Genomic DNA, 136,342 nt, shown 5'->3' with positions numbered 1-136,342 from the left:
TCAGTCCACTGAAACCTGGGCCAAGGTTGATAAGCATTTTTCTGTCCTGAAAAATTCAAACAGAACCCGTCAGATCCTGAGTATCTCTTCTCTTGCCTTGGAGGAGAATTTCCAGACAGATCTTTTTATTTCAGATTTGGTTATTCTTATTTAAGTAGATTTAAAACTCATAACTTAAAAAAGTTCTTATTGGTTTGTGCTCTGGAATTAATGGAAATGGTAAAAGATCTCCATCTCACACTCTAGTGTTGCTGGTGGAATGTAAAAGGAGACAACCAATTTTTGGAAACTTTGCCAGATTTTCAAGCTAAATGTACACCTACCCAGTGATACAGAAATTCCACTTCTAGATATATATTCAACAAAAATGTTAGAAAATGTTCCCCTAAAGTGGGGGCTTTGTGCAATAATTTTTTTACCATCTTTATTCATAATACCCCCAAACTTGGAATATTCTAAATGTCCATGAAAAGAAGAACAGATAAATAAACTATGGTGTGTTCAAACAATGGAATACTACACAGCCATAATAAGTATAAACTACTGATACATGTAACAAAATAAATAAATCTAAAAACAATTGTTGGGCCAAAAGAAGGCAGACATCAAAGAGATATACAATATGTATATATATGAACTTAAATAGAAGGCCAAACTATGGTGATCAGCATCAGAATGGTGGATGGTCTGAAGGATAGAGATTGATTGGGAAGGGATTCAAAAGAACATTCTGGGAACATTCATATTTACTGGATTTCTACTATTTGCCAGGCACCGTTCTAGGCACTGAGAAGATAGCAGTGAACAAAGCAATTGAAGTTCCTGCTTTTATACAGATCTGCCTCAGTTCTTCACAGTGACTGCAAAGCATCTATGCATTTTAAATAGAAAAAAAAAAAAAGTAGCTTTTCTTTAAATATAGCCAGTGACAAGTATGAGGAACTTTCTTCTCCATTTTTCAGTTGCTGGTGGGAAGGCAGTGAAGTACAGTGCAAAGAGCTGTGTTTCTGAAGCTGGTGGGCTTCAGGAAGTCAGCTCCACCATCACTGGTGGCACGATCTTCGAGTAGTTTTTTAAAACCCACTGAACCTCACTTTTCCAATCTGTTGAATGACAGTGATGGTATCCGCATTGCAGGCTTGTTTTTTAAAATTAATTTATTTTTGGCTGTGCTGGGTTGCTGCACTTGGACTTTCTCTAGTTGTGGCGGGGAGTGGGAGGGTACTGTCTGGTGGTAGTGCCCAGGCTTCTCATTGCAGTGGTTTCTCTTCTCACAGAGCACGGGCCCTAAGACACACAGGCTCAATAGTTGTGGTGTACCAGCTTAGTTGCCTCATGGCATGTGAGATCTTCCCAGACCAGGGATCAAACCTATGTCCCCTGCATTGGCAGTTGAACTTCCAAGCAGTGGACCACCACAAAAGTTCGCAGGCTTGTTTTATAAAGTGCCAGACACATTACAGTTGCTCAGTAAACATTCAGTTCAGTTCAGTTCAGTTCAGTCGCTCAGTCGTGTCCGACTCTTTGCGACCCCATGAACCGCAGCATGCCAGGCCTCCCTGTCCATCACCAACTCCTGGAGTCCACCCAAACCCATGTTCATTGAGTCGGTGATGACATCCAACCATCTCATCTTCTCCTGGTTGTCCCCTTCTCCTCCTGCCCTCAATCTTTCCCAGCATCAGGGTCTTTTCAAATGAGTCAGCTCTTCACATCAGGTGGCCAAAGTATTGGAGTTTCAGCTTCAGTATCAGTCCTTCCAGTGAACACCCAGGATTGATTTCCTTTAGGATGGACTGGTGTTACCTCCCTTGCAGCTAAGCATGAATTTTTCCCAGTGAGATGCTGGCAAAAGGAAGCTGACTGAGGTCAGAGAAGTACGCTGTGCACTTTCTTCTAGCCTGCAATATGAATATGGCAGCTGGGGTCCCAGCAGTCATTTTGGACTGGGAAGTAACCTTGAAGATGGAAGCTACATTCTGGGGTGGTGCATCTAAAAGATGAGGATCCTGGATCCCTTGTGACCTGGAGCTGTCATACCAGCCCTGGGTTGCCTACATCCAGACTGCCTTTACCCGGGAGAAAAATATTCTTTCTCTGTTTGTCTGTTGCAGCTGAACCTAATCCCAGCTGATATACCTTGTGCATGACCCCACAGTTGCCTATACTTTTCATGGCATCTGTCACAATTGTATTTAAGAAAATAACTATGCCATTACTGGTTTAATGACCTAAATTCGTTACTAAAGGGGCTTCCCCCATGGTTCAGTTAGTGAATAATCTGCCTGCAATGCAGGAGACCCAGGAGATGCAGCTTCAGTCCCTGGGTTGGAAAGATTCCCTGGAGGAGGAAATGGCAATCCATTCCAGTATTTTTCCCCAGAGAATCCCATGGACAGAGGAGCCTGGACGTCTATAGTCCATAGGGTCACAAGAAGTCAGACACAACTGAGCGACTAAGCACACATTACTAGGACATCAGTTCTTTGGGGGCCGGGAGTAGTCTGTTCATTGATACATACGCAGCTTCTATAACAATATCTGGTTCTAGTATATGGTAAGTAAGTAGTAAGAGAAAGTATTAGTTGCTAAGTTGTGTCTGACTCTTGTGACCCCATAGACCCCTGCCAGGTTCTTCTGTCCATGGAATACTCCAGGCAAGAAAAATGGAGTGGGTTGCCATTTCCTTCTCCAGGAGATCTTCCCCGCTTAGGGATTGAACCCTTGTCTCTTAGGTCTCCTGCTTTGTAGGTGGATTCTTTATTGTCTGAGCCACCGGGGCTCTGTGTATGGTAGGTGCTAATAAAGTGGAAGAGAAAGGGAGGGAGGAAACAGCTGCTTCTCAGAGTACATACTGAGAAAGCAGGAGGCCTGAAAACAGAAGTGTGCCTGCCAGTTGGTCTCTGTCTCAAAGGCTCATAGTAGCGAGGTATAGTAGGTATTTAAATTCATGACCCACCGCACACTCTAGATCTCCTATGGGTTTTGCCTCACACATGGCGCCTCTTCCCTGAAGAGCCATAAATTAGCCTGCTTCCCTGGTAACACCTTAATTTGTCTCCCCTTGGAAAAATCAGTCATTCCCCCAAGAAGGAGTTACAACGCAACCCAGGAGCCAGCTAGAGGAGGGAAACTTCCTACCAGCACTGTATTCAACACTGGTTGGAGGATGAGTGATGTCAATTTTTAATATTTAGAAATTTCTCATTATCAAAGCTAGACTTGGCTTTTATGGGTAGTTTGAAAGCAAAAGGATAAATAAGAAAATGAAAATCACTTACAACCCCATGGTCTAGAGATTATTCAATAGTTTGCTATATTTCTTTGCAGTCTTTTTGTAAGATGAGGTGTATTAGTGGCTTCTGAAGCCTGAATGCTCTGAAGGATTTCATCCAGTTATGTTCCTCAAATTAGAAAGAATCAGTCCTATTCACCTGCAGACTTGAAGGCTGCAAAATTAACTGCAGATTGGTTCAGGAGAAGCAGGACTACTCCATGCTGGAAGGAGCCATTCTTTAAACGTTGCATTCCTGGAATTTGTTAGGAGGAGATATTATTTCCTGATTAATTTGAGCTGCAGATGGGTGGAAGATAATAAGAACTAGATGACCATAATCAGAAAAGGGGATGGGACACAGAGCAAGGGAGGAAAATGGAACATTATTATTCATGCCAGCAGCTGCATGAATAACCCAGGAATTCAAATTATTTTGATTTTGCTTGACTATCAGGGTTTGATCAGGAGACAGAAATCACACCAGTGATTTTGACAGAAAGAATTTAAAATAAAGTAATTGTTACCCTACATATTAAGATATTAACTAGTAACTTCTTTAGTTGCTAATTCATGTCCAACTCTTGGGACCCCATTGACCATAGCCTGCCAGACTCCTCTGTCCATGGGCTTTCCCGGGCAAGAATACTGGAGTGGGTTGCCATTTCCTTCTCCAGGGGATCTTCCCGACCCAGAAATCGAACTCACATCTCCTGCATTGCAGGCAGATTCTTTACCACTGAGTCACCAGGGAAGCCTAAATGGGTTTTAAAAAAAAAAGCAAAAAACCTCTAAGGGATCACACAGGTAGCAACTGCAGGAAGCAGCTTCCCATTCCTAGGATGAAGGAAGCCAAGAGAAGAAGAGAATTATTAACAGTTAGAAGATAAGAGGATATTCAGCCATAAAAAGGAATGAAGCATGGATACATGCTACGATTTCGATGAACTGAGAAAACATTATGCTGAGTGAAAGAAGCCAGTGACACTAGTCCACATATTATATGATTCCATTCAGGTCAGAGTCCCAAACCGAGAAAGCTACAAATAAGATAGATTAGTGGTTACCAGTGGCTGGGAGGGTGGGGTTAGGGGGCATAGGGAATATGGGGTGGGGGGTGATAGCTACAGGGTACAGGTTTTTTTAAATTGTGGTAAAATATGCACAACATAAAATATACTGTTTTAACTATTTTAAAGTATGCAGTTTAGGGAGATTAAGTACAGATGCACTGATGTGCAAACATCACTACCATCCATCTCCGGAACAGTTTTCATCTTTCCAAACTGAAACTCTCTACCCAGTTAACTGCCCCCTACCCCAGCTCCTGGCAGCTCCCATCCCCTACTTTCTGTGTCTATGAATTGGACTACTTTAAGTGCTTTATTTAAGTGGAATCATACAGTACTTGTCCTCTTGTGTCTGGCTTATTTCACTTAGTATAATGTTTTCAAGTTTTATCCATATTGCAGCATATGTCAGAATTTCTTTCCTTATAAGGCTGAAGAGTATTCTGTTTTATCTGTACACCATATTGTGTTTACCCATCTGTCAGTCGACACTGAGTTGATGCCTTCTTTTGGCTATTATGAATAATGCTACTGTGAGCATGTATATTCAAATATCTGACTCGCTGCTTTCAATTCCTTTTTAAAAAGTATTCATTTATTGATTTACTTTTTGCTGCACAGGCTTTCCTCTAGTCGTGGCGAGCAGGGGCTACTCTCCAGTTCTGTACGCAGGCTTCTCATCGTGGTGGCTTCTCTTGTTGCGGAGCACGGGCTCTAGGGTGTGCGGGCTTCAGTAGTTGCCGCACATGGGTTCAGTAATTGTGGCTCCCAGGCTCTAGGACACAGGCTCAGTAGTCATGGTACACAGGCTTAGTTGCTCCGTGACATGTGGGATCTTCTCGGATCAGGGATTGAACCCGTGTCTCCTGCATTGGCAGGTGGATTCTTTACCACTGAGCCATCAGGGAAGCCTCAGTTCTTTTTTGTATATACCCAGAAGTGGCATTTCCGGATCATATGGCTACTCTATTTAAAAATTTTTGAGAACGTGCCAGACTGTTTTCCAGAGTGGCTACATCATTTCACCTTCCCACTAGCAGGGCACAGGATTCCAGTGTCTCCACGTCCTCACCAACACCTGTTATTTTCTTTCCAGAGCTTCTCTTTGAGGCGATGAAAATGTTCTAAAGTTAACGGTGTGCTGCAGCCAGTGCAGCATGTAGGGACTGGAAGTGGTCTACGCACAGTTTGGGAAAAAGAAACTAGAGACAGAATTAAAGTTTGAAAGATGGGACCAGGGGACTCAAGACCTCTTGGATCAAGAGCCCTGTTCCTTGGAGCTGCATCACTTTTATTTAGTGTCTTGGCAAGCAGAAAGTATCTGCTGGGCTACAATGAAGTCAGCCTCCGATGTCCCTGGTCACGTCTCCCACTTTACTGATTACACTATCTTTGTCATTTTCTTGTACAAGGGCTATCATCTAGCTGGAGGTCATAGACTCACATATGCCTTGGGAAAACATCTTAGTGTGTGCACAAACAGTGTTTTGAACTTGTGCTGACCCGGCACAAGGTTCCAGGGTCCACACTATATTTTTCCTTAGCTTAGCAGGGTATGACGACCCCAACAATCAACCCAGTTTACTTTTATTTGGGTTATGCTACATTGCTATATTTTGCTTTTAATCGTTTCCCATGGTGATTTTCCCATGGCTTACCCAGGGCAACAGACGGCTGCCTATTAACCCCTGCAATGGTGGTGATGGTCACACACATCCATGGGTATTCTAAGAATCGTTGAATTGTACACTTTAGATGAGTGAATTGTACACTTTAGATGAGGTATGTGAATATGTCAGTAAAGCTATTACAATATCTATATATATAATGGGATGATACAGTAGACCTGGGCCCCAGACCTGGGCCTCTCTAAGGAGAGGGTACTGATGTCTCTAAGAGGTTGCCATGAAGCTGGTTGTGCAGGAGTTGGAAAGAACTGCGAAACCAGGTGAAGCCTCTGCTGTGCTAGAATGAAGCGGTGCTATGGGCTATGTTAGAACAGGAAATAGACAGGAAGAAGCAAGTCCCTTCTTCCTCCTGCAGCCTCACAGTCTCCTTCACAGGGAGCAGCAACTGGCAAAGCAGAAAGGTTGTTTCAGCCCCGGCACCCCCAAAGCCATCCCCTGGAAGGATGGGTTTAGAGCGGAGAGAAAATCTTGATAAGGATGTGCTTTTTTAATCAGCTTGGGCTGCAGTATCGAAACACCATAAACTGGGTAGCTTATCAACAACAGACATTTGTTGCTCAGTTCTGGAGGTTGACAGTCCAAGGTCATGATCAGGTTCTGGCAAGTGCTTTCTGCCTGGTTCACAGGTGTGTGTGCTCATGTGGTGGAGGGAGCACAAGTGAGCTCTCTCACCTCTTCTTCTGTTAGTTTCTGATGAAGAGCAAAGTGATTTAGTTATACATATACATATATATATATGTATACATATATATATATTCTTTTTCATAGTCTTTTCCATTAGAGGTTATTATAATATATTGACTATAGTTTCCTGTGCTATATAGTAGGACCTTGTTTATTTTATATACACTTGTTTCAGTTCAGTTCAGTTCAGTTCAGTCTCTCAGTCACGTCTGACTCTTTGCGACCCCATGAATCACAGCATGCCAGGCCTCTCTGTCCATCACCAACTCCTGGAATTTACTCAAACTCATGTCCATCGAGTTGGTGATGCCATCCAACCATCTTATCCTCTGTCGTCCCCTTCTCCTCCTGCTCCCAATCCCTCCCAGCATCAGTGTATTTTCAACTGAGTCAGCTCTTTGCATCAGGTGACCAAAGTATTGGAGCTTCAGCTTCAGCATCAGTCATTCCAATGAACACCCAGGACTGATCTCCTTTAGGATGGACTGGTTGGATCTCCTTGCAGTCCAAGGGACTCTCAAGAGTCTTCTCCAACACCACAGTTCAAAAGCATCAGTTCTTCGGCACTCAGCTTTCTTTATAGTCCAACTCTCACATCCATACGTGACCACTGGAAAAACCATAGCCTTGACTAGACGGACCTTTGTTGGCAAAGTAATGTCTCTGCTTTTTAATATGCTATCTAGGTTGGTCATAACTTTCCTTCCAAGGAGTAAGCATCTTTTAATTTCATGGCTGCAATCACCATCTGCAGTGATTTTGGAGCCCCCAAAAAGAAAGTCAGCCACTGCTTCCACTGTTTCCCCATCTATTTCCCATGAAGCGATGGGACCAGAGGCCATAATCTTAGTTTTCTGAATGTTGAGCTTTAAGCCAACTTTTTTGCATCTGCTATTTTTAAACTCTTAATTTATCCCTCCTTACCCCCTCTGTAACCGTAAGTTTGTTTTCTATGTTTGTGAGTCTGCTTCTCTTTTGTAAATGAGTTCATTTGTATCACGGTTTAGATTCCACTTATAAGTGATATCATATGATATTTTTCTTACTCTGACTTAACTTTGTTTAGTACAATAATCTTTAGGTCCATCTATGTTGCTACAAATGGGAATATTTTATTCTTTTTAATGGCTGAGTAATATTCCATTGTATATATGTACCACATCTTCTTTATCCATTCCTCTGTCGATGGACATTTACATTGCTTCCATGTCTTGGCTATTGTAAATGGTGCTGCTATGAACATAGAGGTGCATGTGTATTTTTCAATTAGAGTTTTCTCTGTATATGTTTCCTCTATGCTCACTTTAGCCTTTTTATCACGAATGACTGTTGAATTTTATCAAATGCCCTCTGCCACACCCATGGCCACATCCACAGTTTTCATCTCCCTTTCTGGGTTCTCTTAATTCCTTCTTAGTCCTGTCCCCATGAAATGTCATCATCACTCCCTCAAACATGGTAAAAAAAAATATTATCATCACACTTTATATTGTTTGCTTCATTTCCTGACTCCTTTGCATGGAGTTTCTATTTTGTTCATTGCTTTAAGTATGTACTTAGCACGCAAGTGCTCCAAACACCCTTTATCATGAAAATTTCAAGCATCCACAAAAATAGAGATGATGATTTAATGAATCCCTTTGGACTATTGCCTTCTTTGACTACAGTATCCTGCCATTCTTATTTCATCTCAGCAACCTGAGTCTTTCTTGCCGTTGGATTTCCTTGCATGCCTTGTAATTCTTGGTGGACAACTCCCACTTACGAATGAAGAGCTGTATTGCTTCCTACAGAGAGCCGGGTGGGTTTCCTTTGCAGTCTTGTGGGTTTGTTTTTTCAAAGGCTTACTTCCCACCTGAGGGAGGGGTAATTTTTGTCTCTGAGAAAGTGAGCAGGGTCTCGCCATCAGCTTCCCCTCCAGGTGTGTGAGTAAGGAGCTGACAGGCTGCCTTGGGAACGCAGGCCAAAATAAGCAAGGTTTGGGACTTCCCTGGTGATAAATGGCTAAGACTCTGTGTTCCCAGTGCAGGGAATCCAGGTTCAACCCCTGATCAGGGAACTAGATGTTACATGCTACAACTAAGAGTTAGTATGCTGCAACTAAAAAGTCCGCATGCCACAGTGAAGTTCCCAGATCCTGCATGCAGCAGCTAAGACCCAGTGCAGGGAAATAAATAAATATTAAAAAATATAAGCAAGGCTTGACTGACTGTAAGGGTAGAGAGCTTCAGTGGCTATGACGACAGGGCAGGTCTGTCTTTCCTTATTTTTCCTCCTGGTTATTCTAGTGTATTAGTGGTAATTGCTCAGTCATGTCTGACTCTTTGTGACCCTCCAGGCTCTTCTGTCCATGAAATTCTCCAGGCAGGAATACTGGAGTGGGTTGCCATTTCCTTCCCCAGGGGATCTTCCTGACCCAAGGTTCGAACCCCAGTCTCCTACATTGCAGGCAGATTCTTTACCATCTGAGCCACCACGGGCCTGCAAAGAATTGGACGCAGTTATTCTAGAGGTCCATTCTTTTCTTCAGCTTTGTCTTGCCCACTTCCCTGCCCTGGTGTCCTTACCGTGGAACCTCTACAGCCAAATCACTTCCCCTGTTTAGAATAATTCTTAGGGTTCCAACTGGGACATATGTTGCTCTGTGCCCATTAGGTCTATAAATAGTCTTCCAGTTAATCCCTCTGCTTTCTGCCCAGAGCACACTTATTCTTGATACCTACTGACTTTAAGCCCCAAAACTGCTCGGGGACAGAGAGGAGGTAAGTGTGTGTGCTCCCTACTGAACAGGAAACTCTTCCAAATATTTTTGGAATAATTCAAAATTGTTTTCTCCCCCTTAAGCTCAGGGAGTGTGGCTTCTTCATCTGTGGTCTCTAGAGCTTACTCAGAGGCTCATGGGCCTCGTCCTAGTTTTCCAGGGCTTTCCTCCAACCTCAGAGAAAGAGCATCGGCCTCAGTTTCAGCTCCTCTGGGTTTTAGCTCCGAATGGCCCCTCCTCCAGGCATCTAAGTTGTAGTCATTCCAGACTCTTCTTTGTTTTCCTTTAGTCTTTGTGGGTGGGAGCTACATCTTACAGTTGCTGCCTTATAACACTCAGTGATCTCTCTGTCCCCTTTCAGTTGCCTAGCAAACAACTTTATTCCTAGTTGCCAATTCTTTAAATTGTCTGTTCCCAAACTTGCTGTGGTTTCTGTCTTTCTGTCTCTGGACTGGACCCTGACTGATACAATAGCTGCCAAAAATATGATACACTCAGTGAACCAAGAGAAAGAAAGGCAGCTTGGCCCTGGGCCACTGTGAAGATTGAAAGCTAATGCTCTTGTATGTGTGTTCCCCCAGGTTCAGAGAAAGTTGCATTTTCTGCTTAGGTGAAAAAGGATTGTCTATTGACTTATTGAGGACAGGACTTTAAAAAAAACAGACTTTGGAATCAGTTATATCTGGGTTTGAATCCAAGCTCTGCTGCTTACACACCCAAATGAATGAATTTCTTTGAGCCTCAATTTCTGTATTTGTAAAGCAGAGATTGAACAGCTTCCTTGCAAGCCTGTTGAGAGAATGAAATGTGATAATGGATGTAAAGTGCTTAGCACAGAGTCTGGTACAGAGTTAAACCTCAATGTATGGGAGTAGGTGGAGAATGTAGGATATAGCAGGACTCAGTGTGAAACAGTGGAAAGGGGAAGGACTAGAGATCCTAAGACTTGGGTTTTAGTCATGTGTCTGCAGCTAACTAGCCCTCCTTTCCTCAAACATGTCACACCAGGTTTGAGTGAGTAAATGACAGTCACTCAGTCGTGTCTGACTCTTTGCAACTCTATGGACTGTAGCCTGTCAGGCTCCTCTGTCTATGGAATTCTCCAGGCAAGAATACTGGAATGGGTTGCCATTTCCTTCTCCAAGGGATCTTCCCAAAACACCAGGTTTGTCTGCATCAGACCAAGTTAGGTTCCCTAACGCTGGTTTCCTCTTATACGCCTGCAACAAAACGAGGCAAATAATGACACTGTGCTAAATTGTCATGAAGCTAAATTACTCAGTTTCAAGGACTACTGTCCTTTGTTGTGAGATTTTGCCCTTACTATTTTGGTGTTAATGTCCTGTTTTAATGAAACAATAGTATAATAGGATATTTTTTTCCCCTCAGTGTCTTTGACAAAATAAGAAGTTTGAACAATAGCAATGTGTGGAGACTTGCCCTACCACATCAGAGCATAACCTCAATTAAAAATCTTCATAATTCAAACAGTTTGTTACTAGTGCATGATTAGGCAGACAGTTTAATAGAACAGAGTGGAAAGGCCAGAAAATACAGAAATTTAGCGTAGTATATAAGTAGCATGGGCTTCCCTGCTAGCTCAGCTGGTAAAGAATCCACCTGCAACACAGGAGAGCCCAGTTTGATTCCTGGGTTGGAAAGATCCCCTGGAGAAAGGATAGGCTACTCCAGTATTTATGGGCTTCCCTGGTGGCTCAGATGGTAAAGAATCTGCAGCCTATGATGCGGGAGACCTGGGTTCAATCCCTGGGTGGGGAAGATCCCCTGGAGAAGGGATAGGCTACTCACTCCAGTATTCTTGTCTGGAGAATCCCCATGGACAGAAGAGTCTGGTGGGTTACAGTCCATGGAGTTGCAAAGAGTCGGACACAACTGAATGACTGAGCCCAGCACAACATATAAGTAGCATCTCGATTCATTAGGGCTGAATTTTTCCACAGAGAGTACTAGGATAAATTGGTAGCTATCTAGACAAAATAAAGTTGGATTCATACTTTGTACTGTAGGCCAGGACAACCTCCAAGTGGCGCTCAGATGTAAATGTAAAACAAAATCATAACAATACTAGAAGACACAAGAGAATTTCTTTATAATTCTGCAGTGAAAAAGACCTTTTACAAACTATGATCCAAAATCTGGAATTTCCTAGTGGCCCAGTGGATAAGACTCCATGCTCTCAATACAGGTGGCATGGGTTCAATCCCTGCTAGGGGAAGAATCATGTGGCTAAAAAAAAAAAAAGTCTACAAAATCTAGAACCCATAAAAGATTTGTACATTCGATTAGTAGATAAACATATTTACACATATAAATAATTTACATGGAAATAATTTATATATAAATTATATATTTTATATATAATTAATATATATTTATATTATAAATATATAATATTTATATATAATTAATTTATATATAAAGTTAAACACCCCAAACAAATTAATAAGAAGGTTTTCTCATGGCGAAAACCAAACCGTAAGCAAATCAAAAAGCAAACAACAAATGTTGGGGAACTATTTAGCAGTTCATATTAGATAGAAAGAGTTAATTGATGCAGAAGTAATGAAAAGCACCTTCAAATCAATGAAACCAACAGAGCCATAGAATGACGGGCAAATAGTGTGGACATTTCACAGAAAAGGTAAAACAAATAGTACATTAACACAGGCAGAAATATTCAGCATCATTCATATGAAGAGAAATATTTGTGACTTAAACTTTTGATGGATGATATTTTGATGAATCACTTCATGGCAAATAGATGGGGAAACAGTGGAAACAGTGGCTGACTTTATTTTTCTGGGCTCCAAAATCACTGTGGATGGTGACTGCAGCCATGAAATTAAAAGATGCTTGCTCCTTGGAAGGAAAGTTATGACCAACCTAGACAGCATATTAAAAAGCAGAGACATTACTTTGTCAACAAAGGTCCATCTAGTCAAGGCTGTGGTTTGTCCAGTGGTCATGTTTGGATGTGAGAGTTGGACTGTGAAGAAAGCTGAGTGCCGAAGAATTGATGCTTTTGAACTGTGGTGTTGGAGAAGACTCTTGAGAGTCCCTTGGACTGCAAGGAGATCCAACCAGTCCATCCTAAAGGAAATCAGTCCTGGGTGTTCATTGGAAGGCCTGATGCTGAAGCTGAAACTCCAATACTTTGACCACCTGATGCGAAGAGCTGACTCATTTGAAAAGACCCTGATGCTGGGAAAGATTGAGGGCAGGAGGAGAAGGGGACGACAGAGGATGAGATGGTTGGATGGCATCACCGACTCAATGAACATGGGTTTGGGTGGACTCCGGGAGTTGGTGATGGACAGGGAGGCCTGGTGTGCTGCTGTTCATGGGGTCTCAAAGAGTCGGACACGACTGAGCGACTGAACTGAACTGACTGAAAGCAATATAAGTCATAGTTATCTTTCTGAATTACATGACTGGGTGTCATAAGATCAGAGTGTGAGGGACAACTGTATAGTTATATTTCTGGTGTATTGTTTTAGGAAGAAAGAGGTTTTTGCAGAGTTAAAGTTGGGCTTTGTGATTTTTATTTTTAGGCTTATGAAGTAAGTTTGAGAATTAAGTCCATAAAGATTTGAGATTTGTTGTTGTTGTTATTGTTTAGTCACTAAGTTGTGTTCAACTCTTTGCAACTCCATGGACTACAGCATGCCAGTCTCCTCTGTCCTCCACTGTCTCTCAGAGTTTGCTCAAATTCCCATCCATTGAATTGGCAATGCTGTCTAACCATCTCATCCTCTACCACCCCCTTCTCGTTTTGTCTTCAATCTTTCTTAGCATCAGGCTCTTTTCCAGTGAGTCAGCTCTTCACATTAGGTGGCCAAAGTATTGGAGCTTCAGCTTCAGCATCAATCCCTCCAATGAACATTCGGGCTTGATTTCCTTTAGAATTGACTGGTTGTATCTCTTTGCAGTCCAAGAGACTCTTCAGAGTCTTCTCCAACACCACAATTTGAAAGCATCAATTCTTTGGCACTCAGCCTTCTTTATGGGCCAAACTCTCACATCCGTATGTGGAAAACCATAGCTTTGACTATATGGACCTTTGTTAGCAAAGTGGTGTCTCTGCTTTTTAATATGCTATCTAGGTTTGTCGTAGCTTTCCTTCCAAGGAGCAAGCATCTTTTAATTTCATGGCTGCAGTCACCATCTGCAGTGATTTTGGAGCCCAAGAAAATAAAATCTGTCACTGTTTCCCCCATCTATTTGCCATGAAGTGATGGGACTGATGCCACGATCTTAGTTTTCTGAATGTTGAGTTTCAAACCAGTTTTTTCAGTCTCCTCTTTCACCCTCATCAAGAGGCTCTTTATTTCCTCTTCACTCTCTGCCATCAGAGTGGTAGTGTTGAAGGTTCACGTTTCGGTGCATACGGGAGCCAGCAGAAGGCAGTGTTCTCCCTGCCACTTGATTGGTCTCTAATTATACTTGGTGTCTTATCTATGCAGGTTACTCTGACAAAAATGCCATTGACTGGATGGCTTAAAGAACAAGTAGTTATTTCACACAGCTCTGGTGGCTTGGGAAGTCTAAGGTCATGATACCGGCAGACTCAGTGTCTGGTGAGAACCCACTACCTGGTTCATAGTCTTTTTGCTGTCCCCACTGGATGGAAGCGGGGAGGAACTCTCTGGGGTGTCTTTTATAAGGGCACGAATCCCATTCATGTGAATGGGAGCAGAGACATCACTTGGCCAACAAAGGTCCATCAAGTCAAAGCTATGGTTTTTTCAGTTGTCATGTATGGATGTGAGAGTTGGACCATAAAGAAGGCTGAGTGCTGAAGAATTGATGTTGTTTAACTGTGGTGCTGGGGAAGACTCTTGAGAGCCCCTTGGACTGCAAGGAGATCAAACCAGTAAAACCTAAAGGAAATCAAGCCTGAATATTCATTGGAAGGGCTGATGCTGAAGCTGAAGCTCCAATACTTTGGCCACTTGATGTGAAGAACTGACTCATTGGAAAAAAAGACCCTGATGCTGGGAAAGACTTAAGGCAGGAGGAGAAGGGGATGACAGAGGATGAGATGGTTGGATGGCATCACCAACTCCATGGATGTGAGTTTGAGCAAGCTCTGGGAGATGGTGAAGGACAAGGAAGCCTGGTGTGCTGCAGTCCATGGGGTCGCAAAGAGTCGGACACGACTGACAGACTGAACAACAATCTCATTCATGAGAGTTCCAACCTCATGTCCTAATTACTTCCTCCAAATCCCACCTCTGAAAGCATCACACTGGGGATTAGGTTTCAACATATGGACTGGGGGAGTGGGGTGGGGCACTAACATTTAGCCTATCGCACCTGGGCAGTCTTCACAGAACTAATTGTGCTCCTACCGGAATATCTTTGTTGTTGTTCAGTTGCTCAGTCATGTCCAACTCTTTGTGACCCCATGGACTGCAGCACTCCAGGCCTCCCTGTCATTCACTATCTCTAGGCATTATAGCATCACAATGAAAAAAAGTTTGTTTTTTGGTTTGCTTTTATGTATATTGACAACCTGAATGCTAGTTGCATTATTATATTTAACAAGACTATGAATTGGGCTGTGGTTTCCTCTTTTCTTCTCTGTTTTTCTTTATTTGTTTGAAAGAAAGCTGAATTTATTTTGTAGTAAACTAATAAAAAATAAAAATATTAAAGAGAACCAGATTAACTACAAAAAGAGTTAGCAACTCTTTGCCAATCTGTATTTAGATTTTATGATTCTATGAAACCATAAATTAGGGCTTCCCTGGTGGTGGTGTAGCAAAAACAGAAATTAGTAAACAGCCTTTGACACATACCATCCAAACAGGCCCTGGTGATGGGAAAAATTGAGGGCAGGAGAAGAGGGTGCCAGAGGGTGAGATGGTTGGATGGCATCATTGACTCAATAGACATGAGTTTGAGCAAACTCTGGGAGACAGTGAAGGACAGGGAAGCCTGGCGTGATACAGCCCATGGGGTCTCAAAGAGTTGGATACGACTGAGCAACTGAACAATAAAGCCAAACAGACCTGCAAGAGTTAAACAGTCTTGGTTAGTTTTTAGCTGTTACTACTGACAAACACTCGTAGCTAGACTTTTCTTCACAGAGCTTCATTAACTTCTCTCTGACTCCATATAGATTATACTCTTCACCTGGCATTCTTCTCCCCCCATACTCTCTCATAACATTCTGCATTTCAGAAAGGTCATGGGTTAATAATTTCAGGGACACCAGACCTGGTTGCTGAGTTGTTTGATGCCAGCTGTGACTGCTCTGAAACTTTGCAAAAGGAAAAACAAAATCCAAACCTTCATGAGGATAACCTCTCCTTATTCTCAAGAGAGTGGGGCACAGTTCTTGAGGCACTAGCCTAGTATTTGGCACTGGTGGACAGGGAGCCAAGATTTTGGCAACAGTGGTTCAGTGGTTTAAGAATTTTCCTGCTAATGCAGGAGACACTGGTTCAATCCCTACCCCGGGAAGATCCCACATGCTGCAGGGCAACTAAGCCTGTGCTCCACACTACTGAGTCAGCACTCTAGAGCCTGTGTGCTGCAACTACTGAAGCCCGTGTTCTCTAGGGCCAGTGCTCCACAACAAGAGAAGCCACTGCAATGAGGAGCCTGATCACTCCAACTATAGAGTAGCCCCCTGCTTGCTGCAACCAGAGAAAGCCCATATGCAGCAAAGAAGACCCAGCACAGCCAAAAATAAATAAATGAATAAATCTTTAGAAAAAGGAAAGTAAAAACAAATAACAAAAAATTTAATGAGAACAAGAGTAACTACAAAGAGTTGGTAAAGCTTCGTTAATCTTTTTTTTTTTTTAACCTCGCCACATGACTTGTAGGATCCTAGTTCCCCAACCAGGGATCAAACCTGGGCCTTCGGCAGTAAAACTGCAGTCCTAACCACTGGACCTCCAGGGAATTCCCCAATCTCTATTTTTAAATTGAACTGTTTTATGAGATCAAAGTCTGAGACTTATGGGTAATTCTGGAATCCTCCAACCACCCTGTTCTGTGATAGACTGAATTTTATTCCCATGTGCCTGACACAGATGACATTGCCAATGAGATCCTTAGAGACTCAGTTGATGAGCTTCTATTCTTTAAGTCTGTATCCTTCATTGACACTGTACATCCTTTTTTCCAGATGTGAAATCCTAACATGGGGTGAACCTTACCCCGTGGAAGTCCAACCACAGCAGGAGAGGCAGTGCAGCAGCGGGGGTAAAGAGCTCAGGTTTTGGAGTCAGGCGGTTCTGGGCTCAAACCCTGGTTCTACTACTTATCAGTTATATGACCTGAGTCTCAGTTTCTTCATCTGTAAAATGGGGATAATATTAAAACTTACCTCACGGAATTGTTAAGTAGAAGAATTGACATGTATATGAAGTCTTAGTATATAGTTTGTGGCATATGTGTTCCTGTTAAATATATGGGTATACATTATTCTGTGTGTGTGTAGATATAAATGTTTAGGCACTATTCCACACCCATCTTTGTAGATTGGAAACTTAGAATGAAGAGAGACACATGTGCTTAGAATTACCTAAGAAAAGTTGCAAATGTTCATTATACAATTTCAAAGTGAGTAAGTCTTCCCAGGTGGTTCAGTGGTAAAGAATTCGCCTGCCAAGCAGGAGACTGGGGTTCAATTCCTGGGTCAGGAAGATCCCCTGGAGAAGGGAATGGCTGCCCATTCCAGTATTCTTGCCTGGGATATCCCATGGACCAAGAACCTGGCGGGCTACGGTCCATGGTGTCGCAAAGAGTCAGACACAATTTAGTGACTAAACCGCCACGCCAAAGTGAATAAGTAAATAGGGAAACCGTTGGCCAGTGTAATATAGCGTCCTGATCAATAGTGTACTATGTCCGGAATGCTGGACATAGTTTTAAGACTTTACATCTATTACTTCACCTAATCCTCATAATAACCCTTAGAAAGCTACTGTTACTATCCTGGTATTACATATGTGGCACAAAGAATTTAAGCAACTTGTTCAGTGCCGCACAGCTAAAAAGTAGTGGAGCCAAGAACCAAACCCAAGCAGTGTGACCATAGAGTCTATACTCTACCACTACAAGAAAAAAAAGGTGCTTAAGTCATCCTTAACTGCAATCCTGGGCACCTCAGATCCTCACTGTTCCTACAGTGGCTACTAGCTATATATGGGGATATTTCAGGGAACTGAATTTAAATAAAATGAAAAACCCAATTCCTGGGTTTCATCCCCACATCTAACATGCTTAATAGCCACACGCGGATAGTGGCTGCCATTTCGGCAGCAGACATAGAACATCTCCGTCATGGCAGAGTTTTACGGGATAGCACTGTGGTAGGTAACTCTATAGAGTATTAATCAAATGAAAGACTCAAACCCAACAGGTGTCATGTAGATTTTGTTTATAATTAAATACCACTTCATAATGTTATTTGTACCTAGCACACACATTTATTTTTGAAAAATAAGAACATGCCATATATTAGTCATTAAATTAACAAAATGTGAGCATCCCCATAAATATATATTCTAAGGTGACTTCACTTACACAGCTTCTCAGAGAAACACATAGTAGAATCAGTAAAACTGTTTCGTCTACCAGCCAGTGTGGGACCGGATTTGGAATTCACAAGGCTGCAGGTTGGAGGTTCCCTAACACTACCCTGATGGACATCTTGTCTCCACGCTGTGCCATCCAGCTGCTTGGCTTCCACCAGGAAAGCGATGGGGAGAGGTTGATTCTCTCTCGCCTACCCAGCATCCAGTCCATCCTGCAAAACCCTCCCACCCCCCAAGGCTTCATGTGATGGCATCTTCAGACCTGCAGCTCCATGGGAGGGGTGCAGGCGGGTGGAGTGGGGCTAAGCTCTCTTTAAAAGCTGCAGGCACCCGTCTGTGAACCGATTTTAATGTCTGAGTAGGGACTCCAGAATCCCAGTCTTTAGGGGGACAGAGTGGGGCAGGCAGAGGAAGCTGGAGAACAAATGGAAAGTTGAAACCCAAGTTTGGGGACCTTGCCTTACATACTGGCGGCAGGGAAGGGGATGCTGGCGGGACATGTCCCATTGCTTGGAGCCTTCAAGAGGGTTTGCGGATGTGAGGACCACAAGAAAAACAAAGAATCAAGGCTGCGAATGGAAAATGGATGTCCTTGTCCCCCATCCTAACAGCAAGTGCTGCTTATCGGTCACCAGCAAACAGTCCATTTACACTCAGCCACAAAGACTGGGAGATGCCGGCCCAAGACCAGAGTCAGAATTCTGGGGGCCATGGTCCACATCACCATTCTTCCTGGGACCACGTGACCTCCCTGGCTTCCACTCCAGCAGCCAACATGCAGCTCTGCCCAGGCCTCCTGTCCTCCGCCTCGTGAGATGATGCTGTTACCCTAACCCTGAAGCAGGTGCTGCCCAGGCCCCAGCAGCAGCTCCTGGGTGGCGCTGAACCCATGATCGTCAGCTGACCCAAGATTACAGCGCACTTGTATCCATTCGTCACTCTTGCCTGACTCCAAGAGCCATCCCCAAACACAGGGCAGATGACAGAGTAAGGCTGGGAGCAAACAGGTGCCAGCTGATTACCTGGGTTTGCCGCATTTAAATCTACCTTTCTTTTATCCACTCCACCCTCACATCCCTTCCTGGTCCACGACCCACATTGGAAACACCACTGGGAAAATATGAGTAGCAGTGAAACTGGATTTTAATTCCCCTTTTGTGTTTTGTTCTTGCAGGCATGCAGCCTGACCTTGAACAGTGGCTTCTATTACCCCTTCAAATTCTTCCCCTGCTCTGCATAAAGCCTCCTTTCCAATCTGCCATTCTCGCACTCATGAACCATCAGTGGCTCCTATGTTCTCTGGGATATGCTTTAAACTCCTCAGCCAGGCCTTCAGGTTTCTCCATGAAACCTCCACCACTGACTGCTCATCTTTGCAGGTTAATCTCTATCACCCGCCCCAGCTCTTCCTTTGCCCCCACCCCAACCCATCTCTGTGCCTTTGCAAAAGTTGGCCCCTCTGCCTGGGAGTGATCACTCTACTTTCTACATTTTGCTCAAATCTTAGCTAGATTTGCCACCCATCAGGGAGTCTAGCCAAAATCGTCTCCAATTCTGAATACCCAGTTCTGAGCTCAGGGCCTGACCTTTAGCAGGGCCTCCACAACTGTCATCTTCTGTGGTCCACTATCATACTTGGCCTCCCTTGCCAGAGTTGACCACATATTTGTGTCTCTTGCTGCTGGCTTGGAGGGCAGAAATCAGGTCTTATTATTTGTAGCCCTTACCGTCCAAATGTTTAACACATAGTCAATGTCTCACAAATATTGTTGAGCTGAGTTGATACCTATCCTAAAGGGGAAAAAAAAGTCATTGTCTGTTGCCTTCTTGAGCATGTAAGACACTACAGAAGTAGTTAAGACACAATAAAGAACTGGTTATCCCAGGCAACAAACATCAGCTTCAAAGGCAAGGTACTAAATCAGTATTAAGCATAATCCATAAAGGTTAATGATCTATCAACACTGGTCTGTTAACACTGATATCTTGCCTGTTAGCTCAAGGCTGCCTAGAGAAGCAGGAAGTGCAGTTCTAAGAGGTAATCACCGGATGGAGAAATGCCACGAATCCTATGGGGATTATTGAGCCTGCCAAATCAACCCCCAAGAGGAAACAAGGAATGGTAATTCCAGCTTTCCAATGTAGAGGGGGGGGTCAGGTGGGGGTGGGGGTGCCAGGATTTTAGCAGACTGGCTCTCTCAATTATTAGACTTTCAAGGTATGTGATACTTGGATTACCGGCCTCAAAATCACCTGTGCTGACAGTTAAGAATGCAGACTCTTCTTTTTTTTTTGGCCGTGCCACTCGGCTTGTGGGATCTTAGTTCCTGGACCAGGGATCCAACCTGTGCCCCCTATATTGAAAGTGTGGAGTCTTCACCCCTGGACCCCCATGAAAGTTCCAAGAATGCAGATGCTTGGGGCTGGTCCCAGTCCCACTTAATCAGAGTATCTGAGGTCGGGGTGTGGGAATCTGCATTTTAAATAAATTCCCTAAGAGATCCTTACTTTCATTAAAGTTTACAGACCTTTACCTGCTATTCTCAGAAGTATACAGTCAGCCTAAAGGAAGACAGCTGTGTATGCAGCCAGCCGGCAGCAGTCCCATTTCTGAGAATTCTTGCTTCTCGAAGATGTATGTGTGTGGGGACCCAAAGAGTCTATTGACTCCGAGGAAGTTAGCCAATGACTCAAGCTTGGCTGGTCGATCAATACCGGAGAGGATGGAGGAGAGATGAGCAAGGCTGTCTCTGAAATAAGCAACCCCCAGTTTTCCCAGAGGGCACTGGTGTGCAGGAGAATACAACACAAAACAGCCAGATTGTCTGTCTGTCCTTTGATAAGTGATGCAGTCCCCTCTTGTCAAATGAAAAGGGATTTTTCTTCCTTTAAGGGCTGAAGTCTCATCACTTCTACTCTGTCTTTGTTATTCTCCCCCTTCTCTTAATTTCTCAGTTCCTTTGAGGGGAAAAAAAAAGGAGCAGAACCAGAATCAAATGATTTTCCAGAGTGGACCCAGTACAGACACATCCAGCACATCTTCACTGGAGAGGCACAGACACTCAGAAAGCAGATGTGAGCTCCTTACAGGTGAGTGACTGAATGGGACACCCGGGGCTGGCTCACCATGCCACGTGAAGGTGACATGAAGTTTATCACAAGTACAGAATCAAGACGGAGGTGGGTAGAGATCAGGCCTGCACGTGCGGTGAGGGAAGACTAGATCTGGAGGTTTCCAGCCTTTCAGTGGATTTGGAAAGTAGGGGCAGAATCTCTGCCTGGCTTTAGCTCTGAAGAATGTGGCCAACCTTGGTCACTGCCTGGGAAAGCCCAGGTACCATCCACAAGGATGATGAAGGCTTTCCAAGTCTGGTTGGGCTAAACCAGGCAGAGGCTGAACTCTGTACTGCCCACCTAGAATACTGCTTTCATGCCCCCACTCCCACCCTCATCATTTGAAATTTCCAGGACCAAGATAATCTACCCTTTGTGCGAGGCAAAGGCTTTTCGAGATGCTCATCCACAGAGTTCATGGATTAAAAAAAAAAAAAAAGACTTGAAAGGCAAGTTTTAGAATCAAGGATTGAACCACTGTCAGTACGGCTTGAGCAGCTGTGACTAGAGGAAAGGGGTCTCCTTCAAGGTGGGCTCACTCCTTCTTGGTGTGTTCCAGGACGCGGTAGGGAACCCCAGAGGCATTTCTGGAGCCATGTTCTTCTTGCATGACGGGCAGTGTGGCGGGAGCGTAGATCTCAGAAATGTTGTCGTTGTTTTCCAGGGCCCCGTAGGAAAAAGAAGCTTTGAGGTCAGGCTGGACGGTCATCCCCTTGTCATGCATGTTTTGCATACCTGAAACAAAATCCATCCCCCCAAATCATTATGTGATAAGAGAGCCAAAGGAGGCTGTGTCTATCCCATCATGGACTAACTATGGTGCTCAGGAGCTAATCATGTGCATTGTCAATTTCCTGAATGCTTTAGATAAAAAAAAAAAGAACACCCATAAATACACACTAGAAATATTACAGTTGCTAAGCAACAAGGGATGAATCTTCAGGAAATATGCACACAGACCAGCCACTGTCAAGAGAAACCATTGGTTGGCTTCGAAGGAGGTGGGAATGTCTGGGTCAGACGGGAACCAGCACTGTGCTTTGAACGTGGTAGATGCCAACACTTTACTGCTGAGTTAGATCAGGATCCGGAAAAATGTCATTATACTGTTGAGAGAAGAGGATAACTTTTGTGTCACAGATACGTGATACACAGATATCCTGATGCTCAGAGGGAGAGTTTTGACATCATCATCCCTGATTCACATATGGGGTTAGGTGTGATTTTGCTTATTACTTCTGGGCACACTGATATTGAATTTCTACTTATATTTGAAGGCAAATATTTTACTCGTTAATTCCTTTAAATGTATTCTACAATTCCCCTAGTCAGGTGGGACCTGGCCTCCTCTGAGGCCAATTCTTTTTCCTGGGAGGGAGTTAAGACACTTTAAATTCTCTTGCCCCTTGGTTGAGTAATAAAAATCCTGAATGCAAATTACTTCCCATGAAACTATGACGATAATAACAGCTGACATCTGACTGCTTCCTATGCTTGATGCACTGGGCTAAGTGCTTTAAATAGTAACAATAAGAGCAATAATGTTACTGGCATTATATAAAGGGGCTGGGCATTTATTTGGTGGCAGAGGCCATAAAGTTATAATGTTATAAAGTTTTCTCTCATTTGATTCTCACAACTATTGATTTAGGAAAATAGGCAGTTGGAGGTTAAGGAGATTGCCTGAGGTCACAGGCCAGTAAGCAGCAGTTCTAGGGTTCAGATTCAGTGGTTTAAATTCTGAAGCCTACACTCTTAATCAGAATGCTGTCAGGGCTCCCTACAGACCTCAGTCTTCCAAAATCCTAGGACAGAAATATGCTACTATCCTCCTTTTATGGGCAAGAACACAGAGATTCAGAGAGGTGGAGAAACTTACCCAGGACACACAGCTAAATGAGAGATGGAGCTGGGATTGGACACCAAAGCCCTTGCTCTTTATCTATCCTACAAACAGCCTGGGAAGTCCTGGTCTGTGGGAGGCTCTTCGCCCTCACACTGCATAAGCCCTGGCTGATGGGAATTTGAAGGGTACAGTTTAAAAGTGTGTAGTTTGGATTTTAGGGAGGAAATTGGAGGAGATGAGGGGATGCCTATTTCTCAGGGAAGGGAGTTGGCTTCACAGGCATAGTTTAGCTTTGTCAATGCTCTCCAGCCCAAACCCACCAGGAATACACCTACAGTCTAACCAATTTAGGTTTCTTGACTCCTGACAGTGAAGATGTACACCATGGGGAACTGTTTCAGTAAGTGGGTGTCAAAAAGGAGCTATTACAGGATCGGGGTTGTGAAGGGTGATGTTAGGAGGGCTTTAGGAAGCAGTGCTTTGCTTTGGATTAGATGTTGTCAGGAAGTGGGGCTAATTCTATAACTGGGGATCTTAATGGTTGTTATCTAGAAGGAAAGAAGACAAGATGGACACTAAAACTGTGATTGGTAAAGAAGCAGGAGCCACTCATGTCAGGTGGATGGTTGGTCTTTATCGTTCAGACAATGTTCATGCTTTGTCTGTGTTTGGACATGACAATGGTGTGGTCCCTGTTTGTGTTTTGATCCATCAGGGTCACAGAACGTCCTTGTCTGATGCTGATATTCTGTGAAATGGTCTATGTTCAACCAGGAGTCCCAAGGCCTGGCCATGAGAGCCAGGCCAGCTCCTCCTCGCTGTCAGGGACTGTTTTTCTCCTTCTCATTTCCTAGAAGTCTTGCAGGTTCTGGAATTGTTTAAAGCCTCTCCTAACTGTGACATACACTGAATCTCTGGAACTTGAATGCCTCTTGCATGGTGGCTACTGGCTGGTTGTGAAGATGTCAGTCTGGTGAGACCAAAAGCCAGGAGGTCCTGATGCTGACCAGGGAAACCAAGCAGCTAGAAAGGTAACTCTGTTTAAGGGTCTCCTTTCTGTTCTACCTGGCATCAGGTCAAACAAATGTTTGGAACTTTCAAAGTTTTTTTTTTTTTTTTTTTTTAAAGCAAAAGTAAAGTGAAATCAAATTGAACCAGGCATCTACCATATCCCAAACACTGTGCAAGGGACCTTTAACGTACTATCCCACTGAGATATGGGAGATGGGATTTGAATCCAGGTCATCTGAACTCCAAGCCCATGCGCCACCTCATAGTACAGAACCCAGGCCTACTCAGTCCTGACATGCCTTGGCAGGAGGGCAGGGTCTCCTTTCTCCAACACCCAGCTTCCCACAGGTCACGAGGCACAGAGAGAGTGAGGGCCACATCCACAAACAGGTCACAGAATGTGGACATCTGAGATCAGCTTAGGTTACCTTCTATCTGCTACCAGAAAACATACCTGGCATGTATGCATATGCGAATATATAGATGTATACACATACACGGTTTATAAACACACAAACACACATGTACATACAGATACTTACACACACACACACACACACACACACACAGAGTTGACACCTCACCTATCTGGAATTCAGCTATCCAGCGCCCTCATCTATCCGGAACACAGCCGAGAAACAAGGAAGTAAGCAAAAAAGGCATCTGAGCAGCCAGATTAGATGTTTCAAAGGTCCATGCACCAAAGCTCATGCATTTAACTCCTAGGAGAAACCTTAAGGCCCCAACTCAGAGCTTATTCATTTTAATTTTAATTTTATATGCGATTTGAACAACTTGGGTCAAATGAGAAGATTGACACAGAGTTGCTATTAACAGGCAGGCTGGTAACAGCAAGAATAACAGACAACAGTTTAATAGCAAGAAATGAGGAAATAATATAAAAAGTAGACACATAAATCCTGGGCCAATTAGATCAGGGGCACCTCGGTCAGCCCTGAGAACATGCCTGCCTCTTGAGTGCTATATTAAGTAGTATTCTACGTCATCACTGCAATTGTATTTTGTTCATGAGACTGTCTTAATGGAGGGTGGGAGACTATGTTTTGGAGAGAGTTCCATCTTCTATATCTAAAATAAAAATTAAATTTGAGTTAAAGTGTGAAAGCTAGTGGTCACTTGCATCCTAGAGAATTTAGACCAGCAAATCTAGACGAGGCTGGGCCAACATATAAACTTCTCACCTGAATCCCCCGAGGCTGAAAAGAACTGTCCAGTTTTCCACAAGCCCCACCACTCCCTTTTGTGCAGTATTCGGCTGATTCGTACATTTACGTTCCTACCATATGAACATGTGCTTCTTGGTGTGAACCCTGAGTTCCCTGGGGTATTAGACTTTCCAGGACAATCCACTTCCTTGTGAATCTGAGGAATGGAGTTATGGTATTTGAATTTCAATCATCCTGTTTTCCTTCCCCTCTCTGATCATTCCATTCCACTGAGATGAATGGATTTTTCCTCCTGTAGGCATGAAGTCTCATGCTGTGGGTCATAATTATACCCAGTGTGAATCAGGATGGTCTTTAAAAGATCCCCCAGTAGACATGGCAACTGACAAGATGTGCTCAAAACCAGTCGAGGTGCCTTAGCCATTGCCTCCTCTTTTGTAAACCAAGATCAAACGAAAAAACTAAAAACAAAAAAGAGAGAGAGAGACAGTCACACCATAATAGCACAGCACATCTTCCCTGTAACCAAACCCAGAGGCCGGTTGTCTCTTTTTAAATAGGAAGTAGCAGTCACTCTATGCGGATGGGCTGGCCAGCTGGACACATGGGATTTGACGTTACCTGGCATGGCATCCATGGAAATATAGGGCTCGAAGGGAATGGCCTTCTTCCTATTCCGTGTGATTAAGAAGACGCCCAAGAACGCGATGAGGCACCTGGTGAACACACATGAGGGAGGAAGAGAAGCAAGGCCAGAGTGAGGCTGGGCGGAGGGTTCAAACACAGGTAATGGGAGAAAGGGCAAAGGTGGGCTGCAGGCTGCAGAGGGCGATTCATTGCTGAGCAGCCCTGAGAAGTGGCCGGGCCTGGGATCAGCAGAGAGCAGATGGGAGGTGAGTACTAACAGGCCGTGTGGCCACCCAAACCTCAATCAGAACAAACCAGGTTCCCTTGGGACAAACCCTCACAATTCTTCACCTCCACTTACCCTGCATCAGTCCTCTGCCTTTAAAAGTGTGTGTTTTTTTTTAATTAAAAAGTTCTTTAGAGCCTAAATTCAATCAGTATAGGAACAGAGAAAGTAAAAATTGGAAAGCCCCTGGACAACCTCCAGTCCCCAACACAGGTGTATATTCTTCCAGAGTCTCCAATCTTTTCGTTTTGGTTTGCTCTTTTCTCCAGAGCTTAGGTAAACAAGCACACTTTCTAAAAATTGAGGTATAATTTACATGCAACAAAATGCACAATCCCGAAATGTGGATCTCAGTGACTCTTACCTGTGCACACACTCGTGGGATCACCACCCAGGTCAACAGAGGAGTCATTTCTATCCTCCCCACCCTACTGTAATTTATTTAACTTGTATTTTACTGATGGGCATTTAGGTTGCTTTCAATTATGTGCTTATACCATCGATTTTAAAATGAATAAACACCCTTATACAGGTGTCTTTATGTCCCATTTCAATTACTTTTCCGAGATAAATGATTAGAAATGGAAAGCTGCAACAAGAGGCATGCTCACTGAAACATTTTACTAATTGAGAGGCTAACATTGACGTATATATGCTACTACTGTGTGTAAAATAAATAGCTAGTGGGAAGCTGTTGTGTAACATAGGAGGCTCAGCTCAGTGCTCCGTGATGACCTAGGGGGTGGATGGGGGTGGTGGTGGAAGGGAGGCTCGAGAGGGAAGGGATTTATGTATCGTTATAGCTGAGTCACACTGTTGTACAACAGCAACTAACACACATTGGAAAGCAATTATCCTCCAACTGAAAATTAAAAAAAAAAAAAAAAACGCGTTGCTGATATTGCCAAATTGTCCTCCCACATCAAAGAACTTCTCACACTGTGGCAGAGAGCTGGTTTCCTCTCACCAACGTGTGACATTACCCATCCTGTTAGTTTTTGCAAAATGATGGCATCTTGTGTGGCGTCTTGGGGCTTCCCTGGTGGCTCAGACGGTTAAGCATCTGCCTGCAATGTGGGAGACCTGGGTTCGATCCCTGGGTTGGGAAGATTCCCTGGAGAGGAAACGACAACCCTCCCCAGTACTCTTGCCTAGAAAATCCCTTGGACGGAGGAGCCTGGCAGGCTACAGTCCACAGGGTCGTGGAGAGTTGGACGCGACTGAGTGACTTCACTTTTCTGTGTAGCTTCAATATGTATTTCTTTTTATTAAAATTCTTCTTCAATATGCATTTCTTTGATCGGAGGTGAGGCTGAGAGTCTTTTCATGGGTCAAAATGTGATGTGTTCGAAATGACAAGGAAATGGAAGCCCAAAAGAGAAGCGAGGAAAAATAAAACCCTTTAGGGGGCGAAATGCTCAGCTCTGGGGACAAAGCTCCCACTGCCAGCTGCTCCTCTGGCTCAAAGGGACTGGCTTAGAGGCTGGAGCAGGGGTGGGGGAGAGGGGCAGCCTGCCTGCAATATGGGGGTCGGGGGGGCAGGACAGGACTCACCCCAGTGCAAACATGCAGACGTGCAGCACGTCCTGCCCGAGGAAGTCCAGGTAGAAGACGGCGCCTGAGCAGCGAACAGTGGAAAATACAAGTGAGCTCTTTTCAAATCACCTACTGGCCAGTCTGCCTAGGATTTGGTGGCACTCGCCTCTCTGCAGGAAACCAAAGGGACCCAACATACCAGGACTGAGCCTGCTAAGGTATTGAAGAGGGGACTTAAAGCCCTTTGGGAGAACAGATTGTCCTTTCCTCCCCTACCACCCCTCTTACCTTCATCTTTTCTTCTTTTTCTTTTGAAATAGTATCATTAACAGATGTAAAGAAACAGCAGAGTTCCCGTGTACCCTTCACCCGGCAACCCCCAGTGACATGATACTATGAGCTAAAAACCTTACTTAGCAGTTTTTATGCAACTCTTTTCCCTCGTCTTTCTTAAGACGGAAAACCAAGGCTTTGTGGTTAAGCCATTGCAGCTTTCCAACCTCACGCAGTTGGCAGATGTCACGCCCCGTGGCACAGAAGTGCCATGGGCCCGCCGCCCTCAGCCCGCAGCCAGCGTCAGTCTGGACTCATGTCACCGCTCACAGCCCCCACCCTACTCGCCTCTTGCTGCACCCAGAGCCTGACTCCCAGCTCAACCACAGTGTTCCTATTCCTTTCACCCTTGCCTGGACTGAAGTCAGTGGCCATGACTGAAACTTCCACGCGATCCACATGAGGTTAGCTTTCCGGCTGCTCTGGGTCAAGCCCTACTCCATCCCTGGTCCTGCTCATGGCACAGGCTTGGGCTGCATGCCCTCTTATCCTGATCTCTGTAAGCAGGGTCTGGCCACCACCTGTCCATACTGCAGGGCAAAGCAGACGGCTGTACGGCTGGGCCTTCCTCAAAGGGAGGCACGTCGCCTCTTACTGGTCTTTTTACTCTGAAAATTTCAGTCACCACTGCTACTTACAAAAAAACTCTGATATGTCTGTAGCCTCTGAAGCCACCTCAGAAAGCAAAAGAAACAAAAATATGGAGGTGAAGTAGAAGAAAAGGGGAATGTAATAACGAAAATCACTTATTGAGCACTTGTTTTATATATATATGTATATATATATAATTGTGTGTGTGTGTGTGTATATATATATATACATATATGAGATTTCTAAAAATTATATAGAAGAAATACATGGTCACTTGGCCAGTGGAAGCTGTGGAATTAGCAGATGATGGTAAAAACTGTTAATGAAACCTGGCATAAGCAGTACAAAGTAAGGGACATTTGGACTATGCATATTTCAATTCTAGTCCAAATATGACTATACGTATTTCAATTCTAGGCTTCCCTGGTGGCTCAGACAGAAAAGAATCTGCCTGCAATGCAGGTGGCCTAGGTTTGATCCCTGGGTCAGGAAGATCCCCTGGAGAAAGGAATGGCTATCCAGTCCAGTATTCTTGCCTGGAGAATTCCATGGACAGAGAGGAGCCTGTCAGGCTACAGTCTGTGGGGTCGCAAAGAGTCGGACGTGACTGAGCAGCTAACACTTTCATATTTCAATTCTAGGAGGAAAGTATTACTACCCCCATTTCATGAATGCGGAACTGAGGCTCAGAGAGGTGAAGTGATTTTCCCAGAGCCACACAGCTCTGTGTCTGTGCTGTGGTGAAAAGCCAGGTCTCTCTTTTCCCACAAGACCATCTACAACTGTGACGGGCAGAACAGCTCAGCAGAATTGGCCTTCTGATGGAGGTGGTGCTCCCTTCCCCCTGCCCCAGGGTAGTGAACCTGCTGTCAAGGTGGAAGACAGAAATCTGGCGACCGCACCCTCACCTGCGGTGATGGCCACGGTGGTGGACAGAATGTAGCCCACGCTGGCGATCAGAGAGGAGTCATACATCTGCGAGGCTTGACCTAAAAATCTTCAACACAAAGGAGCTCTAGTTAGTGCACTGTGGGGGGATGTTGGAGGGCAGAGGAGAAAGCCAGTGACTGCAGGCTTGGTGTGAAGAATGAAGACAAGCCATGAAGGGCACTCTGCGGGTTTAGAAAGATGCCAGCCTTGTATGCCTCCCGGGCCGGGGTCCACACTTAGCTCCCATTCCTCCCCCGGACACACAGCCTGCAGTTCACCCCCTTCTCCTTCCAGCACCTCTGCCCACATGGTTCTCATCACTGCAATGCCCTTCTCCTCGCCTCTGTGTGACCTGCATTCCCAACCCAAGCCATGCCTGATCCCTTAAACATGCCAAGAAACTCTTGGAGCACTTATCACTAACTGCCTTGTGCTGTCATTATTTTTTTAAAAACACATTTGCTTCTTAATTCAACAGTCACTGCGATAAATATAGGAAAAAGGAGAGAGGAAATTAGAGGGTCATTCCCCATCTCTCCATCTACAATAAACTCTTTATCATTTAGGAGTATATTCTTTGTCCATTCTCTGCAGGGGATGACAGAGGATGAGATGGCTGGATGGCATCACCGACTCAAATGGACATGAGTTTGAGTAAACTCCAGGAGTTGGTGATGGGAGGCCTGGCGTGCTGCGTTCCATGGGGTCACAAAGAGTCGGACACGACTGAGCGACTGAATTGTAACTGTACTGCATAGCATTGTGGTTATTATTGCAGAGTTGCTTACACCAAAACACACTTCCTGTCCAACTGTAATCCCAGCTGTCCCCCTACCAGGGCTGTGAGCACCTTGAGTTCAGTGACTACCGCTCCCATCTCTGGGTGCAGAAGGCCCAGCCTGGGCCTAGTACACAGCAGGCCTCGGTAAATGCATGCTGACTGCCTGAGTGAGAAGCCGCCCGGTCATCTCTATAACCCTTGGAGGACACAGCACAGAGCCGTGCACTGGGGCTCAGGGGTCCAGGATCACTGTAGGAGGACTAAGCATACTCATGACTTGATCGAAAAGTTCATCCGGGTTTTTCTGTAACATCTTAATAATTGGCATAATAATAGTAACAAAATAATAACTGGCATAATAATAGTAACAAAAATCATAAAAGAAGCTAGGGTTTGGCTTCCCAGGTGGCAGAGTGGTAAAGAATATGCCTGCAATGCAGGGATGCAGGAGACATGGGTTTGATCCCTGGGTCGGGAAGATCTCCTGGAGTAGGACATGGCACCCCACTGCAACATTCTTGTCTGCCAAATTCCACGGACAGAGGAGCCTGGCATGCTGCAGTCTATGGGGTCACAAAGAGCTGGCCAAGACCGAATGACTGAGAGCGTGCATGTGGTTATTCTGTCTGCAGACGAGGACTCTCTGTCTTAGAGAAGCCTAGAGGAGGGGGCTTAGGGCAGAGGGGCGAGGGGCGAGGCAAGGGGAGGGAGTCAGGTGGCTACGTTCACCCTCAGCTCCACCCCTTTCTGGACTCTCGCAGTGCCTCACGTGCAAAATGAGGATGAGGGCATTGTTGCGGGGGCCAAGTTAATTCAAGCTCGTGGGAAGGCGGTGGGAGCAGAGCACCTGGGCAGCAGCGGTCACCCCTACGACCCCGCGGCGCTGTGGGTGGAGGTGAGCCCCGGCCGCTGGAGCCCGGGGCCTGACATGCCGCACACACCACACAGTCCTGCACTGTCCACCCTCCGTCCCCACGCGGATCCCTCACGTACCCGCCCAGGCTCCCTGCTGGTCACCGGTCTCAGACGTGAACGAGGCCCAGGCCTCCTACCCTAATAACTCCTGCTTTTGAGGGAGAAACCATCATCTTGGCTCTTCTACTTGGGAAGGCTTCTTGAGGACAAGAAATAACAACTGCTTGCTCTTTCTTGGACGACAAACAAATGCCTCATGGGGATGGCACAGCTCTTTCTGGAGGTCCCTGAAACAGGCACCTGTCTCGGTCCAGGTGGGAAGGGAGGCTGACTCTGATCGCGTGGTTCTCACATTTTTAAGGCAGAGAGAGAAAAATACATCCACTCGAGGCTCTTCAAGTGGCACAAAAAGCCCTCCGTATGATAACTCAGCCAATGAGCGACGCCTCTCGCTCCACAGTGGATGCCAAACCCCGACGACCGGCTGCCTGGGAACGTTCTCCCTTCCTTACAGCTTCAAAAACAACTGTGATCGGACCCAGAAGCTGGAAGAGACCTTTGTGGGGAGGCCCAGGGGAGAAAAGACTCTGCAACTCACGCGGCTTGATAGACGGCAGTGGCCACCATGCAGACGACCATCACGTAGAAGATGGGGTAGTCGAGCTGCAGGTTCCCCTGTATGGACAGGACCAGCATCCCGGCCACAGCCTTCACCGTCACCACAGTCATGGAGCCTGCGGAAGGTTAACAGGGATGTATGGGTGCCTCGGGTGGAGCCCAGCCAGTGATCCACACAGTGAGAAGGTCTTCTGTGCTCTCCCATGGAAGCAGAGAGGCAGGCAAAACCCCAGCAGGGATTTCCAAACGTCCCTTCTGAACTCAATCAAAAAAGGGCAGTGAGTTCACACGGAAGCCCAGAGTGGCAGTGCTGTGTCTGGAACACGATGTCAAGGAAATCTACAGGGAAAATGTGATGTGTAAAGAGCTTTTTTGGTCTTTTTTTTTTTTAAATATTCATGTATTTATTTGGCTGCCCCAGGTCTTAGTTGCCTCCATGTATGATCTAGTTCCCTGACCAGAGATCGAACCTGGGTCCCTAGCATTGGAAGCGTGGCATCTTAGCCACTGGAATGCCAGGGAAGTTCCTTTTTGGTCTTTTAAAATGCTTACCCAGTTGTATTTTTAAAAACATTTCCTTAGACTAGAGGTCTCCAGATGTTTTAGAATGCACACCCCTACACATATGTACATACTTTTCAAATATGTATGTTGATTTATTTTAAAATTAGAGTCACGTAACTCTGGGCTTTTATAATATGTATATTATAAACCATATGCAGGAAATATACTTAAAAGGTGAAGAGAAAAATGAATACTGATTTGAATGCTTTTTTCTTCCCATATGCCCAGTGGACTGTCTTGCTCACCTCACTGTAGAGACCACTGCTTTACCCAGCGCCGCAGAAACGACCTCTCACTCTAAACTATCAGATCCACCTGCTAGAGGTCTGGTCTTCTGATTCACCAGGAGAGAAAATGTGGGACCACGATCTTCCAAACCACTTTGCAAACTAAATCATCAAGGAATGGGTCCCTGAGTCAGGCTACAATAGGAATGAATCCTCTAGAACACGAGGCTCAGTGAAAGAGGCTGGTGACAGATGGCCGCAGGGTGTATGATTCCACTTATATAACATGTCCAGAAAGGCAAATCCATAGAGACAGTAAGTAGATTAGAGACTGGCCATGGGCTTTCCTGGTGGCTCAGACGGTAAAGAGTCTGCCTGCAGTTCAGGAGACCCAGGTTTGATCCCTGGGTTGGGAAGATCCCCTGGAGAATGAAATGGCAACCCACTCAAGTATTCTTGCCTGGAGAATTCTACGGACAGAGAGGAGCCTGGCAGGCTACTGTCCATGGGGTTGCAAAGAGTTGGACACAACTGAGCGACTTCACTTTCTACTTCTACTTCCATGGGCTGGGAAGATGGGAAAATGAGGAGTGACTGCCGGTGGGCATGGTGTTTCTTTTGGGGGGCTACAAAAACATTCTAAAATTCAATTATGATGATGGTTACATCCTCTGCGAATGTACTGAAAATCACTGAATTATACACTGTAAACAGGTGAACTTTATGGTACGCAAATTAGATCTCTGTAAAGCTGTTTAAGGGCCTCCCCGGTAGTCACTAGTTGTAAAGAAGCCGCCTGCCAATGCAAGATACAAAAGAGATGTGGGTTCGATCCCTGGGTTGGAAAGATCCCCTGGAGGAGAGCATTGCAACCCATTCCAGTATTCTTCCCTGGAGAATTCCATGGACAGAGGAGCCTGGTGGGCTACAGTCCATGGGGTCACAAAGAGTCGGACATGACTGAAGCAACTCAGCACGCACAAAGCTGTTAAAAAAGAAATAATGGAACCCTATCAAACAATGACACGGATCTGCGTGGTCTACAGCCTGCTGCTGCAGTGGACTTGCTCCCGGAAGGACAGGGGGAACTAACACACAATGGGGACCAGTGCTCACCTCGTTTAATCCCCTTCCCAGCCCTGAGACCTGGGTGTTCTCTGAGGCCCATGTTTAGGGGGCTGTGTGGCTGACACAGAGAGAGTCACTAGGAGGCAGTGGGGGGGGGGGGTGGCACCCACTTCTCCCTCTCGAGGAGGAAGGGGTGCTTCTCACAGCTCTTCTTAGCAACTCTAACTCTATGCAGGCTGAGAGCCTTGCCCCAGTCTGATTTAGGAGCCATTTCCCCCACTGTACCCACTGTGCCTCTAAAAGGAAAAAAAGAGAGAGAGAAAAATTGAAATCAATTCTTGCCTTTAAATCCAGAATTAAGTCTTCACCTTCGACAGGTCTTACACGCATCCTTAGGGACTCCACTGTTGGAGCCCACTTCACCCCTGACTTCTCTGAATTAATTTCCAGTCGCCCCCTCCACCCTTACTCTGATTTCTTCTTCGTCACTGTTAATTGTCACTGCTCAAACTTAACACTATTTATGTATTTGTCAACCCATTTACTGTCATTTTCCGCCCTTTAGAATAACAGCAGCCTGAGGGGAGGGGTGTCTGCCTGGCTCACTGCTCAAGCTAGTTTGCAGCACCTCTCTTGGCACTTTGGAGACTTGGTATTTGAGCAAGAACACTGAACAGTGAACCCTAACCCTAACCCTAACCCTAACCCTAACCCTAATGAAGAAACTGACAAGGCCCATAGATTGCCGGTGGGAATTTGCCGTATGACTCAGGGAACTCAAACCAGGGCTCTGTGACCACTTTGAGGGGTGGGATGGGGTTGGAGGTGGGAGGGAGGTCCAAGAGGGAGGGGACAGATGTATACCTATGGCTGATACATGTTGATGCAAGGCAGACACCAACACAGTATTGTAAAGCAATTATCCTCCAATTAGAAAAAATAAATTGAAAAAAAAAAAAAAAGAAGAAACTAACAAGGTCTGTGTCTCGTTAGCAGGGACCCAGCCCTTGCAGCCTCTGATGCAGAGAGACCAGCCTGAGTCAGCCTCCAGCAGCTCCTGGATCCAGTGGCCTGAAGCTCGGTAAACAAAACCCATTATTTCCTTTTGGTGCTACTTAAAGAAAGAAATAAAGGAAAGTGAAGTGGTTCAGTCATGTCCGACTCTTTGCGACCCCATGGACTGTAGCCTACCAGGCTCCTCCGTCCATGGGATTTTCCAGGCAAGAGTACTGGAGTGGGTTGCCATTTCCTTCTCTGGAGGATCTTCCTGACCCAGGGATCGAACCCGGGTCTCCCGCATTGTAGGCAGATGCTTTACCGTCTGAGCCACCGGGGAAGCGGCAAAACAACCACCCGGACCCTCGCTTACCGAGTAAGGCCACCAAGAGGAGAATCACCACGATGTTGTTGGCGTTCCTCTCCTTGTAGAAGTACAGTAGCAGGCAGAAGAGAATGATCTCCACGAGCTGCGGAGAACAGCAAGAGGGGAGGTCAACAGGGGGCCACGGGCGAGACCAGGAGACCCTGGTGGGCTGGGCTGGAGTTTATGCTGCGGACCGCACCAGCCGCAGGCCCCCTGTGTGGAGAGGGAATCGAAGCATTTCCCAGACCACTGCTAGACATCCTGCAGGGACGCAGGGAACGCTGAGTCCCTCCAACCCCCACCCTGCGGGCGGAGTCCACCTCATCGGGGGCTCTGAGGGTGCTGTGCCCGCCTCACGCCCACCCGTCTTGGACGGTCATGCTTCACCAGGCTGGGCTGGTGCCCCCCTTTACCGTTCCATGGTAACGCCCATTAAAACTGGGGAACTGATCACAGAGGGAGACGCCTGACTGCTCAGGAGAAGAGCTCTTCGGTAAAGTAAGTATATATATACCAGTTACCCACTAACCAGGCCACTGAGGTGTGCAGCTTGGCAGAGTCGAAAGGAGAGGACATCTGGAGTCAGGGAGGCCCGGTTCTGAGCTTGGATCTCCTTCTAAACTAGCCGGGTGACCTTGGGCAGGTCACTTAAGTTTTCTGAACCTCAGTGACCACCTCTGTGAAATGGGGATAATGACAATAATTCCTAACTCACAGGGCCATAATCACAGCTTATATTTAACGAGCTCATGAATCTGCCTGGCTCTCTTCTAAACGTGTTATCTTTACTCACTCAACTCATTAAATCAGCACCATAATTCTAGGAAGCAGATACTACTGCAATCCCAAGCTAGCAAATGGCAGAGCTGGGATTTGAACCTGAAGAGTTTGGCTCCAGGATGCATGAGCTTTCCCACTAGGCTATGCTGCCTGCAGATGGGGGCCATGTGCCTGTGTTCAGAAGATGCTCCCCATCAGTAGAATCCTACTGCCTGCAATGCAGGAGACCCGGGTTCAATCCTTGGGCCCAGAAGATTCCCTGGAGAAGGGAATGCCTAACCACTCCAGTATTCTTGCCTGGAGAATTTCATCGACAGAGGAGCCTGGTGGGCTACAATTCATGGGGTTGCAAAGAATCCTACCAGAAAATGGAATATTAGAGAACTCTGAAGTTTGAGACATTCCCCACCCTTGCAGCAACAACTTGTCCTTTCTACTCCTTATAAAGGTCCAGACACTGGCAATACTCCTCCAGCGAGTGAAGTGAGCCCGGCACCCAGCGAAACTGAAACAACAGCTCAGCTCCATTTGCCTGCCGTGACCTCCCACCGAAGTTTGTTTACCATAAAAACCAATACAGAAACATTAATGGGCATTTTAAAAGAAAAACACTCTTTTGATCCCTCATAATTATGAGACCACAAAACACAGCGGCTGTCATTTTCCTGTGTCTTCCTGTCTTTGTCAGTGAAGACCTATTTTATCTACTTGTCATCATCGTCAAAGCCCAATTTTGTGCTGGGTTGTTTTTAGTTACCTAAACAATTTTCATGTTTCATGAAGTTGTCATAATTATCTTTCATTGCTGCAGAATACACCATCAAGCAGATGCAGTTATTCCTCAATATTTCCAACTGATGTGCATGGATTCTGGCCAGGGGTAGGGGTGGGGCCAATTTCCCCAGCATTTTCATGATGCTTGAATGCATCCCGGGAGGCTGCTTGGTGTCCTATTGCAGGATGACTGTGTATGTGTTGCTGCCTCCTGACAGACCACGAGTTCTGTGAGTACGTCTCATTTAGTTTTTATATCCACGGTGTCTGGCACAGAGCAGACACTCATTTATTGAATTCGATTTGGCCAAATTCCTCCAGCTGCCTCACAGTCATGATGGAGGAGGATAAACTGAATTGGTCACTGAGCATCGGTCACATGCTGGGTGGTTCCCACACCATCTGCATCTCTCCCGACAACCACTGCGGGTCCAGGGATCGGCCAGTTTACAGAGAAGGAGACAGAACATGTGGCCAAGGGCCTGGGTTATGGCTGCACAGTAAGGAATGGACTCAAGCCCAGGACTCTGTAAAGAGAAGTCTGTGTTCTGGGATCAAACTTTTCCTGAAAAGTGGGTCTCTGGCTCTGCCTGGCAGACAGTTTTCTAGGCCTGCCAGGTCAATGCTGGGGCTGGTGGCGGTTGGGAGATGACACAGCCCCAACCTTGGGGAAACCTAAATCCTCTGATCTGTGGGAAATCCGAGGGGAAAGGACGTTTGGGGCCTCTGCAGCAGGCCCAGGTGGCCGAGTCAAGACCAAACAGTGAACGCCTAGGTCAGCAGGCTGTGGTGACAGGTGAGGCCAGGCAGGCAGGCAGGCTTCGGGTCCAGCTCTGCCCTCGGGGGACTCTGAGCAACCTCATTAACCCTGAGATCCAGTTTTCTAGTCCATAAAATGGGGAGAAAAACACCTGTGTTATAGGACTATTGAGGGAATCTGACAGGTGAAGAAACAAATTTTCACATCCTGAGGTCTGGGGAAGTCATTCTGGTTTATACACAGTTTAACTCAATTTTATGCTAACTAAAACAGCTTGTTACATTGTATGTCTGCTTTAATTATGAAAGAAAAGGGAACATTGGCCAGAAGTAAAGAATGTTTATGTTAAAATTAAATGCCTTCCTTTTTGCTGTCCCTTCAATGATTCCCTCCCCAGGTACCAAGGACAAACTGACTTGCTGAGTCCACGCTGATCTGTTTATTTTAACTTGAAAGAACATATCTTTGACTTGTTTAATGTTCTCTGCCCTGACAAGATAGAAAATTGTGCTGAAAACAGGCTTCTCCAGAGCAGGTCCTCAGAGTTATCTGAGAGGCTGAATTCTGGGCTACGGTCCATAGTTTGGCTCATATAAAACTCTTGGTTTATTTATTATTTTTGGTGACAGATAATATATTAAAAAGCATTTAACAAGGTGCCATGCATGGAGCAGGAACATACCAGTAGCTTTATCAAATACCTTCGATGTTTTCCTTGATTAGTCTACTCGTAGACCCAACCAGGATGTAACTGGAGCAGAGGACTGAGCTCTGGTTGGGGGTTTAGGAAATAAATTTCCCATTGTCTCTCGTTTTTCTATCAGCTTCTATCAGCTGTGTGATACTGGGCAAAAACAAATAACTGCTTACAATTTTAACTTTTTTTTCTTACCATAACTGTTTTAAATGCTCAATGCAGTGATATGTAAAGACAAAAACAAAATAAAAACATAAAGCATAATTCCATCTCCCAGAGACAGCTATTGATGGAGCTTCTGTTTTCTGTCCAGTCTTTTACAGATAATGTACAGACCTACAGATACCTCTAAAAAATCAAGTGGTCATATTATACATGTAGTTTTAGACTTTACTCAGGATACAGTGGGGGAAAAAAATACTTCCCTGGGAACTACATATTCCTGTGAGCATGGTGTTCAGTGCTGTGAGATACATCATGATTCCCGTGAACCCCATCTTGCTGGGAATTCAGATTTTCGGTTTCTAGGACTCCATCCCTACACCCACCATCCCAGGCGGAAGGACCAGAATTTCTCGTACCATGTACAGGAGAAAAGGCCAGCTCACGAGGTGCCTGATGATGTTATCGCCTGTCATCTTCTCATGACTGTTGGGTGCGAATGTCACCAGCAAGTAGGTACCCACGATGGCCAAACCGCAGCCAACGAAGGATAAGATGTAGCGCCCTGCGGGGAGAAGGAAGTGTCACATGGCTCACTGTAGGCATTGGCCAGGCCAGCACGTGCCTCTGGGGCAACACATGAGGACCTGCTGTTGTTTGAATTTTCGCTTTTTCTTTTCTTTAAAAAAGAAAAAAAAAAAGAATATCTCCCTGAATGTCATTTAAAAAAATAACATTTAACATTAAAAAAAAAATTTTTAATGAGGTATAGCATGCATAACAAAAAAGTGCTTGATGAATTTTTACAAAGTGAACTCATCCGTGTTACCAGCACCCAGGTAGAGAAAGGGAACATTAGCAGGACCCCCAAACCCTCACTCGTGTCCCCTTCCCATCAGTAGACTCCACCCCCAGGGTAACACTTTGACTTCTACCAGCACTGACTGTTTTCCTGGGTTTGTACCTCATATTGATGGAATCATACACGGTTTTCTCGCGTCTGTGTTCACGCGAGATTATGTTTGTGAGAGTCTTCTGCATCTTGGCCTGTGGTGACACTTTCTTCATTCTCACTGCTGTATGGCAATCTACGTGTGAACGGGACACAATTTACCATTTCTCCCGTGGATGGGCATTTAAGTAGCCTCTAGTCTTGGGTTATAACAAATCATGTTGCCAGGAACGTTCCTGTGCATGTCATTTGGAAAACAAATGCATGTACTTCTGTTGGGTATAAAGCTAAGAGTGGAATTCCTGGGTCACAGGACACGCAGATGTTCAGTTGAGTAGTTGCTGTCATATGCTTTTCCAAAGTAGCTGTACCCCAACTTCCACTCCCACCAGGAGAGTATGAGTAAAACTGCATATTTTTTTCTTCTTCATTGTAGCTGTTTTGGTATTGTGCTCTGATTTAATGTGCATTTTACAAGGAACATTCTAAAGCTAGATAGGCGAGATTAAAAAAAAAAAAACATATATATATAAAACCCTCAAAAGCAAACCTTCAGACCCTCTGTTTTCCAAATGACAGGCATAGGAATCTTCATGGCAACATGATTTGTTATAATCCAAGACTGGAGACTACTTAAATGCCCGTCAACAGTAGGAATGATAAACTGTGTCCTATTCACATGTAGACCAACATACAGCAGTGAGACCGAGGGAAGTACCACCACAGGCCAAGATACAGAAGAATCTCACAAACATAATCTTGTGTGAACACAGACAATTTAAAAAACTGTCTAATCCTCTCCCAGTTGGCTATTTAAACTACTCCCAAGGGAACTATCTAAATACTATCAACACTACTCCACAGACTTGTCAGAGACTGTTGGTGGCCCAGGAGGCATGCTCCTGGGTGAAGGTCCAGAGTCTCCTGACTCTTCCCCAGGGTCCTGTCACACTCCGGTTGAACCCTGTGGGGTTGCTGAAAAGCTTCTGAGGTTGAGGGAGCCCAGCCTCAGGCAAGCTGAAAAGGGCTATGACTTCTAAGCTGCACATCTGGTGACTGCAGGCCTCTGGATTTTCCTGTGATAGAATTAACTATACCAGCTCCATTCTACCATCTCTAGGAAACGTGATACCACATTAAATGTCCTTTATTTTCATTCTAGGCTTCAAAAGGTGTTAAAAAAAAAAACCTAGTTGTTAAATTGCTCAGCAAATGAAGGAACCATGGTTAAACTCAACAGGGTAAGTTCTGTGCAAGCCTATTTCTTTAAGTTCTCTGCAGGCAGGGACAGGTCTTACTCATCAACATGCCTGCATTGTTCAGCAGAGGACTAGCACTGGGTGAGTGAATGCTGAATTTAATGGAACTTTAAGCAGGGCGGCCACACACAATTGTGCAGGTTGCTCACTGCACAAGGGCAGTGAGGAGGGCTAAAATCTAGCCCAAGCTCTGCTCACCAAGGCAGGTGCCCACAGAACCACAGATGGTCAGAGGGGCATCTTTTTCCAATTCACATAGGGTGTGCCGCTCATTCCAGGACCACCTAGAATGACCCTGGAAGGGACATAAACCTCTACACTGGTCTCTGAATCAGCCCAGCCCTACCCCTCTCCTTTGCAGAGTTACTACAAATCATTCTGAGTCTTTGAGGCATGGTTTATTTGCTGAACAGTTCAGTTCAGTTCAGTCGCTCAGTTGTGTCCAACTCTTTGCGACCCCATGGACTGCAGCACGCCAGGCCTCCCTGTCCATCACCAACTCCCGGAGTTGACTCAAACTCATGTCCATTGAGTCAGTGATACCATCCAACCAGCTCATCCTCCATCGTCCCCTTCTCCTCCCGCCTTCAATCTTTCCCAGCATCAGGGTCTTTACTAATGAGTCAGTTCTTCCTATCAGTTGGCCAAAGTATTGGAGTTTCAGCTTCAGCATCAGTCCTTCCAATGAACACCCAGGACTGATCTGCTTTAGGATGGACTGGTTGGATCTCCTTGCAGTCCAAGGGACCCTCAAGAGTCTTCTCCAACACCACAGTTCAAAAGCATCAATTCTTCTGCGCTCAGCTTTCTTTATAGTCCAACTCTCACATCCATACATGACTACTGGAAAACCATAGCCTTGACTAGACTTGCTGAATAGTAGTTCTGCTTTTTCCAGTGTAAGATTCTTTTCTTTTTCTACTTCCTGCTCCCATCTTACTCTTACTCTTCACCAGTGATTCAGAACAGTGCTTCCCAAACCTGGCTGTGTGTCTTTGGCATCTTGCAAGCTTCTTCTCCCTAATCTTTTGTATTCAGAAACTTTCAGACACACAGAAAAGTTGAAAGAGTTGTATAGCAAGCACCCATAGTCCCACACCAAGATTCTAAATTGACATTTTCTTATACTTGCTTTATCGGCTATCGATCCATTTTCTTCATCCCTCCACTCATTCTTCAAGCCAGGTTATTTTCGGATATATTTCAAAGCAAGTTGCAGACAAATATACTTCATCCTGGGGAGCTTTGTAAGAAAGCAAATGCCCAGGGCCCTCAGCCCAGATTCAAAGTCTCTGGGAATACAGCCTGGATCCACCATTATGTCACTTCTTAGCGTGGCTGGTAAGGTCCTACATCATCCAGTATGGATGCCTCATGCCTCCTTGCGCTCATGTCCTCCTTCCTCCTGTACTCATCACCTTACAGCTACGCCGGCCTTACTGATACCAGATGCACCAAACTTATTCCTGCCTCAGGGCCTTTGCACCTGCTGCTTCCTCTGCATAGAACACTTTGCCCACAGACCTTTGCAATGGTAGTCTCCTCAGTATTACTTGGATCTGGGCCCCACCTCTTCAGAGGGTCTATCCCGGATCAGTCTAGGAAAAGCATCCCCATGTTCCCAGTGCCCCACCATAAAGCATTGTTTTCTCTGAAGCACTCACTAAGATCTAGAATTATCTTGTTGATTTAGTCATCTAGTTAACTTGTTTATTATACATAAACATGTATACAGATGTATACATATATATAGGGCTCCTCCAGTGACTCAGCGGTAAAGAATTGCTTGCAATGCAGGAACCTCAGGTTTGATCCCTGGGCTGGGAAGATCCCCTGGAGAAGGGCATGGCAACTCACTCCAGTATTCTTGCTTGGAGAATCCCATGGACCGAGGAGCCTGGCAGGCTACAGTCCATAGGGTCCAAGAGTCGGACACAACTGAAGCGACTCAGCATGTCTGCACGTACACACATATATATAATATATACATTAGACTGTAACCTCCTTCTGTCCTACTGCTATATCCTCAGCACCCACGGCAGAGGGTGGAACTTAGTAGGTAACTTCTTCCCCACCCCTTGGGTTTCTATGTGGAGGAGCCTCCAGTGGACCCACACTTCTGCCTCTTGCCCCATTCATTGGTCCACATCTCTCAATTGAATGGAGATAATCTATGAAAAGAACTTGAACACTAGGGTTTTGTTCTTTTTTCTCCCTTCTCTGCCACAGGGTATGTACAGCAGTAATTCTGGATAAGTGTTCCATTCTGTAAACCTAAATATTTCCTTGGGAGACTGGCCCAAGGTCTAGCTGGGGGCTGGGGTGCACTGGAGGAGCACGTAAACAAGTTCATGTGGCTGCATGTTCTAATCTAACTTTTGTTAGTAACAAAGCATAACTTCTGACCTCCCATGTTTGGCTTCCTTGTTTAGTTCCCATTGCTTTAAAACTCAGGGAAAGAGGGCGCCTTTTATTGGGCCTACTAAAATCCCAACAATAGATGTTCAATAAATACTGATTATATGCAATGAATGAAAGCCCATTTTAAAAAGTCTCACAGGTGGTTCTGATGGATAGCCAGGTTTGGGAACCACTGATTAAAAATCCAGCCCTCAGTAGCCTGCTGAAGGTGGGATTTAGAACCACACGGAGGAGAAGGAGACAGATGATCTCTAGATTAGGAGGAGCTGGTTTTATGATGAAAAAAACAAAAAAAAAAAGGCACAAGAATAAAACTACAAACACGGGCTCAAACCAACGAACTTACTCAGGAAGTCTTTAGGTTTCCATTTTTCTTTGATGAATATGATTCCTATGATGGCGCTGGCTGTAAGGAAAGAATAGCAGAGGAAGAAGAAAACTGAAGCTACTGGTAGTAAAATGTGAGTCCCTTAGCCCACGCCCTCTGGGTCGGCTCATTTGCACTGGAGCTTGGTACTTCCTAAGCTCTCTCTCCTGCTCCCAAGAGCTCAGTCCCTTGTAATGTCCATCTTCAAAACAGAGGCTCCTCTCTGAGTCTCCCTGAGGATTTCCTACAAGGCCAGGAGCACCGGGGGTTGACTATCTGCTGTGTGACCGGCAACTCACACAGGTTCTTTCTGGCACGTTCACTCTTTGGGGTGGGCACTATTATGATTCCATGTGAAAAATGGGGGTACGGAGGCTGAGGGAGGGAAAGGAATCCCTCAAGACCATGCAGCTGGCAAGGAAAGGCTCAAACCTAGGACTGTTGGAGGCCAGGGCTCCTGCTCCTTTGTGGCAATGTCCACCTCTGATGTTTCCCCCTGGTTCTTTTCTCTTCCTGACCCTTTCAAGCTTGCAGATGTATTCAAACTTCCTTATGACTGTCCTAAAAGAGGAGGCTGGCATTGATTGTGAATAGCTCTGGATTACTGTCTCAGCTCTGCCTCTTCTGGCTGCATTTCCTGGGTAGGTCACGTCTCCTGAGAATTCATTCCCTAGTCACTGAAACCACGCACTGGATCCAGCCTGTACCAGTAGGCCAGACATTAATAGTGAGGAAACCATTAGTAGCTCAGAATCAGCCACAATGTGAGTATTTACATTCTATATTTATGCCAGAAACACTACAAATCAGATCTTCCTTTTCTTTCTCATTTTTCTGTCCCTTCCCTACCTCCTTCCACCTTCTCTCTTCTTTCATTTTCTCTCTAAGTTTGTTTATCAGTACATCACTGAAAATACCTACTTCTCCCTGGAGAAGGAAATAGCAACCCACTCCAGTATTCTTGCCTGGAAAATTCCTTGGACACAGGAGCCTGGCGAGCTATAGCCCATGGGGTTGCAAAAGAGTTGGATACAACTAAGCGACACAGAACACAGAGTTATAGGGGCAATTAAATGAGATAACACATGCAAATTATTTATCACACAGTTTGTGATCAATAACTGAGCTTTTACTATTATTAAAGCATCTGGAACAGTGACTAATATGTAATAGGTACCCAATAAATGGTGGTTATTATTTTAATATTTATTGTTTTGAATGTTATTTTTTGCTAAGTGACTAAGAATCTCTAAGAGCCCCGTGATTTCCAGGGGCTGATCCCTGAAGTTCCATCATTATAATTCAGTCTGTTTTTAAGAATTTGGTTATTTGATCCTTATTAAACTTTAAAGGCTAATATTTAAAGCACCTGTCATTCAGTCACATATTCCTCTTTGTGAATAAAGGTTCTGAGAGCCCTTTGGACAGATCAGCAATGGGCAGAGGACAAATCTATCAAAACCCTGTTGGGACTGAGCAACAACACAGGTGTGCAACGTGGGCCAGATGTAAGACAGTACGGAGAAGTCAAGACTATGGTAGACAACTTGCCTCAGTGAAAGGTACTCAAATGACATTCTGAAACAATATTGTGTGGGTAAGAACATGGCATGCCTGAGGATCTTGGTCATCTTGTAGGCTGCCTGTTTACCCACCCTGGTCAAGAAAGAGGGGCTTTCAATAAATAGGATGAGGGAAAGGAAATAAGTTTCCACTCCTTTGCCAACTCCTGGTAATTGGTAATGACTGCCTGAAGCCCTGAGGATCCAGGCTCGCTAGGAAGGAAGGCTATGGTTGATTAGTGATGTCTGTCTTGGGTACAAGAGGGGCCATAATTGCCAGGCATATGCCATCCCTGCTGGCCCTCTTAAGAGGGCCTCTTAATTCCGGGAGGATTAAGACTCAAAATATGATTTTCTCCTTTAAGAGCAGGGAACAGCTTCTCAGCACTGCAATCCTTGCCAGCCAGGTGAAAGGAAATATTTCAAAGCAAGTTCACTGTGCTTGCTCCTACGTACAAAAAACTATTGTCCACTAATCTACTAATATCTTTTATTTAAGAAAAAAAGAATTTTTTTCTAATTCTATTTTATTTGTGACCTCATGAACATCAAAACTCCTTTGTCTTCTAGATGGTTAAAATGTCTGAAACACTGGTTCAGTGATTATAGACATTACAGAAAAAATGGCAGATGAGAAAGTTGATGATGTTCTTAAAATGATATCGGTTGATGTAAAAAGATCAGCAAATAAGCTGAATGTGCATTTCTTACAGGGGCTTCTCTGCTGGCTCAGATGGAGTGGGATATCTGAATTCTATGAAAGCTTAGTTTATTTTCACAGTGTTAGGATGAACGGGTCAAGGTTAATCTTCCTTCTGCAGTAGAAACAAAAAGCAATTCTGATAAATGTTCTGAATCTTAAACAGATTCAGGAGGCAAATAGCCTGGTGTGCATCTCAGCCCTGCTCCTTACTAGCTGTGTGATTTGGGAAAAGTAGCTTCACCACCCTGTGCCTCAGTTTCCTCATCTGTAAAATGAGAATAATAACAGTGTTTCCCTCGAAAGGCCGCCAGGAGAATCAGTATCTGTAAAGTGCTTAGCGTAGGGGCTGCTATGTACGAAGCCCTTGGTAAGTGTTAGGTTTTATTAGCAAAGCAAAAGCTGGCTTGTTAAACAAGTCTTTTTGATCCTGGCAATGACACTGATCACAGAGGTGGGCAAGCCCCAGGGGAGGGGTGGGGCGGGAGCTGGGTCTTACCTATCACAGAGACAGCGCTGAGGGGCACGATCAGAGAGAGGGGAGCAAAGGCGTAGGAGGCAAACACGCCCAGCTCGCCCAGAAGCATCAGGAACAGGCCCAGCCACCATGTCTTCGTCTTGAAATAGGCCCGAGGGTCCTTGGAGCCTGCGAGGCGGATGTGGCAGTACTTCTAGAAGTCCAAGAAAGAACATGATTCGTCCAGGTCTCTGGGGAAAAGATGCTACAGCACACGAACCCTAAATCCACTCCCCCCCCCTCTTAAAAATAACTTGGGGGAGATTGTCAGATTTTTCTGAGTCCTCCCTCAGAGAAGAGTAAACACTAACGTTCTAAATCTTAGATTGCTCTTCTGAGACAAGAGCTCTCAAACTGGCTGCGAGGCTTTACATTCTCTGGGAAGCTTTGAAAAAATACCCGTGCCTGGGCCTCATTCTCAGAGGGGAGGTGTGGGCAAGGCCTGGAAATGTGCATTTCTGATGCACATCACAGGCAATGGGCAGTCTGGGGTGAGAACCATGACCTAAGGACCCCCACTTTAGCCCAGCCCTCGGGCTGACCCTCTAACTGCAAGGCTCAGGAGTCCCCGTGTTCAGGGTGCCCACCTGGATACACTCCTTTCTGGAGAAATGCCGGCAGTCTGCTGGGCAGATTTGTGAGTGTTAGTGGATCTTCCCCTCCCTTGGGTGGACACTTGGCCCAAGCAGGGACAGTATTCCTGGTTCTGGAAATGTGGACTCGGGACACAGACCCTGAGGCAGTGACTAAGGAAAGCCCAAAAGGCATGCTGACTCAGACGGTTAAGTCTGCCACGTGAGTTGGATCATGGTGCAGGGTTGTGTAAAAGCAGATATTGAAGCAGAGGAGCTGGTCTGCAGAGGGAGGAGAGGGAGCCAGACAAGGAGCCAAGAGACCACGCAGCCTCAGAAACACACACGTGGAAGCAGAGTGTTCATGTGCCCGCTCTAGAGAGGCAGAGCAGCTTGCTCGCTGAAGCTGGGGGCAGCGTGAAGGGAAAAGGATTAGTCAATGTGCTGTATTTGTCCGGCTTGCAGGTATCTAGTCTTTTTTTTTCTTTCTTTCTTTTTAAATTGTGGCATGTGGAATCTTTAGTAGTAACATGTGGGGTCTAGTTCCCTGACCAGGGACTGAACCCGGGCCCCCTGCATTGGGAGCATGGCATCTTAGCCACTGGACCCCCAGGGAGGTCTCAGGTGTCAAGTCTTAGGCTGGGCTTCCCAGAAGCAGTCCTTGAGACAAGGGCTAGGAAGCAGGGCATAGATTTGGGAGGTGATTCCAGGAAGCAAAATCAGGGAGGCGGAGAGCGAGACAGGCTAGGGAAGAAGGTGACTGAAGGGTGCGCTAGAGGGTGAGTTAGTGCTTAAGGCAACTGGGGCTCAGTTCCACTGAGGACCCTCTAAGAAACCCTGTGAACGCTCCTCAGAACCATCCACCGCAAGGACAGGGCGCTGGGGGTATTTATCCATTGACTCCCCACCCCTCTGGTTGGAGGCTGCCCCGGGGCATTAACCACCACCAGCAGCACCCGACAACCACAGCTGGTCGTCTTGCTGCAGCTGCAGCCAGTGGGGCTCGTCCCCACGGTGTTCCGAGCTCGCTCCAAGCCACAGCTGCCTGGGATCTCAACCAGGCCGAGGGCATGTGAGGCAGGGCGTCCACAGCAGCTGCTCCAGGGCACCCCACCCACCCCCAGGGACTTCTAAATAACAGAGAGCACTGTCTTCACAGTTGAGGGGTGACGGGGGATGAAGTGGGGGCACAGAACCAAGAGAGTATCCTGGAACAACCCACCAGGTACCGTCCCAGCCCCGGGATGGGGTAGGCGACATCGCACTGGGAGGAGGCAGACACGCCCGCGCCGGATAACCGGCTCTGGCTGCCTCTCTGCACCAGGCAGCGCTGGGGATGGGGACATACATACCTGGAGGTTCAGTGCAATGCTGACCACAAGGTGCCCGAAAATTGCCAAGAGAGCGCCGATCAAGTTTTCCTGTAAGGAAGGTTCACAGAAGCAGACACGAATGAGCTGGGCCTGAGCCAAGGGGTCCCAGGACACAAACTGTTTAACAGTTTGAACCCAACAGTTTGCTGTTCCGAAACAAAATCAGAAAAACAACCTTCATCACAAAACCGTGCCTCCCCAGACCCTCTACTGGGATTTTTCTGCCCGAGTTTAATCTGGCTGCCGTGCCAGTTTAGAGAACGTGGCCTGGAACTGGACACTACCAGAAAGCAGCATCTTTTGCCCGCTGGCCCCAAGGGCCTGATAAGGCCTAAATCCCAGTCCCCTTACTATATTGACTTGGCATGGTCTGGCACAGAAGTCAAAGTTTACAAGAAAAACACAGGCAGGATACATTTGCCATCTAATTAATGGAGACTTCCTCTTCCCAGAGGGGTCTCAATGAGACTCTTTTAACTGGCAAAGTTGCTGAGGACACTTAATTAGTTAATTTATAAAATTAATCATTATTAATTTTACAATAATTATAATATTATATTATTTATTAATTATAAAGTTATTAATTATTTAATTTATAAAAATTTCATTTAAATCACCTTAAGAATGAGGTTCGGATTCCTTAGCATGATATTTTTTTTAAAAAACTTTATACAGTAATAACCAAATAGATATTCACTATAGAATAATTAGGAAATATAAATGAAAAGAACAATAATGCAAGAAGATAAAAAAAATCATAGATGGTTCCTGCAAATGTTTTTGTTTTTGTAAAAAAAGTTTTCTGTCCATAAATTTAGATGTCAATAGAAATGTTAATATATTTTATAGAAATAAGATGATAATTTGTTTTATATCCTGGCCCTTTACCTAAGATATTATAAAGGCACTCCCCAATGTGTGTGTGTGCTAAGTCACTTCAGTTGTGTCCAACTCTTTGCGACCCCATGGATTGTGACCCGCCAGGCTCCTCTGTCCATGGGATTCTCCAAGCAAGAATACTGGAGTGGGTTGCCATTCCCTCCTCCAGGGGATCTTCCCAGGGATTGAACACCCATCTCTTATGTCTCCTGTGTTAGCAGGTGGATTCTTTACCACTAGCACCTGCAAAGCCCCTGATTCTATGAGTTTGACTATTTAAGATACCCCATATAAGTAGAATCATGCAGTATCTGTTCTTCTGTAACTGGCTCATTGCCTCAGTCAATTTGGGCTGCCGTAACAAATATGACAGACTGAGTGGCCATTATTTCCCATAGATCTGGAGGCTAAGAGGTCCAGGATTAAGGTGCTGGCTGATTCTGTTTCTGGTGAAAGCCCTTTTCCTGGTTTGCAGAAGGATACCTTCTTGCTATGTCCTCACATGGTAGAGAAAGAGAACTCTGTCTTGTCTCTCTTATAATGGCACTAATCCCATTTATGAAAGCCCCATTCTCGTAATTGCCCCCCAAAGTCCCCATCTCCAAATACCATCACATTGGGAATTAGGACTTCCACAAATGAATTAGGGTGGGAGGACAAGAGGCACATTCAGTCTAGCACTTATTTCACTTTGCATAATGTCCTCAAGGTTAACCCATGTGGTGGCATATTACAGGATTTCCTTCTTCTTAAAGGCTGGGTAATATTCCACTGTGGGCTTCCCTGGTGGCTCAGTAGTAAAGAATCTGCCTGCCAATGCAGGAGATCCAGGTTTGATCCCCAGGTCGGGAAGATCCCCTGGAGGATGAAATGGCAACCTAATCCAGTATTCTTGCCTGAGAAAAACCAAGGACAGAGGAGTCTGATGGGCTACAGTCCACGGAGTTGCAAAGAGTCAGACACAACTTAGCAGCTAAACAACAACATTCCACATTTCATTGTAGTATATACCACATTTTCTTTCTTCATTTATCAGTGGACATTTGTTCCCACATCGTGACTGCTGCCAACAGTGCTGCAATCAACAACAGGGCACCAATATCGCTTTGAAATCTTGATTTCAGTTCTTCTGGATCCTGTCCATTTTGACCCATAGAATTGTGAGCAGTGAAACGGTTGTTGTTTTTAGCTACTTAGGTTGTTTGTTATATAACAACAGCCAACTGATGAGCTTCCTTGGTGGACCAAGGCCCCTTAACGATCCAATAGTTTTGGGCTGGGACTCAAGACGTGACTCTATTCCAGATGTTTACAAGTGGGTGGTTTTGATCTTCCATTTGATCTGAGTATGGATCACTCTACTGTTTGGGGGTTTCCCACTTTTTTTGCTCAGTTAAGGTGTTTTAATGTCTTCCCATCTTAATGTCTGTCTCTAAAAGTCTTTTAAGGCCATTCTATGAACTCAGCATATCTTTCTTTAACTTGTCACTACCTTTTTTATTGAGACAAAACTCAAAAACCATAAAAGTCAGCATTTTGACCTTTTCAAAGTGTTTTGTTTTTAGTATATTCACAATGTTGTTACAAGTAATGTCATTGAAAACGGTGGAATAAAAGAACTCCAGGGAACTAGCCCTCCAGAAAAACCATGAATGAACTCATAAACACTTTCTGAATCAATTTTTATAGAACTCTGGAGTCTAGTTAAAAACTTATAACAAGCAGGGGAAGGCCTGGTGAAGAAAGAAGCATCTGCTTTATGGGCAGAGAGCACTGTAGCATTTTAAATCACCTGCCAACTATCCCTTAAACTACAGACTATGGTCGTCATGAGGACTGAGGGAGCAATAAGGACTTTATTTTTTAGAAACTGTGGTTGTGGATTCTGACCTGCCTGGCACAAAGGCTTGCCTTTGTTTTGCCCGACTTGGAGGGGTTCCAGGGTTGGTGGGAAGCTTCCAGGATGTTTTTGTCAAAAACACTTAAAGGCACAAGTATTGGCTGCAGCAGCCTGGGCAAGGGATATCACTGGGATGAACAATAGACAGAAGGAAAAGACTGGGCAGAAAGAGGCCAGGAAAGAAGATATAGGGGGACAAGGTGAGTCGGGAAGGGCTTTTAAAAGCTCCCAAGGATCCTGGGGAAGCAAGAAGACAATTCACATACACAGGGCTGGATGTGTGCTCCATAAAACACTTGAGAGATGCTAAGCCTTCACCTCTGGCAGCCTTCAGGCAGAGGAGACGCAGCAAGAATTCAGACAGAGTTGTAAACAGACTGGTAAACCTTGGAGTAATGCCCAGTAGAGCCAGTCTGCAGAGCCTGGGCGAGTTTTGTCTTGTTTTGTTTTTGCTCTAGGCATTCAAGGAACTCTATTGAAACACAAACTGACTACCAAGCTAACAGACACAGACATGGGTGAGCCACACACAACAGAAAATACAGACTTTACCAAAAAAAAGTTGAGAAAAATCACTAACCAAGCAAACAATAACAAATCACAACAAACAGAGGGTACAGAGGTGGGGTGGATCTGATTTCCAGAGTTGCCATATAATCTTTTTTTGTTTGGCCGCCCTGCACAGCTTGTGGGATATTAGTTCCCTGACCAGGGATTGAACCTGGGCCCTCAGCATTGACAGCACCAAGTCCCTAACCACTGGACTTCTAGGCAAAGTTGCCACATAACCCCAAAAATGTCCAGTTTTCATCAAATCGTGCCTTACTGATAACTAAATCCAGAACATTTCCATCACCCCCCAAAGAAACCCCAAACCCATTAGCATTTATTCCCCATTTCCCCTCCCCTGATTTTCTGGGAACCACTAGTCTATTAGCTGTCTCTATGGATTTGCCTATTTTGGACATAAATGGAACCTTGCCATATGTGGTCTTTTGTGACTGGCTTCTTTCACCTAGAATAATGTTTTTAGGGTTCATATAACAAAATCAGCAATTCATTCCTTCTCATGGCCAAGTAATATTCCACTATATGGATATACCACATTTTGTTTATCTGTTCTTCAATTACATTTGAATTATTTCCACTTTTTATCTATTATGATTGTTGTTATGAACACTTGTGTACACTATGCGTATATATATATATGTATATATAAGTGTGTATGTGTGTTTTCAATTTTCTTGGGATTATTCTAGTAGGAGTAGGATTGCTCAGTCATATTGCTCAGTAAACTCTACGTTTTACTTTTGAGGAACTGCCAAGCTGTTTTCTATAGTGGTTACACCAATCTACATTCCCACCAAACAAGGATTCTAATTTCCCTACATCATTGCTAACACTTACTATTTTCCTTTAAAAAAATTATGATAGCCATACTAAAGAGTAAGAAAGGGTACCTAATTGTGGTTTTGATTTGCATTTCCCTAATGACTTATGATGTTGAGTACCTTTCCAGCTATATATTGGCCATTATTTTATCTTCTTTGGAGAACTGTTTATTCAAATTTTGGCCTATTTTTTAAAATTCACATGTAATAAAATGAACTATTAATCATCTTAAAATATATAATTCAGTAGCATTTAGTATATTTTCAATGTTGTGCAACCCTTTGCCTATTTTAAAATTTTTATTATTTAGTTGTAAGATTTCTTTGTATATTTGTTAAAAGATTTTTATTATTTTTATTATCTTTTTATTATTGAGTTGTAACATTTCTTTATATCAGTTCAGTTCAATTGCTCAGTAGTGTCTGACTCTTTGCGACCCCATGGACTGCAGCACGCCAGGCCTCCCTGTCCATCACGAACTCCCAGGGCTTAGTCAAACTCATGTCCATTGAGTTGGTGATGCCATCCAACCACCTCATTCTCTGTTGTCCCCTTCTCCTCCTGCCTTCAATCTTTCCCAGCATCAGGGTCTTTTCCAAGGAGTCGGTTCTTTGCATCAGGTGGCCAAAGTATTGGAGTTTCAGCTTCAGCATCAGACCTTTTTTGGAGCTAGGGACCAGTTTTGTGGAAGAGAATCTTTCCAAGGATGGGGGAAGGGGAGAGAAGTGGTTCAGATGGTAATACAAGCGATGGGAATGATGGGGAGCAGCAGATGAAGCTCTGCTTGCTTGCCCTTGCTCACCTCCTGCTGTGGGGCCTGGTTCCTAACAGGACATGGACAGGTACTGGTTCACTGACAAGAGGGTGGGGACCTCTGCTTTATATGACTGCAACCTTTTATTTGACACTTGTTTTGTAGCCTAACATATGCTCTATCCCAGAGACTGTTCCATGTGCATTTGAGAAGAATGTGTATTTTACTACTGTTGAGTGGAGTGTTCTATAGATGCCTGTTTGCTCTAATTGGTTAATGGTATTGTTCAAGTCTTCTATTTCCTTGCTGATCTTCTGTCCAGTTGTTCTACCCATTATTAAAAACGTGGTAATAAAGTGTCCAACTATTACTGTTGAACTATTTCTTCCTTCAATTCTGTCAATTTTTCTTTCATATATTTTAAGGCTCTGTTAGGTGCATATATTTTACAACTGCTATATCTTCTTATAGATTGACTTTTTTATCATTATATAATGTCCTTCTTAGTTTCTTACAACAATTTTTGTCTTAAAGTCTATTCTGTCCAGTGTTAATATACCCACTCAAACTCTCTTTTGGTTACTGTGAATGGAATATCTTTTCCCATCTTTTTACCGTCAACCTATTTGTGTCTTTAAATCTAAAGGACATCTTATAGATAGAATATATTTGGGTCATATTTTTTAAACAAATCATTTCTGCCAATCTTGCCTTTTAATTGGGCAGAGTTTAATCCATTTACATTTAATATTATTACTGATAAGAAGGACTTCTGCCATTTCTTTATTATTCCCCCTGTATGTCTTATGTCTCTTCTTATTCCTCAATTTCTCCATTACTGTCTCCTTTCATGTCAAATAGACATATTTTCTAAAGTACCATTTTAATTCCTTTTTACTACATATTTTTGAGTTGTCTTCCTAGTGATTATACCAGTGATTATAATTACCATCTTAATTTCAGTAGTACATAAAACTTTGATCCTATATTGCTCCATCTCTCCCTTCTCCCCTTATGTTGCAAATTTCTTCATTATCTTTTGCATTTCTTTCATTCAAAAAGATATTGTATTGGATTCTCCATATCTCACTTATCTTTGCTGATACTCAATTTATGTTTCCTGAATAAATAGCCTAATCTGAGCACAAATAAATGGAAATAATGGAAGAATGTGACACATGCCATAAAAGAAGGGGTGGAATTTTAAAGGAGGAACTCATTCTGGTCACAAGAAAGTATCTGGCTCAATGTCATGTGGCAGATGCAGTGGAAGGCCATAATCAAGATCCAGGGTCTTGGATTTTTACATGGCTGAGTTCTTTTCACATGGCTGGCCAGCTCTTCTACTAGAAATAGCTCAGTCTTTGTAAACTGACAGACCAGGCTTGTTTACATGAGAAATAATGATGACAACGATAATGATAAACAACATTTATTGAGCATTTACTACATGCCAAATACTGTTTTAAGTACCTTATACGTATGACCTCATTTAATCCTCATAATAACTACATAAGGTAGGTACTGTTATTTTACAGTTAACAACAAACTGTGGAAAATGTAAAGAGATGGGAATACCAGACTACCTGACCTGCCTCCTGAGAAATCTGTACGCAAGTCAAGAAACAACAGTTAGAACTGGACATGGAACAATAGACTGGTTCCAAATTGAGAAAGGAGTACGTCAAGGCTGCTTATTTAACTTATATGCATAAAACTTCATGAGAAATGTTGGACTGGATGAAGCACAAGCTGGAATCAAGATTGCTGGGAGAAATATCAATAACCTCAGATATGAAGATGACACCACCTTTATGGCAGAAAGTGAAGAACTACTCAAGGGCCTCTTGATGAAAGTGAAAGAAGAGAGTGAAAAAATTGGCCTAAACCTCAGCACTCAGAAAACTAAGATCATGGCATCTGGTCCCATCACTTCATGGCAAATAGATGGAGAAACAATGGAAACAGTGACAGACTTTATTTTTTTGGGCTCCAAAATCACTGCAGATGGTGACTGCAGCCATGAAATTAAAAGACATTTGCTCCTTGGAAAAAAAGTTATGATCAACCTAGACAGCATATTAAAAAGCAGAGATATAACTTTGCCAACAAAGGTCTGTCAAGGCTTTGGTTTTTCCAGTCATCATGTATGGATGTGACAGTTGGACTATAAAGAAAGCTGAGTGTCAGTGAATTGATGCTTTTGAACTGTGGTGTTAGAGAGGACTCTTTAGAGTCGTTGGACTGCAAGGAGACCCAATCAGTCCATCCTAAAGGAAATCAGCCCTGAATATTCATTGGAAGGACAGATACTGCCACCTGATGTGAAGAACTGACTCATTTGAAAAGCCCCTGATGCTGGGAAAGATTGAAGACAGGAGGAAAAGGGGAAGACAGAGGATGAGATGGTTGGATGGCAGTGCCAACTCAATGGACATGAGTTTGAGTAAACTCCGGGAGTTGGTGGTGGACAGGGAGGCCTGGCGTGCTGCAGTCCATGGGGTTGCGAAGAATTGGACACAACTGAGTGACTGAACTGAACTGAAGGAAACTGAGGAACAGAGGGTATGAGGAAGCTGGTAAGTTGATGAAGCAGAACTGGAACCTGGGTAGTCTAGTCTGACATTAGAGCCCATGCTCCCAACTGTTAGGTCAAACTATCTAATATATAAAGCTCTGGAACAATGCCTGACACAGGATAGGTATTTGGTAATTAGTAGCTATTATCAAGGACTGGGGAATCAGTTCTTGACTCAAAGGCTCCTTAGGCTAGTGCAGAATACAGACATTTTACAGAGAAGGGAAGAATAGCATTCCAGACACTTCTTCACTTAATCCGTGCCTAGTGTATGCCATGTACTGTCCCTGTCCTCAGGTCACACATATTAAACACCTGATTATTATTAATCACACTTCAGTTAGAGCTACCTAGAGAAGCACAGAGGCCTGATTTAGTGTGTGAGAGACACAGGGTTAAGGGAAGTCACGGAAGCCCCTCTGAAGAACAGTCTCACAAGGAGATCTGAAGATCTAGACTGGTGGCGGTGAGGTGGAGAAAGCCTTTCTACATCCTGTGGGAAGCCCGTATGGTGGCAATGAGCATGGCACCTTTGAGGGATGGAAAGCAGGTGATGTGGAGGGACATGATCCGGGGGGAATGGGCTCAAAGGCACTGAGATGTAAAGGGGGACGTGTGTGAGAGAGCCTGAGGACCAGTGAGGGTTTCTACGTAGCCGGGACTATCTTCTAGCAAGGACAGAAGAAAACTGAGGGTAGAGGGATACGGCTTAAGGGGTGGGCTGACCGGATTGGGAGGGGGCTTTTCTATCTCATACACTTTGGTTTGGGGCTTGGAGATAATAGGGAGACTCTGAGTCATTACAACTGTTTCTAAAAGAGAAATCAGGATGGCAAGGTTTAGAAGGCCATACCCTTCAGACTGGGGGCCCTAGAGGCCTTCTTATACAAAGGTTTTGCTGATACTGATCATTGTAAGGGATTCGGCCACCAGATCCTCATTTCCATCCAGGCTTTTTGCTGGCTTCCTATAGCTTCCCTTTCTCACTTTTCTCAATAGCTTCTTCCCAGTTTAACAAAGAAAGGCCTGTCTCTCACTCACGTAGAATCTGACGCTGGTACACTGACCCAAGTTGTAAAACCACTAAGAAACCAAGGGGAATTCTGAAATTTTGTTTCCTGGGAGATTTATTTAGTGATAAATGCCAATTCTTGGAATTGTTTCCTCTTCCTCTCTCATACATATTTCTGTGAAGGTATGACAGACATTAGAATAGGATACTCTGGCCCTTGTTAGGCTATTTGAATCAAAGAGTTTGATTTAACTGATGTTTGGACAATAAAGACTAGCTTTGTTAACTAGGATATATCCATGGTTCTAAGTTTTGACAAAAAAAAATATATTCAGGCAAAGTATAAAGTATTTATAATTAAAATACATGTACTAATATTTATAGTAAATATTTGAACTATATTCTATAGTTAAAATATATATTGTTGGTGCTCAGTTGCTAAGTTGTGTCCAACTCTTTGTGATCTCATGGACTGTTGCCTGCCAGGCTCCTCTGTCTACGGGTTTCTCCAGGCAAGAATACCAAAGTGGGTTGCTGTTTCCTTCTCCAGGGAATCTTGCCAGACCAGGGATCGAACCTGCATCTCCTGCATCAGCAGGTGAATTCTTTACCACTGAGACACTAGAGAAGTCCATATAATTAAAATACATGTGTGAATATGTTTTACAATACAGTAAGGGCAAAGGTATAGTTAAATTAACAATATTTCAAATTTCCCCAATCTTTTCTGAATAGATCAGATTAACGCAAGGTGCCCTAAATGAAAAAAGTTACTAGCATATTGATAGTGCTTTTTTGGTAAACTTCATGGAAACTGTAAAAGCAAAAACAAACCCCTTTTTAAATTAAGTGTGTCTAGTATGTCGTTCTGGAGAAGGAAATGGCAACCCACTCCAGTGTTCTTGCCTGGAGAATCCCAGGGACGGGGGAGCCTGCTGGGCTGCCGTCTATGGGGTCGCACAGAGTCGGACACGACTGAAGCGACTTAGCAGCAGCAGCAGCAGTATGTCGTTGTGAACACAAATGAATGAGGCCCTAAACATATTGTTAACTGATAGGTCAATAAAAAGAGTTTATCACTACCTGATTTTTAGCACAAAATTCGGAAGGAGTTGAAAGAATTCAGTGATTCACTACACTTCTTCCATTCCGGGTATGTACAGAAGCTCTTCTAGCCATGATAACCAAAGCTTGCAACAGAATGGATGCTAAATTCTATCTCATTCTACCAGTTAGTAATATGCATCTTAAATATTGAAAATAAAGTCCTGTTTTTCTCATTCAGATATATTTTTCTAAACAATGTTATTTTTTGCTCGAAAATGATGATAAAATTTATACTGCATTAATCAATTGCTTTTATTCAATTATATAAAGAATTCTGTATTGAATCAAAACCTATGAACCTTATGTCAAAGGAAAATTTTTTAAACGAAATTTGGTTACATACTCTACACTCTTTCTTGTAGAGAGGTATGATAGGTTATCTCCATAAAAATTTTAAGTGTTAAAAGACAGACACATGTAAACAAAGAAGAACAAAGAGTGTTTTTGCTCACCACCCAATTCTACAAGGATTAAGCTTCAATCTGCTACAGTTGCTGATCAACATTAAGCCAACAATAGGATGTGCTGTGTTTGGACAAACAGGCCCCTTAGAGAGTTAAATGCATACCTCAGAAAAAAATTCAATGAACCCAGATTCTTGCATCTTCCCACACATAAAAATAAAAAGCACTAAAATCATTAATTTGAGATTTTTTGTGACTAGCAGTAATCTTTTACCCAGATGTATACTTTACTGCATGTGTTTCCTAGTAAAAAAATCACATATAAACTGGTTACTCCCCCTACCTCTTCAGAAGAGCTTTCTCAGGGCTACTGAGAAGCTGTGTCCTGGGCTATAGTCCTCAGTAAGGTCTCTGAATAAAACTTAAACTCACAACTCTTGCACTGTGAATTTTTAAGTTGACACACATTTTGGGGATAATATTCTGTGGGGGAAATGGAAGGGAAATACAAATTCAGGGAGGAAAAGGAAAGATGTAAAATTTCCAACTGTTAAAGAAGAGTTTTTTCAGAAGACTGATGGTAGGTATCAAGTGGTCTTTATATTTTGGGGGATTTAGTTAAGCATATATAAGAGTTTTTTTAAAAAAAAAACAATAGAATTTAAATGCACCAGGAACTATATGCTTTGCAGATATTTAAATTTGTAATGGAAAGGGTTTACGTTTTAGATGTCTACTAAAGGAAAGTGTGAGAAAATACATTGTTTCCTTGGAGGGTCAAGTTTGAGGACTTCAAAGGAAGTCCTTCAGTCTGTGTTTGGCTCTTAGGATTGAAAGCAAGAAACTTAACTTCATAAGAGGCAAAGATCTTGGGGCCAGACAGGTAGTCTAAAAACTCAGTTTACCTATGCTAATGAGCAAATTGTTATAAACGGGCAGTAATTTTGCAGGAACTGCCTTGGGCAGGTAGGAGATTGGTTCCTGCTCCAACAACATCTCAAAGCTGCTTTATCTAAACCTTAGTGGGGGACAGAGGAGAGCCGAAACAGGCTGCAGGAGTTGTGCAGAAACCGAGACCTGGGTGGGGCTGTTCAGAGGGCAGGTGTGGGCCACACACTTGCAGGCTCAGGGTAGGCAGGATGGGGGGATCTGCGTCACGGAGCCTCGGTTCCTCTCTGCTCTGCTGGGTGGGAAGGTGGTGCTCCTCTGCCAGAGCTGGTGCAGAAACTTCTTGAGATTGTTTGGAAGAAACACTTAACACAGTAACTTAGAATTAGGGTGAACCATATGAAATGGCTGATATCCAACCAGTTTTGACCTACAAAGGTGGAAGATTCATATGGTTCGACCTATAACTGGTAGTCACTATATTATTTTTACCAGGGAGACCAAGCCGTTCTCTGAAAAGACTAAGTCTACATGGATGTTGGAGAATGTGCTATGAAATGTGACACAAAATGGAGTCATTTAAGTCAAGGGGTTTTAAAATGGGGCTGCGAGGCCATTAAGGAGATGGACCTTACATACATCCTCACGGGATGCAACCATGACCTTCTGAACCAGGCCGAACCACAAATGTACCAAGGACTCTGCAAGCCCATGTGCAACTTGTCACAGTAAGGACTTCCCCTCTAGTGATGGCCTTAGAGCTCAATCATGCTTAGCCACAGCTAGCTTCTGTCTCTAACTCAAATGAAAATCCCTTGTAACGCAAGCCTCCCTTCACCTTTAAAAGCCCTTGACTTTTACTGTTTGAATTGATACTTGAATCTGTGTGCCCTGGACTGCAGTTCTTGAATTCCAAATGAACTCTTTTTGCTTGATTATTTCTCCCTAGGTTTATTTAGGTTGACAGCGTTGTTAACAACTTGCCAAGGCACAGTAAAGAGATGAAGAGGGGACATAAGCGGCTGTGGCCAAACAGACAAGTCAGTGCTGTCTCAGGGAGGAGGCTGTGGAGGTGTGAAACCTGGAAATGAAAATTGTGAAACTAACAAGGATAAACCAGTCTAAACATCAAAATCAAGGTTAAAAGGTTACTATACTAATGAAGGCTGGCTTAATTTCCAAAATAAACAAACATCTCATATAACTCAATTAACAAAAAACCCCAGACAACCCAATCAAAAAATGAGAAGATCTAAACAGACATTTCTCCAAAGAAGACATAACAATATGATGGCCAACAGGCACGTGAAAAGATGCTTAGTGTCACTAATTATCAGACAAAAGCAAATCAAAACTATAACAAGGTATCACCTCACACCAATCAGAATGACCATCATTAAAAAGTCTACAAATAATAAATGCTGGAAAAGATGTGGAGAAAAGGGAACCCTCTTACATTGTTGATGGGAATGAAAATGTAGTCACTACGGAAAACAGTGTGGAGGTTCCTTAAAAAACTAAAAACAGAATTACCATATGATCAAAGCAATCCCATTCCTGGGCATATACCTGGATAAAACGCTAATCTGAAAAGACACATGCATCCCAATGTTCACTGTACCACTATTTATAATAGCTGAGACATGGAAACAACCTGAATGTCCATAAACAGAAGACTGGATAAAGACATGGCATCAAAGATATGCAATACTACTCAGCCATAACAAAGAAAGAAATAACGCCCATGTGCAGCAACAGGGACACAGCTAGAGATGATCACACTGAGTAAGTTAAGAAAGAAAAAGAAATATCACCATGTGACGTCACTTATATGTAGAATTTAAAGTATGACACCAATGACCTTATCTACAAAACACAAGCAGACACAGAAGACAGACCTGTGATTGCCAACAGCAGGGGGCCGGGGTGGTGTGGCAGAAGGATGGACTGGGAGTTTGGACTCAGAGTTTGGAATTAGCAGAGGCCGCTATTTTATATGGAATGGATAAAGAAGGTCCTACTGTATAGCACAGAAAACTATATTCAATATCCTGTAGAAAAGAATATGAAAAAGAATGCATATATATATATATATATAGAATATAGTTGTGTATGTATATACATATATTTATACATATAAATATATATGCGTGTAACTGAACAACTTTGCTGTACATCAGAAATTAACACAACACTGTAATCAACTATACTTCAATAAAATAAATTAAAAATAATAAAGGCTGCTATTTATGGAGCAGTTATACGTATTATATATGTATATATGTCAGGCATGGCACCGAGTCCTTTCCACACATGACCTTTGAGCCACAAATAACTCTATGAAGTGGGTATTATTCTGAGTCCTGTTTTAGCACACAGGTTTGAAGAAGTTTAGTGATGAACAAAAGAAGGCTCAGAGAAGTGAAATAAACTGCCCGAGGTGAGGACCGGAGGATGACTTACAGTCTCTTGATGAGAATCACTCCTCCACGCTGTCTCCCACTGTGTTCTCTGAGGTTGCAGGACTTCAAAGGTGGCAAAAAAAAAAAAAAAAAGTTCCCCACCTTGTAAGTGCTACATTCCCACTGATGACACAGGCAGCTGAGGTTACTTCTAAAAGCCATTTCCACAAGCATATGAATCTCCACCCCTAAGAAGTGGCTACAGACAGACACGGTTAGTAACAGCAATATAACTTAACACCCTTTCATCCGAGTGTTTCAAAGGGCTTCCTCAACCCTAATTACGCCCCAAAGCCCTGTGAAGTGGTGACTGGCTCAACTTCAAGAGAATTAAAGTCAAGCAAGGAAGTTGCCAGCGGCCCAGGGGTTACACAATTTGAACACACATCTACTAGCCACCCTCAAGTGCCTGGTGGAGGGCAATCCAGAGTGGAGGTGCCAACCAGCAGGGCACCTGACATTAAGTTCCTCCTCCAACCTCAGCATTGGAAACTGTGAAATGGTAGCGTCCAGGTCTGCTGGCAGGGAGGGAAGAGGACAGGGCCGGGGGCCTTCATCTCTGAACACCACTAAGAGCTTTCTCAACCCATCAGGCTCTGCTTTTGGCTGAAGAACCACCCCAAGGGTTTTCACTGAAGTTATTCAAAGTGTTAGGTGCTCATAAGTACACGTGAATGGCTAACCCTGAACAGGGATTTGACCTTGGGATCAGTGACTCTGCGTGCTATGAAAACAGAAGGTGCGTATTGAAACCTCGGTGCTTCCACCAAGGGGCAGCTTCTAGCCATGGCTCCAGTAGACCCAAAGATGAAGAGGAAGGACCAGCAAACCCAAAGTCTCTTTCCCCTCTGCTTCAGAAGACCAGCAGACCTGGACTGGGGTTACTGCCTCTGTCACTGATGGCTGTGTGACTTCAAAAGAATTGCCTTAACTCTCTGAGCCTCAGCATCCCCTCTGAAAAATGGAGCTGACTGTAAACCCTTAGGAATATCATGTTATAAGGCACATGCTTAAACATCACTCCACAGGTAATCAATATTAAAACAATTCTAGCTGCTGCTATTATTATTTTTATAATTTTCATTTTTTTCATTATTATTATTAGCAACACCTCTAAGGAACCTTCTGGCCCTGATATGCTCTGATCCAAGAATCGATCTTTTGCCAGCTATAACTCTGAAAGAAAAGAAACTATTCTCAGAAAAGCAGCCAAAGGTCACAGAGGCACGATACCCTGGATATTGGTGTCGGAGTGAAACCTGAGCTCAGACCTCCTGTTTTAATGTCTTCTTCACATCTGCCAACAAGAGTCTCTATTTAAATTCTCTAAGTCCCCTACATACAAGTGCGTTTATAAGTCTAACTCATTTGTAAGTCCAACAAAGTGAGCCTGGGTACCCAATTAACACAATTGGCTATATAGTACTGTATTGTAATAGGTTTATGAAACTTTTCATACAGATAGTACATAAAAAACCAACAAACATAAAAAATGAAGAGAACATCTTTAATCTTACAGTGTAGTACCGTGAAGAGTACAGTACAAGAGCTGGCACACAGAGGCATGCTTGCATCTTTGAAAGCTCACAACTCGAAGGTTCGTAGGGAGGGGACTTACTGTACTATGGTGATAAGACTGTCACTGCCTGCTATTTAAGCTGATCTCCCATAGTCCCTTGAACTTAAAATGCTAACAGGTAAGTATAAACTGCCTTCTAGCTTGCTCTGAGGGTTGAAAGTGTCACAGTGTTAATCTCTCAGCTGCGTCCAACTCTTTGGATCCCATGGACTGTAGCGCACCAGGCTCTTTTGTCCGTGGAATTCTCCAGGCCAGAATACTGACATGGGCTGCCATTCCCTTCTCCAGGGGAGCTTCCTGATCCAGGAATCAAACCCAGGTCTCCCTCTTTGCAGGCGGATTCTTTACTGTCTGAGCCACTCACACGCAAATGCAACGGATGCAGCAGACCGGCTGACATCCCGGCAACACCTGTGACCTGGCTTTAAGCCAGCTCCCTGATGCTTACCTTCCCCAGCAAGTGAGGCATTACCTTCTCTGCTGCCATTTCAACCCTTATTAAATAGTATCAGGGAGAGAAGGGGCCTCACGGAGTGCCTGGCACAACATAGGCAGGAGGAAGTGTGTGTGTGAAAGTCATTCAGTCGTGCCTGACTCTTTGCGACCCCATGGACTGTAGTCCGCCAGGCTCCTCTCTGTCCTTGGGGTTCTCCAGGCAAGAATACTGGAGTGGGTAGCCTATCCCTTCTCCAGAAAGTCTTCCCAACCCAGGAATCAAACGGGGGTCTCCTGCATTGCAGGCGGATTCTGTACCAGCTGAGTCGCCAGGGAAGCCCAGGTAGCAGGAAGCGATGGATAAAACCAAGGGCTCTGGCAGCACACAGACTTGATTCAAATCCCAGTTTTACAACCAGGTAACTGTGGTCTTGGGCCAGTTAACTTATCTCTGTGTGTCAGTTTCCTCATTTGTAAAATGAGGAAATAGAAGTACCTACCTTCTGGGAGTTATAGAGAATGAATAGTCCCTGTTATAGCAAATGCAACTAATGTTAACTGCTGTTATTATGATGACCATAGTAACTGTAAATTGGTTATAAAAGTATAGATAAAGGACCGATATTTTCCTGCCAGGAAGACTGACAAAGGCTTCATGGATAAGGTGATATTTGAGTTGGAGCTGGAAGGGTGGGTAGGATTTCCACAGGCAGAAAACAGGGAATGGTGCAGGCAGTTTCCTAATCTGTAAATCCAGGTCATTCTCATAACCACCCTATGAAAGGAAAGTGAAGTTGCTCAGTTGTGTCCGACTCTTTGCGACCCAGTGGACTGTATGTAGCCCACCAGGCTCCTCCATCCACGGGATTCTCCAGGCAAGAATACTGGAGTCGGTTGCCATTTCCTTCTCCAGGGATCTTCTCGACCCAGGGATCGAACCCAGGTCTCCCGCATCGCAGGCAGACGCTTTAACCTCTGAGCCACCAGGGAAGCCTATAGCATGAACTTAATACAGATGTGTGAAGGAATTACATGACTTTCTCCATGACATAATACCACAAGGGCTTCCCTGATGGCTCAGATGGCAAAGAATCCACCTTAAAATGCAGGAGACCTGGGTTCGATCCCTGGGTTGGGAAGATCCCCTGGAGGAGGGCATGGCAACCCACTCCATTCTTCTTGCCTGGAGAATCCCATGGACAGAGGAGCCTGGCAGGCTACAGTCCCTGGGGTTGCAAAGAGTCAGACATGACTGGGCGACTAAGCATGCACATGTAATACCACAAAGTGACAGAACTGGGGCTGGAAGCCAGGTCTCCCAGATTTCCAAGCCTGTGCTTTAACACTCTACTGTATCTCTCTTTTTGTACCAAATTCTGTCCTGAAGGGTAGCTACTTACCGGAATGTTTTCCCCACCTCCCTCCTAGACTCCTTTCGGGAAGAGCCATCTCAATGACCCAAATTGCTCCTGTCCCACCCAGCACAGGCATGCATATAGCTATGCATATAGCTCAGCTGAAATTCCTACTTGCTACACAGAAGAAACTGAGGTCCAACTTTTGCAGTTTGAGGTAAAGCTTCCAGAGTCAGAGACCCTTGGGGATGCTAGTCATCAGCAGTTCAGCCTGCTGGTCTCTTTCACAGACCACCCTCCCTCAACTATCAGAATTCATTCTCTGCTGGGGTGGGCAAGGGCGGGGCTGTAACTCAGGGCACACTGCTTGTTTCTGAGGTCATCCCGCTGATCAAGGTAGACTTGTGTCCTCTTAATGGTTTCCCCAAAGGTAAGAGACAACACAGGAGTAGTCCACCCAGTCTCAAGCCCACAGCAAGCAAAAAATCCTGTTTGCTGGAGGACTCCACCCCCGGCAGCTACTGATTGGACCAATGTAGACACCTGACCCAAGCTGGGCCAATCAGATCCTCCCTCCTTGGAAGGTGGGTTTAAGAGTTCTAGCATCTTTCAAGCCTCACTGCCCTTCCTGCCCTTGGGTTCTATGAGCTACCAAGCCTTATATTAATTTTTCCTTTTGCTTAAACTTCTCTGAAATGGATTTTTATTTCTTGCAACCAAAAGAGGCTGAACAAAATCAAGGAGGAAAGAGCGAGCTTCCCTTTAGAAACCCCTTTCCCTACCCCCAGGTGGAGTTAACTTCTCCTTCCTCTGGTCTGTGCATCTTCACCTGTTGCTGTTTGTAACCATGAGATATTTCTGAGTCAAGCAGTGAGTCAGATCCCTCCTGCATGCCTAGTCTAATTATATGAACTCTAGTTTCTTATTTTCTATATTTTCGATGCTCTGGCATTTGTGACCTTGCTACCTGAGGAGAAACTGCGTCTCTAGGAGTTACCCAATTCTTAGAGATAGCAAAGGGGCATGCAGTCTGGGATGTTCACGGTAGCATCTGCAGTCACCCCAGATTAGAAACAATCTAAACAGCCAACAATAGGAGGTTCTGTCCCACAAATTTTGATGCAGCAGCTCAACAGATTGGGCAATCATTCAGAAAGCATGCTTCCAACCACCACTCAGTGACATGGGAAATAGTCCATCAACAAGGTTAAGAAAAACAACCAAGATACAAAACTCTTCGACCTCAAATTTGGAATACCGGAAAGAAACAGGAAGGAAATTTACAGAAACAGGAACAAAGGTTGGCTTCAAGTAACTGAGCCGGTGATTTTTTTTTTAAGTCAAACCTTCTTAGGGGGAATGAATTCCTTTTTATGTATTTCAGTGAACATTTCTTTTGATTACACATTCTCTTGTACGCATGGAGGGGCTGCCTGTTTCTGCCAGTGATAAGCACACAGACCCTGGATGTATCTGTTAGCCGATACTGCCCTGTATGACTGTCTCATTAGAAAAATATAAAATTCCGAACCTAAAAAAAAATAAAAGCTCTTGCCTTGTAGGAGAAGGAAGCCTCTCTCACGGGGTTGGCACTGCTTGTGGGCGGGAGCTGCTGGAGCTGCAGGGCTGCACCGTGAGCTCGGTCCATGGCGGGCTCAGGGCACAGACCAGCTGGCCTGGAGCTGGAGCTGCTGCTAAGCCATCGGTCCTGGCGGGGTTCACCTCCTCCCACCAGCCATCGCCTTCTCACGTGGAAAGAGTACTTCAAGGCTCTTTTGGCCAATTTACAGCCTTTTCCTCATCTTCACTCAGAGACGTGCCAGTTCCTAAGTTTCTTCTCAGGCAGACAGATGGGGACGCGTTTCCTGATTCTCGTGGTGCCCTAGCAGGAGGGGAAGAACATTAAAAATGCATGTACAGTGAAACATTGAGCCGGATTTGTTACCTGAGAAGAGATTACCATTAGGACAAAACACAAACTGCCATGAGAAGTGAGGCCATTTAAAAAATTACATCGTGCCTTTGGCCACTTAATAAAGACATGGCTCACCTACCTCAAAACCATCTTCCCCAGTCCTTTAAAATCCCCTTTCCTCTTCTCCTTCACTTCCTTCCTTCTATCATATGTGTGTGTATGTGTGTTAGTTGCTCACTTATGTCCGACTCTTTGCGACCCCATGGACTGTAGCCTACCAGGCTCCTCTGTCCATGGAATTCTCCAGGCAAGAATACTGGAGTGGGTTGCCATTTCCTTCTTCAGGGTATCTTCCTGACCTAGGGATCGAACTGGAGTCTCCTGTATTGCAGGCAGATTCTTCACCATCTAAGCCATAAGGGAAGCCCTCCTTCCATCATATCCTAATTTAAATGCTACCTTTCCATAGGTTCCCCTACATAAGAAGAACACTGCCTGTATCTGCTTCTCTAGGATTCCAAAAAAGAAAAGAAAAAAGTTCCACTGCCATAAAAAAACAAACCATCTTCATTCTGACTTAGAAAGAAGGAATGAGAAGAAAAGTTATCTCTATGGAAGATGGACTAACTGGCCTGCTCCTGAGGGTCTGCCTAGGGTGATATAACATCGGACCAGGAGGCAGAAGATCTAAGGGACCAGATCGTTTTGCCTCTGGGAGTCTCAGCTGCCTCATCTGTAGAACAGGGGTAATAATCTGGCCTCAAGTAAAACCAGCAATGATGGAAATTCCCATTAACTTCATTGGACTGACATTTTCAGGGCATCTCAAGCTTTTCTACCAAATAAAGAAGAAAGAGAAAGTACACCCCTAGTGTTTTGGGGAGCATGGCCAAAACACCTACAAGTGCTAAGGGTTTCTTTGAGGTTCATGTATTAAAAAAAATAAAAAGAAGCATACAAATTAGTTTTCTACTTACAAAGTCTGTTATATTAATATAAAAATATTTTATATTACTTTTGACCTGTCACGTGCTTATCTGTTTCACCTTGGCCAAGTCATTTAACTTTTCAGCAACCTTCCCCTGCTATGAAATATGGATATTCCATGTCCATATGTTGTGAGAATTTGGTGAAATAATGCATATAAAATGCATGTGGTCACAGCAAGTGGTCAATGAATGTCAGTTATAATTAGTATTAATTTTATTCTTACCAGTTTATTGAATTTACCTATGAATACACCTTTCTTTGTCTCAAGCAACAAGTGTTTGAGGGTTTACTACATTCCAAACAGACGAAGTTTCTGACGTGCTTCAAGGCATCAGAAAGGTGCCTCCTATGGCTACCCGCTCCAGTATTCTTGCCTGGAAAGTCCCATGGACAGAGGAGCCTTTTGGGCTACAGTCCATGGGGTTGCAAAGAGTTGGGCACGACTTAGTGACTAAACCACCACCGTCCTACCAATAGCCTCCAGTTCCCTCTGTTTTCTAGTGCCAGGCCCAGGAATTCTGGCTCCTGGTGTGAACAGCACAGTCCTATGATATAGGACTAACACTGCATTCAGTGTCTAGGAGACATCAGATGCAGGGCTCAAGCCAAGGGCAGCACAAAGACCATTTAACCCAGGCTCACTTTGTCAAAGAGCCTCAAAGTTAAATGACTGCTGCTGCCTCTAGACAAGGTTATGTAATCAGTATATATATATATACCTGAAATATACTTATCAGACAAGCTTATAACTCAAATCCCATAACCAGACGTCCCTGACTGTAAAGCCCTATGAATGTTTGTAATCTTGTGAAAAGCATAATTATCCTTCACCATACTTTCATGCCTTAGAAAGGAAGAGTGGCTCCTTCAACCTCTGAGACACTCCTAGAGGCTTTCAGCCTGGACGTGAAGGGGCGCTGAAGCAAAAATTCTGGGAAGCTGTTTGCTGAATCCCCTGTTCAATTGCTGCCTCCCAAGGTCTAGCCTAGAGCCTGGCATGGTGACCTCCATACATACCTATTGACTGGCTCTAGACAGGCCAGCGAAGCACCCGGTACACCAGGGCAGCTTCACAGTCGAGAAGGGAATGGCTTACTCAGGCCTCACCCACTGCAACTCTAGAGATAAAACCCATAGAGCCAGCCCCACCCACAGCACGTCAGAGAAGCCACAGGATGTGCCAAGGGGGTGATGGGAATCCAGGCCTCCTAACCTCCTTCAGATCAGCTGGTCTCTCCAGGTGGGTTTCTGTATTTGCTTTCCTTTGTGGTGGCTGCGGTTGCTCGCATTTAATTATCTTTTTAAAAAGCAGCTTCCCTCTCGTGCCTCAGGAACCCCCAGGCATCTGAGGCATCAGGGCCCACAGAGAGAGAAAACCCCCTCTTCAGCTAGGTAGCATTTTGGACTGAAAGCCTTGGAGGAATTCTATGTTAGTTGTCTTCCCTTATAAGGCACACATTCTTTGCCTAATGACTTTCTTTTCCAGACTGCAAAACACTTTTCCAGGTCTAACATGTGCCCCAGAGGCAAGAAAACCAACTCTGTGTTTCTCACCACCCCTTAAGTTTGAGGCCCACACAGCCATCCGTGAGCACGGGGGTCACTGACTCAAAAAGGGAAAGACAAATCCACTAAGGGATGGCTTTCACTCCACCCCCTAGTCCTCATCTGAGAATTATTTCACCAACCTACAAAGTAGGTTTCCTAGATTAGAGAACCATCGGTCTTGGCTGCTAAGAGTAGGGTCTGTATTAAAATTTGGCTCTATCTAATGAGATGGTTGGATGGCATCACCGACTCGATGGACATGGGTTTGGATGAACTCCGGGAGTTGGTGATGGACCGGGAGGCCTGGCGTGCTGCGGTTCATGGGGTCGCAAAGAGTCGGACACCACTGAGCGACTGAACTGAACTGAAAGAAATAATTCACACACGCCCTTTCCCACCACCTGCCGGTTCAGCTTCTGGTTGCTGAGTGCCAGTTACAGAGTAAGCGCTTTCCCTTTCCTGGGCTTTGGTTCACGAAAGGGTTACCCTCTTCAGTCCCCACCCAATGCGCTGGAAATGACTTCCAGTGGCCAGCACGGACCAAGAATGCGTCCCCCACCCCTACCCCTGCCCTCGTCATCCACCTGCTAACTGCACTATCTGCTATCCCTTGGAAGCCCGAGCCGGTGTTTACAGGCACAATTTTGACTAAGTCACTCCATTTCACTTCCTGATTTGGTCAAGCCTGTCATCGCCTTTATTAAGGCAAACTCATGGCCCTTTCCTCGATGCGAAAAAAAAAAAAAGCAGCATTCTGAGCCAACGAGACCCAAACTGACAAGGCTGGTGACAGCAAGAAGGAAGATGTGTATACTGGGGACGTCAGAGGATCACAAACGCCTTGGCTTTTCCTGAAACCGAAGGCTGAATTCAACCCCATCCCCAAACCCGCCTTAAGTCTAAATCACTACTCACCGGCGGCGTTTCCGCTAAGGCCCACAGATCAGAGGTTTCCGAGACACGACTTGGATTCCTCTATCAAACCGGAGATACAGCCCTCCTAAATTCCTTCCCCGACTCAAGAGATGCAGAGCGGCTGCCGTGTTGGGCTTTCCGAGGCCGCGACTCGATTTACCAGGCCGCCTGTCAGTCAAAAGCTGACGGGCATCTGGCGCCGGCGAGTGGCTTCGAGGAGGAGGCGGGCGGGACAGCCCTCGAGCGTTGATTGGCTGGACCGCAGAGCTCGCTGGACGCGTAGGGGGCGAGCCCTGGGAAGGCGGTGCCCCGCTGGAGCCCAGAGCTCACCTGGAGAGGGGCCCCTCTAGCGGTCACAGGGAGGACGTCGGGCTGGGTCTGGAAGGCTCCAGGTGACTTGCTCACTGCAACTGCCCTTATAGGTGGGCAGCCTGCCCGGGTGTCCTCCCCCGCCCCCCCGGCCTTTACCCTCAGAGCCCTCTCCCGGGCTTTGCTCCTTCTGTTCCCCCACCCCACGATCTCACCAGGTATTCAAATCCTACAGATCTTTCAAGGCCCGGTTCCCCGCCCCCCCCCCCCCCCCTCGAAAGCCACGAGGCGAAAAACATCTCTCCTTGCCTGCCCTCCTGGAACACCTGTTGGCAGCACAATACACCCTTCCGGTAACATCCGCATCTCAGTTCAGTTCTGTCGCTCAGTCGCGTCCGGCTCTTTGCGACCCCATGGCCTGCAGCACGCCAGGCCTCCCTGTCCATCACCAGCTCCCGGAGCCAGTTCAAACTCATGTCCGATGAGTCGGTGATGCCATTCAACCATCTCATCCTCTGTCGTCCACTCTCCACCCCCCCCCCCCCCCCCCGATCTTTCCAGAATCACTGTTTTTTCAAATGAGTCAGCTCTGCGCATCAGGTGGCCAAAGTCTTGGAGCTTCAGCTTCAGCATCAGTCCTTCCAATAGCAATACTTAGAGTCCTGCCATAAGCCTAGCACTTGATAAATGCTTCTGTAATGTACCACTGTAATAGTTCTAACTGCTTCAAGGATATATTGAACAATATATCCTTGTTATTGAACTGATACATTGTTCAATATATTGAACAATCTAGCCGACATTTTATAAGAACCATAATGGGGTACAGCCTTTAAAAACCGTGAATCACTATACTGCCCACCTGTAACATACAGCAACTATCCCTCAACTAAAAATTATTTTTTTGAAAAATAAAATGTATTTTTAAAATAATTAACAGGTACAGGGAGCTTCACTTTTTCACGTTTCATTCCAGATCCTCTCAACAACCCAGTGAGTGAGACGTTGGGCTCACTCCTGTTTCACAGATGAAGACGTGCTATTTGGACAGAGACCTCCACCGTGAGAAAGGGGCAGTTGTGGTGCAGACGCTGACACCGAGTAAGCTCAGAGAGAACGCCCGACAGCGGATCGAGGTTGACAGAATTGTTAGCAGCTGCCCAAACGACAGCGCGGCAGGTGCGAGATTTTATTGGGGGCGTGGGAGGGAGGAGCTGAGATCAGAGGGCCGGGCCGGGGACATGAAGATGTTTGGATTTCACCCTAAGTTTAAAGGGGAGCCCTTGGAGGGTTCTAAGTAGGGGAGTGACAAGATCACTGGTTGCCCATGGAACACTCCACGGCTGTCCCTGTATATTGTTGCCCATTATCAATCTTTTTTCTTTGACTATCATAAAGAGGGCTTCAATGAATGTTAGTTCTTTTAGCTTTATTCCTTGAAGCAGGGTTTCTGGGTGAGCAAAATTCTAAGGCTTTGAGTCTATCACGAGATTTAGGGGGTTGTCTAGATAAGCCTGTATTGTTTCCACACCCATCTTGCCGTAGTAGCCCCCAAATTCTGGCCGCTTCCCAGCGGTTTTTGAAATGCCTCTGATCATTGGCCAACAGCTTTTCACGCTAAAGAAACGAAGGACACCATTGGCTCGAGTTCATCAGGAAGCGGGCAGAAGGTGGAAGCTAGAACGCTAGGCTTGTGGTTGCCATAGCGACAAGGAGGCCGCCGGCCAGATTCAGTCCAGCGGGACAGACGAGGTAGGAAGCCGTCCCTTTTGGGGGGCGAATGCCGGGGTCGTGGGGAGGAGGACACGGCGCACTGCATTAGACGCCGACTGAGATCCCCTCCTGCCGCGTGCGTGATTCCGATGCCAAGCTAGGTGGTACCGCGAGAGCCTGAAGAAATCACTTTTGGAAGTTCCCCTCCCTGGAGGTGTGCCCTCAGAGTCCCCACCTGAAAAGTGGCGATAATAACCAGGGCATGCCTTCCCCGTGGAGCTCCGGTGAGGGGCGTGGGCTGCTGATTCACCCGCCTCAGTCCAGGCGAGTGTACAAACATTTGGGGTTATCTGGCAGCAGGTGGACGGCAAATAGCTAAGTTCTAATCCCAGGTCCACTCCATCTCCTTGCGCGTCCCTCCTCTTTGCTGGGCGCCTTGGTTTACTCATCTGTAAAACGAAAGGGTGTGATTGGAATCTAGAGATCACTGGTGGTGGTGGTGGTGGTTTAGTGGCTAGGTAGAGTCCGACTCTTGCGACCCCATGGACTGTAGCCTGCCAGGCTCCTCTGTGCATTGACTCCTCCAGGCAAGAATACTGGAGTGGGTTGCCATTTCCTTCTCCAAGGGATCTTCCCGACCCAGGAATCGAATCCAGGCACTAGCCAGCTCCTAAAGTTTCTTCCAGCTCTTAGAAATGCTTTTCTCAGCTAAAGAAAAATATCAAATGGATTATTTACCTGAGAGTGCTTAGAAAAATGTAAAATATTTCCAAGATGCACTATAGCATTATAACTGAATTAATAAAAATCTCATATAGTCAAAACTACTCATGTAAACCCCATAAAATTACATAAAAGGTCACAGAATACATGATATATTAGTATATATTGGCATACTTGTACCAATATATATAATAGTATATATTGTATATACTTGTAGTATATATTGGTATACTTGTACAGTAATATACACATTTAAATGTATGAAATATGTAATACTATAAGATAAATGGGGCTTCCCCGGTGGCTCAGACAGAAAGGTTTTTTTTTAAACAGAGATGGTAGAATGAAAACATGCCTATAGTTGTAGTCATGTGAGTTAAATCTTTAAAGAATGTAGCTCCTGATGGAAAGAGTTGTATTATGAGTACATCTGTATTCATTCTAGATGAAGAAGTGAAGTGAAAGTCACTCAGTCATGTCCGACTCTCTACAACCCCATGGGCTATTCGGTCCATGGAATTCTCCAGGCCAGAATACTGTAGTGGGTAACCTTTCCCTTCTTCAGGAGGTCTTCCCAACCCAGGGATCAAACCCAGGTCTCCCGCACTGGAGGCGGATTCTTTGCCAGCTGAGCCACAAGGGAAGCCCATTCATTCTAGATAAACTGTGTCTTTTCCTAGTATTCATCCATTCATTCAAGCCACAAATATTTACTGATCAGTTGCTGTGTGCCAGGAAACAGTCTGGGGATTCAGTGATGAATGTCTTATTGATGAAGATTATAAACAAAAAATATTTTATATATTACATATAAAATATGATGTGGGTAGTGAAATGAGCTTTGAGGAAAATAAAGCAGAGTCAGATGGGGCTAGAGAGACAGGGGTGGTGCTTCCCAAGAGAGAGTGGCCAAGGAAGTCATCCCAAAGGCAGTTTGAGGACAGACCCAGATGAATCTGGTGATAGGGTGAGAAAGTGGTACCCAGTGCAGTGAAGGGAGGAATCCCCATGTTACAAGTGTATTGCAGAAGTGAAGAGGTCCCTTGTGGAGAAGACGATTAGTTTTTAGGAGATAGGTCATGACCACTGCCTTTAAATATCTGAAGAATAGCCACATAGAACAGTGTCTTTTAACCTTTCTGACTGTGATCCGTGGTAAGAAATGTATTTTATATTGTGACCCAGCACATATACATATTCACGTAACAAAAACTTCACAAAAGACTGTTAAGCTGTGACCTACATTTCAAAACTCACCAATGTGAAAGAGGAGTGAAGCTTATTCTGAGCTGATTCAGGCAGGAACTTTCTAGCAATTAGAACTCTTAACAGTGAACTGCCTCAGGAATTTTCAAACTGAGTTCTGGGGAACCCCAGCATCCTGGGGAAATTACAGTTTGAAAATGCTATGCAATATCCTAGTTTTTATGAGACCTGTCATGCAGACTCAGGGGTGATCAATGTCAACATTTAGCATGCTAACATTTAGTGTGTGCTGCTTTAGAGATTATTAGAGCGGTTCAGAGTAAGCAGAAGTCTGATTCTACCTCTTAACTTATGGTATGACCTTGAGTAAGTCACATAACCCCTCCCTCTGACCATCAGTTTTCCTATCTGTAAATGGGGATAATACCTCACTGGATTATTTTAAGGATTGTATAAAATATTCTATAAAGGCATCTAGGAGTGTTAGGGCTCAAGAAATGATAGTTATTATTTTAAACTGTTAATATATTATTAATGTGCATATATTAAAACCGACTGTTAATAAAAGCCTACTGTAGGCCAGGCAGCATTAACTACTTCTTGTGGAGCATAATATTTAATCCTCACAAGCATCTTAAGAAGAAGGTGCTGTTACCAATCTCAGTTTATCAAGGAGAAAGTGGATTCAACAAGTCAAGTGACTCATCCAAAATCAGAACTATTAAGTGGCAGAACCCAGGACTGTTGACCTTGAACACAGGAATGGATACTCTTGATCATTGCACTGGCCCTCACCTGAGAACTGCTTGAACATATGCTGTTGATTAGGAAGGTGGTACATCTTCATTGCTCTTTCTTAGATTCCAGGCCCATGACATCCTGTCATGAACAGTTATACAAGCAAGTGCACCAGTGAGACACACTTGGGCAGTGCTCCGTTCACACCGGGGCTGCACCTTCTCTCATCCTGGCTTCACAGGTATGCAGTAAGGAGGCTGGAAAGCATAGTGTTGTCTTTGGGTGGTAGGAATGGATTGTTTTTTAAATCTTTTAACGTTCTTATCTTTCCCCAAACTGGACAATATGCACATATCACCATTGTCATAGGAAGCTTCAATTTTTTTTCTAATCACCCACAATTCTAGCACACTAGCGCCTTAAAAAAATTACAGCTTTATTACAGCCAGGGAAGTAGATGGTTCTTACCAAGACAACAATAGTGTACTGAAAGGGAATAAGTGATTAGTGGCTGCTTTTATAGACCCTAAAAGAGATTCTGATACTCAAGTAGTGATTGTGCTGTGATCAATACTGACTTATTTCTGTTGTTTTAAATTTCTTTCACTGTTTTGCCAATAATGATATTAAATAATTAGTACAGATTGTCAACCAAAAAGGATTGAGAATTGCTGCTGTGAGGGTGATGGAATAAAGTGAGGAATAAATACTGAAGGACCAAAGAACTGGTAGAGCTTAACATCATTTATTCCATCCTTCATTCATTAGTATTTATAAATGATGTAAATTACTTAGGGGGGGAAAGATGAACAAAATAAAACTCAAGTCTGTTTACGAAAGATTAACTCTGTGAAAATTTAATTATGCTCCTGCCGTTAACAACTGAAAACAGACAAATACATGAAGCATGGCTTTTAGACACTCAACAACAGGGCCCCCAGTTCAGTAATCCCTGAGAGAAGAAAAATCAGGTGAGCCCCACAACTGCTCCAGCTAATGCTGGAGAGAGTTTCTAGGCCACAGTTCAGGGACAGGGAGACCCACGCGAAGTCCAGCTCTCTGAGCTGGGGAGAGAGAAGTCAGGACTCAGGGAGAACAGAGGCTGGAATTTACAGGTAACGGACCGGCCTGCACAGAAGAAGGAAGAGAAATAGGAAGAGAAATAATGGACACAAGCACGCAAAGGCCCTAAGACTGGGGAAAGAGCCACGGAGAGCAGGGTGAGGCCCAGAAATTGTCCATGCGCGCATCTCTGCTCCTTTATACCTCCTCCGGCTTAGGTCACCACCGAGCACTGAGTAGGGCTCCCTGCGCTGCAAGTAGGTTCTCACTCGTCTTCTGTTTTACATACAGTAGCGATCGTATGTCAGCTCCAATCGCCCAGCTCAGCCCATCGCCTGAACAATTTCTGGGTCTTTCTTCCACAGAACTGGGACTACTCAATGTTCCCACAAACCAGGATACAGAGACACTATATTAGATGAGGATTGATTGGGTAGAGTCCATAGAAACATCATGTCTTAGTAGTGGAGATAAATTATTCTCAGAATAAAAACTGTTCTGGATTCACTACGTGTGAAAGTGAAAGTCTCTCAGTCGTGTCCGACTCTTTGCAACCCCACGGACTACAGCAAACCAGGCTTCCCTGTCCTTCACCATCTCCTGCAACTTGTTCAAACTCATGTCCATTGAGTCAATGTTGCCATCCAACCATCTCGTCCTCTGTCGTCCCCTTCTCCTCCTGCCTTCCTGCCTTCGATCTTTTCCCAGCATCAGGGTCTTTCCCAATGAGTCAGCTCTTCGAATCAGGTGGCCAAAGTAATGGAGCTTCAGCTTCAGCATCAGTCCTTCCAATGAATATTCAGGTCTGATTTCCTTTAGGATGGACTGGTTGGATCTCCTTGCAGTCCAGGGGACTCTCAAGAGTCTTCTTCAACACCACAGTTCAAAACGATCAATTCTTTGTCATTCAGCCTTCTTTATGGTCCAACTCTCACATCTATACATGACTCCTGGAAAAACCATAGCTTTGACTATACAGACCTTTGTTGGCAAAGTAATGTCTCTGCTTTTTAATATGTTGTCTACATTTGTCATACCTTGTCTTCCAAAGAGCAAGCATCTTTTAATTTAAAATTAATAAGGTTTACCAAATGTGTTGGTGAGGATGTGTAGCAATTGTAACAAATTACTGATACATGCAACCACATGGGAGAATCTCAAAAGCATTGTGCTAAGTGAAAAAAAGAGACACAAAATGGTATATACTATGTCATTACCCATGTATGACATCTAGAAAAAGGCTACTATTGTGACAGAAAGCCGAGCAGTGGTTGCCAGATGCCAGAGTTGGGGGTTGGATATTGAGTGCAGACAGACATAGGGAGGTTTTTGGGGAGATGAATAAATTTGTATTTTAATTTTCGTGGTATTTTACACAATTGTAAACATTCACCAAAACTTAGAATCGTGCACTTTGAATCAGTGAATTACCATGTATGTGAGTTATATCAATAAGATAAATGTGTAAAATTCAAGCCTCAGGAGCTCTGTAAACAGCACCAACAAAGAACACTTACAGAGTTCCTACTACAGGCAGTGCAATGCGGGATTTAGGGTCGTAGAAGTTGGTAAATCTCAGCCTCTACCCACAAGATTTCTGTTTACCCAGCAAATACAACAGAACCCAATTAACACAATTAACAAAATCGTGAAATGATTCCTACATATGCTGTATTTTGCTGTTTCAGGTGCTTAGAAGAACATGTAGTCGAGTTTTTCATCAAACAAATGGAACGTATCACAGAACTTTGCTAAGATGGACACACAAAAAGACCAACACTCTGGCAAAAAATATTCCAGAACGGCTAAGAAAGTCCAGAAAGGTCTAGTGAACTTTTTAACAGCGGTCTCTGGGAGGGGAGGGGCAGGCTCCTGACGTGTGTTCATTTCAGCATGCAAGAGCAAGTTTTAGGGGAGTTTTAAGTGCTGCTTTAGACCCGTAAGGCTGTCCTTGAGGATATCAAATAGATTGCTTTAGTCATCCCTCCACTGCTTCGAGGGTGATGATTGGAAAGAAACTATGAGAAGAAAGGATGGAGGGGAGAGGAGGAAGAGATCTTACTTTATTTCCTAAAACTTAACCCAAGCCCCCACTATGCTGGTTGTCAGAAAGTTTGACACAAATGACTTGTTTCAAGTTTTCCATCTTTCTCAGTGGACAGAGGTGATGTGGTCATGGGTCACCCATGCAGATAGGTGGAAGATGTTCTGTCTCAGCCCATGCACTCCTCTGGTTTTGTTAGTATGCACTAATCCTGGACTACACCTGGACTTGGGGAATCATGGCCGAGGCTGCAAGTTTTGACATCCTCACTCACTCCACCACTTTTTCTTTTGGGGGGTGGCGGTGGGTGGTGGTTATTACCAGCTCCCTGGTGAGCTTCTACAGTCTCTGCTGCTCTCAGACCCAGAGCTGGACCTTTCTTCCTTCCTCCCATCTTTTGATTTATTGCTGTCTCTTTTTCTTGAATACTTTCAAATTGAAGCTTCATGTATATTCAGAAATAAATCATAATGGTACAGCCTAATGGTCACAAAGAAACCACCACTTACGGAGTCACTTCTCAGACCCAGAAACAGACACTCCACAGCATCCCAGGAGTCCTTGTCCCTTCATGGGCACTGTCCCTCTTCTCTGCAAGTGTCAACACCATAGCTCACCTGACTTTTAATGTCATTAATTACTTTATCACTTTAATATCATTAATTACTTTAGTCTGTTTTGAACTTCCTATAAATCAGATCATACAGTATGAACTCTTTTCTCTCAGGCTTTTTTCCTTCATGTTATGTTTTGAGAGATGTAACTTCATGTTTCATGTTATCAGTAATTAGCTGATTTTCATTGCTGTGAAGTTTTTCTTTGACTGAATATACCATAATTTGTTTATCCTTTATACTATTGAAGGACATTTGGATTGTTTCCAGTTTTGAGCCATGACTAAAAACTTTTGTGACTGTGCTTGTTCTTGTCTTTTGGGAAATATGTGTATATACTCTTTAGGTCTATACCTAGGAGAATTGCTGGGTCATAGAGTGTTTATGATCAGCTTAGTTGATACTACCAGTTTTCCAAAGTGGATGTGCCATTTTTACCTCCTTGTAGAATTCCAGTTGCTCCACATCATCACCATCATTTTTAGCTCATAATGCTTTTAATTTGTATTGTCCTTTGGTCAGTAAGATTGAGCACTTTTTCATATGTTGGCTTATCTTTAGGATATTCTCTTTGGAGAAGTGACTGTTCAAGTTTTTTCTATTGGGTTTTTCTTTTCTTAGGTGTTCTTAAAAACATACTAGAAATACATCCTTTTTGTCTATATGTAAATACCTTCCCTGAGTCTGTGACTTTCCTTTACATTCTCTTCAGTTCAGTTCAGTTCAGTTGCTCAGTTGTGTCCGACTCTTTGTGACCCCATGGACTGCAGCACTCCAGGCCTCCCTGTCCATCGCCAACTCCCAGAGTTTACTCAAACTCATGTCCATTGAGTCAGTGATGCCATCCAACCACCTCATCCTCTGTCGCCCCCTTCTCCTCCCACCTTCAATCTTTCTCAGCATCAGGGTCTTTTCAGATGAGTCAGTTCTTCACTTCAGGTGGCCAAAATACTGGAGTTTCAGCTCCAGCATCAGTCCTTCCAATGAATATTCAGGACTGATTTCCTCTAGGATGGACTGGTGTGCTAATAAAGAGAAGCTCTTGATTTTACTATAGCCCATTGTTGCTTAGTCGTGTCCAACTTCTTGCAATCCCATGGACTGTAGCCTGCCAAGGCTCCTCTGTCCATGGAATTCTCCAGGCAAGAATACTGGAGTGGGTAGCCATTCCCTTCTCCTGGAAATCTTCCCAACCCAGGAACTGAACCTGGGTTTCCCTCATTGCAGGCAGATTCTTTACCATCTGAACCACTAGGGAAGCCCCATAGATAGTGTATATGTCTGTCCTATTTAAGAAATCTTTGCCTATCTCAAAATAGGTTTTTTCTAATAACTGTATTATTTGCCTTTCATATCTAGATCTATGATTCACTTGGAGTTGTTTGTGTGTATGATATGAAAATGTGCAAATCTATTGTCTTCAATATGTTATATCTAATTACCCAGCTCCATTGATTGAAAGAGCATTCTTTTTCGGCCACTCTGCATCGCCATCACTGTTGTTAACCGTGTCTATATATATGCAGGTCTGCTTCTGTGTTCTTTAGGCTGTTCAAATACCACCCTTAATTACTATAACTATATAACAAGCTTTTTTTTTTTTTTAATTTAGTAGCATAAGTCCTTCAACCATGTACTATATTTATCGTGGCTACTCCTGGCTGCACTGAATTTCCACATGCATTTTATTATCTATTTATTTACGGCTACTCTGGGTCTTGGTTGCTCTGCGTGGGCTTTCTCTAGTTGTGGTGAGTGGTGGCTGTTCTTTAGTTGTGGTGTGCGGGCTTCTCATTGTGGCGGCTTCCTAGGGAGCACTGGTTTGGGCTCGGTATTTGCAGCGTGGGCCTAGTCGCTCAGCAGCTCTTGGGATCTCAGCTCCCAGACCAGGACTGAACCCATGTCCGCTGCAGTGGCACATGGATTCCAAACCACTGGACCAGCAGGGAAGTCCCTCCATATACACTTTAGAATCAGCACATTAATGTTCTAAAGAAAATCCCTATTGCCTTTTTGATTTAGATTGCATTGATTCTTGAAGTCAAGTTAGGGATAATTTACATCTTTACAGCACTGAATTCTCCAATCCATGTATATCCTTTCTTTTATTTAAGTCTTCTTAAATTTTTCCCAATAATGTTTTATAGTTATCTGTGTAGAGGACTTGCATATCTTCTATATATCTGTTCTAAGCATTTGATTTTTATACCATTGTAAATGGTACTATTTTTTTTTTTAAATGGTACTATTTTTATCTCATTTTCTAATTGCTTGCTGCTGGTATCAAAATAAAATAAATTTATTTATTTTTTGTATACTGACCTTACCAAATTCAGTTATTATGTTTATTTTTTTCGGTTATTATGTTTAATACATTACCTACAGATTCTTTTGAAATTTCTCCATATACAGTCTTATCATCTATGAACAAAGGCAGCTTTATTTCCTTCTTTTCTCATCTTATGTATTTTTATTTGTTCTTCTCAACCTCTGCACTGGTTAGAGTCCTTCAGGAAAATGTTGAACAGAAGCAGTCAGCCTGGTTTCATGCTCTATCTCAAGAGAAATCTTTCAGAATCATGTTTGCTATAGGCTTTTGTCATCAATACACTTTATCAGATTAAGGAAATGTGCTTCTTTTCCTAGTCTGCTAGGGTTTTCTTTTAATCATAGAACACTGAGTTTTATAAAACGCTTTCTCTATCTACTAAACAGACACTTTCAGTTCAGTTCAGTCACTCAGTCGTGTCCGACTCTTTGCGACCCCATGAACCGCAGCATGCCAGGCCTCCCTGTCCACCAACTCCCGGAGTTTACCTAAACTCATGTCCATTGAGTCGGTGATGCCATCCAACCATCTCATCCTCTGTTGTCCCCTTCTCCTCCTGCCCTCAATCTTTCCCAGCATCAGGGTCTTTTCAACAGTTAGCTCTTCGCATCAGGTGGCCAAAGTATTGGAGCAAATGCAAATTAAGGCCACAATAAAATTACACACCTAATAGAATGGCTGAAATTTGAAAGACTGCCCATTGTCACTGAGGATATGAAGTAAAAGTAATTCTTATACACTAATAGTGGAGATGTACAAAAGTGCAACAAATTTAGAAAAGATTTGGCAGTTTCTTAAAAAGTTAAAGTTATGAAAGTGTGTTGGTTGCTCAGTTGTGCCCGACTCTTTGCGACCCCCAACTGTAGCCCAGCAGGCTTCTCTGTCCATGGGATTCCCCAGGCAAGAATACTGGAATGGGTTGCCATTCCCTTCTCCAGGGGATCTTCCCGACTCAGGGATCAAACCAGGGTCTCCTTCATTACAGGCGGACTCTTTACCGTCTGAGCCACAAGGAAGCCCCTGCCCCCCAAAAAAGGATAATCATCCAGACCAAAAAAAGGTACATATTATATGATTCCGTTCTGCATCTGTGGAGATGATCATATAGTTTTTCTTTTCTAGTTTGTCTATATGGTGAATTACATTGATTTTCAAATCTTAATCTATCAAATGAGGGATGAACCTCATTTGATCATGGCATATCATCTTTCTTGTACACTGTTGAGTTTAACTTGCTAACATTTTTATAAGAATTTCTGCATGTATATTTATGAGAGTTAATGATCTATAATGATTCCCCCTCACTTCTTGTAATGACTCTGTCTGGTTTTGGTATCGGGGTAATAAGTGGCCTCATAGAATGATTTGGGAAAGATTTTTTTCTATTCAGTTTTCTAGAATAGATTGTATAGAATTGATAGGTGAAGAATTCTATGAATGTCAGTTAGGTCAAGTTAGGTAATAGTATTGTCAAGTCTCGTATATCTTTATTGATCGTCTATCTACTTGTTTAAATTATTGAGGGAGGGATTTTGAAATCTCTGACAAGTATTGTGGATTTTCTATTTCTTCATGCAGTTCTATCATTTTTTATTTCCTGTATTTTGAATGTCTTGTTATTGAGTATATCAGAGTTTAGAATTGTTATATTCTTTTTCGGAATTGAATGCTTTATCATTATGAAATTACTACACCCTCTTTATTGCAGGTAGTATTTTTTGCTCTGAAATCTGCTTTGTCTGACATTAATATCTAGTTTTGTTTTGATAGGATAGTGTACCGTTTCCTCATACTTTTACTTTTAACCTAATCCTGGGTTTATATCAATATTTAGTCTGTTTCTTGCAGGCACCGTGTAGTTGGGTCTTTCTTTTTTATCCGTCTCAACCATCTCTGCCTGTTAACTGGGATGTTTAGACTTTAAATTTAATGTGATTATTGGTGTGTGAGCTTAATCCCACCATCTATTAGCTTTCTATTTGTCTCATCTGCTCTTTTTTATAATTTTTTTAAAAAGATTTTGGTTGCGCTGGGTCTTTGTTGTGGCATGCGGGCTTTCTCTGGTTGTCATGAGGGGCTTCTCTAGCTTCAGAATACAGGCTCTAGAGCACTCAGGCTCAGAATTCGGAGTAGACAGGCTTAGTTGCCCCAGAGCATGTGGGAATCTTAGTTCCCCAACCAGCCATCCCCATATCTCCTGCACTGGAAGGCTGATTCTTAACCACTGGACCACCAGGGAAATCTCAGTCCCATCTGTTCTTTATTTACATTTTCTGGATGTTTTTGTATTGAATATTTGTCTGGTTGTTTGTTTCTATTTCCTTCCTTTGTTGGCGTTTTAGGAATAACTCGGCAGTGTTTTCATAGTGTTGCTTTGGAGCAAGGATTGCAAACCTTGGCCACTTGGGCCTAATCGGACACGCTGCCTGTTTCTATAAGTAAAATTTTATTGGAACATAGTTATGCCTATTTGTTTATGTGCTGTCTGGGACTCTTTCAGTCTATAATGGCAGAGTTGAATGGCTGCAACAGAGACTATACAGCCTTAAATATTTACTATCTGGCCCTTATAGAAAACGTTTGCTGATTTGTACTACAGAGTTTATAATATACATCTTCAGTTTTATCAGATTCTACCATCAAGTGATATCATTACACTTCATGTACAGTAAAGAAACTTACAACAGTAAATTTTTATATTTTCCTTCCTTGCCTTTGAACTGTTGTTGTCAAATTTCTACATACATTATAAATGCCACATTAGTGCTGTTATTTTTGCTTTAAATAGGCAATTAGTTTAGAAATGATTCAAATGTTATATTTACATCTAAATGTATCCATTTATACTCAAAATTCTACATTTTACATTTACCCACATATTTACTATTTCCAGCACTCTTCATTTTTTTATGAAGTTCCAGATTTCTGGTTGGTATCATTTTTCTTTTGTCTGAAGGATTCCTTTCATTTCTTATAGTTCCAGTTTGCTGGTGATTAATTCTTTCAGTTTTTGTGTGTCTTCAAAAATCTTTATTTTGCATTCATCTTTAAGACATATTTTTACTGGGTACAGGATTCTAGAGTGACAGTTTTTCCCTTCTGATATTTTACAAAAGTTGTTTCTGACAGTAAATATATTTGTTCCTTTGTGTATAATGTGTCTTTTTTTTCTTCTGCCTGATTTTAAGATTTTCTATTTCTTTTAAAAAGCAATTTGATTATTATTTGCCTTGGTATAGTTTAATTCTTATTTAATGTGCTTGAGGTTCACTGACTTTCTTGGGTCTGTGGGTTTATTTATATCAAATTTGGAAAATTTCAGCCACTTTTTTCTTGAAATATTTTTTTCTAGTTCCTCTCTCCCACCTTGCTTCTTTGGAGAGCCCAGGTACATGTAGATTAGTTCCTTGACATTTCCACATAGCTCATTGATACTCTTTATTTATTTATTTTTTTGGTCCTTTTTCTCTCTGTGTTTTGTTTTGGATAGTTTCTATTTCAACATCTTCAAGTTCACTCATCTTTTTTTCTGCAGTATCTAGTCTACTGTTAATCTTATCTTGTGGTGGTGGTTTAGTTGCTAAGTCATGTGCAACTCTTTTGACTCCATGGATTGTAGCCCACCAGGGTCCTCTGTCCATGGGATTTCCCAGGCAAGAGTACTGGAGTGGGTTGCCATTTCCTTCTCCAGGGGATCTTCCCAACCCAGGGATCAAACCCAGGTCTCTTGCATTGGCAGGTGGATTCTTTACTGACTGAACCACCAGGGAAGCCCCTTTTCTAGTGTATTTTTAACCTCAGACTTTTCAGTTTTCACACTCAGGAGTTTGATTTGGATCTTCTTTATATCTTCCATGTACCTTCTCAATGTGTTCAATCTTTTTTCTAGCTTCTTGAACATATAGAATATAATTATTATTGTAATAATGTTTTATTGATAATGTAATAATGTTCTTGTATTCTATAATCTATATCATTTCTGAGTTAGATTTGATCACTTGTTTATTTTTTCCTCATTGTGAATTGTATTTTTTTCCTTTGCATGCCCATCAATTTTTTTCAGTCAAACGCCAGATAGTTTTACCTGTTGAGTACTGTATGTTTTAGTAGTCCTATAAATTGTTATGCTTTGTTCTGGAATGCAGTTAAATTACTTGGAAACAGTTTGACCTTTTCAAGTCTTGCTTTTCAAGTTTTGTTAGCTGGAACCAGAGCAACACTTAGTCTAAAGATAATTTTGCCCTGGGTTTCCTAGCTGGTACAGTGGTAAAGAATCCATCTGCCAATGCAGGAGAAACACAAGAGACATGGGTTTGATCCCTGGGTCAGGAAGATTCCCCTGGAGAAAGAAATGGCAACCCACTCCAGTATTCTTGCCTGGAAAATTCCATGAACGGAGGAGCCTGGCGGGCTACAGTCCATGGGGTCGTAAAGAGTCTGACGTGACTGAGCACACAGCACACGACTTTGCCCTCTCCCTGAGGCAAAACCCTTCTGCATCTTTTCTTTCTGCTGCAGGAATGATGGCATTTTCCACTCTGGCTCGTGGGGACGGGAATGGCTGCTGTTCCCAGTGTTCGGGCGTCACCGTCCCACCCTGAGGTTTTCAGCTGAGTCTTTTCCAGTCTTGCGGAGCTTTCTCACGTGCCTGTGCTGATCGACACTGGTCTCCAGAACTCTTTCTCTGCGTAGCTGTCTCTTCTCTGCACCACTTGTGGGGAGTGGGAGGGAGAAAAAGGGGGTGTTTATGTGTCATCGATACCTCACAATCCAGACAGATAAAAACTTAACTTGTTTTCTATAAACGGTCCTCTTCTGCTCTTTCACCCCAAGTCTGTTCAAAGCAGAAACCTAAACTTGTATTTGTCTTGCATTGTGTCCTGGAGAGGGACCGGGAGCCCCATTCTGAGACTTACCGGCCTCTCTGTATCTTTATGGTGCATTGGTCACCTGTGACCTTGGGCTGAGGAAGGATGAAGACTCTCTGTTCCCCTGCCTGGCTTCTCTTCAAGGCTGCCCCAGACGGTTTTGTGTCCCCTTCCTCCTTGGCAAGAATGCCTTTCCTGTCAGATCCTTCCTCTTCTCTGTGACAAAATGCTTCAGCTGCGTGACCAAGTCTCACTAGTTTAAGAGCTGGGGGGTGAGGAGGTGGAGGGGACACCAAAAAATTACCAAGAGGGTCTTTAAAAAAATCCAGTTTCACGTTTATCTCTTGTCCAAAGGCAAGCTTCTCTTTTATTCCACTTAAAATGTTAACATATAGCTCTGTGTTTTGTGCATGTGTCAGTCATTGTTCTGAGCTCATTTTTATTCTGTTTTTATTGTTTAGGTTTTACTGCTGCATATCCAACACAATCCTCCATTCCTTATAAATATCAGCCTTTCGTAATTCCAGAATCAGAAAAAAAGGGATTTAATAGCCAAGCCAAGAGATTTTACCACAAACAGGTAACGAATGGCCTTGTCTTACTTTGAGTCTGGATTTTAGCGTGCCTGCTTGTGCGTCTGTCCGTGTGACCAGTAGAGGACAGTCACCCAAGGAGCGGCAGCGCCCTTTACGCCCATGTGCTCCGACCAGATTGTAACAATGAGCTGACACGATATGAAGTCCAGTGGGAAACAGCATGATTTTACTTCGTATACCAGAGATTTTTGTATTTTTCATTTTCATAATAATTAAAAAAATACATTTCTTCTTAAATTTTTTTTGGTTTCTTACCAGAGATTTTTGCATTTTTCATTTTCATAATAATTTCAAAAATACATTTCTCCTTAAAATTTTTTTTGTTTCTTGGGCCATACTGAAACCAAAAAAAATTTAACAAGAAATGTATTTTTCTAATTATTATGAAAATGAAAAATACGAAAATCTCTGGTATATGAAGTAAAAGGTAAAAAATCCTCTCCTCCCTCTCTCCCCAGCCTTATTCAAAACTTGACAGGAACTCACAAGACTTTCTTCAAATAATAAACGAGCTGTGTAGCTCAGATGGCAAAGAATCTGCCTGCAATACAGGAATCCCGGGTTCGATCCCAGGGCCAGGAAGATCCCCTGGAGGAGGGAATAACTACCCACTCCAGTATTCTTGCCTAAAGAATCCCATGGACAGACCACGGGGTCCCAAAGAGTTGGACATGACTCAGCAACTAACACACACACACAATAAACGTACAATTACCTTTGTGGTGATACATCCCCTCTTTTCCTTAAGCTTCAGCAGTGTGTTATATAATGTTTCTGCATTTCCTCCAGTCTCACCTTCTTCCCCAAATATCTGTGTCTCTTTTCCTCTCTTATCTGGAAGATTCTGCTTGGCTTCTGGGGGAGGTGGTCCTCTGGTAACTTGAAATTTCACCAGCTGAAAGCCCAGGCCTGACGTTCTCTCCTCTAACCAGCAGGGGGCGGAAGCAGCTCACAGACGCCAGAGTCTTTTAAAAAATCATTTTTTTATTCTCCTAACTAGGACCTTCAGAATAGCATTCTTTTGGAGGAGTCGTCGTGTCAGTTACCTTTCGCTGCATTCTAAAAATGTTTTTCATCCTACCCCTGCGGCCACGGTGGCGAGAAGGACCGGGGAGGTCTGGGTCCTGAACTCGGATGAGTCCTTTGCAAGCCATGTGCCCTTTGGCCTGTTTCCTCCCTCTTAAGCAAGAGGGCTCAGCTGGAGAATGTTTAAGTTCCTTCCACTTCTGCTATTTTAGGATTCCAAGAGAGCAAATAATTAATATAGTGTATGTACATACATACATACACACACACACACACACATATTTTTAATTACTTGTAGGTTTTCTCCAAAGGTGATAAATAAGCTATTTATTTACCCATGAGTTTTCTCCCTTCTCTCTTATGTCTTAACTGGCCCTTTGTCTCTCCTTTTTGGTCTGGTTTTCCATTTGTCCATTTACCAAGAATATACTGTCCATCTCTCCAATATCTGCAGCCCGACCTCCAAGAGGGAGGGGACACAGGTATACCCATGGCTGATTCATGTTGACCTTTGGCAGAAAATGACACGATTCTGTAAAGCAATCATCCTTCAATTTAAAAAATGAATACATTTTAAATTTAAAAAAAAATAGTAGCCACCATTTACTGATCTCTCCTCTGTGTAAAATCAGTTTTAGACCATGTTTCTAATCCTGAGAACAATGCTAAAAGGAAGGGTTTATACTTTTAACAGAAGAGAAAACTGGGGCTTAGGGAAGTTAAATGACCCACCCGAGGTCTCACAATGCAGGATTTGGCACATAAGAGCCCTCGCATGAATATTTGCTGAATCAATGTTGAAAGAATTAGACCTCAAACCCAGGCTCAACTCATTCCCAAACCTCACGCTCTGTCTACACATGCCACCACACCTCTCTCTGTGGCCTGCAAAGTCATCAAGTCCATCTATGACAGTCAGCCAGCACGTTTCTGAAAAGGCCTCCCCTGGACAGACCAAGCTCAAAACAGGGGAAGGTGTCACGTGTAGGCCCCATTCCACATGATCATGGTCTGAAGACTCAAATCCAGAAACGTGAATGGTCTGGTTTTTAAAGTCTGCATTTTCAACTACTATTGAGAAAGTAGAAATGTCTACTTTCTACTTTGTAGAAAATGTTCTCCTGAAGGAATCAAGGTGTCAGCCAGCCAAAGCTATAGGCAGCATCTGATACAGAGAGAAATAGCTCAGAAATTTGATTCATACTTTTTAAACATGGTCGTGTTGTTTCGACAACGTGAAAACATTCATCTAAGCATTTGAAAGCATTTTGTAAATAAGTATGGAACTTTATGAAAAGGGCATGGGATCCATAAACTAGGTCCCCAGAATTCTATTATTAAGTGCATGGCTTTAGGCTACTCCCTTGACTTTTTGTAGGCTTCAGTTTCCTCATCTGAAATATACAATTCAGGTTATTATAATTTTTTAGGTTCTTTAAGCTGTAAAAACAGGAAAAAAAATACCTTAATCCACACTCACAGTTCTCATTCTTCCTGAAGAAACGAGCATTGAGAAGCTAAGAATCCTGTTTAACATCGCCCAATAATTTAGTGAGGCAATACAAATTAAAAGCAGATTTTAAAACTCCAGTGTCTCACCACCCTTCTTATAACAGTAATTGTACACACCCTGGGCCTGATCTCATAACTTGGTTGTGTCCTCACATCAGTCCTGTGACCCATTTAGCACAACTTTAACGCAGAGAATGAGTACCCTCTGAAACGTGCACTTACCTTAATCAGACTTCTGCAGAGAAACCTCAGGGCGCCCCAGCCCAGCTCGCATTCCCCGTAAGAATCTGACTGCTGGGTACAAGGAATCCTTCCTGGGCTCGGTGTGTGGACTGGCAATTTCAGCTGCTAGGAGTGAAGTCTGCTTCCCCGAACATTTTACAATTATTTACAGACTCTGCATGCGTGAAGAGACATGCCTAATCTAGGACCGAGCCTAGCCCAGCAACCCAAAGGACACTTTCCTCCCCTGTCTCCCCAATTCTGTCCCCCTGTCACCGTGGACTGTAGTCACTATTTCCCAAGCTGGCTAACACTAAGGACACCCACTTAAAGTCTTTGCATCTCCATTTCCTCATCTCAAAAATAAGGATGTTATATTAATCATAGGCAGGCCCTTGCCAGGGATTCCTATTCCATAATCCTAAACTTGATTGATCCCTTCCAGGCCCAGATGAATGGGTACTGGTAGGGAGTATACAGACACTCCTCTTCAGATAGGGTGTGTGTGTCCTACCAGTCGCCATGATTTTAAAATATATGTTGATTTCAGACAGAGCCTGACAGCAAATCCATGCTCCCTGTGGTAAGCAGAACAGTGTTTAATTTGTGATGAAATTATAAAAAGTTAGCACTGTTCACTTATTACCTTGATAAGGCACCAGACTCGGGGTATTTCACATGTCAGAGATTTTTCATTGAAAGGAGGTTCAGTTTGCAGAGACCACCATGTTCAGGGGGATAAGCCCCCTACACGTGCCCTTCGTTGCGTGCTTAAAGCTTCAGTGGGCTGTGCCCGACCTTCCTGCTCTGGAAGCCTGCCCTCCACATCGGTCACCAGCACCCCTTCCTCGGGGGTCTGCAGGACACATGGGTGGGAAGAGCAAACCCTTGGCCGGCACAGACAGCACACCAGGCTCCCCTCGAAGATGTGGCGTTTCTGACCTCATTTAATCTGCGTCATCACCATGAACTAAGTCCTACCATTACCCCCACTTTTCAGATAATGAACCCCGAGACATAAAGACGGTTAAGTAACTTGCATAGCCAGTGTCAGGTGGAGTGAGGACCACCCAGGCGGCAGGTCCTAGCTCCCAGATTGTTTCCCGGCATCTTTGCAGAGGGTGGGGTCGTGGGAGGGGGAGCAGGGGGCATGGAGGACGCACACCTCCCCTGAATGCCCACCACCACCTTCGGCTTGGTGCGGCAGTAATGGACGTGTGCATCTTATCAATGTCCTTTCCAGACTCCAAAGCCCCTCAAAAGTCAGTCGAATGAGTGACCCCACCTCAAGTCCAGGCCCTTCTCATCGAGTCAGGGTAACTCACGCCACCCACCTTACATTGTTTTGCCACGTCTCCTCTGTTCTGATTCTAGAGCATACGTACGGGCTGCCAACCAGTTGTGCCTGTATCCTGGCTCCTTAGCCCAGCCCTGGTCCTCAGCAGGCTTGAGTGTGTGCTTGCTGAATTGAGTTTTTGCCCCCATTCCACTCGGGATTTCCAGGGACTGCTAATGAGCTGACAGCAGATTTAACAAGGAGGCATGCATGCTGTTTCTCAGTCGTGTCCGACCCTTGGCCACCCCACGAACTGTAGCCCATCAGGCCCCTCTATCCATGGGACTCTCCAGGCAAGAATGCTGATTTGGGTTGCCATTTCCTTTTCCAAGGGATCTTCCTGACCCAGGGATCGAAACTGTGTCTCTTGTGTCTCCTGCATTGGCAGGCAGGCTCTTTTACCACTGCGCCACCTGGGAAGCCCTAACAAAGAGGAGGGCTCTGCAAAAGAGGGGTTAGGCCCATGTAATCTGATGCTTTGAAAATGCAGGTTTGGCTTCTCTTGTCCATGTCTCCAACCCAGCCAGGCCAGCGATGGGCTAAGAACTTTGATGGCAGACATTAGTGTATGGAGTTGGGAGGTGGTGGGAAGGAGGGGGAAGAAAGCAGAAAAGAAGAAGGGTGTCTTACAAGGGGCGCATCTCAGAATTGTAGACAATTTGAACCAGAAGGGCTTCAGTGACCCCTGAAGGGGCACAGCAGAGGGGCCCCTTCTGTGACAGTATCCTATGCTGATGCCCTTGGGTGGAGCAGGTAAAAAGGAATTGCTGCTGCTTTTTTAAATGATTTTTTTACATGAATTTTTGTTGGGGTCTAGTTGCTTTACAGCATTGTGTTTCTGCTGCTCAGCAGAGTGAATCAGCTGTATGTGTACACACATCCCCCTTTTTTGGATTTCCTCCCCATTTAGGTCACCACAGAGCCCTGGGCAGAGTTCCCCATGCTGGGCAGTAGGTTCTCACTAGTTATTCTGTACGTGGTATCGTAGTGTATATACATCAATCCCAGTCTCCCAGTTCATCCATCCCCTCCGCTTTCCCCCTTGGAATCCATGCTTTTGTTCTCTGGGTCTGTGTCTCTATTTCTGCTTTGTAAATAAGATACTCCATACCAGTTTTTTCAGATTCCACATATATGTGTTAATCCGTAATACTTGTGTTTCTGTTGCTGCCTTACTTCAGTTTGTATGACAGTGTCTAGGTCCCCGCATGTCTCTGCAAATGACCCAGTGTGTTCCTTTTTATGACTGAGTGATATTCCATTATACGTAGGTACCACACACCTTCTTTGCCCGTTCCTCTGTCAGTGGACACTTAGGTGGCCCCCGTGTCCTGGCTATTGTAAGGAGTGCTGCAGTGAACAGGGGGGTGCACATACCTTCTCAAATCCTGGCTTTCTCTGGGTGGGGAATTGCTGCTTGAAGCTGCTGCCGAATCAGTCCTCCTTTCCCTGGACTCCTGGTGGAGGCCCAGGGTGCAAACCATTGATCTTGACACCTGCACTTGCCCCTTCGCAGGTTCACTGATGAGGGGACTGAGGCCCAGCGAGGGGCCGTGCCCTGCGGGCAGACACTGGCTCCCGTCTGCTGGCCCGTGCTCGCCTTGCCGGTGTGGCCACATGAGCCTGTAAAAAGGCTTTCTAGCCGTCAATGAAGTCAGTAAGTAGGCTGCATTGTTCCAAGACCCTGAGACTAGAGGCATTTGTAAAAGGAGGTTGTTCCCTCAGGAACCTCACATTTTTGTGCAGCTTTGCCAGTGGGTTAACCACAGGCTAGGGCTCTGTTTCCACCTCCAGTGTACCCTCCTGTTGTATACTTCCAGCCTTCAGCAGAAGTCTAGTTTCTGCTCATCTAGTGCACTCCCGAGAAGACGAGCTAGCCACCCCTAAGCTGACCAAAACAGGGTAGACATCCCTGAAGGGTCAAAAGGCAGCTCTAGTGGGAGCTTCGGCCAATGATCCAGCGGAGACCACATTTTCCAACCTGGAAATGGGTTGGCAAACCTGAAAGTCTTGGTTGGACAGTCTATGAAATCAAGACTGAAGAGCCCAGGCTGTGTGCAAATGTAACTGGCTCCAAGCTGCGGGTCACTAGCCTCTCCCATACCCAGCCCCCATACCCTCTAGGGTGAGGAGGTCAATGCCCAGCTCCCTCTCTTCCCCTCCTCCTCACCACCTCTTTAAATCTATCCCAAGGTCCAACGAACGTTGATCTGTGTCCTGCCCTTGGCGAGTGCAAAGGCTGCCCATGGGGCTTTGTGTGTGGTGTGTGCACGCTCAGTCCCTCAGTCGTGTCTGACTCTTTGCAACCCCACAGACTGTAGACCTCCAGGCTCCTCTGTCCATGAAATTTTCCAGGCAAGAATATTGGAGTGCTTTGCCATTTCCTGCTCCAGGGGATCTTCCCAATCCAGGGATCAAACCCTCTTCTGTCTCCTGCATTGGCAGGCAGATTCTTTACCACTTTGACACCTGGGAAGCCCCCACTTCAAAAGAGTGCTTCAAGTGCATTTCCATCCAATGTTGCCCGTGTGTCTTGGGTGGGGGATGGGAGAACATTGGCCAGCCATCTCTTACTCCATCCTTACTCTGAAGGTCTTTTAACCCCAGAGGGAAGGTCCTAGTTTCACTGAGGCTGTTGTGGACTAGTAATGATGAAGCTGATGGGATGTCCATCGACTCATTCAATCCTCACGCTGTGATGCAGACCCAGGGGGCAACAAGTGTAGCCCTTGCGCAGATCTTCCCTTGGAACAAATACTCAAAAAAGCAGTCAGTAGAGCTCAGATGAATAGTTCTCTTCCCTTCTCCCTCTGTTTACCCATTTTATTGGATTGGTTTATTGGATTTTCACTTTCTTGGTTTTTATCTTGGCCAAGAAGCCAAAGGCTGGCTGAGTTTACACCAGCTTTGAATTGGGTTCTTGCTCTTTGGGAGATGCTGAGAGGTCAGAACTCATCCACACCCTGTAATGTTAGTCACATGGACTATTGACCCAGAGGTGAAAGGTTGGACTTGTATTGCCCTCCCGGGGAGCTGTCTGCCACCTCTCACCTTTGGAGGAGAACACTTGAATTCTCTGCAACTGGACCTTTTCCTCCGGGCAGCTTGGAAACCTACTCGGTATAGAGTGCAGGTGGTGGTGGTGTGCTGGTAAACCGCCTCTCCCTTCTGCAAAGAAAATTCCTGATGTATAGCATTTGCCAATGTTTGTGGTGTAAACACCCTCACCCTGGTCAGTTTCAAGCTACTGCTAGCAACGTTTCTGAATATTTAACAGTCACCTTTGTGAGCCGCCACCAGTCAGCCTCCTGCCTGGAGAACCCTTCTAGGATATTCACTAAGTGCAGATAGACAGCACGCTCTCCCTCCAGGGTAAGAGATGACAGTTCTCTTCCCATGTGTCCTAGATGCAAGCCAGTTTGCAATGGGGTGCAATTAAAACTTGATTAAGGTCCAGTAGGGTTGCCAGACTTAGCAAGTAAAAATACAGGATTCCTAACTAATTTAGAATTTCAGATAAATAACTGTTTTGTATAAGTGTATCCCAAATATTGGAGAAGGCAATGGCAACCCACTCCAGTACTCTTGCCTGGAAAATCCCATGGACGGAGGTGCCTGGTAGGCTGCGGTCCATGGGATTGCTAGGAGTTGGACATGACTGAGCGACTTCACTTTCCCTTTTCACTTCCATGCATTGGAGAAGGAAATGGCAACCCACTCCAGTGTTCTTGTCTGGAGAATCCCTGGGACGGAGGAGCCTGGCGGGCTGCCGTCTATGGGGTCACACAGAGTCGGACACGACTGGAGCGACTTAGCAGCAGCAGCAGCAGCATCCTGAATGTTGATTGGGCCCTAGTTATACTAAAATGGTGTTTTGCCGTTTATCTGAAATTCAGGTTTGACCGGGCAGGGTGGGATGGAGCAGCCTTGCAGGCTTGTGCTTTCGCGGCCAACCCTAGCTCCTCAGACACACAGAGGTGGGCAGAAAATTCTCGTGGGCTGATGCTGGTATCTGGAGTGTGGGCGGGAGACTGGGGGCTGGAGGTGTACAAGACTCTTTCTTCTTTAAACCTAGAAAAGTCACAGTTACATATCCTGCTGCAGCTTTCCCTCCCTGGAGGGACTCCGGAAGCTACAAGGTACCCAAAGGCATTTAGTGCGGCATCTTCAGTTTGCATGTGAGGAAACTGAGGTCTAGAGAGTTCAAGATCACTCAGCTAGTAGCAGCACCGAGGCTAGAATTCCTGATTCCAAACTCAGTGGGAGTGTTTTTCCTTCTATCCTGCACATTTTATCCTACACTCATCTGAGAGTTAGTTTGTCTTAATGGTCAAGAGCATACTCTCCTGGATTCAGATTTGGGCTCTGACTATTACTAGTTTTGTGACCTTGGACCTCATCCCTTTGGGTTCTGTCTTCTCATCTTTAACGTGGGGATTAAATGTGTGAGTGAGTCTAGAACAGTGCCCCGCATGCAGTGACCATCAGTAAACATGTCCGTCCTGCAAACAGCCCCCTAGAAAAAGCCTCTCGTTCCTCTTCCTGTAGCCCCTCATATCGCACCCACAGGCCAGGGTTCTGGTTGGGCTACATCTCCCCACAGCCTGCCTCACCCCCCACCTGGTAGTCAGCCCGCAGTCTGTCCACTAGGGATCATCATCACCTGCAAGGTAGGAGTCAGCCTCCACGCCCACACCTCGACAGAGCAAGACTCAAAGGCTTCACTGCATTTAAAACTTAGCCCAGGAGAACGTGCTGTGTGTGCGTTGTTTTTGTTTTTTTGCTGTTGTTCTTTTTGACCACTCTGCATCTTTGTTGCAGCGCGGGCTTCTCTCACTGTGGTGTACAGGCTTCTGCAGCGGAGCGCTGGCTCAGTAGTTGTGGTGGGAAGACCTAGTTGCTCCGAGGCACATGGAATCTTAGTTCCCCAACCAGGGATTGAACCCACATCCCCTGCACTGGAATGTGGATTCTTAACCACTGGACCACCAGCGAAGTCCCAGAAGAATTAACAGCCCCAGTGACCACATCCTCATATTAAACCATTACCACACATGGCTGGATCCAGACCGGGGAGCCCAGGGAGGGCCCCCACGGAGCCTTGAGCTCTCTCTCTTTCTACTCTGGAAAAGGTAGTAGGGATGGGCGGGGACAAGAGGAGCCCGGGTGGCAGACCTTGGAAGTAGCGAGGAGAGTCAGACTGCTCAGGTTTAAATTTACGCTTCCCCATCTGTTAGCTGTGGCCCCAATATCTCTGGGCCCCACTTTCGTTACAATGGACCCGATAATATTTCTACTGCAAAAGGCTAGTGTACACCATCACGTAACACTAAATTCAGGTGCTGCCACTGACAGCAGTGGGACCCTGGGGCAAGTTCATCTCCGTGGGCCTCAGCGTCTCCATCTGTCAAATGGGGGCATCCCTGTCTCACTGGAGGATTAAATGGGACACCCTTTGAAAAGATCTTGGCACCAAGGGGGCACCCGGTAAACCCTCGAGACGGAGGAGCACCCTTGTCATTTCATGTCACTTGCTTGGTCAACTTCTGTCAACATTTACTTCCCCCTGGTAACCAGCACAGGAAATAAGATGCAAACCCAATTAACTGCAGCAGCAGAAATGAGCTTAGAAATCAAGCTTCTGTTTGTTTCCGTCTAACACACCCTCATCACTGAGCACTTGAGCCCCACGAGCCCACCTCTTTTTGTCTCAGAGGTAGAGATGGTCTTGTTTGGGATGAAGGTGGTTTTTGTTTCACTTTGCTTTATAAACAGAAACACTCCCTGGTTTCTCCTCTGAAAGGCTGGGAAGGAAGCTGAGTCAGGTGGGGTGTGGTGAACGTGAAATTGGTCACCCTTCCCTCGCCCCGGATTTGGCGGACCCAAGTCAGCCCACGCTGACCCGCACAGCCACCAATGCACACGGGATCCGTTTTTCTTCTCGTGCGTCTATTGGCATGAAGAAACAGCAGCATCCTTCTAGAATGCAGTACAAAATAGTGTAAAGAACAAGGGCTGTGGTGGGGGGGGGGGGGGTGCGGGGCGGGGAGGTGATCCCAGACCTGAGCTAGAATCCCAGCCCCAGCACTTGTGAACTGCGATGGTGACCGGGTAGGTCAGGAATTGGTGGAGCTGGGCTGTTGTTGGGAGGTGGCATCTCTGCCTGTCCCGGAAGATTCCAGTGAAGCTTAGGGTTAATGGATGTAACACTTGCAGAAAAGCACCGTGGAATGGAAAGTCTTGCGATGACACCATGCTCTCTTCCCTTTCAGGATGATATCCCAGGCCCGGGGTTCTACAACGTCATTCACCAGTCCCCTGTGTCCGACAGCGTGTCATTGTCCAAGAAAGGGACATGCACTTTCCCTTCTATGGTGAGAACCCCTTCTCTGAATAAGGGTACTAACCGCTCAGTACTTTGCTTCCTTCATGGCTTAATCACATATTGGACATCCAGGCCCTTCACTCCAAATACCTGTGGCTCTGATTAGGAGAGCAATGGTCTGCCCAGGTTTCATGCAGGTAAACTGGAGCCTAGATCTTTAAGTAATTTTGTCCCCCACTTCTACCCACTCCCAGAGTGGAAAGAGAAGCTAGAAGCATATTCAGAACCTGATCATCCAAAACCAATTTTGTCAGCATAGAATGGACTCCCAAACCAAAACAAAATTCTTATTATACATCTTGCCCCCGTAGGACTCTTTTTACACTTCTTAGTCTAACTGGGTTATTCAAGTTATTGAGAAATCTGATGGGACCGCAAAGAAAGCAGACAGCAGGCAGGGAATTTAGGAATATTCCTCTCCTCTCCATTTCTCTTCTCTGTAAGATGTGGGTCTTTATCTTTGTGGATGACTCCAAACCTCAAGTAGCTAAATGAAGTGCCAGTGTCTCTGACCAGACCTGGGCAAAAATAGTCTTTATTTGAACATCTATCTGTTGACAAGATAAAATAGATACAAGAAGGGGAGTCAAAGTAGAGTAAGACTCGCTGAGGTAGGAGAGTGAAAAAGAAAGCAAATCCAAACTCCAGCATCAATAAGATGCCTACGCCATCCGTCCCTTTAAAAGTTAGAATAATCTCCTGCAAAAATGTATTATGATACCTGACACTGGAATTGATTTAAAACACACACACACATACACAAAGAGACCATTTAAGTCACACTGAATGCAGCCACTCATTGGAATTCGAGCTTGACCGAGCTGAATACTCAAGGAGCAAACCGATTTGGGAGTTAACTCCTCACTGGCTAAGGTGTTTAGGCTGCACAAGCCCCCAGCCAGTTCGCAAAACAGCCACATGTCTACCTCTTTGCCCCCAGCCCTGTGAGTAAAGAGACTACAAAGCAATGGGCCAAAGAAATGCCGTCTCACAGTGGCCTGGCGCTGGAGACAAGACTTAAGACCCGATCCTGACTCAGCTGTGGGCTCAACCTCGATGTGACCTCAAGCACGTCACCCTCTGTGCCCCAGTTGCCTCACAGAGTGAAGACTCCCCAGAGGCCCTGGGCAAATTGACGCTGCAGTGAGTGAAATAGTCTTTGAAACTGCGGAGTCCTATAAACACGTTCAATGTTATGATTGTTGCCATCTGAGTCACAAACAATACTTCCTGCAACACCTAGGTTTTCTCTCTGAGAGTTTTGCCAAATAGTGGCACTGCCCACTCCTCCCTGGTGCCAGAGCAGGTGCTGAATCAGAGCACGCCATCGTTCCCTGCTAGGCTGGACGTGCAGTAACTTTCCAAATGACCAGGCTGGGCCGTCTGGAGGAGAAGGGGCCCAAGGGCAGATCTGTGTGTGACAGGATCTAATCAGGTCTTTACAAAATTCAGACCAAACCCCAAAGAAGACAGACGCTGAGCTGTTCAGGCTTCTTCCTGCTGTGATGGATATAAAGGTTTATATTTATGTTTCTAAACACATGAGTTCGTATATCCTCGGGCGGGGGCCTTAAGTGGAGATCTATCAGGAGCTTCCCACATTTCGCCTAGTTCCTTCCAGAACTGGTCACCAATTTCATTCCTCCACCCCTTCTTTTGCTGCCATTCACGTTTAGCGGCTCTTGTTTCCAGATCCTAGACCCTACAGGGGTTAAAAGTAGTCCCCATCAGAGAGGGCTTCCCTGGTGGCTCAGCAGTAAAGAATCCACCTGCAATGCAAGAGATGCAGGTTTGATCCCTGGATCAGGAAGATCCCCTGAAGGAGGAAATGGCAACCCACTCTAGTATTCTTGCCTGGGAAATCCCATCGACAGAAGAGTCTGGCGGGCTACAGTCCATGCTGTCACAAAAGGGCCGGACACGACTTAGTGACTAAAAACAACAACCCCCACATCAGAGAAAGATCTGCCTTACTGATGCTGGTGTGGCCATCAGAAGCGTGACTCCCAGTGGCGCTGACCAAAAAATGCTATGGGTCAATACATTTTAGAAACTTCCGGATGACTGTTAGAGCAACTGCACCCCGCCTTTTGAGAGGACCTGTCGTCCCTCTAAATTCAAGTCATCTGAAGAGCTTCATGACTATACTCCACAGCTTTGTTCCAGAACTATTCACAGGACTGGGTAGGAAGTCAAATGAGGCAGGTGTGAGTGTCGGAGGGGACAGGGGCGGGTATTTCCATGGCTTTTCTGTACATGTGCGGTGGCTTCAGTGGCTCTGGAAGAGCTGTTATGTGCTGGAGAGAGGTTCATGATTGCCAGCATGTGGCCAGGTTGGAGATCGGAGGCCTGGCAATTAAAAGAAAGCCAAGGCGTAGGCTGATGAGTGAGTGTCATTTCAGCTAGACTCAGGCTAATTCTATTGTGATGATTGATGACACTTTGCCTCGGATGGGAATTTTTTGGAGCAGTTTTTCCTAAAGAGAATGTTAGTAGGTATTCTAAGCCAAGAAGATCCTATGATGAAAGAAGTTTGGGAATGACTGTTTCAAAACAGTTAGATTTCTCTATTGCAGGCCTTCTCAGGGTATGCACTACACCAATGTGTGTTATGAATCTTCAAAATGGTGTGAGGCTTCTCAAGTTTATTTGACCCTGGAACTGTCTCCCTGCTGCTGCTACCACCAACGCAAACTTATCTCATAGAACTGGAAGGCCAAGGAACACACTTTGGAAAATAGTGCTTTGTTTATTTTTTTTCAGGAGTCCTACAACATATAATATTTTAAAAGTTAGATAAATCTTACATTTAATAATTTCACAATTAAAATGGATTTCTAAATTTCCCCAGTAGTAAACCACTTACCAAAAAAAAAAAAAAACAACCCAAAACAAACTTATCTTCGATTATGAGGGTGATAAATATTTTTGAAAAGATCATTTACCACAAGAATCTGTTTTGTCCCCATCAAAAAAATGTACCTGAACTTTAAACAAAACTCACATTTTATTTAAGTTGAAATAAACTATACAAAATTTGACTTTCTTAACCAAAAACAGCAGCAATATTTTCTATATTATTCCTAGATAAGCTGCAAAACACTTATTTTTGTAGGTTTGCTAGATTTTGCTTGTAAATCAAGATGAGGCAATAGATACAGTCATGGAAAAAGACAAAAGGAAACAGACAAATCAGTTGTCATTATCTATGGCCTCTGATCCCCTCCTGACCATGAAACTGAAGCGTTCAATATATAAGCTGCCAAAAAGCTTATAAAGATGTAGGAATGTAAACAGCAACAACCAAATGGGGAACAACAGTGGTAGGCTCTTCCATTCACACGTTAACTACAGTGTATTGCTTTAACTTCAGGGAAATAGCACTTTAGCAAAACACGCTTTGCCCACTCTTTTGGGCGACTTCGGAGAGACACACGACAAACGGCAGCACTGAGGATGGTCTGACCTTGCCACCCTTCTTCTCTGGAAGTTAGAAGGAGAGCAGAGGTGTGTCTGTAACGAGGAGCACAGGTGGCTTCAGATAGTGATTCTTCCTGAGCTAAAACCCCCCACAGGCATTTATCAGCAGCTCATCTTGTAGATGAGAGCATGTGGCTGTGACTCGTCTCAGCCCATTCTTCCTCGGAATGGGTGTCTGATCCGTATCATCTCGTGGAGGTGGGAATGTTGGTTCCACCACTTTGCTAGCTGAGGAAGTTTGGGGTCCTCATCTGTAACGCGGGGATAATCATAATTTCCTTGATCCACGCTTGTCCTACCGATTCAATGGAACATCCCCTGCAAAGTACTCAGTTAACTATTGCCCCAAGTGCGCAGGTAAAGTGAGTCCAAGGCTGGGGTGTTCTGGGAACATCGATGGTTCCTTGCAGTTAGGAGGAGGCAGAGCTGGGACCCGAGCCCAGGCTAGACTCTGGACAGAACGCCCCTGCTTCTGGCGGCAAGTGGTGGTCCACGACCCAGGTGGTGGGAAGCACGGCCGTCATGTACAGAGAGGAGTCGGGTGGGCTGCTCATGCCTTCCCGCGGCCTCCTCCGCTTTCTGTGCTGCTGTGGTTATTGACCCCTGTCAAGGGGGGAAACCCAGGGCAATTTTCGCAAGCTTTTAACCATAAAATAATGGGGGGAAAAAAAAAGTTGTTTTTTTTTTTTTTAAAATCAGACTTCAATACTTGCCATACTATCCCAGGGTAAGGTGATGTTATCACCTAGTTTTTATGGCTTTTGTCCCTTTTCATTTGGCAAACACTGATTCTGTTTGTTTTTTTAACTGAAAATAGTTATTCATGGCTTCCTGGAAGGAGTAGGATTGGTTTCTGTTGAAACAGCAAAAAAAAAATTGTAAGGTTTTATGAAATCAGTGAGTTGGTGGGGGATGGGAGGTGTGGGTGGGAGGCAAACCCTGGGACCTTTAAGGTGTGAGAAGCAAACTTCTTATTTAGGAAATTCAGATTATTTGACCTTAGAAACAAGAAGTGAGAGTTTCACTCAAAGGAAAAACCAAGGTTGGAAGAAGAAAGCAGAAAGCTTCCCATCATATAAATCACCCACCAGCTGATGAGTCAAGTGTAAGTGGCCTGAAACGGGATTGGGTGGAAATGCTTTTATGGCAAAATTACTTTTGCCAAGTCCCAAACACAAGATGAATAATTCGAGTTAGTTTACAGAAGTTAACACAGGTCTGAACTTGCATTTTCCAAGAACAAATCCTCAAAGCCCAAGGTCATTTTATCTGTGTTACCTGCCAGGGTTTCACCTTTTATGAAATGCTTTTAGACCTGGTGCTGAGCACCATCTTTTTTATACCTGTCCTTGGAAACAATAAGATACATGATGATGTGGATTCCTTTGACTTTCTCCTCGCAGTGTGCCCGACTGGACACCATCGTTTCTAAATACCCAGCAGCTAATGCGTACACTATCCCATCTCATCTTGTTTCAAAGAAAGACTTCAGCAATTCCTGTTCCAGCATGTTCCAGTTGCCAAGCTATGAGAAAGTACTCAAATTTGAAACCCCTGCACCAAACCAGTACAATGTAAGAACACTTTCTATGCTTCTTAGATATATATTGAGTGAATGGTTTACTAAAAATAAAAGAAGGGACGTGGGGAGCTTTGGAAAATAGCATTTAAACCAATTGGTAAATTAGTTAGCATTTGTTGACTACACAATGGCTACATGAGGCTGTGCAAGGCTCTCACAGGGAATTTTCTGAACCCAGAGAAAGGTGTGGGCAACATGGAGGTCAGCATAGAGCAGTGGGAAAACCTCTGCCCTGGAAAACTCTTATTGCAGTCGCTCCTATCACAGACATGAAATTAAAAGATGCTTGCTCCTTGGAACGTAACATAATACGATAAACTTAGTGTATTAAAAAGCAGAGACTTCACTTTATCATCAAAGGTCCATATAGTCAAAGCTGTGGTTTTTCCAGTAGTCATGTATAGATGTGAGAGTTGGACCATAAGGAAGGCTGAGTGCCAAAGAATTGATGCTTTCCAATTGTGGAGCTGGAAAAGACTCTTGAGAGTCCCTTGAACATCAAGGAGATCAAACCAGTCAATCCTAAAGGAAATCAACCCTGAATATTCACTGGACGGACTGTTGCTGAAGCTGAAGCTCCAGCTTTGGCCACCTGATGCAAAGAGCCAACTCATTAGAAAAGACTCTGATGCTGGGAAAGATTGAAGGCAAAAGGAGAAGGGGGTTGCAGAACATAAGATGGTTAGATAGCATCACTGACTCAGTGGACATGAATCTGAGCAAACTCCAAGAGATAGTGAAGGACAGGGAAGCCTGGCATGCTGCAGTCCATGGGGTCAGACACAACTTAGCAACCAAACAACAACAACCACCACCTATCACATAACTTTCTGGGATGGTTTTCTCATCTATAACAATGATTGTATTATTCACTTACTTTTTAGATTGTTATAGGGAAAATAAACTTCTATCTTTCCATATCAGAAAATTGCTTTCTTTAACAGTAGTACGTCTCCAGGGCTTCCCTGATATCTCAGTTGGTAAAGAATCCGCCTGCAATGCAGGAGACCCCAGTTCCATTCCTAGGTTGGGAAGATCTGCTAGAGAGGGGATAGGCTACCCACTCCAGTATTCTTGTGTTTCTCTTGTGGCTCAGCTGGTAAAGAATCCACCTATAGTGCAGGAGACCTGGGTTCGATCCTTGGGTTGGGAAGATCCCCTGGAGAAGGGAAAGGCTACCCATTCCAGTATTCTGGCCTGGAGAATTCCATGGACTGTACAGTCCATGGGGTCGCAAAGAGTTGGACACGACCGAGTGACTTTCACTTTCAGTGCTTCTCTAGTTCCCATCGCTCTGTAACCACTTAGGCAGAACAGTGTGGTTAATGGGTAAGAGATGGGCTTGGGTTCAAATCTTGACTCTGACATTTTCTACGTGTGGGTGGCTTTGGGCAAGCCCATTAACCTTTCAGGACTCAGTTTATTGATATGTAAAGTGGGGTTATGGGGCTATGCCCTCCCATGTGGTACTAGTGGTAAAGAACCCGCTTGCCAATGAAGGAGATGTAAGAGACATGGGTTCCATCCCAGCATCAGGACGATCCCCTGGAGGACGGCGTGGCAACCTGCTCCAGTATTCTTACCTGGAGAATCCCTTGGACAGTGGAGCCTGGTGGGCTACAGTCCATAGAGTCGAAAAGAGTCAGACACAATTGAAGGGACTTAGTTTGCAAGCACACAAAATGGGATTTTATGTCTACTCCGTGGTGCTAATGCAAACATTAAACGAGGCTGTCTTGGCCTAGAGCTTACTTAGCGCAGCCCCTGGTGCATGAGAGTTCCACAATACGGAAATCAGTAGAACTGTCTTTGGGGAAGTCAAGATGCCTCTCAGGTTTCAGTTGTAAAATGGAATTAATTATACTTGCCCAATAGGGTTATTGTAAGAAGTAGATGAGAGTGTAGTGTGAGAGCACTCTGAAATACCTGAGACATGAATTGCACATAAGGCAGTAATACTATTATGCTATAATTTCTGAGTATTTTGGCCTTAGAATGCTTCAGTTTAAATTTCCTTTTTCTTTTATAATACTTATGGATAATAGTTATTTTTCCAACTACAAAGATCCTGCCCACCTTCTTCGATGGATCCAATCAATTATAATGTGCTCAAAGCAATGTAAGTGCCTGTTAGATCAGCACTGTCCAAAAGAAATACAACCGGGGTCACAAAAGTAATTTGTTTTCCTAGTTGTTGCGGTTGCTCAGTTGCTGAGTCGTGTCTGACTTTTTGCAACCCCATGGACTGCAGCACGCCAGGCTCCTCTGTCCTCCATTATTTCCCAGAGTTTGCTTAAATTCACGTCCGTGGAGTCAGTGATGCTATCTAAACATCTTGTCCTCTGCCGCCCTCATTCTCCCCTTGCCTTCAATCTTTCCCAGCATCTGGGTTTTTTCCAATGAGTCGGCTCTTCACATCAAGTGACCAAAGTTTGGAGTTTCAGCTTCAGCATCAGTCCTTCCAATGAATATTCAGGGTTGATTTCCTTGAAGATTAGTTGGTTTGATCTCCTTGCAGTCCAAGGGACACCCAAGAATCTTCTCCAGCACCACAATCGGAAAGCATCAATTCTTCAGCGCTCAGCCTTGTTTATGGTCCAATTCTCACGTCCATACATGACTATTGGAAAAACCATAACTTTGGCTATATGGACCTTTGTTGGCAGAGTGATGTCTCTGCTGTTTTCCTAGTAGCTACATTTAAAAGTAAAAAGGAACAGGTGAAATTAGTTTTAATAATATATTCCATTTAACCCAGTATGTTCAAGATATTTCAATATCTAATAATTAGTAATAAAAACTACTAATTAGATGTTTTACATTCTTTTCCTCATATTAAATCTTTAAAATTATTGTGTATTTTATACTCAAAGCCCGTCTGCTTGTGGATCAGCCATATGTCCAGCACTCAATTGCTATACATGGCCAGTAGCTTCTGTGTGGGATAGTATAGCTCCAGATACTCTTCTCCTAGGGTAACCAGAGCCTGAAAATAATAATGATGATGAGATGATGAAGCACTTTTCATGGCCTATGTTCTGTTCTAAGAGTTGTGTATTCACTGATTTCATACTCACAAGAAACTGGAAGTAGATTCTCTTGTTCTCAATTGACAGAAGAGGAAGTTGAGGTTCAGAGAGGGGAAGGGACTTGCCCAAAGTCACCCAGCTCGAAGAGACCACTTGCACACCAGTGAGAACAGCTGGGTGCAGAGGTTTAAAACTGGGGAGTGATCAGAGTCTCCACGTTCCAGCCGTGCTGGGCTTCCTTTCGTAAGTCGTGTGACTGCTCTGTGCCAGTGATATAATTTAGAATCCAGTGGGGAACTCAAGACGAGAACTAGCAGACCGCAAGCAAAATAATTGCAAACTGCGGCCAGCTTTGAGGAAGACAAACAGTTGGAGCCTGAGGGAGAGAATATGTATATGGTATGGAGGTAGGCGTATATTTTAGACTGAGTGGTCAAAGAAGGTGAGTGCTCCCTCTCTGCGACCTACGGGGGGAGCTGAAGGGTGCTCTAGTTAGCGCTTCAAACCTTCATGTCCCCAACCTACTGTTCCTGAAGGCTCAGCTCCAGTCCTGGTATACAGTAAGCATGCAATAAATGCTTATGGCTTAAAGGCATAACTTCCTTTGTTAATCAAGGAATGGCCATCCCCCAAGTCAGAACTCTGTCCTCCTGCCAACAGAGCAATTTTAGTTGCAGGTTTTTTGTTCATTATTGTTTTAATGCGGCTCTGAAAGTAAGACACGTGCATCATAAAATACATCCAAGCATCACAGAAACCCGAAAACCAGAAAGTAGAAGTCCCTTATCATTTTGCTTCGCAAACCAACCATCAAAAACCAGGGGCAACACGTGTATGTGTATGCCTGTGGCTGATTCATATTGATGTATGGTAAAAACCATCACAGTATTGCAAAGTAATTATCCTCCAATTAAAATAATTAAATACATTACAAAACAAAACAAAACCAGGGGCAGTTTTGTTCATACTCTCTTCCTCCCTTAGTCCTTCCCTCAGTTTTGGGATTATACTGTCCATCGTATGCTTGCGTGTCTACTTAATATCTGAGTATTTTTTTCCTCTCATGGCAATACAATGAATCTGTTTCGTTCTTTTTTAATCTGCCGGTGGAGCTGACTCTTTTCTTAGTCTAATGGGAAAATACACGTGACACACAGTCAGTGTAGGTATACAAAAATGTCCCCCTTTGCTGTTGCTTTTCTGTCTGGGCGAAGAATAAAGCTGAAGCAGTGTTTTGTCTACAGGAGGCTTTTTTCAAACCTGGAGAACAATGGTTGAGTCAACCGGCGAGCAGCAGAAATGCAGTAATCCTGTTAGCCACACTGCTCTGAGGCTGTCAAGGCCCCTCTCTGCCTTTGCTTAACTGTGATCCCCCGATTCTCTATTCGAAGCCTTTCCCGCGGTACCTGTTATTACTTCCTCTCCTGCATCCTGGCTTCTCTCCCCGTGTCCAGTAATTACCTGGCCCATCTGATCTTTTTGTTTGCCCTCTCTGCAGGCAGCCTGGCCATTTGGTACCCTGGGAAAAACTGAATTCCTCTACCTTTGTCAACACAAAATCAAAATGCCATCTGTATTTCTTCAGAAACATTTTTTTTTTTTTTTACAAAGGAGTATCACAGAAAATCAAGCCATCTTGGCCCCAGCAAACAGTTTCACTCATTCAGTAAATAGTCCCAGCCATGGCAGGTACAACTTTTATTGCATCTTTTATCTAATGAATACAGGAGACTGACTGCCAATTGGCATTTAACATATTTATGACTCATCATAAGAATGATCTCAGGGTTCTTTTTTTTTTTCCAAAATTATTTTTAGAGTTCTGAACACACTGAACACTCTCAACTGTACACTGCCTGAGTCGACCAAAATCCTTATTTTCTGGTCAGTCCAGAAAAGTCAAGACGACCCAGTGCTTGTAAATCTTATCACAATCTTAAGTTACACGATTTCTTTGTACGTCCTATATCCTGCACGTATAGAAAGATTATTTGAGCAGTGAGGAATGAGGGTGGGGATATGTAGGACTCAGTGTTCAAAAAGAATGAAAATCATAGAGGAAAAAGTAATGAAAATAATTTGCCTAGGTAGCTTTACACACTTTTTATTTTTATTCATTTATTATTTTATTTTTTAAACTTTATTTTTCTAATTGTGTATTTAGTTTACCCAACTGGGCTCAAACTAAACATGTTGCAATTTTTCCCAATATCCTGTTTTGTGACCATCTTTTCATGTCAATAACTTTTTAGCTACACGAACGTTTCAAAGTGCAAAGTGTTGCTTTGGGTGAATCTACTGTCTACCTTAACCAATTCCATATCACTAATCGTATTCTAAGTTTTCCTATATGTTTACCTTCTAGGTTTGTGATTCTTTTGTCAACTTACAAATGTCCTATTGAGTTTTAAATGCAATTGCATTGAGTTTGCAGATAAATTGGGTGAAAATCTTTACAGCTTTGGGTAATCTGGAAACACAATCTATCTTTTAATTTATTATGTTTTCTTTTATGTCTTTCAGTAAAAATTTTAATGATTTTCTTCATATTCTAGTTATACGTAACATTACACATTTTAAAAAAAGCCCACTTTCCTGCAGGGGATTTATATTGACTGGGCATCTCCCCCATCCCCACCCCAATAGCTCCCTGCCTCAGGTCGAGCAAGAATGATCTGATCCATCTTACAGATGAGGAAAAAACCTCAAATCCAGAGAAATTGAACAGTTTGAGCAGGATGCCCCTCCCCGAGTGAGGGAAGTGACCAGGGAAGCCGGGTCTGCAGGCTGGCACAGGGCACCATCCTCGGTGTTGTGCTGGATCCCCAGACCCTAGCTGGTGATGAAGAGTCATTGCCCCCTGCAGCTGGGGCGAAGCTCAAGTATGTATGAAGGTCAGCCAGTATGACCCTTTCCACTCACATCCGCTCATTTTCTGAGAACAGGTTTAAAAGAAAAAAAAATTTTTTTTAACCCCAAAGTGCCAGTCGTCCTGACGTGACGAGAGGGACAGAGAAAGGCAAAGCCCTGAGTGCGCTGCGTTTTTCTCCCCACCTCAGGCCTCCGACTCCTGCTGCAAGCAGGCAAACAACGTCTGTGCCCGAGCTGGGTTCGTGTCCAAAACCCAGAGAGGACTTTTCGCTGTTTCTAAAACAGGACCCGCCCCAGGTAAGCAGCTGCTCTGCACTGGCCTTGGCCTGAGGCTTCCTGTTCCAGGTCTGATCAGCAGGGCGCCCGTTCCTTCACAGGGAGTCTCTTTCCCTGGCGGCTCAGACGGTAAAGAATCTGCCTGCGATGGAGGAGACCCAGGTTCGATCCCTGGGTCGGGAAGATCCCCTGGAGAAGGGAATGGCTACCCGCTCCAGTATTCTGGCCTGGAGAATTCCCTGGACAGAGGAGCCTGGTGGGCTGCAGCCCTTGGGGTCGCAGAGAGTCGGACAAGACGGAGGGACTAACACTTTCACATCAGGCTTTGGGGGGTGGGTGTGGGGGTGCAGGCAGGTGTTATAGGAAGAGGAGGGGACTGGCTCCCCACTCAGTGGAAGAACTGCCGGCCCCTGGGGTCTGCCTCCCTTTTAGACCCGGCGCACATGCTTCGGGCAGCAGCTGGGGAGGTGTCTTCCCGAGCCTGCAGAGCACTGTGCGCACATCCCAGGTGCCATTGCAGACCCTGGGGGAAGGCAGGGCGACCCCTGGGCACTGGGCTGCAATATTCCTTTCCTCCCAAGCCGGCCAGCAGCTTCATCATTTAACCCCAAATCACTGGGAGATCGTGCTTTTTTCACGCAGTCCTCACACATCTGTCCTCCAAGAGCCATGCTCTTAGCCCTGTGTTTCAGATGAGGCAAAGGAGGTCCAGAGAGGCGAAGCAACTGGCTCAGTGCCACGCAGCTAAGAAATGGCAGGCCTCAGCCCAGAGGAGCCTCTGACCCCCGTCCTCCCAAGGCGATTTCTGACTCTGGGATTCGGGAATGCACAGGGCTTGCCGGCAAACGTTTTCCCTGCTGGGTGGGGATGGGCGTTGCCCCCGTCCTGTGCCCCGAACCAGCCTTAGTGAAAAGTTCTCAGAGAGATCTGGGGACATAACAGTCCTCACTCCAGGAACACGGGTTAGATTAGACCTTCCCAAATGGGTCCCAGAGACCCCCGAGGGAGCTCCAGGCCCCAGAGCCCAGGGGAGGAGCCGGGAAGGAGTGCCTCTGCAGTGACACTTCTCGGGAGCTAGGTGTGGATAAAATTGCAGCACATGTCAGATTTCAGCAAATCCAGATTAAAGTTGAGATCAGTCTGAGGCTGAATAACAAAACCAGCCCTAATGAGGAGGTTCAGCCCCAGCTAAAGCGCCCTGCCTTGCATCACCACGGGCAAAACCGCACCTTGTTTGTTTAGATGGGAGAACAAACCTCTGGGTTTGGGCCAGAGGTCCCACCAGTGAGCCTAGGAATGTGGGCAGCCCCTCCCTCTGGGAGGGTCCTCAGGGGCCCCTTGAAACAGCAGGCAGGGGAGAGGTGGGCACCAGCATCTGTTAAGCTGCTACTGTGTGCCACAAGCTTTCAAAGCCCCAGGGATCATTGCCTGGTGCCTGTGTGCTCAAAGAGTGGGGGTTATTATTTTTATCATATTGACCTTTCCATGTGGCGCTAGTGGTAAAAGAACCTGCCTGCCAATGTGGGACAGATAAGAGATTTGGGTTCGATCCCTGCATTGGGAAGATCCCCTGGAGAAGGGAATGGCAACCCACTCCAGTATTCTTGCCTGGAGAATCCCATGGACAGAGGAGCCTGGAGGGCTACAGTCTATAGGGTCGTAAAGCGTCGGACATGACTGAAGTGACTTAGCCCGCATTATTATTATAGCAGCCCTACTTAACATGCGAAAATGATATTCAGAGAGCAGGTGACTAACACAGGGTTCCACACCTGGATTTGAATCCAGGCCCTTTATCCAGCTCTGAGGCCTGCTTCCTTAAAGACTCCCCTGGTGTCCCCCAGTTTGCCAGGGGCCAGAGCCTGGGGAATCGGCTTCTCTGAGAGAAACAATCTGCCTAGACCTCTTGGGAAAATGTGGTTTCGGCTTCTCCCAGCATGGGAAGAAACCAGATGTGGAACTGTGACTGGAATTCCCGCTCTGTTGCAGCTGCTCTGAGTGCCTGGCCCCAGGGGCTGAGGGCCCAGTCTGGTCTGCCTTCAGTTCTGAGTAGAATGCCCAACTTTACACACTGGCTGATGGGATTTTCTAAAGTCTGCAGGCGCCAAGCACAAGGCCAGGCACTTCTCCAACATCCTCCTCTCTTGTTGATGATGTTGTTCAGTCGCTAAGTCATGTCCGACTCTTTGCAACCCCATGGACTACAGCACCCCAGGCTCCCCTGTCCTACACTATCTTCTGGAGTTTGCTCAAATTCATGTCCATTGAGTCAGTGATGCTATCTAACTATCTCATGTTCTGCAACCACCTTCTCCTCCTGCCTTCAATCTTTCCCAGCTTCAGGGTCTTTTCCAATGAGTCAGCTCTTTGCATCAGGTGACCAAAGTACTAGAGCTTCAGCTGCAGCATCAGTCCTTCCAATGAATATTCAGAGTTGATTTCCTTTAGAATTGACTGTTTTGATCTCTTTGCTGTCCAAGGGACTCTCAAGAGTCTTCTCCAAAACCAGAATTGGAAAGCATCAGTTTTTTGGCACTCAGTTTTCTTTATGGTCCAACTCTCACATCCATACATGACTGCTGGAAAAACCATAGCTTTGACTGGATGAACCTTTGTTGGCAAAGTGATGTCTCTGCTTTTTAATATGCTGTCAAGGTTTGTCATAGCTTTCCTTCCAAGGAGCAAGTGTCTTTTAATTTAATGGCTGCAGTCACCACCCACAATCATTTTGGAGCCCAAGAAAATAAAATCTGTCACTGCTTCCACTTTTGCCCCTTCTGTTTGCCATGAAGTGATGGGACCAGATGCCATGATCTTAATTTTTTGAATGCTGAGCTTCAAGCCAGCATTTTCACTCTCCTCTTTCACCCTCACCAAGAGGCTCTTTACTTCCTCTTCACTTTCTGCCATAAAGTGGTGTCATCTGCATATCTGAGGTTATTGATATTTCTCCCAGCAATCTTGATTCCAGCTTCTGATGCATCCAGCCCAGCATTTCGCATGAGGTACTCTGCATATAAGTTAAATAAGCAGGTGACAATATACAGCCTTGTCATGCTCCTTTCCCAATTTTGAACCAGTCAGTTGTTCCATGTCCTGTTGCTTCTAACTGTTGCCTCTTGACTCACATATAGGTTTCTCAGGAGACAGGGAAAGTGGTTTGGTATTCCCATCTCTCTAAGAATTTTCCACAGTTTGTTGTGATCCACACAGTCAAAGGCTTTAGTGAAGTCAATGAAAAAGTAAATGTTTTCTGGAATTTCCTTGCTTTCTTTATGATCCAACAAATGTTGCAATTTGATTTCTGGTTTCTGTGTCTTTTCTAAACCTACATCTGGAAGTTCTCAGGTCACCAACTGCTGAGGCCTAGCTTGAAAAAATTTGAGCATGACCTTACTGGCATGTGAAAGAACACAACTGTATAGTAGTTTGAACATTCTCTGGTAACGCCCTTCTTTGGGACCGAAATGAAAACTGACCTTTCCCAGGTCTCCTCTCTATTCCTCTTTTTTTAAAAAAGTTATAAGAACATGAGGAAATACTTCTATCTTAAAGTGTCACTTGAAAAAAAATGGGGGTGGACTTCCCTGGTGATGCAGTGGATAAGAATCTGCCTGCCAATGCAGGGAACTAAGAGACACAGGTTCAGTCCCTGGCCTGGGGAGATTCCACATGTGATGGAGCAACTAAAGCCCATGTGGCGAAACTACTGAAGCCCACAAATCTACAGCCTGTTCTCTGCAACAAGGAAGCCACCGAAATGAGATGCCCACGCACTGCAGCAGGGAGTAGGTCCGCTCGCTGCAACCAGAGAAAGCCTGAGAGCAGCAAGGAAGAGCTAGAGCAACCAAAAATAAATAATAAATAAATAAACTACAAAAAATAAATAAAAGTCAAAGGACTACAAGTTAAAGCAGCAATAAGATATTGTTCATGTAACAAAAAATAAAGAATAGCTTACCAAAAAAAAAAAAAAAAAGGATGGGTGACACAATTTAACCCGCACTGTGGGCCCAGCTCCATGAGATAGCATCTAGTGCCCGAGAGAGGGACCGGGAGTAACTACAGCAGAGTATTCACCTGGTTTTTTCTGGGCTGTGGGAGCATAAATGCCTTTCCCGCTTGCTTCTGCTTTTTAACATTTTATAATCAAGCATTGCTTTAAACTTTTTTTTTTTTCTGGTAAGGATAATAAAAATTAAAAAATAAATATATGTGTAAATGAAACAGGAAGATAATTTGAGAGATATATTGTTTTATTGTTCAGTTGCTACTTCATGTCTGACTCTCTGAGACCCCATGGAGTGGAACATGCCAGGCTCCTCTGTCCTCTACTATCTCCCAGAGTTTGCTCAAATTTATGTCCATTGTGTCTGTGATGCTATCTAACCATCTCGTATACCAGTATTATAAATGTTGCTAACTGGACATCTGTTTTGTTTTTTTTTAATTTAAGGGTATATTGGGACTATCTTTTCATGTTATTAAAAACCCTCCTGTGGCTGATTCATGTTGACGTATGGCAGAAACCAACACAATCTTGTAAAGCAATTATCCCCCAATTTAAAAAAATAAAAGTTCTCCTAGAACATCTTTTGTTAATGCATGTGTGCTAAGTCATTTCAGTTGTGTCTGACTCTTAGTGACCCAATGGACCATTGCCCACCAGGCTCGTCTGTCCATGGGATCATCCAGGCTAGAACACTGGAGTGGATTTCCATGCCCTCCTGCAAGGGATATTCCCAACCCAGGGATGGAACCCATGTCTCTTAGTCTCCTGCATCGGCAGGCGAGTTCTTTACCACCTGGGAAGCCCACACGGTTGTGTAGTATTCCATTATCCAGTGGGACCATAACTTAAGGGAAAAAATGCTCCCTTGTTGGAGATTTAGGTTGTTTTAAACTGATTACTCATATAAATAGAGTGGGAGCAAACATCCTTATAGCTCACACCTGTGTACAATTGAGATTATTTCCTTAGATAGATTGCCTAACGTGAAACTGATAAGTCGAAAGGTATGTAAAACATTTAAGGTTTTTGATATTTGTGACCAAATTGCCCTTCAGCACAGAGATAATCTATCCACCTGCTTCCATGAAGACTCTTCTTCCCTTCACTATTCCATCACTAATAGTGATTGCCATCACCATTCCCATGTAAGTAAAATCTTGCTAATAGATCCCATATTGTTGTTTTCAGTGATCTTGCAATGGAAAAGTTGATTTCATTTAAAACAAATTTAGCTTTAGGATGTTTAGAAAGTTTCAAATATTTTTTGCATGCTCAATGCCACCATTAATGTAGTTTCCCCCACTTTTCTGGGCTCCCAACTATTTTTAGTTCATGTGTATCCAGTTGTACATTGGTGTCACAGTACACACAGTATAGACTGCTCGGCTTTATTTTACTTGTTTTCTCTCCCCTTGATTTTCAAGAACACTGCCATGGGCCTCACAGTGGTTGCATTTACCACCCGCAGGGCTGATGTTCCACCAGAGTGGGCTGTTTTCCCATAACTGTGCCCTTGTACTTGGACCTTTAGGCTCATCACCATTTCTCACACTGTAGCTACTGCTGTGGTGTACATCTTTAGGCTTAGAGCTTTTCCATCATGTTGAATAATTTTCTTAATTTCCAAGTAATGGGAAACCAGGGTCAAAGTGTGCAGCATCTTGGAGGACTTCCCTGGTGGTCTAGTGGTTAAGAATCTGGCCTGTAATGCAGGGGACACAGGTTTGATCTCTGATTGGGGAACTAAGATCCCATGTGCTGCGAGGCAAGCATGCCTGTGCCCACAACTACTGAACCTGCACACCACAACTGAAACGTCCACGTGGCGCCACTGAAGACCCCACGTGATGCAACTAGGACCCGACACAAATAAGTGTGTACACATATTGTTATATCAAAATATATGTATTTAAAGTGTGCAGCGTCTTGAAGGCCTTTGCCTAGCAGTGCTGCTTTGCACCCCGAAATGCCTGCACCCACTTACATGGCTGCCAGCTCTTTGGGCTTCCTGGCGGCTCAGTGGTAAAGAAGCTGCCTGCCACTGCAGGGGACGCAGGGGACAGGTTTGATCCCTGGGTTGGGAAGATCCCCTGGAGAAGGGAATGGCAACCCACTCCAGTATTCTTGCCTGCAGAATCCACAGGACAGAGGACCCTGGTAGGCTATAATCCATGGGGCCGCAAAGAGTCGGACACAACTAAGTAACTAATCCACCAGCTCTTTAGGGGTGAGACTGCTCCCTCTTTACCTCAGCCCAGATCATTCTCTTCTTCCTTCGAGCTTTGTGCACAACGTACTTTTATTCCGACACAGTTTCTTGAGACACAGGGTATGAAAGGAAAGAATGGACATTGAAGGCAGATGGTTCTGGGTCCACATAGTAGGTGCTCAATAAATGTTTGTTAATTACATAATTAAGAATTATTGGGCTTCCTAGGTGTCTCAGTGGTAAAGAATCTGCCTGCAGTGCTGGAGACACAAGTTCAATCGCTCGGTTGGGAAGAACCCCTGGAGAAGGAAGTGGCAAACCACTCGAGTATTCTTGCCTGGAAAATTCGGTGGACAGAAGAGCCTGGCAGGCTATCATGGGGTCCCAAAAGAGTCAGATGTGACTTAGCAACTAAATAACAATAACAACAAACTGCATAATAGTTACTGAACAACCATCATGTGTCAGGAACCTGAAAGGTCCTTTTACTGCCGTAGCCTCCTGGCCGTGGGAAGATTTACTGTCCTTAGTTTATACAGGAAGATGCTGGGCTTAGGCCCTGGTTAGATGGATGTCTCTTGGCAAGGTACTGAATGTCTCTGAGTCTGTTTCCTCATGTTCAGATTGGATGTGCTAACACCCACCTTGCAGGGCTGCCGTGAGGATTAAATGAGTTAAGTCTATGACGCATGGACACACGTTCTCTAAATGGTAAATGTTACTTCCAGTTATTCCAGGCAGACCCTATTACTTGACCATCCTGGAGCGATACTGCCTTATAGTCATTAAATGTATTCTTAGGCATAAGGCACTGCTTTTTATTTATTTGAGAAGCGTTCTTTATTCTGTCTTAAAATTTCTTTCCTCTCAGGGCATTATGATGTGAACGAATCCCTTGTGAAGCAGTCACCGAAGATATTGATGTCTTGTTTTAAATCAAAAACCGACCGTGGATTAAAGCTGACGTCAACAGGCCCAGGACCCGGTTATTACAACCCAAATGGTCACCCCAAAGTTCAAAAAAAGACTCTGATCCCGTGAGTCCTGATTATTCTGATCTTTCTTCTGAAAGTTGTTTCTGGGGAAGGACCCCAACACGGGGGAAAGGGAGGGGTGTCACAGCTTGGCAGACACAAGCTGGGTAGCTCTCATGGAACCCTTGTTGACACAGCTTGCTGAGTGCATCGTATTTATTGAGCAACTATTGTGTGCCAGGAACTTAACATCTTCAAAGATCATGACAGCTCTATTGTAGGAATGATTGTTTTAGCTTCATAGAGAAGGGAGTCAGGCTTCAGAAAGCCTGAGGGGCTTGCCTGAGTCCACACAGCTAAAAGGAAGGTGCCTCTGGGACTCAGGCTCAGGACTGTTTGGATCATCCAACATTCCCCACAATGCTGTACTCCCCTGGTGCTGATATTATCCATTTTTTATAAAATCTCCACTGGGGCGGCAGGATATATGGAAGCAATGATGCTCTCACTGTCTTGTACTGATAAGTTAAAAGCCTAGACTCTAGAGTTGGTCAGACCTGCTGCCTGCGAACCTCGGCTGTGCTGTTTTTGTGCTGTGTGACCATCAGCCCTGCTCTAACCCCTCTGAGCCTCCATGCCCTCCACTGTAAAGTGGGGATAATTTATCTGAACGTTGCTTTCAGATTGAAAAACAAGTATTGACACAGTAGGTACAGATGGTGACTCAAAACAAATTTTGTTTTTGTTTTTGTTTTTAATTTATTTATTTTTTCAGTGGGTTTTGTCATACATTGACATGAATCAGCAATAGATTTACACGTATTCCCCATCCCGATCCCCCCTCCCACCTCCCTCTCCACCCGATTCCTCTGGGTCTTCCCAGTGCACCAGGCTCAAGCATTTGTCTCATGCATCCCACCTGGGCTGGTGACCTGTTTCACCATAGATAATATACATGCTGTTCTTTCGCAACATCCCACCCTCACCTTCTCCCACAGAGTTCAAAAGTCTGTTCTGTACTTCTGTGTCTCTTTTTCTGTTTTGCATATAGGGTTGTTACCATCTTTCTAAATTCCATATATATGTGTTAGTATGCTGTAATGTTCTTTATCTTTCTGGCTTACTTCACTCTGTATAATGGGCTCCAGTTTCATCCATATCATTAGAACTGGTTCAAATGAATTCTTTTTAACGGCTGAGTAATATTCCATGGTGTATATGTACCACAGCTTCCTTATCCATTCATCTGCTGATGGGCATCTAGGTTGCTTCCATGTCCTGGCTATTATAAACAGTGCTGCGATGAACATTGGGGTGCACCTGTCTCTTTCAGATCTGGTTTCCTCAGTGTGTGTATGCCCAGAAGTGGGATTGCTGGGTCATATGGCAGTTCTATTTCCAGGTTTTTAAGAAATCTCCACACTGTTCTCCATAGCGGCTGTACTAGTTTGCATTCCCACCAACAGTGTAAGAGGGTTCCCTTTTCTCCACACCCTCTCCAGCATTTATTGCTTGTAGACTTTGGGATAGCAGCCATCCTGACTGGCGTGTAATGGTACCTCATTGTGGTTTTGATTTGCATTTCTCTGATAATGAGTGATGTTGAGCATCTTTTCATGTGTTTGTTAGCCATCTGTATGTCTTCTTTGGAGAAATGTCTGTTTAGTTCTTTGGCCCATTTTTTGATTGGGTCATTTATTTTTCTGGAATTGAGCTGCAGGAGTTGCTTGTATATTTTTGAGATTAATCCTTTGTCTGTTGCTTCATTTGCTATTATTTTCTCCCAATCTGAGGGCTGTCTTTTCACCTTGCTTATAGTTTCCTTTGTTGTGCAAAAGCTTTTAAGTTTCATTAGGTCCCATTTGTTTAGTTTTGCTTTTATTTCCAATATTCTGGGAGGTGGGTCATAGAGGATCTTGCTGTGGTTTATGTCGGAGAGTGTTTTGCCTATGTTCTCCTCTAGGAGTTTTATAGTTTCTGGTCTTACATTTAGATCTTTAATCCATTTTGAGTTTATTTTTGTGTATGGTGTTAGAAAGTGTTCTAGTTTCATTCTTTTACAAGTGGTTGACCAGCTTTCCCAGCACCACTTGTTAAAGAGGTTGTCTTTTTTCCATTGTATATCCTTGCCTCCTTTGTCGAAGATAAGGTGTCCATAAGTTCGTGGATTTATCTCTGGGCTTTCTATTCTGTTCCATTGATCTATATTTCTGTCTTTGTGCCAGTACCATACTGTCTTGATGACTGTGGCTTTGTAGTAGAGTCTGAAGTCAGGCAGGTTGATTCCTCCAGTTCCATTCTTCTTTCTCAAGATTACTTTGGCTATTCGAGGTTTTTTGTATTTCCATACAAATTGTGAAATTATTTGTTCTAGTTCTGTGAAAAATACCGTTGGTAGCTTGATAGGGATTGCATTGAATCTATAGATTGCTTTGGGTAGAATAGCCATTTTGACAATATTGATTCTTCCAATCCATGAGCATGGTATGTTTCTCCATCTGTTTGTGTCCTCTTTGATTTCTTTCATCAGTGTTTTATAGTTTTATATGTATAGGTCTTTTGTTTCTTTAGGTAGATATACTCCTAAGTATTTTATTCTTTTTGTTGCAATGGTGAATGGTATTGTTTCCTTAATTTCTCTTTCTATTTTTTCATTGTTAGTATATAGGAATGCAAGGGATTTTTGTGTGTTAATTTTATATCCTGCAACTTTACTATATTCATTGATTAGCTCTAGTAATTTTCTGGTAGAGTCTTTAGGGTTTTCTATGTAGAGGATCATGTCATCTGCAAACAGCGAGAGTTTCACTTCTTCTTTTCCTATCTGGATTCCTTTTACTTCTTTTTCTGCTCTGATTGCTGTGGCCAAAACTTCCAACACTATGTTGAATAGTAGTGGTGAGAGTGGGCATCCTTGTCTTGTTCCTGATTTCAGGGGAAATGCTTTCAATTTTTCACCATTGAGGGTGATACTTGCTGTGGGTTTGTCATATATAGCTTTTATTATGTTGAGGTGTGTTCCTTCTATTCCTGCTTTCTGGAGAGTTTTCATCATGAATGGGTGTTGAATTTTGTCAAAGGCTTTCTCTGCATCTATTGAGATAATCATATGGTTTTTATCTTTCAATTTGTTAATGTGGTGTATTACATTGATTGATTTGCGGATATTAAAGAATCCTTGCATTCCTGGGATAAAGCCCACTTGGTCGTGGTGTATGATTTTTTTATTATGTTGTTGGATTCTGTTTGCTAGAATTTTGTTAAGGATTTTTGCATCTATGTTCATCAGTGATATTGGCCTGTAGTTTTCTTTTTTTGTGGCATCTTTGTCTGGTTTTGGAATTAGGGTGACGGTGGCCTCATAGAATGAGTTTGGAAGTTTACCTTCCTCTGCAATTTTCTGGAAGAGTTTGAGTAAGATAGGTGTTAGCTCTTCTCTAAATTTTTGGTAGAATTCAGCTGTGAAACCATCTGGTCCTGGGCTTTTGTTTGCTGGAAGATTTTTGATTACAGTGTCGATTTCCTTGCTTGTGATGGGTCTGTTAAGATCTTCTATTTCTTCCTGGTTCAGTTTTGGAAGCTTATACTTTTCTAAGAATTTGTCCATTTCATCCAAGTTGTCCATTTTATTGGCATAGAGCTGCTGGTAGTAGTCTCTTATGATCCTTTGTATTTCAGTGTTGTCTGTTGTGATCTCTCCATTTTCATTTCTAATTTTGTTAATTTGGTTCTTCTCTCTTTGCTTCTTAATGAGTCTTGCTAATGGTTTGTCAATTTTGTTTATTTTTTCAAAAAACCAGCTTTTAGCTTTGTTGATTGTTGCTATGGTCTCTTTAGTTTCTTTTGCATTTATTTCTGCCCTAATTTTTAAGATTTCTTTCTTTCTGCTAACCCTGGGGTTCTTCATTTCTTCCTTCTCTAATTGCTTTAGGTGTAGAGTTAGGTTATTTATTTGGCTTTTTTCTTGTTTCTTGATGTGAGCCTGTAATGCTATGAACCTTCCCCTTAGCACTGCTTTTACAGTATCCCATAGGTTTTGGGTTGTTGTGTTTTCATTTTCATTCATTTCTATGCATATTTTGATTTCTTTTTTGATTTCTTCTATGATTTGTTGGTTATTCAGAAGCATGTTATTTAGCCTCCATATGTTTGAATTTTTAACAATTTTTTTCCTGTAATTGAGATCTAATCTTATGCACTGTGGTCAGAAAAGATGACTGGAATGATTTCAATTTTTTTGAATTTTCCAAGACCAGATTTATGGCCCAGGATGTGATCTATTCTGGAGAAGGTTCCGTGTGCACTTGAGAAAAAGGTGAAGTTGATTGTTTTGGGGTGAAATGTCCTATAGATATCAATTAGGTCTAGCTGGTCCATTGTGTCATTCAAGGTTTGTGTTTCCTTGTTAATTTTCTGTTTAGTTGATCTATCCATAGTTGTGAGTGGGGTATTAAAGTCTCCCACTATTATTGTGTTACTATTAATTTCCTCTTTCATACTCGTTAGCGTTTGCCGTACATATTGCGGTGCTCCTATGTTGGGTGCATATAAATTTATAATTGTTATATCTTCTTCTTGCATTAATCCTTTGATCATTATGTAGTGTCCTTCTTTGTCTCTTTTCACATCCTTTATTTGAAAGTCTATTTTATCTGATATGAGTATTGAGACTCCTGCTTTCTTTTGGTCTCCGTTTGCGTGAAATATTTTTTTCCAGCCCTTCACTTTTAGTCTGCATGTGTCTCTTGCTTTGAGGTGGGTCTCTTGTAGACAGCATATATAGGGGTCTTGCTTTTGTATCCATTCAGCCAATCTTTGTCTTTTGGTTGGGGCATTCAACCCATTTACATTTAAGGTAATTATTGATAGGTGTGGTCCCGTTGCCATTTACTTTGTTGTCAAAACAAATTTTGAACATGAAGACAGGGATTTGTGTTACTGTTTTTAATCTCCCATACATTTAATGTTACTTTCCCCTTAGAAACTCAAAAATTCACAGGTCTTAATATTTCTCAAAACAGATCTAGAACTTCTAGAACTAAGACCGTCAAGGTCAGTCCTCCTGTCATTTCTAAGTCTTCACCCCTGCATAGTCCTCTCCAGCCATCAGTGACTGTAGGGAGGGCTGACCAGCGGGGCTGGGACTAAGGGTGTAGCACCTGGGACCCTCCAGAGAGGTCAGGCAGCTGGTGGGGCCCACAGCCACAGGGGGTGAGAGAGGGTGGGCAGCCCAGGAACACTGGTAACACTGGGTCTGCTCAGACCATCAGCCCAGGACAAAGGGGTCGGGGGTCAGGGGTCAGGGAGAGGAGCAAGGCGTGAGCCTGCTGTGTCCAACCCAGGACCTGGAGCTGGGACTCAGACCTCAGATGGAGTCCACCAGCTAAGTCCCTGATGCCCAAAGGATCTGGGGTTCTGTATGTTGACACGCTTCACAGGCTGCAGGGCTTGGGACCAGGAAAGGAAAGTCTCCAGAAACAGGCTCTTTCCAAATGTCAGGGGCTCCCTGCCTCTGGGTTGGCTTGGGCAACGCTGCCCCTCAATGGAGTGGGAGAGAGGGTGGGTTTCAGGGTTAGCAGACCTGAGTGGGAATCACAGCTCCATCTCTGGCAGGAACTCCTCCTCCCTGAGCCTCCATGTTTCCATGTAATTAAGTGCAGATAAGAACCTGTGTTATTAAGTGCAGATGAGAACCAGGGCTTCCCTGGTAGCTCAGCTGGTAAAGAATCTGCCTGCAACACAGGAGACCCCAGTTTGATACCTGGGTTGGGAAGACCCCCAGTGGGATGGGCATGGCAACCCACTCCAATATTCTTGCCTGGAGAATCCCCATGGACAGAGGAGCCTGGAGGGCTGCAGTCCGTGGGGTTGCAAAGAGTGGGATAGGTTACCCACTCCAGTACTCTTGGGTTTCCCTCGTGGCTCAGTCGGTAAGGAACCCGCCTGCAATGCGGGAGACCTGGGTTCAATCCCTGGGTTGGGAAGATCCCCTGGAGGAGGGCATGGCAACCCACTCCAATATTCTGGCTTGGAGAATCCCCATGAACAGAGGAGCCCGGCAGGCTACAGTCCATGGGGTCACAAAGAGTCAGACACAACTGAATGACTAAGCGCAAGAACCTGTGAGGATTAGATAAGAAAGGGCTTGAAAATAGTTCACTCTTCTTATTACAGCAACTATTCTTCTATATCCTAGAGAAGATTTGTGAGGGTAGAGGAGCTGGCTGTTTTATGGTGTGGCAGCTCAAGCCCCCATCCCAACTCTGGAAGCTTCTTCAGGGAAAGAGTGAGAGGAGAGGGGAGAGTCTGAGCTGTGTCATTTGACCTTCATTCGAGTTTGGACGAGCGGTTTGAAACAGTCTTGTTTTACGGCATTTGCCTCTGTTGGTCAGCAGGTCCTAGCCATTTCTGGTGCTGAGCTGAAGGCTGTGGGGGGGCTCAGGTGAACGGAACACCCTGCATTGCTTTAGCCAGGCTTTCCAGGAACAACTCCAGAGCAGGGCAGAGGAGTGTGCCCCAAAGTGCTGGGTGGTGTGCGCCCCGAGTTTGGATGGCCACACACATCCTCAAGGGCCATCTTTCCAGCAGGATCAGTGCAGTATTGCCGGCATGTCTGGGGGTGGGTCTGGGGCCCATTGGCTCTCCATGATGCATCCTGGAGGGATGATCCTTACCTAATAAACCTAGGAATCACTGCACACCATCCTTCTGCCCCTGGCAGCATCACAATACACATGAACTTATTAACGGCTCTGAGAAGGTCTGTTAAGTTGTTCAAGGCCCTGACAGGTCCCACAGTAAAGGGACACGTCAAACCCAGTGTCTCTTAAACTTGGGTTCACCCTGGTGAGTGAATGACACCCCAATTTCCATGGCAGGCTCTGGGGTTGGGGGCTGCCCTTGGTGCCTCCCTGGGCCTTTGTTTCCCCGTGTGTGAAATGAAGGGAAATCTTTCCATTTCTGACACTCTGTGACCCCAGTTTTGCTCACTGTGCCTGTCCCTCAGGAGAGCAGTTGGGGGCAGTGAACATGGAGCCAGCCTGGACCCACAGAGGCAGGTCCGGGATATCCTTTTGAGTTGACATGGAAAGGAATGAAATCGAAAAATCTGTAATTTCATTTTTTTAAAGCAAAGCGATAAAACTAAAGCGTGCTGTTGGTTATTCCAAAATAGCATCCATCTGTTGATGGCAGATGAGGGAGAGAGGGATGTAATATAAAGAAAAGATACAGCCAGATATGGTAGTATTTCAGGAGCATCCAAACGCCAGTCTCTCCCATTTTAAGAGTATCCAAACTCCGGTCTCTCGCGTTCAAATTCTGTTTCCTTTCCTGCGACCCTGGGGGGAAGCGGAGGAAGTACCTGTCCTGTCCTGGGGTTGCCAGGCCCCCGAGAAGGTCTGCGTTGTTTCCTCCCCATCAACATTCTGAGGATTTGCTACATCTAGTCTCCTCATGCTCAGGTCTCCGGGGCTATGTGGGGCAGTGGTAGAGAATCTGAGCATCGTCACCACATTTCTGTTTTGGAAGCCCGGGCGTCACGTACATGTGCCAGGACGTGGGGGGCCTGGCTTTATTTCTCTTGCTGCAACGTGCAGGGTTCCCTGTTCTCGGGTGGGGTTCCAGTTTGCAAAAATGGTATTTTTGGCTCTGCTCTCTTCAGGACGCGGAAAGGACAGGGGAGATGGTCATTCTCGCGGGAGTGGCTGAGCCCAGGTCACCGACCCCTGCTGGCCTCCTGAGCTGGGAATGGGCTGGAGAGACTGTGGCATCGTGAGCATAAGCGCAGGCAGGGGCTCAGGCCCCTGAAACTCCTGTCTTCCCCGCTCACCAGCTCCTGGGAGGCGGGGGCAGGGGCGGGGGTCACTTTACTCCCTGGGAATTCAAATTCATCCTCTGGGAATTGGCGCAAGAACACTTTATAATTTGAAAAGACTCTGATGCTGGGAAAATTGAGGGCAGGAGAAGGGGACGACAGAGGATGAGATGGTTGGATGGCATCACCGACTCAATGGACATGAGTTTGGGTGAACTCCGGGAGTGGGTGATGGACAGGGAGGCCTGGTGTGCTATGGTCCACGGGGTCGCAAAGGGTCGGACAGGACTGAGAAACTGAACTGAACTGACACTTTATAATGGGCTTGTGCAGGCACGCTACGTCACTTCAGTCGTGTCTGACTCTTTGCGACCCTATGGACTGGAGCCCACCAGGCTCCTTTGTCCATCCTCGCAGTTCATCAGTTCTGGCACACTAGCTTTCTGTGTGTGTGGCTTGTATTTTTATTGAAATGTGTGAGCGAGTGAGTCCTCTACACTCACCCGATGTTTCTCTAGTGGCCCTGCAGGGCAGATGCTATGCTGGGGCTAGAGGGGTGTTGGTGTGGTCATTTCTGGGCTCCACAGCTGCAGAACACATCACCAAGCATCTCTTTGCTATGGCCACGTTGCTGACTCAAAAGCTAAGAGGATTTTGCCGCTCCCAGGGGTCTTTGGAGGAGGGGCTTCAGTTAGGGCTTCATTTCTTCAGGTCTTCGGCATCTGTCACAGTGATGACTCAAGGGCTCAGGGTGAGTCAGGGTGAGGGCTTTTTGGAGATCAAAACAGTTCCTCCTAGGTGCTGCCTTCCAACTCACGCCAGCAAGGAGGTGAAACACCCACTGACATCTTTCTAACCCTTGATCTGCTTCCTAGAGTTTTTAAGCCACTGGTTTTGCTCAGACATGCTGTCCTGTCACAGCCAGAGCCGAAGAATCAAGCCCCGTTGGCCCCGCTCCAATTTGGGTAATTACATTGGACCCACCTTAAAGTTCCCCTGGGATTTTCAATTAGATATGGGATGCTTCTTCCCAAGCGGCTGTAATCTGTCACCCGCTACCCTGTTAAACAGATACCACATTCCACCCTAGGGGCAATCGGCTGCCCTTTAATGATGAGAAAAAATTGCCCCTTTATTCCTCCCGACCCTGGGAATCCCTGAGGCAGAGTGAATCTGTGCCTGGGAGTGTCCCGAGGGTCTCCGATGCCCTCCCCTGGTGACCTGCTGAGTCGTCCTGGAGATATTCATTATTCTTGGGGTGATTTGCAAATAGCTCACATTGGAAGCTGCAAACACAGCTTAATCCAGTTGTGGCCAACTCAGAGCCTTTGATAGATGTTTTCTTTCCACCAGGGCAGAACCAGATTGGCTTTTATAACTGGGTGATGAGGCTCATAAAAGCCCTGGTCACAATGCGCTGTGGCTGCCCTGGGCTTGATGCAGTCTGACCCCAGTGATTTGCCCAGCCTCATAGTGACACAGAGGGACCAGCCCTGGATGATGATAAAACCGTCAGGTGGGGTATAGACGCCTGGGCTCCCCTGCTTGCTTCGAATCCCCTTGCTTCTCTCTGCAGTCAGGGAGATGTTCTCAGGAATAACAGGGCCTCAGATGGATAAGACACCAGGCGTGTGTGCTAAGTTGCTTAGTCATGTCCGACTCTTTGCGACCCTATGGACTGTAACCTGCCAGGCTCCTCTGTCCATGGGATCCTCCAGGCAAGAATACTGGAGTGGGTTGCTGTGACCTTCTCCAGGGGATCTCCAGGGGATCTCTGATAGAGAGCTAGGAGAGTCAAAAGCATAGAAAAGCTAGTGTGTATCGTGCAGAGAAGAATGGCTGCCATGTTCTGAAGGGCCAGCCACACGGTGCTCAGAGCTTTCACAGACATTGTCTGGGGCTGCTGCGGCTAAGTCGCTTCAGTCATGTCCGACTCTGTGTGACCCCATAGACGGCAGCCCAGCAGGCTCCATCATCCCTGGGATTCTCCAGGCAAGAACACTGGAGTGGGCTGCCATTGCCTTCTCCGCAGACATTGTCTCACGTCCTCCAGCTCCCTCACGCGTCAGGATGGTTACATAGAGTTCACAGAGGATGCAGACTCACTCAGGCGGTGGAGCAGAGAATCCAGGTCTGTCTAACTCCAAAACCCATGCTCCTCTGCGGAGCTGGGGAAGGAAGGTGGGCGATGGGGAGGACAGTGGCTGGGAGAGTTTCCCTGGAAGAAGGGAGAAGTGAGGAGGGGGTCAGAGTTCCCAGGGAAAGGAGGTGTTCCCGGAAAAAGGACCAGCACAGCAAGGCGTGGAGTTGTTGGGCAGGGCTGTGCTGGGTGTTTCTGAGAGGTGGCCTGGGAGTTAGGTGGCATTGAGAGGCCATGGGTAGAAGTTTTCCTGTCGCTCCCCATCAGGGTCTGTAAGGGGGATGGTCAGAAACCCAAGCGAACAACCCAGAATTCACGGGCAGATGGAGGCTTGAAGCCGGGCCAGGGCCCCTGCCTCTGGCTCCTTGTGCCAGTCCTGGCTTGTTCCACTTCCAGGCTTTTGCACCTGCTCTTTCCTCTGTAGGAAATGCCTCCTTCTCAGGAGACACAAGAGACTCGGGTTCGATCCCTTGATTGGGAAGAGATCCCCTGGGTAGGAAATGGCAACCCCCTCCAGTATTCTTGCCTGGGAAATTCCATGGACAGAGGAGCTTGGAGGGCTACAGGCCGTGGAGTCACAAAGAGCCAGACATGGCTGAGGGTGCACACTCTGAGCATGACTGTCCATCCACACTTTCTACCCAAAGAGTTCCTGCTTACCTTTCAGGGCAAATGTTCTCTCTTCTAGGGTAGATTTCTGGATTCACCCAGTTGGAATCTATTCTAACATTTCATGTTTTAGAAAAATGATATGGTTTTTCCAGTAGTCATGTATGGGTGTGAGAGTTGAACTATAAAGAAAACTGAGCACTGAAGAATTGATGCATTTGAACTGTGGTGTTGGAGAAGACTCTTGAGAGTCCCTTGGACTGCAAGGAGATCCAACTAGTCCATCCTAAAGGAAATGTCCTGAATATTCCTTGGAAGGACTGATGCTGAAACTGAAACTCCAATACTTTGGCCACCTGATGTGAAGAACTGACTCATTGGCAAAGACCCTGATGCTGGGAAAGATTGAAGGCGGGAGGAGAAGGGGACAACAGAGGATGAGATGGTTGGATGGCATCACCAACTCGATGGACATGAGTTTGAGTAAGCTCCAGGAGTTGGTGATGGACAGGGAGGCCTGGCGTGCTGCAGTCCTTGGGGTCGCACAGAGTCGGACACGACTGAGTGACTGAACTGAACAGCACACATTCATCTTCATAACAGCCCTGGGTGGCAGGTATCATTATCTACCGCTTTACAGATGAAAAAAACTCAAGCTTAGGGAGGTTAAGAGACTTTGCTAAGGATGCACAGCTACTGGGCGGGGAGGTGGAGATTCAGACTCAAGATTCAGAGTGCAAAGCCTGTACTGTCTTGAGTCATCCCCAGCCGTGATTGGCACTAGCAGTGGACCGTCAACCCCAGGGAGCACTCAGGGTCTGTGTCTTAGCACACTACAGCCTGGACTTCCCAGAGTGTTGGCACAGAGCCATAAATGGAGCTGACACTCTCCAAAGATCCAAAAGTTGAGTTGGTGGGGCCAAGCCTCTCCTGGACATGTGGATGGAGAGGAGGGTGAGGGACAGCTCTCACTCACTCTCAGCAAGAATCTGGTAAGAGACTGATCCCACCTGCCCAGCCCCCTGCAGGCCATCGCTGGTCAGGAGAGTAGACACTTCAGTCTACTCAATGAACTGGGCTCGGGGTGATCCAGACCCATGAGGTGACCCATTCCAGCTCTAACTTCCAGCTCTAACTGGTTGGCCCATTCCAGCTCTAACTTCCAGGAATCATGATGTCAGTCACACACTCATCAAATTCCTGAAGGTGCTCTGAAGGGGTGACACAGCCAGAACAAAGAGACTCCAGCTTTTATTTACAAGGTGAGAGTGATGGATCACACTTTATATAATCAGTTCTTCCATGCAGACTGGAGGGAAAGAAAGGAGGCAATTTTTTTTTTCAGGCACATCTGTGATTTTTATTTTGCATAAATATGTATGCTATACTGACAACTCCTAGTATATAAAGATGTATATACTTCCCTAAAATGGCTAGTGGCATAGTCCAGCCTCCGGTTAGACCTGGTAGAAGTGGTTGGGCTAAGCTTTTCCCTCAAAATGAGCCCTGGGTGGTGTTGCCATTAGTGAGCAAGGCTGGGAAGTCACCTGGCCCTGTGGGAGGTGTGATCTGGGGGAAGTTCAAACTTTGTTAAGATTTTTATCTTCATTTTCAAACTTCACGGGCTAATTTAGCTTCTTGCTATGGTTGTTTTCAGTTAATTTTTTTTTTAAGCTTTTAATTTTGTATTAGGGTGTAGCCGATTCACAAACAATGTTGTGATAGATTCAGGTGAGCAGCAAAGGGACTCAGCCATGTATATACATGTATCCATTCTCCTCCAAACTCCAGGAGGCAATGTATTTTTCCTCCTTTCCCTGTGGACACCTTTATTCTAAACACAAGCATCCAAGCCAGCTGTTCCTCCATCCCAAGATGTGAGCCTCAAGTAGGCTGCCCACAGCACCCCCTCCAACCCCCGGCAATGGGAGTGTCCACCCTGCCTCAAGGTAACCCTGGCGAGGTGTCCCCTAACCTCACTTTCGGAGGCTCCGTTGCCCTTGTGGGATCAGGCAGTGGGCAGTGGTACTGCAGGGGATTGTAGTGATAACAAGACTCCTTTTACTGAGCACGTACTGCGTGCTGGAACTCTGCTAGGTGCCTGACATAGCTTTTCTCCAGTCTTCCGTCCCCTTATAAGGAGGGAACAGAGAGGTTCAGGGACTTGGCGTTCTGGCATTCCAATTCAGGTCTATGTGACTCTGAAACTCAAGAACACCCCTCTGCCTCGAGGCTCTCTCCACGTTGCTAGGCACCAAGGCTTGAGTTCCAGAGCTGGCACGACTTCTCACTTGCCCTGTGATATCAGGTGACTTAATTCCTCTCTCTGGGCCCCAACTTCTTAAGCAAAATAAGGAGGTTGGATGAGACATCTCTAAGTTGCCTCTAGTCCTCCGAGTCTAAGAATACCTCTCTTCAGAGGATGTTGGCCAAAGGGCACCGGAATTCCAGTGTTGGGGATCCCAGTCCCTCTTCTGTTTGGATGGGTTGACATCAAGCTGGGGTGTGTCTCCTGGGGCCATTCAGGGCTCTGAGAAACCTCTCCTACCTAAAGAGAAGCTTCAAATGTGAGGTGGGAGTGGGCAGCCCAGCTATGGCATGGCTGGGGGAATAGAGGGATCCTTATTGTAATCTCAGGATTCCTGGGCAACCCAGTGGACCTCTTTGGGTTTTTTATTTTGTTTTTGTTTTTTTTCCACCTGTGCTCATTACCTGAATGCTTTTCTCTTTTTATTATTTTCTTTTTATTTACTTGGCTGTGTCGGGTCTTAGTTGTGTCGTGCGGGATCTTTCCTTGGGGCGCGTGGACACTCTAGTTGTGGCACACGGGCTTCAGAATGCATGGGATTAGTTGCTCTGTGGCATGTGGGATCTTAGTTCCCCAGGGAAGGATGGAACCCACATCCCCTGCCCCAGTGGGACTTTTTCAATCAAGGCCCAATGGGAGGTCACAGCTTAGAGGTTATCATGTCCAACCCCCTCATTTTACAGATGGAGAGACTCAGTCTCAGAGTGAATTAGAGTGAGGGCTCACGTTCCATCTCTTTTTAGTTTATTCTCTCAATCACAGGCTTTATAAGACTCCCTTTCCTGAAGGAGGAGGAGACAGAACTAAAAACAATTGAAATCTCAATTGTTGGTGATTGTTATCCAGAGGTCTCTTGATTTCCAACCCAGTATTTTTCCACTCCTACCTCCTGCCTTGCCAGAAAAATATTTAATATGTTTGTGAAACATCAGTGCTAGGGCAACCTCTAATCTTGGGATGGCAAACCCTTGGAATTCCGGATGCCTATCCCGTTTCCTGGCCATGTAGGCATCACAAGTGGCTCACTAACCTTCTTCCCATTGAGCCCAAGTGAGGCCTTAGTTCTTTTTTTTTTTCTTTTTCCTGTTAAAATATTAGTTTATTTCATGTCTTTGCTGTGCCCAGCAAATTACGTCAGTTATTTTTAATCCCAGTTAGAGACGTTTAAATTTATTTTAGAAGGATAAGTGAAACCAACCCCAGCAGGGCTTGTCCATATCAGTTCATATCTCCAGTCAATCTGCATTTTGTTCTGATCAAATGTGTTTTAGAATTTTCAGCACAAGGGTAAAAGCCCCTTTAAAAATTAGGTGGTAAATTGAAAGACCAATAAAGATGTTATTCTTAAAATATACGTGCCTTCTGGCACGTCTTGTTTCTTTCTGTGGGAATGGATGGGGGAAGAAACATGAAGCTGGAGTGATTTAAAAGCAGTTTCCAGAAAACTCTCTCTCATTTAAAAAGTATGTTCCTTGAATGTGCACTGTGCGTCCACCCTGTACTTTTTTCACATTTCAGCAAGGGCTAGGGCATGTGATTTAGAAGGAAAAATCAATCCCTTCCTCACCGAGCTGTTGAACTTAATGGAAGTTTTCTCCATTCTTTACACTGAGCTCCGGCCAGGCACTACCACGTGATCAGAGTTGGCCTGTGGTTTTGATGCTGTCTGCCTTTCCCGATCAGCTCGATGACCTCGGTCATCCTCAACAGCGCTGTGTACCAAGCTCTCGCTTTGTACTGGGCTCTGTCCTGACCACCATGTGTTAAGGGTGTCATCGCCTTTAACCTTGAAACAAGCCTATGGGGTAGGTCCTGTTATGATCACCCTCATGTAGGCGAGGGGACTGAAGTCCAAGGCCCCCAGATCACTAGCAGTGGAGCCGGAAGAAGAAACCGGTCTCTTACGCAACATGCAGTCCTCTTGCAGATGGCTCAGCGCCACAGCTAAAACCTGGCTACAGCTAAAACCTGCCACTTCTGCCATAGACTGACTTAGTGACATCTTCCCAATTTGTCTTTTCTAAAGGAGAAACCCCATCCTGAACTTCTCTGCCCAGCCTTTGCCTCTGCCCCCGAAGCCGCCTCTGCCAGGCCCCGGGCAGTACGAGATCGTGGACTACACGGGACCCCGCAAGCACTTCATCTCCAGTGCGTCTTTCGTGTCCAACACCAGCCGGTGGACAGCGGGGCCGTCCCAGCCAGGCCTGCCCGGCCCAGGTCAGAGGACTGCTTTCAGTGATTGTAAAAACTAAATCTGGAATTGTTTGTCATTCCTGGGCCATCAAATGCCACTGATTTATAGGCTGTTTGCCAAACACTTTACAGGGGTTAGAGTGGATAGAGAAGACTTTTCAGCTTACACTTTCAGAGTATGAAAGTTTTTTTTTTTTTTTTTTTTTAAGGTGAAAGGGCTCTTAGAGATGATCCAGGCCGGGGATTTGTAACCGAGAACCATGAATGTTCAGGGGCTTCCCTGGTTGGCTCAGTGGTAAAGAATCTGTCTGCCAATGCAGGAGATGTGGGTTCAATCCCTGGGTTGGGAAGATCCCTTGGAGAAGGAAGTGGCAACCCACTCCAGTATTCTTGCCTGGAAAATCCCATGGACAGAGCATCTGGTGGGCTACAGTCTATGGGGTCACAAGAGTTGGACATGACTTAGTGACTAAACAACAATGACAACAGGAATGTTCAAGAGGCACAAAGATGGGCTGTAGGGGGTCTGTGACCTTGAAGCTGTCTGCAGATTGGGAGCATGCAGACATCATTTTCTGGGGGAAAGAGCCACAACATTTGTCTAAAAAGCTCATGTTCTTAAAAATGTTTAAGCCATGGTTCTAATCTGATGGGGTCACTTCCCAGATGGGAGGGCCCAGAGAGTGAGGTGTCCCAGCCCAAGGAGGAGGAGTGGCAAGGCCGAGACCCAGACTCTCTTCCCTCAATGCCTTGTCTGTCTTGAAATAAACCAGGGCTCCACCTGAGCAGCTCTTTAAAGCCACCTAGTTCTGCTCCGTTTTACAGGTGAGCTTGAGTGGTGGGACCCTGTTACCCTCCCCCTCAAGATCTGCCTGAGAGCTGACAGCCGGGGGAAGTGCTCCAGCGGGGGTCTGCATTCCCCCACCTACTTGTAGTTCTCCGTGGAGCTCTTTAGCCATTTACGGCCCCCACGATGGCAGAATTGATGGCATTGGGGACTGGGCCGGTGGGCAGGTGACCTGGGAGGGGGACGGCAGGACTTCGGGGACGGCAGGACTTCGAGGACTGCCAGGCCTGTGAAAGTCAGTCTTTCAATGAGCATCTCTGAGGCTCCCACCCTAGGGTGGCAAAGATGACTCAAGTCCAGTGCCAGGCCCCAAAAGCATCCCCATCCCTCCACACACACAGGTAAGTAAAATGTAAGGTAGACTGGACAGGGAGAATGTCATTCCCGAGGCTCTGTCCCTGGAAACATAGTGATAATCAAGCCAGTAAGACGGCAGAGGTTCGCCCTTGGACTCATCTGGTCAGTCCAGGCAGAACTCAGCTCGGTCCAGCAAGTGTACTAAGGTGCCATGTGAGTGGTGAGCGCGAGGACCCCGGGGACAGCAGGATCCTGGTCTGCCCCTGCTTTTCTTGGTCCTCTAGGAGCTTTCTCTGAGCATCTTCTCCATGCCTGTGCCTGGAGCACAGGTGCAGGCTAGTTCCTGCTGCTGTGTTCCCCTAGGCCAAGGTGGGCTTCCCCGAGGGCCCCCCAGCCTAAGCACCTGCAAACATCTGCCTTCTTGGCTTCTGTACCTTCCTAGACAGCCGTGGCTCCCATCAGCGGCTCCCTCATGAACCAAATCTGCATCAATGTAAGAGTTTGCAGTCACCCCAGGTTGTGGTTCGCAAGCCCTGCGTGATCCTGGCTGCTGTTGTCATGGCTTTCAGGGTTTTGGGCGAGGGGGTTGGAAATTTCTGAGCTAAATCAAAGCAAAACCCCATTAAGCTGACCCTCTGCTTCTTTAAGACTACTGTTCTCCTCATTCCCCAGCCCCGCTCAAATTTTATACAAAATTCTTTTGCAAATTTTCTTCTGTTAAAGAAGTTAGTGAGTTGAAGAAGGTGGGAAACCAGAGTTTGAGTCCTTCCCAGGCCAGTTCAGAGCTGGACGACCTTGGGCCAGTCCCTGCCTTCCTGGTTCCCCACAATGTCAGGTGCAGGGGGCCTGATCAGGGGGGTCCCGCCCTCTCTGACGCCAAGTGTCAGGGCCTTGAGGACTGGCCTTTTCTTTCTCAACACTCTCTCTCTCTCCACAGCCACGTACAAGCCGGAATTCCCTGGCAAGCAGTCGTTTCTCTACAATGAGGACAACAAATGGATCCCAGTGTTGTAGTCGCCGCATTCGAGCTCAAGGAGACCCCCGGCCGCCCCCCCAGGCACCCCAGAGGGTCAGCAGGGAGTGCCCATCTCGTGTGTGTGTGACAGCTGATGGCACGGGGTGGCCTGCCCCCCTCCCTTCATCCCTGGCCTGCTGGTGCAACCGGGCTGCCATGCTTGTCCTGAGCCGCGCCCTGGAGCGTGGAGCCCCCCCGCCACGCTCTGAGCCCCGTGGATTCCTGAGCAGAAGCGAGGGGTGAACAGAGCCCCCGCCCTCGGTCATTTCACCCCTTGCGCCCGTCCAGGCCATCTCCAGTCTCCAGCAGCTCGCGAAGCTCGGCCTCCAAGAGGAGGCCACCAACAGCCAATGCCCCGTCCCGAAGCCCGATGCTGAGCCAGGGCCCTGCGGCCGTGGCCCCGGCACCCTCCCATCCTTTGGCCTTTGACCTCCACATCCCTCCCGGAACTCTAGGGTCCAGGAAGGCCCAGAGGCCCAGTGCCAGGGAGCTGGAGGGGTTGCCTGGCCCTTGCCCCCAGCCCAGGCCTCGTGTCTCACCTCAGGAGAGCACGGCAGCATCGCTGTGGTCTTGTGAGCTCATCACCCGCCCTCAGGGGAGGCCAACCCGTCCGTTTATCGGCTCTGTGCCCAAGTGGCAGGCGCAGGCGGGACCCTCTGGGGCCAGAGTCGCGGGCACAATGGTTCTGAGGGGCGCCTGTAGGTCCTTTCACCTGGCTTTCCCCTTTCCTGGCCGTCTCTGTCCCCCTCACCTCCTGCTTAAGTTGAATATGACCTTTACTGAACCTTTTTAGGCCTGTCAAGTCAGTCCCCCTTGGCAAGAAAAAGGGATTCTCAAGGAACCCAGAGGAGCTAGAGTGAACCACACGCCTCTCCCTCCCTAGCCACCCCCGTGGCTTTGACCTTCCTAAGTGGAAGCCTCCTGCGCTCTCTGCTACACCTCCCTGTGTCCCCCCACTTGCCCTTGACTCTCTCCTTAGACTCTGCTTTGTGACTTTTAGCTCAGAGCTGGCCACTGATGGACTCTCCTTTCAGGGAAGGGCTGCTGAGGAAGAGGGCAGGAGGAGGATGGGATAGCGTGTCCATTTAAACCGAGTTCTCATTTCTCACAAATGCTGGGCTTGCTGTAAACCTCAGGTTCCTGGCACGTGCCCCCACTGCTCTGGATGAGCAGGAGGCAGCCTGGAGTGTAGCCCCAGGAGCGTCCAGAGTCTGGACCTGAAGGCAGACACATTGTGCTGCATCCGCTCTGGCCCTAGCTTCTTCTGGGGGTCAACTTGGAGCGGAATTTGGAGGCTCAAGGTCAAGCACTTCCAGGGCTGGGTGGGCAAGGCAGGGGGCAAAACAGGTGAGGCGAGAGGAGGTCCGGGAGCTGAGGCCGCTGTCCATCTAAAGGCCTGCTACCTGTCTCCAGATCTGCAGATTCTTTGGGAGAGCCTGGGAAATTTTAAAACCTGAAACTTCTCGATTGGAAATGTGAACAACCTTATTTCAACTAAAATTTTTTTATTCGGGCTAAAGGAAACTCTTCTGCCAGTCATCATTTGTCCACTTGGGCACTAGGAATTCTGAAAGACACCTTCAAGGCTGACATTGAAGTCACACCTTTCTTTGACTCTTGACAATATGGCCAGACCTGAAGGCCTTGACTTTTAGGTCCCTCTGACCCCAGGGGACCTTAGCTGGTCCCTGGGCTGGAAGCAACCAGCCCTGGGGTCCCTGCAGGCCAAGGCTGGTGGGACTGCATAGAAAAGTAGATAGGCTGCTCCTCTCAGGGACCCCTGGGCTGTGTACCGGATGAGGATTTTCTCTGTAGAAACGCCTCCCAGTGGATCAGGAAAGCAGACACTCTGGGAGGAGGATAGCAGGGCCACTGTCAGGGCTGCTTTTGGCCAGGCAGAATCTGCATTCCACAGAAGACAGGGCTGGAGCTGAGACTCTGAGCTCTGAGGGTGTGTCTGGGTGGTACCCAGCCTCTCTGAAGATGTGGTAGGCTGCTCACAGCTCCGTCCTGCCCCGAGGTCCTCAGGCCCCAGCTGTATGGTAGGATCACTTCGGAAACTGTTTGAGAGTCATACCACCCAGGCCCGAGCCTCACAGTTCTGATTTAACGGACTTGAGGTAGGGTTTGGGCTGTGGTATCTTTGTAAAAGTTCTTGGTATGATTAGAGAGAGTCTAGTTAGGGTTAGGATACACTGATATTTTAATAAAGTATTTTCCAAATTTTAATGTGCATGCAAATCACTTGGAGATCTTATTAAAAGTTCTATAGACCTGGGTGGGACATCCCTGATGGCTCAGAGGTTAAAGCGTCTGCCTGCAATGTGGGAGATTTGGGTTCGATCCCTGGGTCAGGAAGATCCCCTGGAGAAGGAAATGGCAACCCACTCCAGTATTCTTGCCTGGAGAATCCCATGGATGGAGGAGCCTGGTGGGCTATAGTCCACGGGGTCGCAAAGAGTCGGACACGACTGAGCGATTTCACTTCACTTATAGACCTGGGTGGGGCTTGAGAATCTACAGATCTGTTTTTTTAATTGATATGTAATTGAAATTAAACATTGTACTAGTTTTAGGTGTGTTTCGAACAAGCTCCCAGGTGATGCCGATGCCGCGGGTCCATGGACCACACTTAAAAGTACCGAAGGTCTAGTGCTGTGCTGAGTCGCTCAGTTGTGTCTGACTCTCTGCGACCCCGTGGACTGTAGCCCACCAGGCGCCTCTGTCCATGGGATTCCCCAGGCAAGAATGCTGGAGTGGGTTGCCATGCCCTCCTCCAGGGGGTCTTCCCCACCCAGGGATCGAACCCAGGTCTCCTGCATTGCAGACTGCTTCTTTACCGACTGAGCCCCCAGGGAGGCCCAAAGATGTGGTGAACATACCCAATTGTTGAATTCTTCATCTGGCCCTCCCTGCGTTCATCCATCTGCCTGTCAGCTTACTGTCCTCCCCTCCCTCCCTCCCTCCTTCTCCTCATCTCCTCCCTACTCCTTCATTCCCTCTCTCCTGAGGTCCTCATCCGTCCCTTTCTCCCCTTGCTCCCTCTTTATCTACCACACAATGCTTCCTGCAGGCAAAGGATGGCATCTCTACCAGCCACCAGCTGGCTTTATAAAGTGACCCCTCTTTGGAGAGGACTTACCTTCATCCTCTTGCCTTTTCCACTCTTTGGAGGAAAGGCAAACCCTGAATGGCTACCGTCGGGCTCAGGAGCTGCCCTTTGCTCCCTGATGGTCTCTGAGGGCAGGGCAGAATTTCCTCAAGGCTTCCAGGGTTCTCTTTGAGTTCCCAACAGCCTTCCTAAGGCACTGACTGCCTCGTCTCTTTGTGTGGAGGGGCAAGCAGTGGGCCTCAGAGGCTTTGCTGGAGGCTGTGAATGGAGGGCGTATGTGGGGAGCCCCGGGGCCCACTCCTGAGCTCAGCAGCAGGCTGTGCCCTGGTCCCCATGGTTCCCTGTGTGCCTGAGTCCCTAGCAGACACTCGCGGTTTCAGAGGTGGCGAGGTCTGTATAAGCACTGATCCTGTAGTGTGAGCTCAAGGCCGGTGTAACTGCTGCTCTAAGCCTCTTTAAAGCAGTGGTTCTCAACCTTGGGTGCACATTGTAGTATCTGGGGGTGGGGGGTGGGGCGAGCTTTAAAGGTACTGAGGTCTGGCTCCAATCCCAGAAATTCTGATCTAGTTGCTGTAGGGTACGATCTGGGCAGCAGGGATGAAAGCTGCCGGGGTGATGAATTCCAAGGTGCGGTCAAGGTTGAGAAGTCCACCTTCCTGTTTCCGGTGGTTCGGGAAGGAAAGCAATAGATGCTGAGTGCTTCTGGCCGGCCTGTCAGCGTGCTGACACTCCACACACACTCTGCGCTTTCACCCTCACGGTGATGTCACGGCAGCAGTGAGGCCTGGAGTGGGCTGAGCAGTCTGGGTGCTTCACGGGGTCTCTCCGGC

General features: G+C 45.2%; 2 protein-coding genes across 2 annotated transcripts; one reads left to right on the top strand and one right to left on the bottom strand.

The window, feature by feature from the left end:
* Window positions 1-17,879: 17,879 nt before the first annotated feature.
* NIPAL3 (NIPA like domain containing 3) lies at window positions 17,880-70,248 on the bottom strand. Its single transcript, XM_043909250.1, has 12 exons — window positions 70,060-70,248; window positions 66,247-66,573; window positions 47,926-47,994; window positions 45,984-46,155; window positions 43,202-43,261; window positions 38,643-38,788; window positions 35,057-35,153; window positions 31,809-31,944; window positions 29,493-29,581; window positions 27,679-27,742; window positions 25,833-25,927; window positions 17,880-21,902 (listed from the first exon to the last, which is right to left on the bottom strand). Exons 2-12 carry the CDS (start codon window positions 66,337-66,339, stop codon window positions 21,703-21,705), a joined length of 1,221 nt encoding a protein of 406 aa, XP_043765185.1. The 5' UTR covers window positions 66,340-66,573; window positions 70,060-70,248; the 3' UTR covers window positions 17,880-21,702.
* A 167-nt stretch (window positions 70,249-70,415) lies between these two features.
* On the top strand, window positions 70,416-133,924 carry STPG1 (sperm tail PG-rich repeat containing 1). The gene is made up of 11 exons (XM_043910583.1): window positions 70,416-70,481; window positions 71,345-71,547; window positions 71,977-72,120; window positions 77,499-77,633; window positions 86,127-86,245; window positions 96,630-96,731; window positions 101,626-101,796; window positions 107,893-108,001; window positions 115,073-115,238; window positions 130,075-130,265; window positions 132,323-133,924. Exons 4-11 carry the CDS (start codon window positions 77,567-77,569, stop codon window positions 132,397-132,399), a joined length of 1,002 nt encoding a protein of 333 aa, XP_043766518.1. The 5' UTR covers window positions 70,416-70,481; window positions 71,345-71,547; window positions 71,977-72,120; window positions 77,499-77,566; the 3' UTR covers window positions 132,400-133,924.
* Window positions 133,925-136,342: the final 2,418 nt, after the last annotated feature.

The sequence above is a fragment of the Cervus elaphus genome, chromosome 8 (assembly GCF_910594005.1).
Source record: "Cervus elaphus chromosome 8, mCerEla1.1, whole genome shotgun sequence".
Lineage (NCBI taxonomy): Eukaryota > Metazoa > Chordata > Mammalia > Artiodactyla > Cervidae > Cervus > Cervus elaphus.
The sequence above is the reverse complement of the archived record's forward strand: the minus strand, read 5'-3'. Positions and strand labels throughout refer to the sequence as shown.

Coding starts and splice junctions, on each gene's coding strand:
- NIPAL3 (XM_043909250.1), bottom strand. CDS start 66,339: ATGGACCGAGCTCACGGTGCAGCCCTGCAGCTCCAGCAGCTCCCGCCC. Junction 38,789..43,201: donor GAAACCTAAAGACTTCCTGA/GTAAGTTCGTTG, acceptor TTCTCCCCGCAG/GGCGCTACATCTTATCCTTC. Junction 31,945..35,056: donor CCTCTTGGTGGCCTTACTCG/GTAAGCGAGGGT, acceptor AACCTTCCGCAG/GCTCCATGACTGTGGTGACG.
- STPG1 (XM_043910583.1), top strand. CDS start 77,567: ATGGACACACAAAAAGACCAACACTCTGGCAAAAAATATTCCAGAACG. Junction 77,634..86,126: donor GGCTAAGAAAGTCCAGAAAG/GTCTAGTGAACT, acceptor TTTATTGTTTAG/GTTTTACTGCTGCATATCCA. Junction 108,002..115,072: donor TAAAACAGGACCCGCCCCAG/GTAAGCAGCTGC, acceptor CTTTCCTCTCAG/GGCATTATGATGTGAACGAA.